This window comes from Amblyraja radiata, chromosome 17, assembly GCF_010909765.2.
Source record: "Amblyraja radiata isolate CabotCenter1 chromosome 17, sAmbRad1.1.pri, whole genome shotgun sequence".
Lineage (NCBI taxonomy): Eukaryota > Metazoa > Chordata > Chondrichthyes > Rajiformes > Rajidae > Amblyraja > Amblyraja radiata.
This window is the reverse complement of record NC_045972.1, coordinates 9,327,996-9,463,501: the sequence shown is the minus strand read 5'-3', so window position 1 is coordinate 9,463,501 and position 135,506 is coordinate 9,327,996. Positions and strand designations below refer to the sequence as shown.

The 135,506-nt window shown below is 44.1% G+C and overlaps 1 protein-coding gene and 2 long non-coding RNA genes across 4 annotated transcripts; 1 reads left to right on the top strand and 2 right to left on the bottom strand.

The window, feature by feature from the left end:
* Positions 1–67,323: 67,323 nt before the first annotated feature.
* Positions 67,324–82,680, bottom strand: LOC116982479. Its single transcript, XR_004414463.1, has 3 exons — positions 82,578–82,680; positions 79,425–79,428; positions 67,324–67,334 (listed from the first exon to the last, which is right to left on the bottom strand). It is a non-coding gene; the product is annotated as an uncharacterized LOC116982479 (long non-coding RNA).
* On the top strand, positions 72,819–113,275 carry LOC116982478 (carbohydrate sulfotransferase 6-like). 2 transcript variants are annotated; one of them, XM_033035719.1, is made up of 2 exons: positions 72,819–73,131; positions 111,423–113,275. In XM_033035719.1, the coding sequence occupies exon 2, from the start codon at positions 111,453–111,455 to the stop codon at positions 112,638–112,640; it is 1,188 nt and encodes a 395-aa protein (XP_032891610.1). In that variant the 5' UTR covers positions 72,819–73,131; positions 111,423–111,452; the 3' UTR covers positions 112,641–113,275. The 2 variants fall into 2 exon arrangements, with proteins under 2 accessions (XP_032891610.1, XP_032891611.1); XM_033035720.1 differs by lacking the exon at positions 72,819–73,131 and adding an exon at positions 110,260–110,406.
* Positions 101,562–121,220, bottom strand: LOC116982480. Its single transcript, XR_004414464.1, has 3 exons — positions 121,001–121,220; positions 101,831–101,834; positions 101,562–101,573 (listed from the first exon to the last, which is right to left on the bottom strand). It is a non-coding gene; the product is annotated as an uncharacterized LOC116982480 (long non-coding RNA).
* Positions 121,221–135,506: the final 14,286 nt, after the last annotated feature.

Sequence of the window (135,506 nt, the reverse complement as noted above, 5' to 3'; positions counted from 1 at the left end):
TGAATTAGAGCTTACAATGACTGCTGATGTAATTTCAGAAATGTTTGTGTTATAACCATTTTGGAAGGAGAATGTACAGTTTCACACCATGTTCAAAGCTGCTGATCCTTTTGTACAATACATTGAGTGTGTTTGCAGATGTCATGATTAAAGAATGATCTAATGCTGTTACATGATCAGAATTGGTTTAGATGATAAAAATAGGATAATATAAAAGAGATTATTGATATTTTGAATGTGTAATTCTTTATGTAAATGAATATGTGTTTTTCCTTTATGCTTTGATTTTATCTATTGGGTTTTAAAACAAAGGTGCGCAGAAATGTTCCATATTGCAGAGATGTTGAGTACATAGAACAGTAGGGGGGTCAAAATGTATAAACCAGGAGCTGCAGATTAATACACAAAAGGCCGCAAGGTGCAGGAGTAACTCAGCGGATCAGGCAGCATCTCTGGAGAACATAGATGGGTAATCGGCAATGTATTCTACAAATGAGTTAAAAGTCAGAAAGAAGGTAAAAATTGCAAAAAAAATGATAAAGGTATAGGCATGTCGCAAAGGTAATGCTACGGTTGTTATGGGAGATTTCAACATGCAGGTAGACTGGGAAAATCAGGTTGGAACTGGACCCCAAGAACGGGAGTTTGTGTAGTGCCTCCCTGATGGATTCTTAGAGCAGCTTGTACTGGAGCCTACCAGGGAGAAGGCAATTCTGGATTTAGTGTTGTGCAATGAACCGGATTTGATAAGGGAACTCGAGGTAAAGGAGCCATTAGGAGGTAGTGACCATAATATACAATCTACAATTTTAATCTACAATTTGAGATGGAGAAGGGTAAATCCGAGATGTTGGTATTACAGTTGAGCAAAGGGGACTACGGAGCCATGAGGGAGGAGTTGGCCAAAGCTGACTGGAAAGATACCCTAGCAGGGATGACAGTGGAACAACAATGGCAGGTAACTCTGGGAATAATACAGAAGGTGCAGGATCGGTTCATTCCAAAGAGGAAGAGAGATTCCAAGGGAAGTAAGAGGTGACCGTGGCTGACAAGGGAAGTCAGGGACAGTATAAAAATAAAAGTGAAGAAATATAACATAGCAAAGATGAGCGGGAAGCCAGAGGATTGGGGACAGAGAAGTGCCAGAGTAGTTAGAAGGTCTCTCCAACCCAATAATCTGGCACTAAATTGTTCTAAAAAGGAGGATATACAAGTCTATTTATGTACAGGAAAAGCAAAAGCAGTTGGCGGTGGACCAGGAGGAAGGACCCTTTAAACCTGGAGACAAGGTGTATGTATGAGCTTTCCAAACCACCCACCGCTGTTCAGGTAGAAGGTTGATCTACCTGGTAACATCTCAATCCTTACATGAGGGCTATCCCGCAGGTACGACTAGATAATAGCCCTGAGGTAAGTGAACAGGAGGACAAAGAAGTGAGGGAAGAGCAGAGCTCTAACAAGATAATGTGAGGTTTTTGGAGACATTAGTGACTATGAGACTGGTGTAAATAAGGTCAGAATGAGGGGGTGTATGTGTCTTGTTTGGGGAACAATGATTCACCTTCATACCTAACAATACTAGCTGGAGGGGTCTTTCACTAACGCCACGGATAAGCTAAAAACCTAAGGAGTGAGGTTAAACGAAACGCAGGGTTCGGACACCAATTATTTTGTGGCTGGAGAGCATGTTGGGGGGTTGGGGAGCATGGCTGATTATAATTGGTTTGACCATTGGGGTCGTACGACTTGCAGTGGCAATTATGATGTGCTGTATTTTCCCTGTATTAAGTTTCTACTGGTGAAAGCTACTGTGAAGAAACTACCAATGATAACGGGTGAAGACGAATTTGGCCCTCAAGGAAAATGGACCTCAGTGATAGAATTATACTACAATGGAGAAGAAGTGTTAGGAAAATGCTAAACGAAGTCTGTAAGGGAAGCTGGATCTTTTTTCCTGCCTCACGTAATGGGGGTGGGTTTTAGGCCCAGTCTCCCAGGGAGACAGAGAAAGAACACTACACAGAATTACACTAACTTAATTAAAAGATCCTGCATTTTAGGGCGATATGGGTGATTTGACCTGGGGGATGTGTGTGTGGTTTTCTTTGTCAGAGGAGACTCGGTAGAGTCTCACAGGAGGGAGTTATATAGAAGAACAATTAATTAAAACGTTTATCATAGCCAGCAGATGTCAGATATTTTACGTAATCAGACATCAGCTTATTTTCACGTGATTGTTAGCCATTTAGCAGCACTTAATTAAATCATTTATCTAAGAATCAAGACACTAAACAAGTTACTTATTTCTACTTTTGCACCTTTGTATTCTTAATAAAACCATTTATATACTTGTATTAATCATAAACTAATATGTAACAGTATAAAATAGTGTGTGTAACCTTGGCTTTAGCTAAAACATAGCTGGGAAATTAGAAGTAACAGTTTGGAATTTGAGGGCAGCCGAAAGAGGAAGAGATATGAGGGGAAATGTAAAGACTGAACCAAGGTCGGAAGTTAATGGTGGCGAGACAGAATATTAGAATTAAAGACAGATTGATGCAAGAGGAGTACAGCATGAAAGGTAATGTAGCAGAGATAAGGCTGAAAACTGTAATAAAGAGCTGCCTGTTTCTGTGGATCGGAGAGCATTTAGAGAACGGACAGGTGGCGTCATCTCTGAATGTTCCAGCCGAAAATGTGCAAATAAAGGCTTTCGGCTTCTTGAAGAATTCTCTGTGTTTGTGTCATCTTATCCAACTTTGAGTCTTAAAACCACGACATGATCACATTGAATGGCGGTGCTGGCTCGAAGGGCATAATGGCCCACACCTGCACCTATTGTCTATTATTGTAAGAAGTGAAAGTGCAACTAAGGAAATGCACACCGTCTTAATGCATCAATATTTTTAGTGATTTTTTTAATTACTTTCTCATTTTACTGTTTCTCTGACTCAAGCGGTCTGAGTTTTGACCTGTGATTTGTCCTCAATTAATCCCTGTTAGGGTTGCAGTGATTATACTACAATTAATCTCGGCACCAAGGTTTCTATGCAATGATATTTGATTCAAACATGTGAAGATGATAATATCATAGTATCTTGCGCAGCTGTAGTTCTCATTAACTAGGATTGCAAATGAAGAAATTATATATGGAAAGTGGTTTGATAGCTGAATATAGTATTAGAACATGAGAAGGATTACGAAAAAGATCTTTATGATACTGTATTTTCCACTAACGTGATAAACTTTGCATGCATTTGATCTGTTTCATGATTTATTTTGTTAATTTTCCGAGGCTTTCCAGAGGCTTAATTTTCTCTGTTGCCACTGTTAATGTAGAATTATCTTCATTTAATGAGAGCAGATGAGAGCAAGTGTCAATAACCCATCAAAATCCTAATTTTCACTGCTTTAATTGTTTCTTATAGTAGATTTAAACACAGCTGAACATTCTTTATGTTCTTATTTTCTATTATTAATTCTTTAAAAAAACACGTAGAAATTAAAAATTAAATCATCCATGTGGGTTTCACTTTACCATGCACCCTCCTTTAAGTCGCTAAGAATTATATTCCATTTTCATTTTTTTGGATCTTAAAATGCTAGCAAACAACCCTGACATGCCACCTCCTAAATATTCATCTAGCATGTTTTTAACAATTATTTGCAATTCCAAAGCACTAGGATTTTCCCCAACATTTTATCTCTACCTAGTTCATGAGGAATTATTAAAAACTACACAGCAGATAATAGACAATAGGTGCAGGAGTAGGCCATTCGTCCCTTTGAGCCAGCATCGCCATTCACTGTGATCATGGTTGATCCACATTCAGGACCTCGTTCCTGTCTTTTCCCCATATCCCCTGACTCTGCTATCTTTAAGAGCTCTATCCAAATCTCTCTTGAAAGTCTAGAGAATTGGCCTCCACTACATTCTGAGGCAGAGAATTCCACAGAATCACAACCCTCTGTGAAAAGGATTTTCCTCATCTCCGTTCAAAATGGCTTACCCCTTATTCTTAAACTGTGGGCCCTGGTTCCGGACTCCACCAACATCGGGAACATGTTTCCTGCGTACAGCATGTCCAAACCCTTAATAATCTTATATGTTTCAATAAGATCCCCTCTCTTCCTTTCAAATTCCAGAAAATACAAGCCCAGCCGCTCCATTCTATCAACATATGACAGTCCCGCCATCCAGGGAATTAACCTCGTGAACCTACGCTGCACTCCCTCAATAGCAAGAATGTCCTTCCTCAAATTTGGAAACCAAAGTTTAAACAATACTCCAGGTGTAGCCTCACTAGGGCCCTGTACAACTGCAGAAGGACCTCTTTGCTCCTATACGCAACACCTCTTGTTATGAAGGCCAACATGCCATTCGCTTTCTTCACTGCCTGCTGTACCTGAATGCTTACTTTCAGTGACCCATGAACAAGGACCCCCCAGATCTCATTGTACTTCCCCTTTTCCCAACTTGACACCATTCAGATAATAATCTGCCTTCCTGTTTTTGCCACCAAAGTGGATAACCTCATATTTATCCACATTAAACTGCATCTGTCATGCATCTGCCCACTCACCCAACCTGTCCAAGTTACCCTGCATCCTCCTCACAGTTCACATTGCCACCCAGCTTTGTATCATCTGCAAATTTGCTAAAGTTACTTTTAATCCCTTCATCTAAATCATTAATGTATATTGTAAATAGTTGCGGTCCTAGCACCAAGCTATTGTAAAACAAAATCCCGACATGCATCCTGGAACTAATCCAGACACACATACAGCACAACTATTAGTCATTGTGGCTTGAAAAAACAAATTCTCTTAATTTTCTTTTGCAAATGAAACTACATTGGGCCTTCATAAACTAAATGTATTTCAATACTGTCATATTGTCAGAAAAAAATCCACCTGTTTGTATACTATGAATTAATGAGCTCTGTATAGAAACATGGTCTTTCAGATTGGAGACTGGCCCAGAGCCTAGAGCTTCAGCAGCAGGCGCAGCATGGACTTCAACGTCGCGGAGCTCCAGTGTTGGAGTTACGACCGCGAGGGCCTGCTCTAACATCATGGAGCTCGGTCTGTGGAGCCTCTAGCTGCGGGCGCGGCATGGACTTTACCGTCGTGGAGCTGCCTGTGACCTTCACTGAGGATCACCTGAAGAGGTGCCCCGACCGCTGGGCATCGTGACTTGGCATCGTGAAGCCGCGGTCTCCGGTAGGAAGCAGCCGATTCGGGAATTCCGAGCTGCGGGGTGTTCCGATCAGTCCCGACGTCGGAGTTTCCATCATCCCGGCGAGAGGGCTTGTACATCGGGCCATCCGTAGAGGCGAATGCGGAGGGTTCAGGGCCCCGACCACGGGTCCACAGAACGAGGATGACTGACTGAACTTTTGTGCCTTCCATCACAGCGGGAAGTGCTGGTCCCACTCTGGTGGATGTTTTATGTTTAATTTCTGTTGTGCATTGTGTTCTTTCTTTCTTGCTGGGAGAGGACTGCTCATCCGCCTTGCTTACCCTTGAGCAAAACTGTGCAATGCAGATGGCACCACTCGCCCTCGGTTGGAATGAAAGCCACTTAGTGTAATAATGTAATGTTTCTTGTAGTCAGACCATGTGAAAGCCTGCAACTGTAGATGCCATGGTCGTTCTATAAATATCTCTGTGCAGTCAAGAATGCATCTCAGTGCTGGGCATTTATGTATTATCTGTTTTGGCTGCATGGACCTTATCAAATCACAATCTGGCCAGAAAATCAGGGGTTTCACTTGGATGGCTAGGAATTTAATCCAAGTATTGAATCTTTTAGAACATGTACCCCCACTGAGTCCAAACAAAGTCGCGAGAAACACCATTGACAGCCCAAGGTGCAGCTTCATCAACACGAGTTCCATTTCATCCTTGATGCTGAGTTTTGATCTGGGTCCAGACTTTTTTGGCGATTGTTTAAATGTTCTTGGCACTTTAATACTGACGACTTTTTTCATCCCTTCCCAATATCGCATTTTCATTGCTTTATGCTTCACATACTCACATAGGTTGTCTAAGTCTTCCTTCGAAGAAAGCCCTGTCAATCTTCTCACATTTTTGTCGGTCTTGATGTTGCTACAAAAACGTTTTTTAGCTGCAGCATTCTTCAGTTTTAGTTTCAATTCTTCTACCATGCCTTCCAACACTTCAACTTTGTCGGTCAGTTTGTTTATGTCCTGTTTTTGGATGCATCCCGTGCAATGACAGTTCTCTTGACAGCTGCATTTGTACACACAAGCAAGATCTACAGGAAAACCTTGTCAACGCTTGTTGTCTGGTCCATCGTCAACATGTTGGTCAACATTGGTTTGCGTTGCTTTACACAACTTTACTTACACATGTGCATGCAGAACTCATTCAGGTCAACAAACATGCATACAGCCCGTGGCCGTGGACTAGTGTAGTAAGAGGTGAAAGCCCCACAAATACTTTTCAAGAGTATAAAGGAGGATAGTAAAAGCTTCTTTAGGTATGTGAAGAGGAACAAAATCGTTATGACCAAAGTTGGCCACTTGAAGACTGAAATGGGTGAATTTATTATGGGGAACAAAGAAATGGCAAATGAGTTGAACAGGTACTTTGGATCCGTCTTCACTGAGGAGGACACAAACAATCTCCCTGATGTACTAGTGGCCAGAGGATCTAGGGTGGCGGAGGAACTGAAGGAAATTCACATTAGGCAGGAAATGGTGTTGGGTAGGCTGATGGGACTGAAGGCTGATAAATCAGCAGTGCCAGATGGTCTGCATCCCAGGGTACTTAAGGAAGTGGCTCTAGAAATCGTGGATGCATTGGTGATCATTTTCCAATGTTCTATAGATTCAGGATCAGTTCCTGTGGATCGGAGGGTAGCTAATGTTAAACCATCTGGTCTATAATTCCCAACAGAGAATTATAGACCAGTTAGCCTGACATCGGTGGTGGGGAAGATGCTGGAGTCAATAATAAAACATGAAATAGCGGCACATTTGGATAGCAGTAGCAGGATTGGTCTGTCAGCATGGATTTATCAAGGGGAAATCATGCATGACTAATCTTATGGAATTTTTTTGAGAATGTTATCAGGATAATGGACAAGGGAGAGCCCGTGGATGTGGTATATCTGGACTTTCAGAAAGCATTTGATAAGGAGATTAGTGGGCAGAATTTGAGCACATGGTATTGGGAGTAGGGTGCTGACATGGATAGAAAATTGGTTGGCAGACAGGAAACAAAGGGTAGGAATTAGCGGGTCCCTTTCAGAATGGCAGGCAGTGACTAGTGGGGTACCGCAAGGCTCGGTGCTGGGTCCGCAGCTATTTACAATATATATTAATGATTTGGATGAAGGGATTAAAAGTAACATTAGCAAATTTGCAGATGACACAAAGCTGGGTGGCAGTATGAAGTGTGAGGACGATGCTATGAGGATGCAGGGTGACTTGGACAGGTTGCGTGAGTGAGCAGATGCATGGCAGATGCAGTTTAATGTGGATAACTGCATTAAATTTGAACATTTCGTTCAGACCGTAAGGTCTGAATGATAAATAAAGGATCTAATTCTAATTCTAATAAATGTGAGGTTATCCACTTTGGTGTTAAAAAAAATAGGACGGCAGATTATCATCTAAATGGTGTCAAATTGGGAAAAGGGGAAGTACAACGAAATTTGGGGGTCATTGCTCATCAGTCACTGAAAGTAAGCATGCAGGTACAGCAGGCAGTGATGAAAGCGAATGGCATGTTAGCCTTCATAACACGAGGAGTTGAGCATAAGAGCAAAGAGGTCCTCCTGCAGTTGTACAGGGCTCTAGTGAGACCACACCTGGAGTCTTGTGTGCAGTTTTGGTCTCCAAACTTGAGGAAGGACATTCTTGCTATTGAGGGAGTGCAGCGTAGGTTCACAAGGTTAATTCCTGGGATGGCGGGACTGTCATATGTTGATAGATTGGAGCGGCTGGGCTTGTATACTCTGGAATTTAGAAGGATGAGAGGAGATCTTATTGAAACATATAAGATTATTAAGGGTTCGGACACGCTAGAGGCAGGAAGCATGTTCCCAATGTTGGGGGAGTCCAGAACCAGCGGCCATGGTTTAAGAAGAAGTGGTAAGTCATTTAGAACGGAGATGAGGAAAATCTTTTTCACACAGAGAATTGTGAGTGTGTGGAATTCTCTGCATCAGAGGGCGGTGGAGGCTGGTTCTCTGGATGCTTTCAAGAGAGATTTAGATAGAGCTCTTGGGGATAGGATATGGAGTGAAGGCAGGAACGGGGTACTGATTGTGGATGATCAGCCATGATCACATTGAATGGCAGTGCTGTTTCGAAGGGCTGAATGGCCTACTCCTGCACCTATTATCAATTGTCCATAGAAATCATACATTTCATTTCCACCCCCCCAAAACAAAAACAATAAAAAATGGTTCACAAAATATTCAAAAGGGAACTGCAGATGCTGGAATATCGAAGGTACACAAAATGGTTGTTATTTATCGTCACAATCTCGTTCACTCACCGAAGCGGGCCAGCTAGCGACCAAGGAAAAGCCAATGAACCATAAATACACCTAGTTAATAGTTTTAAAAGCTGTATTTTCTTACGTCGAAGAAGCAAAACTGGAAAAAAATTATGAAACGCAGGTCAAAACAATTATCGATCGTAATGTATACACACAGTAGCTCAGCTGGCGAGAATGTTTATCCCGAATGACCCATGACCTGGGCAGACTCACACAGCGCAGTTATAAAACCGAACTCGCTTATAATGATGCAAATAATTGGTGCTAAAACTTTTTGCATCTTTTTAGGTCACATTTTGTTAACCTTGTTCTACCTGTAATATATTCTTAATGTGAAAGTATGTTTTATGCAATGGAGAAGGGACACCACCATGTATAAAGAGGAGGAGAGGTGAGACAGAGGTCTCTAGGTGATAGGTGGACTGAGGACGGGTGAAAGACAATGGGCATATTAGGGTTGAGTATTGAACAGATCAGGCTAGATATCACTACACCTTGAAATAATGCTTCTGCACTGCTGCACAAAAAATATACAATTAAATCAACTTTAAAAGAATGCCAATAGCTACAAATGATTAATTTTCCGCACACCAGGTGTTCCAACGTTCTATGTGTGCGCTTAATGTTAAATACATGCATGAGTGACCTGCTCCTTCTCCTTATATTTTAGTGCACATTGTTTGAGATGACTTGGCAGCCTCAAAATGAGCAGTGAGTAGTTTTTCTACAAATGAGTCAAGTATTTATTATTTTCCCAGCATCACCTATATTATCGGGTGTTGGCCCACAGGACAATAGTTGGCTGGTTATTCGGAAGAGGGAAAGCTGGTTTCCCGCTACAATCACACCTCAAATAGCCATAGCAATCTAGTTTTAATATTTTCATTGATTAGGATTATTTCGTAAAAGCAAATGCAAAGGTGTCATAAACGGAGGTACACTCATTATTAATACTCAACAACAATTAACATATATACAGCACATTTGAATAATACAGGAGAATTATGAGACAAGATTTGAAATGGAATCACCCAAGGCCTATAAAATAGAGGCCTAAAGATGTTGAACGAGGGAAGTGTTGAAGAGTATATTGATGGCGGGAGGCCAATATGTGTAGGAAGGAAATTATAGCTTTGGATCTAAGCAGCTGAAGGAATGCCTGCCAAATCATAGAGGATGTTTTGATGATTCATGATGATCAAGGATGGATTGATCATTACACAAATAGGACCGGTTTGGAGGGATATGGACCAAAAGCAGGCAGGTGGGATTAGTGTAGCTGGGACATGTTGGCCGGTGTGGGCAAGTTGGGCCAAAGGGCCTGTTTCTACACTGTATCACTCTATGACTCTGACTATCAATGGGGCAACATGAGAGGATGGAGTGACATTGAAGAATTTCAGGGAGAGAAGTTGCAAATAGGTTGGAATTGCACCATGGGAACATTGAACACAATGAAAATGGAAAAAAAAAGTGTTTTTGCTTCATTTGCTCATTTTAAAATAAGATACCCAATGAGATTAATTGTGAGCCAATGTTGGCTGCTCCTTTATTGTGTGAATTTTGATTGATTTAATACGATTATTAGACATGACATTTGCTGCCCTTTTACATACTTCCCTGCTTCAAATTTGAGTAGAAAATATTCTTGTATTGAGTTTGGAAATACTTTCAAGATTCTTAATTTCATCAATTGCTTTTTCATTACAACTTCTACTTGGGTACAAACACTAAACTGAATAAATTAAATACATAACTTGTAATATTGAGACCCTGTTTTAACATATAACGATGGTTAAAATAAGTTTAGTTCCTTATTTTGGCCCTTGGACGGACGGACCCGGCGGCTGCTGCAAACATTCAGCGACTGTCCGAGAGGCAGCTGATGAGAACAACCGGGTAGACACAAAATGCTGGAGTATCTCAGCAGGACAGACAACATCTCTGGAGAGAAGGAAGGCAGATGTGTTTCCTGTTCTCAATTAAATCTCACTCCATGTCCTCTGCAGGATATCTGATTTGTAAGCCGTGTTACGATATATAATTTAACCATGGTGACAATCAATGACTGAACATTTAAGCTTGTGGCTTACATGGACTCATTGAATGAACGAATGAATGAATGAAAAAGTTTATTGGCCAAGTGTTCACATACAAGGAATTTGCCTTGGTGCTCCACCCGCAAGTGACAACATGACATACAGTGACAGTTAGGAATGATACATAAAACATTAAAAATTAATAATACAACATTGATTAAAACAGGGATGAAGGGGATGTTTGACAAACAGGGGTTAGTGTTTGTTTATTATTTTGTTTATTATTTATTTATGCTTTTTTGGTTACTTCATACATATTACTTGTAAGTGTATATCAGTTGTATGTATATATATGCTTGTATGCATCTCTAAAAATTGTCTGGGGTATTATTATTATTAATCAATTAATTATTAAATATGGAAGAAGGGTTTAGGGAGAAGGGGTGAGATTAAATACGTTATTCTTCTTCTCACTCCTTTTCGAGCTTGTAAAGAAAAAGTGTTGGACATTTAAATTTTGCTTTATGCTTTTCATTGCTTTGCAAATATTGCCTGGAATGTCCAATTGTTTGACTATTTCGATTTTGTTGTTGTTATTTATTCCTATTTATGTCTTTACTTGTTTGGAACAAATAAACAAACAAAACAAACAAACAAACAAATATTTGGTTATTGAGTAGAGCTACTACTCGTGGAAAAAAAGCTGTTTTTATGTCTGGCTGTGGCAGCTTTGACAGTCTGGAGTTGCCTTCCAGAGGGAAGTGATTCAAAGAGTTTGTGGCCAGGGTGAGAGGGGTCAGAGGTGATCTTACCCGCTCGCTTCCTGGCCCTCGCAGTGTACAGTTCATCAATGGAGAGAAGGTTGAAGCCAACAACCTTCTCTGCTGATCGGACGATTCGCTGCAGCCTTCGGATGTCGTGCTTGGTGACTGAGCCAAACCAGACCATGATGGAGAAGGTGAGGACAGACTCTACGATGGCCGTATAGAGTTGGACCATCATTGCCAGTGGCAGATTGTGCTTCCTCAGCTGCTGTAGGAAGTACATCCTATGTTGTGCCTTTTTTACTGTGGAGTTGATGGTGGCCACCCACTTAAGGTCCTTGGAGATGATGGTTCCCCGGAACTTCAAAGACTCCACAGATGTGACTGTGGTGTTGTTGATGGTGAGGGGAGGCGAAGCTCCACTATCAATTCCACTGTCTTAAGAGCATTGAGCTCCAGGTTGTTGCGATGGCACCAGGACGACAGCTGTGTCACTTCCTGTCTGTAGGCAGATTCTTCCCCATCCTGGATCAGTCCAGTCAGGGTTGTGTCATCCGCAAACTTGAGATGCTTGACAGAGGAGTCAGTGGAGGTGCAGTCATTGGTGTAGAAAGAGTAGAGGAGAGGGGAGAGTAGGCAGCCTTGCGGTGCTCCTATGCTGAGGGTTTGCGGGTCCGAGATGTGCTTTCCCAGCCTCACATGCTGCTTCCTGTCTGTCAATGAAGCTGGTGATCCACCGACAGAGGGGTTCAGGCACAGTCAATTCGGAAAGTTTGGAGTGTAGTAGCTCTGGCACAATGGTGTTGAATGCTGTCTAGGTGTTGAAGAGTACTCAATGCTCTAAGAAGATGACCACCCTCTTCAGGTGGATGTTTGCATAATTTTTTGTTCCACCAGTGCCTGAGCAACCCGAATATTACTATGTCAGAGGTATTTGTATTTCTGTCACCTGCAATCTGCTAGCCAACGGAGTGGTCATTGGAGTGGTCATTGCTTCTTCCCCATGTACAAGATGCTTACTGTGTGCCTTGAATGGACAAACACTAGAGCTTGAAATTAATTACATCAGTCAGATTATGACCAAATGCCACATTTGGAACAAATGTGAAAATTCAGAATTCAAGTGGTCCTGGAAAGATGCCCAAATGTCACCAAACCACATGAAGTCAGCACTGTGGAACTTGACTGGACTGGTTGCCGTTTTGTTCTACCAACTAATTGGTGGGATGGTCTTTGTGGAACTTTCCAATAGCTACTTCCCCTCAGCCATCAGGTTATTAAACCTGGCTCGGACAAAACTCTGATTATTAGCAACCACTTTCTGTTATTTGCACTACCAGTTTATTTATTCATGTGTGTATATATTTATATCATGGTATATGGACACATTTATCTGTTTTGTAGTAAATGCCTACTATTTTCTGTGTGCTTAAGCAAAGTAAGAATTTCATTGTCCTATACAGGGACACATGACAATAAACTCACTTGAACTTGAACTTGAACTAAAACAATAGAGGGAGTCAATATTAAAAATAACAAACCCCAGTTTAAAATAACAAACACGCCTTGCTTTATTTTTCTTTATTTTCATTCACTCATCATTAATCGTGTATTAATCATCATATGAGGCTCTGCTGCGTATTCACAAAGTCTCATCTTTCAACAAGTTGAACAAGGAAGCTGTGCTCTCAATGCCAGGATGGAATTTTGTTTTAGCCTGTCACAGCTTAGGGTTCAATTAGATATTAATTTGTGTCATTCACTATTTTATAAATATAGCTTTTTATTTTAACATTATTTCTTGTATCTTAATATAATTTATAATTGCAATGGACCGACATCCTAGTCTTTTGAATATGAATGATACATTTTTAAAGATCAGTATTACTTGATAGAAATAATATACTAACCATAAAAAGGGTAAATGTATACATAGGAATCTCTTGTCACAAAGGAATGGGGAAGCCAGATCAATTAAATATTTAAAATTGAGGTAGGTAATTTTTTGAAAGACTGATGATTTGAGGGCAATGGGGAAATGGAACAGGAGTGGAGTTTGCAACCTGGGGTAGATCAGCCATGATTAAAGTGAGGAGCAGAGCAGGCTTGCAAAGCTCTTGCTTAGTTTAGTATAGTTTAGTCATACAGCAAGAAAACAGGCCCTTCGTCCGACTGAGTCCACACCGACCATCGATCACCCGTTTACACTTGTTCTATGTTATCCCACTTTCTCATCCGCTCCCTAAACAGTACGGGTGATTTACAGAGGCCAATTAATCTACAAACCTACATATCTCTGGGATGTGGGAGGAAACTTGAGCACCTGGAGGAAACCCACGCTGTCATAGGGAGCACATGCAAACTCCACACAGACAGCACGTGAGGTCAGGATTGAACCTGGGTCTCTGGCACTGAGACACCAGCTCTATCAGCTGCGCCACTGTGCCATGTTCAAAGTTCTCTGAGGGACAAAGAGGAGATTGCAAGGAGTTTGACAAAGATCTTCTTTGTTCCTTGCTAGCCACAGGTGAGGTCCCAGAGGATGTGAGAGTAGCCAATGTTGTTCCTTTGTTTAAGAAGGGAAGTAGAGATAATCCTGGAAATTATATGCCAGTGACCCTCAGGTCAGTGGTAGGGAAGCCATTGGAGAGGATTCTTCACGATAGGATTGACTTACATTGTGGAAGAGAATGGGTTAATTGGGTACAATCAGCATAGCTTTGTATGCCGCAGGCTTTGTTTTACTAATTACATTGAGTTTTTTTAAGGAGGTGATGAAGGTGATCGATGAGGGTAATCGATGAGGGTCCAACTTAGGTGATTTTTCAGGTGACTGCCGGCGACTGGAACGGCGACTGTCAGAGTGGAACACACACACACACACACACACACACACACACACACACACGCACACGCACACGCACACGCACACGCACACGCACACGCACACACACACACACACACACACACACACACACGCACACGCACGCACACGCACACGCACACACACACACATCACTTCCGTCACCAGCCCGTTATGTAGGCGGGGGACAGGGCAAGCGGGGGGAGCGGTGTCTGAGTGAAATTCACATGGTGCAAAGCCAATGTGATACAAACACACACCGCGATGAACAGGAAAGAGCACAGTGTATGGTAAGTCCTTTAAAAGAGGGAGAGGGGGGAGGGGGGGAGGGGGGGGGGGGGGAGGGCGGGAGAAGGACAACTTTTAAGAAGCAAGAGATACACGGCTGTGAAGCTCGAAGGACATTTAACATTACCGGTCGGTTATCTTTGGTTCTGAAAACTACTGCTTATGTTTTTTTTCCCCAATGAGCCAATGAAATTCACCAGTCAGCACCGGCTTCAACCTACGAGAACCTATGAGAACCTTCAACCTCCTGGCAACCCACTAGATCCTCCTGGCGACCCATCTATGGCACGAGAATTCTCGCTACTCTCCATGCTAATTTTTCAACATGTTGAAAAATTTGCGACGACCATTATGAGGCCGCAACTAGTTCCCAGAATGCAGGAACTCCTCACGACCATGAAGGCGACTCCCCGGCAACCACTTGCGAACATGTGGCGACTGCATAGTCTCCTGCAGTCGCCTAAAAAGTCACCTAAGTGGGACAGGCCCATAAGGCAGTGGATGTTGTGTCCATGGATTTTAGTAAGGCATTTGATAAAATCTCTTTGGTTGGCTGATCTAGAAGATTAAGATGTGTAGGATCCAGAGTAGTTTGGATTCCGAACTGACTTACCTATAAATAAGGGTAGTGGTAGAAGTTTGAAGGTTTGTGACCAGGGTGGCTCTGCATGCCCCTTGTTTGGGACTTCTGTTGTTTATGATACAAATAAATAACCTGAGCATAAATGTCGACGGGGATTAGTAAATTTGCAGATGACAAAAAAATGGAAGAGGATTTTCAAAGGAAATGGCAGGATTTTGATCAATTACAGACATGTGCAGAGAAATGGCAGAAGGAGTTTAATCGAAGCAAGTGTGAGAGGTTGCACTTTGAATGCAAGGGGGAAGTATATGTACAGAGATTCTAAGAATGAGGGGAGACCTGACTGAAGTATATAAAATTATGAGAGGCATAAATGGGGTAGACAGAACTTTTCTCCAAGGGTAAAAACATCAAAGACAAGAGTACATACTTTAAGATTACTCGGGGAAAATCTGGAATGCGCTTCCAGATGTGGTGGTGGAAGCAGATGTGATAGTGGCATTTAAGATGCTTTTAGGTGGGCACACGGATGTTTAGGGAATGGAGGAATGTAGATCACGTGCAGTCAGAGGAGATTAGTTTATCTTGGCATTATGTTTTGCACAAACTGTGTTGTCATGTTCTATGTTGTATATTTGTGATGTGCTGTGCAGCATTTATACTTTAACCCCCTATTAGCTAGTTCTTCACAATTCCACTGTTAAAATGTTTATGAATGTTTACTTCTGCACTTAATTAATGATATCCATATAATTATAGAACAATGTTGACATTTTCAAAAATTAGAGGCAAATCTTATAAGTATCTTATAAACAAGAAGATATGATAGTGTGTGCCACTTTACTACTAAACATGTAGAATGCTGTATTTGTAAATGTTTGGATCTGAGCATTCTACTTGTGACCTGTGGAGGCAGCTGAGGACGGGGGAGCCCAGGCATTGCTGCACTGGGGCTGAGATGACTGGTTTCCAACAACCAAACATAGTCATCTTTTATGCAAGACATGACCCATCAAATCAAGAAATGTCTTGATGTCAAAGACAATTAGTCTTACCTCACATAGACACAAAAAGCTGGAGTAACACAGCGGGACAGGCAGCATCTCTGGAGAGAAGGAATGGGTGACCTTTCAGGTCAATACTCTGCTTCAGACTCACCTCTGGTATACAATGATTTTACCAATGTGCAAACCAGGACTAATGAGGTATGAAGTTGTATGGCCTTGGCAGAAGTGTGAACATGTTCGAAGGTCCAAAGGTCCTTGTTGATTAAGAACAAGAGAAAACTAATAGGGTTGTGTTAGCATGAGGAGATTTGTCCAGCATTTCATGGACAGGATGTCGTTAGACAATTTTTAATATTCAATAATATTAATACTCTTCTGGAATAAATTAACTTGAGGAATGGCTCCACCCCCAAATGAACAACCCCTCAGTCTCTCCACCTCTGCTGTACAAGATGCACTGAGCAAGGTGAATGAGCGCAAAGCTGCCAGCCCCGATGGCATCCCTGGCCGGGTGCTTAGGGCATGTGCTGGACAACTATCCCAAGTCTTTACCGACATTTTCAATCACTCACTGGCCCAGGGTGTTGTCCCCACTTGCCTCAAGACATCAACCATCGTGCCAGTGCCCAAACAGTCAGCCACAGGGAGCCTCAACGATTTCCGCCCAGTGGCACTCACCCCTGTCATTGCTAAGTGCTTTGAGCGGCTGATCTTGGCTCACCTCAAAGCCAGCCTCCCCCCCCACACTGGACCCCCATCAGTTTGCCTACCGAGCCAACAGGTCTACAGAGGACGCCATATCGGCGGCCCTACACTCTGCCCTGACCCACCTGGACAACAACAACTCCTACATCAGGTTGCTGTTCATTGATTTCAGCTCCGCTTTCAACACTGTCATCCCCGCCAGCTTGATCACCAAACTCAGCGGGCTTGGCATCTCCACCTCCCTCTGCAACTGGACACTGGATTTCCTCACCAACAGACCACAGTCTGTTAGGGTCAACAACCTCACCTCCACCACTATAACACTGAACACCGGCGTGCCCAGGGCCGGCTTTAAGCCGATTTGACCGATTGCCCCCAATTGGGCCCCGCGCCTAATGGGGGCCCCGCACTAATGTTCCGTATTTCGTATGGAAATACGAATTCTCTTTGTTAAATAAAGATTTTTTTTAATTCGCCATCCGGATTTTTTTTTAAACGACCATGTATAACAACCGCTGCACGGCCATCAGACACAAACGATTTGTTAACTAGTACTGTTAGCACTTCTTAACATGAAGTTGTTAACAAGTTGTTATATCAATCTGCATCCATCCACATTCCTCAGTAAATGTTATTGTGTTTTGAATGAGTATTAATGACGCCGTGTTCCTTTGTATAAAATTCACGCGGCGTCAATAATACTTGTTTAAAACACAATTACATTTACTGAGGAATGTAGATCGATGACACGTTGAGAATTTCTTTAAACTCACCATCATGAGTGAGGGCCCCGGACCGCGAGAAGGGGCTTCTTCCTGGTGTGCAGGTTAGTCATTCACCTACCGACCCACGTTGTGTCTCTCTGTGCTTTGCTCTCTCTCTCCCTCCTTCTCTTTCTCCCGCTCACCATCTCGTCTCTCTCTAGCTCTCCCACTCCCTCTCTATCACCCTGTCTCCTCAGCATTCCCGGAATCATTGACGTTTAGCGGTAGACAAAAATACTGGAGAAACCCAGCGGGTGAGGCAGCCGCCTTGACCGCTGAGTTCCTCCAGCACTCTGTGTTTTTTGTTTGGCTCTGAAGTTGAAGGTGGCTCAGCGGGACAGGCAGCGGCTCTGGGGAGAGGGTTGCGTTTCTGGTCGAGACCCGTCTTCAGACAATCACAAGTACTTTCACCGACGAGAGTTCAATTCAGTCTGAAGAATGGTCTTCTCTCCAGAGTCACTGCGCTGCCTGTCCTGCTGAGTTACTCCAGCTTTATGTCTATCTTCAATTTCAGAGAAATACAATTTCTTACGGGGGGCTTATAACGTCTCTAAACCCCTCTGGGACACTCTGAACACCTCTAAACCCCGTCTATCCCCCCCCCCCCTATTTCCCTCTACAACACTTATGAACACTTCTAAACCTATCTAAAGCCCTCTAAACATCTCTAAACCGTTTAAACCCCTCTAAACTAGGAGGCTACAAGGTGACTTGTATAGGCTGGGTGAGTGGGCAAATGCATGGCAGATGCAGTATAATGTGGATAAATGTGAGGTTACCCACTTTGGTGGCAAAAACAGGAAAGCAGACTATTATCTGAATGGTGACTCATTTTTTTATGTGTCGTACTTTAAGTTCCTTGTATATTATGTAAAGACTGTTTTCTTCAAGTGAGTATCATTGCTCTTTGGATATATCGTGTTTTGTCACGTATTTAAGGATATATTGTGTTGTAACAACATAATTTTACAAAACATTAGTGTATAGAAAAAAACGAAACAGAAAGAGTGGGCTAATTAGCCATATAAATGACATATGACAGTGTGAATATTGTGCGTCTCCGAAGACGAAATAATGGCTGGTGAGTGATCAGCTGGTTCAGAATATACCGATTATTTAAACTGAATAAGGGGGGTGGGGTGTCGAATGGGCTAGTGGAGGATGGAGTTAAAGGGAAAGGGTTTCTTAAATGTGTGAGCGTAGAGACAGAGGGGTGTAAAATGAGGGTAGAAGCAATAGGTAGCAAGGTGAAAAGTAAAAGTGGCAGGCCGGAAAATCCAGGGCAAAAATCAAAAAGGGCCACTTTTCAACAAAATTGTATAAGGGGTAAGAGTGTTGTAAAAACAAGCCTGAAGGCTTTGTGTCTCAATGCAAGGAGCATTCGTAATAAGGTGGATGAGTTGAATGTGCAGATAGCTATTAATGACTATGATATAGTTGGGATCACGGAGACATGGCTCCAGGGTGACCAAGGCTGGGAGCTGAACATCCAGGGATATTCAATATTCAGGAGGGATAGAGAGAAAGGAAAAGGAGGTGGGGTAGCGTTGCTGATTAGAGAGGAGATTAACGCAATGGAAAGGAAGGACATTAGTTTGCAGGATGTGGAATCGGTATGGGTAGAGCTGCGAAACACTAAGGGGCAGAAAACGCTGGTGGGTGTTGTGTACAGGCCACCTAACAGTAGTAGTGAAGTGGAGATGGTATCAAACAGGAAATTAGAAATGCGTGCGACAAAGGCAAAACCGTTATAATGGGTGACTTCAATCTACATATAGATTGGGTGAATCAAATTGGCAGGGGTGCTGAGGAAGAGGATTTTTTGGAATGTATGCGGGATAGTTATCTAAATCAACATGTAGAGGAACCAACGAGAGAGCAGGCTATTTTAGACTGGGTATTGAGTAATGAGGAAGGGTTAGTTAGCAGTCTTGTTGTACGTGCCCCCTTGGGCAAGAGTGACCATAATATGGTTGAGTTCTTCATTAGGATGGAGAGTGACATTGTTAATTCAGAAACAATGGTTCTGAACTTAAAGAAAGGTAACTTTGAGGGTATGAGACGTGAATTGGCCAAGATTGGTTGGCAATTAATTCTAAAAGGGTTGACGGTGGATATGCAATGGAAGACATTTAAAGACTGCATGGATGAACTACAAAAATTGTTCATCCCAGTTTGGCAAAAGAATAATTCAGGGAAGGTAGTGCATCCGTGGATAACAAGGGAAATCAGGGATAGTATCAAAGCGAAGGATGATGCGTACAAATTAGCCAGAAAAAGCAGCATACCGGAGGACTGGGAGAAATTCAGAGACCAGCAGAGGAGGACAAAGGGCTTAATTCGGAAAGGAAAAATAGATTACGAAAGAAAACTGGCAGGGAACATAAAAACTGACTGCAAAAGTTTTTATAGATATGTGAAAAGAAAGAGATTAGTTAAAACAAATGTAGGTCCCTTGCAGTCAGAAACAGGTGAGTTGATCATGGGGAACAAGGATATGGCGGACCAATTGAATAACTACTTTGGTTCCGTCTTCACTAAGGAAGACATAAATAATCTGCCGGAAATAGCAGCGGACCGCGGGTCAAAGGAGTTGGAGGAATTGAGTGAAATCCAGGTTAGCCGGGAAGTGGTGTTGGGTAAATTAAATGGATTAAAGGCCGATAAATCCTCAGGGCCAGATAGGCTGCATCCCAGAGTACTTAAGGAAGTAGCTCCAAAAATAGTGGATGCATTAGTAATAATCTTTCAAAACTCTTTAGATTCTGGAGTAGTTCCTGAGGATTGGCGGGTAGCAAACGTAACCCCACTTTTTAAGAAGGGAGGGAGAGAGAAAACGGGGAATTACAGACCAGTTAGTCTAACATCGGTAGTGGGGAAACTGCTAGAGTCAGTTATTAAAGATGGGATAGCAGCACATTTGGAAAGTGGTGAAATCATTGGACAAAGTCAGCATGGATTTACAAAAGGTAAATCATGTCTGACGAATCTTATAGAATTTTTCGAGGATGTAACTAGTAGCGTGGATAGGGGAGAACCAGTGGATGTGGTGTATCTGGACTTCCAGAAGGCTTTCGACAAGGTCCCACATAAGAGATTAGTTTACAAACTTAAAGCACACGGCATTGGGGGTTCAGTATTGATGTGGATAGAGAACTGGCTGGCAAACAGGAAGCAAAGAGTAGGAGTAAACGGGTCCTTTTCACAATGGCAGGCAGTGACTAGTGGGGTACCGCAAGGCTCAGTGCTGGGACCCCAGCTATTTACAATATATATTAATGATCTGGATGAGGGAATTGAAGGCAATATCTCCAAGTTTGCGGATGACACTAAGCTGGGGGGCAGTGTTAGCTGTGAGGAGGATGCTAGGAGACTGCAAGGTGACTTGGATAGGCTGGGTGAGTGAGCAAATGTTTGGCAGATGCAGTATAATGTGGATAAATGTGAGGTTATCCATTTTGGTGGCAAAAACAGGAAAGCAGACTATTATCTAAATGGTGGCCGACTAGGAAAAGGGGAGATGCAGCGAGACCTGGGTGTCATGGTACACCAGTCATTGAAAGTGGGCATGCAGGTGCAGCAGGCAGTGAAGAAAGCGAATGGTATGTTAGCTTTCATAGCAAAAGGATTTGAGTATAGGAGCAGGGAGGTTCTACTGCAGTTGTACAGGGTCTTGGTGAGACCACACCTGGAGTATTGCGTACAGTTTTGGTCTCCAAATCTGAGGAAGGACATTATTGCCATAGAGGGAGTGCAGAGAAGGTTCACCAGACTGATTCCTGAGATGTCAGGACTGTCTTATGAAGAAAGACTGGATAGACTTGGTTTATACTCTCTAGAATTTAGGAGATTGAGAGGGGATCTTATAGAAACTTACAAAATTCTTAAGGGGTTGGACAGGCTAGATGCAGGAAGATTGCTCCCGATGTTGGGGAAGTCCAGGACAAGGGGTCACAGCTTAAGGATAAGGGGGAAATCCTTTAAAACCGAGATGAGAAGAACTTTTTTCACACAGAGAGTGGTGAATCTCTGGAACTCCCTGCCACAGAGGGTAGTCGAGGCCAGTTCATTGGCTATATTTAAGAGGGAGTTAGATGTGGCCCTTGTGGCTAAGGGGATCAGAGGGTATGGAGAGAAGGCAGGTACGGGATACTGAGTTGGATGATCAGCCATGATCATATTGAATGGCGGTGCAGGCTCGAAGGGCCGAATGGCCTACTCCTGCACCTAATTTCTATGTTTCTATTTATCGTGTTCCATGGATATTTATATATATTTAGTGCATGATAATAATATGACAGTGTTAGAGAGTGTTTGGGATATCATAGAGAAAGACTACATAAGAACAGTACGAAATTAGCCATGGAAATGGAAATATGTCTAGCCTACGATCAGCTGTCATGAATGTAAACAATGCATCAAAAATGGCTTGTGGGTGGAATAGCTGATTCTGAATATAATGATTATTTTTCGTGTTCCATGGATACTTATATAGGGTAGTTTTTACTTTTGGGGAACGCACCGCATTACTGTCGGCAAATCCTTCAGCCCGGCACCGCCAAATCATTCCGCCCGGGTAAGTAGATCCGCGACATGTGGCCTAAATTAATGTTATATTATGAAAAGTTCAATCGCAGGTTAGGTTTGGTTTGGTTTCGTTAGATGACTCAAAATTTATCTAGCGGTAGGTTTGGCTAGAAATCATCTGTTTGTAATGAATGTTTGTAATGAATGTAAACATAGCCTATTGGCTGAAGAACTTGAAGCTCTGAAACCTTTTCTTCCCTCCAGTATCATTAAGCCTCATGCTCTGTTTGAATACCTGATAGTAAACAATCGATTTACAGCATTTCCTAATGTTTTTATTGCTTTGAGGATTTACTTAACAATGCCTGTAACAGTCGCATCAGGTGAAAGAAGTTTTTCAAAACTAAAACTGATTAAAACATACTTAAGGTCAACAATTTCACAAGAGAGACTAAACAATTTGGCAATGATATCTATAGAAAATGACATTGCTAAAACCATTGACCTTGAAAATATTTTGAGAGACTTTGCAAATAAAAAAGCCAGAAAAGTCTTTTTCTAAAAGACCTGTGTATAATCAGTATGTCTGTAATTGCCTTACTTTGTATTAAAAAAAATAAAACTTTCATATAGTTTTTCAAAATTTTAGTATATCAAGCATTTAATGTTTTTTTTGGTTAAAGACGAGCATACTACACGAAATATAAACATACATAAATGTTTACTTTTGTAGAGTAGGGGCCCCGCCATCAGTTTTCTAATTGGGCCCCGCAATTCCTAGCACCGGCCCTGGGCGTGCCACAGGGCTGTGTGCTCAGCCCTCTCCTCTACTCCCTCTTCACCCACGACTGCATCCCTAAGTACGGATCCAACGCCATCATTAAGTTTGCTGACGACACCACGGTGGTAGGACTGATCAGTGACAACGATGAGTCAACCTACAGAGAGGAGGTCCAGCACCTGACAACCTGGTGTGCCAATAATAACCTCGTCCTCAACTCCAAGAAGACGAAGGAACTTATTGTCGACTTCAGGAAGGTCAGAGGGGGCAGACATACCCCCATCCACATAAACGGGACTGAGGTGGAGCGCGTCTCCAGCTATAAATTCCTCGGGGTACACATCTCGGAGGATTTGTCCTGGTCCTTCAACACCTCCAAGCTGATCAAAAAGGCACAGCAGCGCCTTTACTTCCTGAGGAGGCTCAAGAAAGCCCACCTGTCCCCCCAGATCCTGACCAACTTCTACCGGTGTACCATCGAGAGCATCCTGACCGCCTGCTTCACGGTATGGTACAGCAGCTGCACTGTTGCGGACAGGAAGGCACTACAACGGGTGGTGAAAACCGCGCAGCACATCATCGGTGCCCCGCTCCCTGCCATGGATGCCCTCCACCGAAAACGGTGTCTGAAACGAGCTGGGAAGATCATTAAAGACCCCTCCCACCCCAACCATGGACTGTTTGCCCTCCTCCCATCAGGGAGGCGGTACAGGAGCCTCAGGTCTCGTACCAGTAGGATGAGGAACAGCTTCTACAATCATACCGTCGCATTGCTAAACTCGGAGTCCCGCCGATAGATTCCTCCGATCCCTCCGTCCCCATTGTTTAATTATTCTGTATTTTTTATTATTCTGTATCCTCTTTTTTTTTAAATTTCTATATTGCACTACTACGGACTGACGCAAAACTGCATTTCGTTGTACCCATACTCAGTATTTGTGCAATGACATTAAAGTTGAATTGAATTGAATTGAATTGAATTGAATTATGGGGAGACACAAAATGCTGGAGTAACTCAGCGGGTGAGGCAGCATCTCTGGAGAGAAGGAATGGACGACATTTCGGATTGAGACCCTTTTTGGGGAAAGTTTTCAGCACTGTATCTGAAAGATTGGCTGGGCTCTATTCAGTTTCTGTATACAGATTTGTAAAGATTATTATTTTTTGGTTTAAGAGTATTGATGGGAAATATGGTATTTTATTGCCCAGTCCTATTTGCCTTTGAGAAGAAGGCGTGGAAGCACCTTGATCTGCGTAGTTCCTCATCTAAAAGTACATCCACAATACTGTTGGCTATGGAGCTCCGGAGTTTACACTTAGCAATGATGAATAGACTGTGATACTTCCAAATCATGAGCTATGTGACTTGGAAGGGAACATGCAAGAGGTGGGATCTCTATGCATCTACTGCTTGATTTTATCATTGAAGGTAGATGTCCTTAGTGTGGGAGGTGCTGTTGGAGCAGCCTAAAGGGCCTGTCAAACTTGCATGCCCTTGGCACGCAGATTACACGACCTCGTGGTCGCGTCGAGCCATGACGGTCCCGCGCGACTTCATTTGACCGCACAGCCGTCTGGAGCGCGTGACGTCATTTGAAGACGGATACAAAATGCTGGAGTAACTCAGCGGGACCGGCAACATCTCTGGAGAGAAGGAATGGGTGATGTTTCGTGTCAAGACCCTTCTTCAGTCTGAAAGAAGGGTCTTGACCCGAAACGTCACCCATTCCTTTTCTCCAGAGATGCTGCCGGTCCCGCTGAGTTACTCCTGCATTTTGTGTCTATCTTCAATTTTCTTGGCCCCGCTCTGGGAGTAGAAGTGGGGGCGGATCTGGACCGCAACGGCCGTGAGCCCCAGGCCGAGTTTCGACGATGTTTGCCTGCTTCTGCTGCTGTTGGAGGTGAGACGTTGCGTCGCGCCAGGGTCTTGGGCCTGTCCCACTTTGGCTGTCAGTTACGCGACAGGCCATTGGCGCGCGAAGATTTTGTTCGCTACAATTTCGGAGCCCCGCGTGATGTCGCGCACAACTACATACCCCTCCGCGCTTCTCAGTGGGACCGGCCTCGCGCGGGCCACATGATGCCCGTGCGCCTCAATGCGACCACGAGGTTGCATAATTTGCGTGCCAAGGACCCGCACGTGGGACAGGCCCTTTAATGAGTAAATGCACCACTTATGTAGCCCATAGTGCATTGCTGGTGACGGGAATGAATAGAGTGGTAGATGAAGTGACAATCTGAATTGTCGTTAAGAAAAACATAACAGTGTTGTGAATTTGCACCATTTTACCCGATCTGCCCAGGATATCTTATGTGTGGGAAGGAACTGCAGATGCTGGTTTGAACCGAAGATAGACACAAAAAGCTGGAGTAACTCAGCAGGACAGGCAGCATCTTTGGAGAGAATGAATGGGTGACGTTTCGGGTTGAGACCCTTCTTCAGACTCTCGACCCGAAACATCACCAATTCCTTCTCTCCAGAGATGCTGCCTATCTCGCTGAGTTACTCCAGCTTTTTGGGTCTATCCAGGACATCATATGTTCTCTTTTGATCTCACAATTTTATTTCTTGAGTGTGCTCCTGTATTCCTTGTACTCCTCAAGAGGCATACTTGATCCCAGCTGCCTATACTGGAGATAGGCCTTATTTTTCCTGATCAGAGCCTGGATAGAGTAGGCCTTGTAGGATAGAATAGGCCTAATTCTGCTCCTATCACTTATGAACTTACAAACTGTATCTTTCCCTTTGCTCTACCCCTTGTACTTGAGTTGGATTTGATTATATTTGTGCATGGTATATCTGATCTGTTTTGGATAGCATGCAAAACAAAGCTTTTCATTGTATCTCAGCCTAGCCACGGTATTAACATTGCTGCTCCTGACCTCATCATAATCTTGTCCAAACATGGGGAATATCTTGAATTCCAGAGCTACGATGAGAGTGACCAAATGGAGCAATAATTTATCCCTACATGAACCTGACCTCACCCATATTTATCATTTTGCCCTGTTTATAACTCTGCTCAACAACTTCGAACTGACTTGTTTTCTCCTCATTCCAATTCTAATGGACAGTCTCTGGTTTGCAACTTACCTGCTATTTCTATTTCTGCACTCAGTTCTGAGTGCTTCCAGCCTTTTATTTTTATAGCTGCATAATTATTAGATTGCACCCATTTATTTCTATTAGTCCTGTCATTTCATCCATGATGTATGCATTCAGATAAAGTGCCTTTAATTTGTCTTTTTGCCATTTTTTCTCTACTCTGACCCAGTTTATGGCCCTGCCTCACGGCGCGAGTCCACCCACGAGTGATCCCGAGTTTAAAACAAATCAAACTCGTGGTAATCACGTAGAATTAACGTAGCGGGATCGTCGGAACTCGTAACGCTAACGGCAGGTACTCGGGAAACTTGTTAACTCGTGAAAATCTTTCAACATGATGAAAGATTTCCACGAGCCAAATTTACTCTTGAAGTAAAAATTTTTAACTTTTAAACTCGTTGTAAGAACGTAGTAGCGCATAGGTTTACTGTAGTGACTCGTGAGTCTACCGTGGGCACTCTTTAACTCAGCGGGACAGGCAGCATCTCTGTAGAGAAGGAATGGGTGACGGGAAGGGACGTTTCCAAAATTCTGCTGCGACTTTGTGTTACTCCAGCACTGTGTGTTTACTTTTTGTCAACCAGCATCTGCCCTTTCTTGTGTATGACATTATTTGTATCCGTGGCAGTTGATTGTCGCTCCCTTCAGTTTCCCAGGGGGTTAGGGTGACTTAGTACGGGAGACAAGTGTAGGAGAGGTGTACTGACTGTGTGGGCAGACACTTTGGTAGTGATTGCGCATGGGGTTCTCTGTCGAGGACTTCATATTGCAGAGAGCATTATAAACAGTTGCCGCAAAAAAAGATTTTGTGTGGATCTGGTATATCTGGGCATTGAAGGCGCTTCTGGTCTGCAGTGTGCTATAGTCACCAAAATACACTGCATCTTTAGAAAGGAAAAAATACAAAACATGTCAATCCCACTGGATAGGCCTTAGTCATGGTGCTGTACAACACGGAAACAGGTCCTTCAGCCCAGCTTGGCCATGCCGTCCAAGTTGGCGTCTTGGGGTAGTCCTATTTGCCTGCATGTGGCCCATAGCCCTCTAAACCCTTCCCATCCTTTTATCTGTCGTTAATAACCTCAAGAAAATATTAAGTCTACGTGAGCCTGCTTCAGTTTCCTGGGTCCAACTCAGAGAGATGTCTCCCCCCTTTCCAGGGTTAATCGCTCCACTGTTTATAATGCTCTCTGCATTATGAAGTCCTCGACAGTGAACCCCATGGGCAATCGCTACCAAAGTGTCTGCCCACACAGTCAGTACACCTCCCCTACACTTGTCTCCCGTACTAAGTCACCCCAACCCCCCCCCTCCCCCCCCACCTTTCCCTCCCAACTCCAGTCCTGTCCCGACCCACTGGGAAACTGGAGGGAGCGACAATCAACTGCCACGGATACAAATAATGTTACACACAAGAAAGGGCAGGTGCTGGTTGACAAAAAGTGAACACACAGTGCTGGAGTAACACAAAGACGCAGCAGAATTTTGGAAACGTCATCCCATCACCCATTCTTTCTCTCCAGAGATGCTGCCTGTCCGGTGAGTTAAAGAGTGCCCACGGTAGACTCACGAGTCAATTCAGTAAACTCACGGGCTACTGCGTTCTTACAACGAGTTTAAAAGTTTAAAATTTTTACTTCAAGAGTAAATTTGATTCGTGGAAATCTTTCAGCATGTTGAAAGATTTTCACGAGTTAACAAGTTTCCCGAGTATCTGCCGTTAGTGTTATGAGTTCCGACGTTCCCGCTACGTTAATTCTACGTGATTACCACGAGTTTGATTTGTTTTAAACTCGGGATCACTCGTGGGTGGACTCGCACCGTGAGACAGGGGTTTAGTATGCCTTTGTGTTCATATGCTCTTTTCCTTCCTAATGCAATTTGGTTATCATCCATTTTGCTGCACTGCACTACTGTCACGTACAGTTTTTAACTTTCTAAATTTTCTCTCACCCGAATCCTCTTACTCCACAGTTTAATGAATCCCTCTGGTCTATGAACTATCCCTGCCCATTTTCAGATGTTTCAAGAATGACCTTCACCATCATACGATTGCAGTAGTGATGTTTGCTGGATCATTGTCCAACGTTGAGTTCCAACAACAATTCCCCAAACTATAAAGCCGTCCAAGCTGGATGGAGCAAGATTTGGACAGCATTCAGAAATGCAGTGATTTATCATAAATAATATGTTTGACACCCAGTCCTGAGGCTCACCGAATGATATATGGCTCAGGCAGGGAGTCTTGCTAACTCTTTTCACTACAAGCCTAGTTTGTGGAGAGAGCGTTTCTCTCTCCATCCCTCCCCCTCCCAAGTCACACCAGCTTTTCGTTTCCACCTAGCTAGCTACTGGTAACAATGACCTGTTTCCTTTATCATTGTTACTTTTTTGTATATCATTTATTTGTTCTATGTCTCTCTACTTCATCGTCTATATCTCTTGTTTCCCTTTCCCGTGACTTTTGGGCTGATGAAGGGTTTTCGGCCTGAAACGTCACCCATTTCTTCTCTGCCTGTTACTCCAGCATTTTGTGTCTATCTTCGGTTTAAACCAGCATCTGCAGTTCCTCCCTACACATAGTTTGTGTACTATATGGCTACATCAGTTCAAGACATTTGTGAAGAGTTTTTTTTTTAACATTACTTTAGTCTTGCCAGGCTATCCTTTTACTGTAACCAAATGAACAAAACTACAAAACAGAATCTAATGATATAATCCCCAGGAACTGGCATGCATTTCGGAAAAAAACATCCCATGTGCCTAAAGTTATGATCTGAATAATAAACACATTGAATACAAACAGTTATGTCATTATATTTTAAGTACTTACTATTTGGCAGCATTAAGGCATGAGATCATTTAAAAAAACTCCACCTTTCCTGACTAGTTGTTGGAAAATCTAGTCTGGTAGACATCAGATGGGTGATGATTTTTAGAAGCTGAGAGGTTAAATGTGCTGCAAGTGACAAAGGTTTCTGCATTGAATCCTAGTTCTATGGGCCACTTTGGAGTGGTGGATATTCAATTTTTAAATAAACAGTTCACGGAGAGACAGTATTGACTCATGAATGAGCGACCCAAGTTTCCCAAATTTCCTGAAAATTAAAGACAGTGGCATTGGAGAAAGGTGAAGATTGGCCTGTGAAATTACCCAAACCCTGCAGGAAAAAGCTGCTGATGAGCCCAGCATATTCTTTCTACTCTAAATTCTACTTCATAAATTTAGTTTAGTTTAGAGATACAGCGTCAAAACAGGCCCTTCGGCCCACCGGGTCCGCACCGACAAGCGATCCCCGCACACTAATACTATCATACACACAATAAGGACAATTTACAATTATACCAAGGCACTTAACCTACAAACTTGTACGTTTTGGGAGTGTGGGAGGAGACCGAAGATCTCGGAGAAAACCCACGTGGTCACGGGGAGAACGTACAAACTCCATACAGACAGCACCCGTAGTCGGGTTCGAACCCGGGTGTCTAACGCTGTAAGGCAGCAACTCTACCGCTGAGCCACCATGCTGCCGTGAAAGTATTTATAATTTATATACTTCTATCAAATGTCCTCACCTCTGCTCCGTGAACAACCCAGCTTCTCCAATCTCTCATCCCGGATTCATTTGGGAACAGCTTTTACATCTTTTCTGAAGTATGGCACCCAGGACTGGTGACAGTACTTCTGATGTAGTCAGAACCTTTAGTAGTTGTATTATGATTGGTTGTGCTGTTGCACCTGGCAGGACTGCCGATGGATGATACGCTTCACCCCATCAGGTTTTTCACCCCAGTAGCCTCTGCAACTAGCACATCATTCTTTGACATTTTCGTCAACTGCAAAAGGATCCCACCATCAATTATATCTACCCCTCTTCTTTCCCCTTTCCTGTTTCTAATGTCTCGGACATCTGGTGGCGCTGTTGATGGCTGCCTCCACCTACAGTCTGGTTAACTTTTTTATTATTTGTTTTGTTTAAAGTATGTTCTTGTTTTTTTTTAGTATTTTATGTGGGGGGGACTGGGTATGGGAAGGGGGACACCGTCCTTCAGTCACTTCCTGGCGAGGATGCGACTATTATCCGAGTCGCGCCCTCGCCCCCCTCCTTGCGGCCTACCAACTGGATTGGCGCGGCCTTTCCTGCCGGGACCGACCAGAGTTTCCGCAGCGGCGGCGCAGCGCTGGATACATCGCAGAGCGGGCCAGGCCTTACCTGGGATCGCTGTTTGGAGTTCCGGAGTGTTGGGCCTGCTGCATCATCATTGCGGAGCTGTGGTTCGCGGAACCCCGAACGCGGGCGGCGCTGGCTTCAACATCGCGGAGTCCTAGTACCCTTTGCCGGGGTTGCCGGCGTGAATCTCCGCCCAGCGCGGTCTGTGGACATCGGGAGCTGCGGACTCCGGTGGGAGGTGGCCGATTCAGAGGTCTAGGCAGCTGAGGATGTTCTACCTTTCGACATCGGGATTCCATCGTTCCCGGCGAGAGGGCCTGAACATCGGGCCGCCCGTAGCGGCGACTGCGGAGGACTGGGGATGCCCCGACCACGGGAGAACATTGGGGAACATCAGTGAGGAAGTGGACTGGACTTTGGTTCCTTCCCTCACAGTGGGGGAACTTTGGTGCCGCTGTGGGGATGTTTGTGTTGTGGACTACTGTGTTCTGTGTTTTTGTGGGGTTTTTTATTTGTATGACTGTAAGGAAAATAGCATTTCGTTCTCTCTTAATGGAAGACAATGACAATAAATTGAATCAAATCAAATCAAATCAATTAAATAACTCTCTCTGTGGCCCCTTTGTAACCTCATCCCCGCTTCACCCCTTCCCTGTCCGTTTTCCACTGCTACCATAGCTGGTGCAAACCTTACCTATAGCCGGCTTCCTCGGCACCAACCAGGGATCTAAATGTCCTTCCTAAGTGAAGCAGAGATTCACATGCATTTCCTCCAACTTTTTCTATTGCATTGAGTGCACTTGCTGTCACCTCCTCTGCATTGGCAAGACTAGTGTAGACTAGGCGACCGTTTTGCAGAGCACATACATTCTGTCAACACTGGGCTTATTGAGCTTCTGGTTGCATGAGATCTCAATTTCCCTTCCCATTCTCACATCAACCTGTCTGTCCTCTGCCTTTTCCACTGCCACAGTGAGGCTAAACATAGACTAGAAGAAAAACACCTCATGTTCCACATGGGAGGCCTACAGCTCAACAGTATCAATATTGTAATTTCCATTTCCAGATATCCCACACCCCTGTGTTTCTTTCCCCCTCCTCCTGGTCCATCTGGGTACTCTGGGGAGGGTAGAGAATGGAAGTGGTTCATTTACCACTTCCATTCTCTACCCTCCCCCAATTACCTATATTTGTCATCCTCCCCACCTTGTTCCATCTGCCCATCACCCACACTCCTACCCACCTAGGATGTTTCTTCCATGGCCTATCCTCTTCCTCATCTGCCTTTCATCCAGCTTCTGCCGCCCCTTCCCCCACCTGGTTCTAATGCTTAATCTCCCACCTTACATATTGTCTCACCACTCTCTCTCATCTCAATACTGGCTATCTTCCCCCAACACTCTCGGTCCTGATGTAGGTTTAAGAGCACAGATGTCCACTTTGCTTCCCACAGGTGCGGCTCCAAGCATTGAGTTCCTCCTGTGGTTCAATGTCTGCTCCAGAAATACAAACGTGTTTTTCTTTTCCAGAAAACCACGTTGATTGCCAAATGTTAACATTATTTTCCAAGTACCCTGCTACCACTTCCTTAATAAGAAATTCCAGCAGATACAATACTACTGATGTCAGTCGAATTGTTCCAATGTTTCCTATTTTGTTTGTCCCTCCTTTCTTAAATAATGGGGCTACATTTGCTACCTGAGTTCCTCCAGAGTGCCCCGCATTCCAAAAATCTGCAATTTCTTGTGTCGTGATAATTAGAACCATTTATGCATTTTTTTAGCCAGTTCTCTGGTGTCACAAGATTGTAATCCTGCATAGTTAGCTTTGCCTGCTGTCCACCAGCCTTGTTTATTACACACCTTTGAGTTTGGACCTTCTTGTATATTCTCTTAGTTTGGTTCTATCTAAAAACTTCCTATTTCTGTTTCGGATGCTATCTCTCCCAACCAGTTCTGTGAATTTTTTTTTACTTTGCGGTGCTATATTCTGTGTTTAACAGAATTGATTTAACGTTCCTCCAACAGTTCCCCAAGACGACATTTGTCCCAGCTCTGTTGAGGTACCCATGTTCTGACACATCTCCTCTAAAGCTGGTCCCAATGTCTGGGAATCTAAAGCCTCCTCTCATGCACCATTCCTCCAACCTCCTACGATACTCATTGGTCAGTGGCAGGTAGTCCAGCTCAGTGGCTTCCCCTGTGAATGAGCAAGGACATTGTGACCCTTTGGCTTACTGTCATATTGTCGCAGCGGCCTCTGCAGTCTGTCTGTGTATTTTTTATTTTTTTGTCCTGTTGAGGGTTTAGTTTGTAATGGGTTTTTAAATGTGTATGTGTGGGGGGTGGGGGGTGGGTGGGGGAAACTTTTAAATCTCTTCCCTGCATGGAGACCCGACCTTTTCCCTGTCGGGTCTCTGTTGCCGTTGGGGCCTAGCGCCGTGGAGCGGCCTCCAACCGGAGCGACCTGGGGGCTCAAGTCACGGAGCCTGTGGAGCTGTGGACCTACCTCCGTGGAGCTGTGGAGCTGTGGAGCTGTGGAGCTGTGGAGCTGTGGAGATGTGGAGCCTGTGGAGCTGTGGAGCCTGTGGACCTACGGACCTACCTCCGTGGAGCTAGCCAGCTTCGGAGCGTGGAGAGCTGCGGGGGCGAGCTGCTGCAACCCGACTCCGGTGGATGGTGACACCGGGAGCTCGCGGGTCCCCGGTGGGAGACTGCTTTGCGGGGCACCGGCAACGGCGACTTCTCCTGCCCGAATTGCGGGGTTGAGAGTGACCTGGAGGGGGGCCTTACAACGCCCGGCGCGGCTGTAAATTGCCGCAGACTTGCTAGCGCCCGCCGGGGGCTCCAACATCAAGACCCGGGGCAGGGCCCTACATCGCCCGGCGTGGCTTTGAGTGGCCGCGGACTTGCTAGCGCCCGCCGGGGGCTTTGACCTCGACTTCGGGAGAGGAATGGAGAGCAGGGGAGAGACAAGTCTTTGCCTTCCATCACAGTGAGGAGGAGACTCACTGTGATGGATGTTTATGTGAATTGAATTGTGTTGGTGTGTGTCTTGGTTCTTTTTTTGTATGGCTGCAGAAACCGAATTTCGTTTGAACCTCATGTGAGGTTCAAATGACAAATAAAAGGTATTGTATTGTATTGTATTGTATTGTATTGTATTGTATTGTATTGTATACAGAACCAATAAGCTACAGTCTATCAGTGCATATTCTGCGGCCCAAAATGGCCCCAAACTGGCGGCACTGTATACACACTGACCCCTGTGGAGCTCTACTGGTCACTGGCAGCCAACCAGAAAAGGCCCCCTTTATTCCCACTCTTTGCCTTCTGCCAGTCAGCCATCCTTCTATCCATGCTAGTAACTTGCCTCTCACAACATGGGCTCCTGTCTTGTTTTGCAGCCTCATGTGTGGCACCTTATTAAAGGCATTCTGACCATCCAAGTAAACAACATCCACTGACTCTCCTTTGTCTATTCTGCTTGTAACTCTCTCAAAAAAAATCCAAAAGTATATAGTTTAGTTTAGTTTAGAGAAAGAGCGCAGAAACAGACCCCTCAGCCCACTGAGTCCGTACCGACCTTCGATCCCCGCACATTAACACTATCCTACACACACAAGGGACAGTTTTACATTTATACCAAGCCAATTAACCTACAATCCTGTGCGTCTTTGGATTGTGAGAGAAAACTGAAGATCTCGGGGAAATCCCACGCAGGTCATGGGGAGAACGTACAAACTCCGTATCGACAAGTACCCCTAGTCAGGATCGAACCCGGGCCTCTGGCACTCTAATAGCCCCTGTCCCACTTAGGTGATTTTTCTGCGACTACAGGTGACAGACTGTCACCACATGGTCGCGGGGTGACGCCTGTATGGTCATGAGTAGTCTCCTCAAGTCGCCTAAAGAGCCGTAAAGGGCCTGTCCCACTTAGGCGATTTTTTCGGCAACTGCCGGCAAATGTCACAGTCGTAGCACGTTGCCGTAAAAGCGGCGACTGGACCCCCCTACGACAATGTCTACGACAAGTTGCGACAACCTACCACCTAGTCGACGTCAAGCTATGGCAAGCTACCGCCAACCGGCGACCCATTAGGACGTCCACCTACGACCACACAGGTTACAATCTACGACAACCAAAGTCCACCCGTGACAAACTACGACAAGCAACGACCCTGTCGGAGACAACTGAAGACAATTCAGTCGCCGGTACCTGTCGCCGGTTGACGTCGGTTGATGTAGGTAGTCGCCAATGGAATTCACTGAAGTCAGCACCCGCCGACAACCAACGTCACCTGCCGACAACCTGCGTCATCCTGGCGACAGTCTACGACAGCACCTACGACAATAGAAGACAAGCTACGTCAAGCCCACAGTTACCGAAAAGTTTTGAACATTTCAAAATCCAGCGGCGGCCAGAAAAATGTTACGACTCTTTAGGCGAGTTGAGGAGACAACTCACGACCATACAGGTGTCACCCCGCGACCATGTGGCGACAGCCTAGTCTCCAGTAGTCGCCAAAAAAATTGCCTAAGTGGGACAGGCCCTTAACGTTTTTCTGGTCGCTGCTGGATTTTGAAATGTTCAAAACGTTTCGGCGACTGTGGGCTTGACGTAGCTTGTCTTCTCCTTTCGTAGGGGCTGAAAGAGGTAGTGAAGAAGGCAAGAACGGCCTCTGCACCACGCCCTAATGGTGTTCCGTATTGTGTCTACAAGAATGACCCGGATGTTCTGAAATTCCTCTGGAGGAACATGAGGGTTGCGTGGGAAAAGCAAGTTATCCCCAAAGCCTGGCGAAGAGCAGGGGGAATACTGATCGCAAAAGAATAACATTCGTCCACCATCGAACAGTTTCGGCAAATAAACCTTCTTAACATAGAAGGCAAGATCTGTTTCTGTGGTGGCGAAAAGACTTACAAATTATCTCAAACAAAAACATTTCATTGATACGTCAATCCAAACGGCTGGCTTTGCAGGTTTCTCGGGATGCCTTGAACATACCAACGTCGATATGGCATCACATCCAGGCTGCTAAGAAAGAACAAAAGAATCTGCATGTCATGTTCCTCGACCTGGCCAACACCTATGGATCAGTTCCTCATTCGCTACTGCGGACAGCTTTTGAATTCTTTCAGGTGCCTGCAACAATAACAAATCTGGTAAAAAAACGACTTTCAGGATCTGCAATTTTGTCTCACAACATCAGACTTTACCATAGCGTGGCAACCACTGGAAATAGGCATCATGGCGGGGTGCACCATCTCCCCTTTGACCTTCACTGTGGCAATGGAGCTCATTATCCGAGCATCAAAATGGGTTGTGGGAGGAAAACGGCTACAGTGTGGTCAGCGGTTACCACCTATACGAGCCTATATGGACTATATAACAACACTAACAACAACTATCCCCTGCACCAAGAGACTTCTGGAAAAAGTTTATCAAAACATCACATGGGCAAGAATGAAGATTAAACCCACCAAGTGCAGAAGCATCTCCATTGTCAAATGTCAAAGATTTCATATTGACGGAATACCTGTTCCAACTGTTTCAGAAATGCCAGTGAAGAGCTTGGACCAATGGTATGATGCAAAGCTCAAGGACACTGAGCAGTTTGAACAACTCAAAAAGGATACCATCACGCACATAGCTCGCATCAACAAGACCTTGCTACCAGGAAAACTCAAGCTGTGGTTACTTCCAGTTTGGCATACGACCAAGAATCATGTGGCCTTTAACCATGTATGAAATCCTCATCAACAATGTGGAAAAGCTGGAAAGAATGATCAGCACACATGTGAAACAGTGGCTTGGACATCCAACATGCTGTCGGACTGTACGGGAGTGGTAAATTGGAATTACCCATTGCAGGTCTTGTGGAAGAGTTCAAATGCACTAAAGCAATGTTGGTCATGACCCTCACTGAATCAGAAGATACTGTTATTCGAACAGCGGCCCCCCGTGTGGCAATGGGGAGGAAGTGGACCCCATCTGAAGCCGTTCAGAGTGCTAAGTCTGCTCTTCATTTCCGGGATGTGGTTGGCCAAGTCCAATATGGGGAGCCGGACTCGGGCTCGTCCCAAAAGCTCCTCAATGACACAAGGCAACATCAGTGCAGGAGAAACGGCTCGTTGTGGAGGAGGTGAGAAAACAGGTGGAGGCTGAGCGGAAAATGGACGTGGACTTGGGAAAAAAAGCTTGTGTTTCCCTCAGACATCGTGGCTACAACACTCCGGCCAGACGGTCCTGTGGTCCACAACAGCCAAGTTGGCATACGTTGTGGAATTGACAGTACCATGGGAAGATGGTGTTGAAGAAGCTTATGAGAGGAAAAAGACCAAGCACTCTGAACTGGCAACTGAAGCTGCCCAGAATGGCTGGAAGACCGAGATTTTCCCTGTAGAAGTGGGATGCAGGGGATTTGTTGCTACTTCTATGATCAGTCTGTTAAAGAAAATGGGGATGAGGGGTCACTCCCTCCAACAAACAATCAAGTCATTGTCAATTTCAACAGAAAAAAGCAACAATTGTTTTCGATTAAAAGGAAAGACAACAATTGGGCTGCAAGATGAAGACAGGAGGGTATGGAACTGAGGTGGGGGGGGGGTGTACCTGGGATGCCAGGTATCACTGTTGAGCACTCTGGAGACGTTGTGGGCTTATCAATGAAACGGAAAAGAAGGAGGGTGACCACCTGTAGACCCCAATGACGTACCAACCCTACCTTTCACCACTCCAATCCCACTGCCACTATCAAGAGTGCCGACTTACTACAGAGATTGAAACATCAAGTCATATTAGCTCTATTGACTTCAAGCCAGAATCAGATCAACCACATTGATGGCATCAAAGTGGTTAAAGGGGTGATTGCTGCTCTAAAGGAAGCCACAGAAAATCCAGACAACTTAATATTGGCAAGGGAAGACTTCTTCAGTGAGGAGGTGCATCTTGATGCCACGTAGACAAAACTTTGGGAGCTACCAGTACATCCACAGTTCAGTTCAAAGATGAGGAGCTGTCTTCAAGCTGTCATCACTGTGTTGGAGAGGCAGTCTAGTAAATACTTTGAACTTGATGTAACTGAGAAACTGAAGGAGGAGACTGCATCAGCAAGATCACACAACATTGATGCGGAGGAGATAATGGGGATGTTTAGCTCATCGAAACAGAAATCTCTCAATGCCACCATGTGTTATTTGTCATCTAGGATGCAGGCCTGCAAGAATAGAACAGTCAACTTCCTTGATAATCTCAAGGAACAACGTAGGGAGGAGGTGCTCTGTAAGGCAGTGACATGGGGGAGAGTGCAGAGGAACAGACGGAAGAAATGAGAGCAGAAATCATCAAGCGACAGAAAGACAAGGAGCATGCTCGAGACACGAAAGAGAGGGAAAAACTAGGGAAAAAATTGAAAGACTGATTTAAGCAGTATTTGCAGAGATTATCTGAATTTGAACTACTCCAAATGTGATGATCTACAGGACATTCTTAGTGGGAAAGTAGTGGGCAGAAAGGCATGTCATGCATGGTTTGAAGAGCAAAAACTTGTAGTTTACAATGCCAACATTGAAAAGTTGAGGAAAAACAAGGTTGGTTATTGGTTACAATCTGAGGAGTATGATGAAGCTACTGATTATGACATGCCAATATACCAGCTAGCAACGGATCTTCTCCATAAAGACTTGGTCTATTTGCTAGAAATTGTAATTTCTTTACCTGTCTGTTACGGACTTACAGCATATAATACAATAATATTAAAGTTCTGATCTTGAGAATATCACATTTTTGAATTTTCAAGGCAGTCTGGGTGTTTATTACTATTTCCGTCACAACGGTCAATTTTGTAATTAGCTACAATTAGGTAATTAATTAATTATATGCTTTAATTTCAGGTCATCCAAGTAAGATGTTTTATATTTGTTTCAGAATGCTTCAATCTATAATAACTGAAAATTTAATTGTTCCCTTAATTTTTAAGAAAGTTATGGGCTTTTGACTGTCCTCGATCACAGCTTTTGTGTTGTCAATGGAAAAGCAATAGGGAACAAGATGCTAATTTATGAGTATGAAAGTATGAAAATGACCATAACTTTTTTAATACTGAAGATATGAAAGTGAATTAGGTGTCAAATTAAACTTCTTTTTATGCTTTATCTGATGGGATAAATTGCACTTGATTTTTAAAATCTCAAAATATTGTAACATTCCTAATATATATTATTCCTGTATATATTTATATATTAGGAATATATTATATATATATATATATATGCCACGTCCACCAGGAACCCATGAATTGCCATGAAGCTCACAAAGTAAGTGGCAATTATAAATACAAAAATAAATACAATCAGAAGTGCAAAAGAGCAGAAAGATGCACGATTATAGTACAAAACCCAAGTGGTGCAAAAGAATATTAAAGTACAATGACAGAATAACTAAATGTAATAGAGCTAAAAGTAAAAGTATGCTGCAGCACCTCCTGGAATGGGGTGTGAAAGAAGAGATTGTTCAGGAGTCAGATAACAGTGGCCAAGACACTGTTCTAAAGTCTGGATGCCCAGGCATTCAAGCTCCTGTACCTTATCTCAGAATGTTGAAAAGAGAAAAGGGTGACAGTCGTCATTGAGGATACTTTCAGCTTTCCTGATGCAATGCACCCTGAAGATGGACTGGATGGAAGTGACAAGCCTGTGATGAAGTGGGCTGTGTTCGCCAGACTCTACAGTTTCAGGTGGTGAAGAGCAGAGCAGTTGTCACACCAGACTGAGAATACTTTCTGTAGTTGCTCAGTGGCGGCGGTGGAGCCTCGGCAGTGACGGTGGAGCCTCGGCAGTGACAGTGGAGCCTCGGCAGTGACGGTGGAGCCTCGGCAGTGACGGTGGAGCCTCGGCAGTGGCGGTGGAGCCTCGGCAGTGACGGTGGAGCCTCGGCAGCAGTGGTGGAACCTCGTGGCGATGGAGCCTCAGCAGTGGCGGTGGAGCCTCGGCAGCAGTGGTGGTACCTCGTGGCGATGGAGCCTCGGCTGTAATGAAGTTTGGCGCCGACTGCGAAGCCTTACAGGTTGACCCGCAACTGGTCCAAAACGCCGCAGCAAGACTCCTGACGGGCACCCGAAAAAGGGACCACATCACCCCGATCCTGGCCTCTCTCCACTGGCTCCCTGTGCGGTCCGTAAACATTTCAAGTCCCTCCTCTATGTCTACAAAGCCCTCAATGGGCTTGCCCCCTCCTACATTAAAAGTCTTCTCACCCACCACTCCACCTCCATGTCCCTCAGATCGTCCGACTTGGGGCTGCTGAATATCCTGCGGTCTAGGCATAAGCTTAGGGGCGACCGCGCCTTTGCGGTTGCAGCTCCTAGATTGTGGAACAGCATCCCCCTTCCCATCAGAACTGCCCCCTCCATCGACTCCTTTAAGTCAAGACTAAATCTTATCTATACTCCCAAGCCTTTCCTGACGTCCACTGAGCGAGGGTTATATGTATATATGTATGTAGTTTGTTTGTCTATACTATTCTTATAACAAATGTAAAGCACTTTGGCCAACGAGAGTTGTTTTTTAAATGTGCTATATAAATAAATGTGACTTGACTTGACTTGATATAAATGTTCTTGTTGTCAAGACGATCCAGGGCTAAATGTACTGCAAGAGAGATGACATCCTCCAGAGGAATATTTTCCTGTACGCGAATATGGCGCTCCAGAAATTATTCAGTAATATTTCCTCCGCTCCAGTTTTCTGAGATGAAAAAAAAAAAAATAGCCTGCAAGACTTAGACTTAGATCCTTTATTTGTCATTCAGACCTTTCGGTCTGAATGAAATGTCGTTGCCTGCAGCCATACATGTAATAATAAACAACAAAACACACAATAAACACAAATTAACATCCACCACAGTGAGTTCACCAGGCACCTCCTCACTGTGATGGAGGCATAAATCTTAGGGTTACTGTCTCTTCCCTCCTCTTCTCCCTCTGCGCTGAGGCGATACCCCACCGGGCGATGGTAATCAGTCCCGCGGCTCACCGAGCTCCGCGAACGGGCCGGTTCAAGCTCCGCGGGCCGGGGTGGTCGAAGCTGCCACCCTCCAGTCCAGCGGACGCAGCTGTTGCCGCGGGAGCTCCGGAAAACAGGCACCAGCCTGTGACCTGCGAGCTCCCGACGATGTCGTCCACTGGCCCACGTCCGAGCCCCGGATTCAGATCGCCACCACCAGAACGCCGCCTCAGCTACCGGAGCACCGTCTCAGCCCCGCGCTGGGCCGCCTCAGCCACTGGAGTACCGCCTCAGCCCCGCGCCGGGTCGCCCTCATGGGAGCACGGTCCCAGCCCCGAGTCATGCCGCTGCCACCGGAGCGTCTCAGCCAGCACCGTCTCAGCCCCGCACCGGGCCACCCTCACCAGAGCACCGTCCCAGCCCCGCACCAGGCCGCCCTCACCAGAGCACCGTCCCAGCCCCGCACCGGGCCACCCTCACCGGAGCACCGTCCCAGCCCCGCACCGGGCCACCCTCACCGGAGCACCGTCCCAGCCCCGCACCGGGCCACCCTCACCGGAGCACCGTCCCAGCCCCGCACCGGGCCCCCCTCACCGGAGCACCGTCCCAGCCCCGCACCGGGCCGCCCTCACCGGAGCACCGTCCCAGCCCCGCACCGGGCCGCCCTCACCGGAGCACCGTCCCAGCCCCGCACCGGGCCACCCTCACCGGAGCTCCGAGTCGTGCCGCTGCCACTGGAGCGCCCGAACGCCGCCACAGCTCGAAGACGGCCAACTTGGTGAGTCCTGGCTGGCTCTACCTCCGGAGCCTCGAGGTCGGTCGCAGGTTGGAGGCCACCAGCTCCGCCATTAGGCCTCAGCGCAGACGGAGGCAGAGAAGGGGGGTACAACAAGAAAAAGTTGCATTCCCCCGAAGGGAGAGACAGAAAGCCCTGTTTCAGCCCCCCCCCCACACATAACACAACCTAATAACCAAAAATGTAACTAAACAAGACAAAAAAAAACAACAACAAAAAAGTGAAAACAGACGGACTGCAGGCGAGCCGCAGCCGTTCAACAGCGCCGCCACTTCCGGAAGAGTGTCCTGATGCAGGTTTCCCTGTCAAAGTATTTTAAATACAGATGGAATTATATTACAATAGAATTTAATTTTGATTTATTTTATACATTTATTGTTTACAATGATTGAATAACGCACTTCAAAAGTTTTAATCCTACTGATTTGTATTAAAAATAATAGAAACAAATGCATTATAGCTTTAGGTTTTATATCACATACATTTATATAGATTAAGAGTTTCACAGAGGTCAATAAACAATTGATGGACTGTTTTGTGGCCTCTCACACATTCTCAAACACAAACCATCACAGCTTGCTGTACAATTCCCACACCACACTCCATAGCTGTGAAAAGAGATGGTTTAACACAATGTGTAGGAAGGAACTGCAGATGCTGGTTTACCCCGAAGATAAACACAAAATGCTGGAGCAACTTAGCGGGACAGGCAACATCTCTGGAGAAGGAATATGTGACGCTTTGGGTCGCGACCCTTCTTCAGTCTGTATTTTGTGTCTATCTTCATGTTTCAACACAAATTTGTACTGATCAAAGCTTTGTTTTCAGATGGTCGAGTGTTCTCAGTTTCCTATTGCGTGGGGGAGGGGGTGTGGGGACGGTGTGAAGGGGGTGGGGTGGTGTGGGGGGGTGGAGTGGAGGAGTGGTGGGGTGGAGTTGTGTGGGGGGGTGGGAGGAAGGGGGGGTGTTGGTGTGTGGAGGAGGGAAGGGGGTGTGTGTGGGGGGGAGGGAATCCACTCAGCGGCCACCGGCCGCGGCACCACACAGCACCTCCCGACTCCACCCAGCGGCTTCCCCGACTCCACACTTGCGGGCTCACTCAGCACGGCTTGTGGACTCAGCCCCATCTCCAGGGATTTATTCTCCTTGCCCCGGTGATTGACAGCGGGTGCCGGAAGGTGCGTGGTGACTGACAGGCGAGAAGACCAATCTGCTGATCTCACGGTTTTTTAACGCTCAAAACTTTTGTAATATTCCACCGATCGGAACAAAACCTGGTATGCTTGGAGCGGAGGAGAACGGTGAGCAAGGTGGCAAAAAATCCTAGTGATATAGGGTACCATTTTTGTGCAAATTTAAAAAAAACGCAAGCCGGAAGAGGACAAGATGAGAGTTTTAGTAATAGTATAGATATAGATAGAAGAGGATAGATAGATAGATAGATAGATAGATAGATAGATAGATAGATAGATAGATAGATAGATAGATAGATAGATAGATAGATAGATAGATAGATAGATAGATAGATAGATAGATAGATAGATAGATAGATAGATAGATAGATAGATAGATAGATAGATAGATGTGCTGGGGCAACGGAGAATGGTTGGTGCCTGAAACGTGCTGGTTGGTGGTAATCGAGGCATATACGCTGGGGGGCATTTAGGAGGCTTTCACTGTAGATAGGCAGGTGGATATTCAGGGAATGGAGAAACATGGATCATGTGCGGGCAGCGGAGATTAGTTTAAATGGGCATTGCGTTTGGCAGGGACATTATGGGCAAATGGGTCTGTTTCTGTGCTGTACTGTTCTATGTTGAGATCCTTGTTCCTCCTCCACTTACACATAGTCCTCTTCTTTTTCTTTTTGTTCTTTCTCGTAGTCATACTTCCTTCCAAGGGGAATACCTATTTATACACCTTTGTATACAGTGACTGGACATGTGGCAGGTATGTTCCTAGGGTGCCCTGGCAATCCTCCCATTGTCCGGATAGGTCTATTATAGATATAGACTGCATTTTGAGGCCCTTAAAGGGTCTTGGACCATTTGAAGATTAAGAGGTAGGACCGAAATATTTGAAAAAGCTGTTGCTCCTTTTCTTCCACTTATACTTAGGGTGGCACGATGGTGTAACCAGAGGCCCAGGTTTGATCCTGAATGGATATATGGGGTTTGTACCTTCTCCCCATGACCTGCATGGATTTTCTCCAAGATCTTCTGTCTCCTCGCACACTCCAAATACATAGATGAATTGGCTTTGTGTAAACATACAGGTTAACTGGCTTTGTGTAAATGTAAAATTGTCCCTGATGTGTGTAGGGTAGTGTTAATGTGTGGGGATCGCTGGTCGGCGCAGACTCGGTGGGCCGAAGGGCCTGTTTCCGCACTATTTCTCTTAACTAAACTAAACTTATACAGAAGGAGTTTCTCAGTTGCACTACTGTAAGCGCAACCAAAACAACGGGAGAATTCAAACTAACATCCTTACATTGTGGGTAAATTTGCCAGCAGGTCACATTGCTGGATGAATGCCATGACTCATTTCCAACTCCCATGCGTTAGGGCAAATTTGAGCAATCTGTCAATTGTAAAATTAAAAGAAATTATGCCAGATTCTGCTATATCTCCGAATGAAGTTTCTTTATTATAATTCTCATGGGCACATTGTCAACAACGTGTACTGTCTTCTTCATCGCACCCAAAACGCATAGATTATGTTCATTTAAACTGCTGGACATATTATAATGCAAATTCACATGCAAAAATCTCATTTCCAAGGGATCTTCAAAAAGCAATTTTAGGGAAATGTGGATTTTCCTGCACTTCCATTCTTTTAGCAATTTTGCAAGAGTCAGCTGAATATGTTTGTTCACCCTGTGTTCTGTCCCCACCCTGTATCCATCCTCTCCTCCTCCCCCCTCCACCCACTCCACTCAAAGAACCTGCTGTTAAATCTGCTTCTTTTTTCATGTCCTTATGCTGTATAGTGGCTGGCCACTGCTGAACACGTCGTTGCACTATTGGAGTGTTAAGTGCAAGGTCTGCAGTAGTACATGGATTGTCCAGCAATGGGCATTGCAGTAGGTGTTGCATTGTCTGGGTCCGTGTGCCACAGTCACAGGTTGTTGTACCCTCGATGTAGCCCCATTTGTGCATTGTCACCCTTGACCGCCCGACCCCGGTTGGCAGTCGGTTGAGACATCTCCAGTTCAGCCACTCACACCTTTGCTGTTAAATCTGCTGAAAACTGAGAAATCCTTGTTTTGTTGACGGAATGAATTTTACATTAAATTAGTGCAGGCAGTCCTGACCCAAGCCCTTAAGTTCATAGAATAATACTATCCTCAAATTACTATAAATTCCAACCATTATTGAAGTCCTTGTTCAATTGTGCCTCAAATATGTGAGAGAGATCACATTTCCTGCAAGGATTGCTCCTACTCTCATTTGGAAGCACAGCACCCAGTAGAAAAGTGTGGGTTGCATTTATATAACATCTTTCAGAATATTCCCATACCAGCAAAGTACTTCTGAAGTTTAGTTTAGTTCAGTTTAGATTAGAGATACAGCGCAGAAAAAGCCCCTTCGGACCACCGAGACTGCACCGACCAGTGATCCCCGCACATTAACACCATCCGACACACACTAGGGACAATTTACACTTATACCCAAGCCAATTAACCTACGAACCTGTATGCCTTTGGAGTACGGGAGGAAACCAAAGATCTCGGAGAAAACCCACAGGGCAGGTGGGACTAAGGGAAAATAATTGTTCGGCACGGACTTGTAGGGCCGAGATGGCCTGTTTCCGTGCTGTAATTGTTATATGGTTATATGGGTCATGGGGAGAACGTATAAACTCCGTAGGACAGCACCCGTAGTCAGGATGGAACCCGGGTCTCCGGCGCTGCAAGTGCTGTAAGGCAGCAACTCTACTGCTGCGCCACCGTGCCACAGTGTAATTGATTTCCTACTGTGCTCCTTGATACAGAATGTAAACTTGGCTGGCTCAGCATATCAAAGCAAAAAACCACATAAACACTTAATGTGCTTAACATTTAAAACAGGAGGTCATTTTGATTTTGATATTGGAACACATTACACTGAACCTTTCTTCTCAACAAATTTATGGTGCACATCATCTCACAATGTTTTATTGCTGGCATTAGATTTCAAAATTACAAACAAAATCCTTGTCCGCTCACAAGCACAGGCATTCTTTTAGTGATTAGCGCAAAATTAAAAGAATGTTCCAACACTTGTCTACAAATGCTTCTTTATCTAATGAGGATTTAAACATATGTTGTTACAGTGAACAGTTAGACAATAGTGATATGATTCCTTAATATTAACCTTGCAAGAAAGTTATAACATATTAATAACAGTTATCCCAGCCCAGTATGTTATGTGCCTCTCCCAAATACTAAAACAATGTTTTGCAGTGTTTTCCTCTCATTTGGTAACTGAAGACCTTTCAGACTCAATGTCCGTCCCCCAACTTCCCTGACTCATGAGTAGCACAGCCACGTCTCAAAGCTGCTCATTGTTTCAATTTAACTCTGCCGGACTCCTTAAAGAAATAAATTTACTCAACGCTCAAACGTGTGGAGATCAGAAAGATTTCAGAGGTAAGATTCTTTTTTCCCCAAAATTTCTAATAGCTGTAACTTTAAAAAGGTCTGTTTTATACCATGCAGCATCTCCAGAAATCCCACTGCTTTGCTATATTTTGAGTTAAAGCACAACTGTAAAGCAACCATTCCACTCCACCCTGCTTCTGGCATGCATGGAACTGAACACTATTTACGTGCAATTTAACACAGTGTAACTCTTCATTTTATGTACAGCTATTACAAAAACTGTTCAAACATCTTCCAGAATCACCATTATTTATTCAAAATGTTTTCTCGCTAGATGTGTCAAAGAATGATGATGATTTGCTCTCATCACTTGTTAACTGTTCATTCTAGTACAACATGTGATGGAAACATTGTAACCCATAATTATGATCCTGTTTTCTCTTTGAAAAATAAAGTTCCACAGATTTAACCAGTGGACCTGTGTGCTCTTTGAACGCGGGACGTTCTAAAAATCCTGAAAAACCATAAAGACAATGAATATGAGATTATTCCAAGTGGTGATTTTTGACATGTTGGTGCTTCGAGATATATAATGAATGGGATTTATTTGGTTTACCTGTAAGTCTGTGGTTTTTATAACAAGCAAGCCTGACCCATTAAACAGTGCATCTCGGGCTGGCAGAAACGATCTACTGTAGGACTATAATTCAAAGTCCGATAGGGAGATTCTCAAGCTTGAGATAGCAGCTGTTGGAGTGAAGCATCTGTAACTGGTCCACGTGATTATGCATTCATAAATCCAGAGCTCTGGTGCTCAAGTTCATTGAATTGCTGAGGTGGGAGCAGCTATTCCTGAGGTTCCAGCTCGGGAAGCTCAGTTAACTTGTTCAATGGACTGTGATCAAGAGAGAAGTCATGGTGAACTCTTGCAGGTGAACTCCTCCGTGAGTTGTGTCACCCATTCATAATCCTATTGCGCAGAAGTAATTGGCACTTATTGCTCAACGAGAGCTGTGTTCTACCTGTTAACCTGAAATGAATGTTTTATTCAGCTGTTCACCTATCCACAAATCAGTACATGCTCAATGTACTCAACCTTTCTTCATACCCGAACCCCTTCATCATAAATATCAACCAAGTGAACGTTTTCTGCGCTGCCTCCAACGCATGTATACATTGAACGGATATGGATGCCAAACAATGTGATGTTTTGAGGTAACTTACAGTGCATAAAGTTGATAGGATGCACAATTTATCTGGTTACAAACCAACAGAATATCCTCATTTTAAAAACTTAGGCTCTTATCAACCTACACCTAAATTTCCTGGTCTTAAGAAAGTACAGCCGACATGTGTGTAGTCATTGAAACTTACAGAATAATGAAAGGCATGCATAGAGTAGATGTGGAAGGATGTTTCCACTGGTGGGAGAGTCTATGACCGGAGATCATAGCCTCAGAATTAAAGTGTGATCTTTTAGAAAGGAGGTGAGGAGGAACTTCTTTAGTCAGAGGGTAGTTAATCTGTCGGACTCATCGCCTCAAAGGGATGTGGTGGCCAAGTCAGTGGATATTTTTAAGGCAGAGATAGACAAATTCTTGATTAGAACGGGTGTCAAGTGTTATGGGTGGAAGGCAGGAAAATGGGATTAGGAGGCAGAGATCAGACAGGATTGAATGATGGAATAGACTCGATGGGCCGAATGGTCTAATTCTACTCTTCTAACTTGTGACAGATACATGTGTTTGATGTAATAACTGATTCTGCTTTCCTCAACGATTTGGATTGACAGAATATCTTTGTCTGAAGCAGAATATTGATTTATTTAACAGGTTTTGTTACATTATTTTTGATCAGCTATGAATATAATTTCAGGTGCAGCAGTGTTTCAATTATATGTGCTGATTATCAGACATTCAGAAACGTGCCTAGAATTCCTAATTACTCTTTGGTTTAATTCATAACTGGAACTACCATAAAATGCTACCTACCACCTGCAAACTGAACTCTATGAACAATAGAACAATAAATTAACAATTGTAGACAAGTCCCAACCTGCAACGTCACGTATCCATTTTCTCCAAAAATGCTGCCAAACCCGCTGAGTTACGCCAGAATTTCCTGCCTACCTTTAGTGTAAACCAGCATCTGCATTGCCTTTTTTTTTTACATTTCGTCTGCTCCACTACGAAATCCCCTCAATGTATGCCTACTTTGAAAAATGTGTCGGATGTTTAAAATGTTTAAACCGAAGATGGACACAAAATGCTGGCGTAACTCAGCGAGGCAGGCAGCATCTCTTGGAGAGAAGGAATTGGTGGCATTTTGGGTCAAGACACTTCTTCAGGTCTGAAGACGTGTCTCGACCCAAAACGCCACCAACCCTACTGAGTTACTCCAGCATTTTGTGTCTATCTTCTACTTTGAAAACATTCTCCTCTCTCTGACAGAAGTACTCTCTCACTGCTCCTCCCCTGTGATTCCTCCTGCTCTCCGGCTCCCCGGTCATGTTTTCACGACCATAGCCACATGGGTTTTCTCGACGCTTGCCTGCACCTCCATCTTGTGCCTCGAGGTTTCTAACTCCGGGTCCAGACCTCCCAGTTCGGACCAAACCTGGATATCAGGTACCGACAATTAATCCACCACTTCTCGCAACAGTTCTCCGTACGTACCCTGCGTTCCACATCCTCACTCTGTCTTTCCTTCAGCTCCAGGCCTCACTCACCCAGACCTGCAGTCGGCCCCAGCTTTACTTCATTCTATGAAAAGGGGAAGTACAATGGGATCTAGGGGTCTTTGTTCATCAGTCAATGAAAGTAACATGTGGGTACAGCAGACAGTGAAGAAAGCGAATGGCATGTTGGCCTTCATTACAAGAGGAGTTGAGTATAGGAGCAAAGAGGTCCTTCTGCAGTTGTACATGGCACTGGTGAGACCACACCTGGAGTATTGTGTTCAGTTTTGGTCTCCAAATTTGAGGAAGGACATTCTTGCTATTGAGGGAGTGCAGCGTAGGTTCACAAGGTTAATTCCCGGGATGGCGGGACTGTTATATGCTGAGAGAATGGAGCAGCTGGGCTTGTACACTCTGGAATTTAGGATGAGAGGGGATCTTATTGAAACATATAAGATTATTAAGGGTTTGGACACGCTAGAGGCTGGAAACATGTTCCCGATGTTGGGTGAGTCCAGAACCTGGGGCCACAGTTTAAGAATAAGGGGTAAGCCATTTAGAATAGAGATGAGGAAACACTTTTTCACACAGCGAGTTGTGAGTCTGTGGAATTCTCTGCCTCAGAGGGCGGTGGAGGCCGGTTCTCTGGATATTTTCAAGAGAGTTAGATAGGCTCTTAAAGGTAGAGGAGTGAGCAGAGAAGGCAGGAACGGGGCACTGATTGTGGATGATCAGCCATTAACCCACTGAATGGTGGTGCTGGCTTGAAGGGCCGAATGGCCTACTCCCGCATCTATTGTCTATTGTCTTTGCCAGATCCACGTCTTCAACAAATGCTTTCTTGCCTACTGGACTCCACTGAGGACCACAGGCTCACCCGCTTCCAGACCTGCCCTTCTGCCGATACTCCTCGACCTGACCAGCCACAGGCCCAGGGCTTCACCGCTAGACCGCGTTGCCCGCCCGACCCTCACGTGGCCGAGACTCGGGGCACCATCACCGCCAGGAGGAACAGCACCAACATCCACGTCTCCCAGGCTGCGGCCACAGACGCCAACTCCACCACCGTCCCTTACCCGCACTCCCGCGGGCCGCGCCCATAGACTCTAGCGATCCTCACTTCTCCCTTGCCCACCAGCAGGGCCAGGACCATCGACCTAACTGAGTTCCAGGCCTGCAGCCTCCATGTTGTTGGCTCCAACACAACGTTGTCTCAATCTCGTGTTGACTCTCCTGGGTCCTACTGCCCCTCCCTTCCAACAGGGAGCCTCAATAATGGTACCACTTGATCCTGCTGCCCTTCCCCCACTTTAACCCACACTACTCCTACTATCCGCCCCCCGCCACTCTTCACACCCCCCCCTCCGCTCAGAATCCCCAGCACTCATCCACTGAACTCTGAACTCATCTATACGTACCTCGATTCCATCCTATTCCCCCTTCCCACCTACATCCAAGACACATCACATGCCCTTCAACTCTCCAATCTTCCGTGCCCCTATTCACGGACGTCCTGCCCCTCTATACCTCCACCCCACCAAGAAGGTCTCAATGCTCTCTGTTTCTTCCTGGAGCAAAGACCCAACCAATTTCCCTCTACTAACACTGTCGTCTGCCTAGCTGAACTTGCCCTCGTGTTCACTAAAGAATGAGGACATCATAGAGGTCATTACATGGGAAACCTCATCCTGGGAGCAGATACATTGGACATGGAGGAATTGAGAGTACAGGATCGCATCTTTGCAAGAGGCAGAGTGGTCCAGATAACTGGCAGTCGAAGATAGACACAAAGAGCTGGAGTAACTCAGCGGGACAGGCAGCATCTCTGGAGAGAAGGATTGGGTGATGTTTCGGGTCGAGACCCTTCTTCAGACTGAGAGTCAGCAGGTTTGTCCCTCAACATCACAATCCCCCACCAGGAAGGTCTCACGCCCTGTGTTTCTTCCTTGAACAAAGACCGAACCAATTACTAATACTCTCCCCCGTATAATAGAACTTGACTTCTCTTTCGTATCCTCTCACTTTCACCAAGTTAAAGGTGTAGCCATGGGCACGCGCATGGGCACCCTCAAGGGGACGCGCATGGGCACCCTCAAGGGGACGCGCATGGGCACGCGCATGGGCACCCGCATGGGCACCCGCATGGGCACCCGCATGGGCACCCGCATGGGCACGTGCATTGGCACGCCAGCTATACCTGCCTTTTTGGTGATTATGATGAACAATGCTTATTCCAGGCATACACTGGCACCTATTTGGTTGGCCCAATCTATATGTAGATTAAAGTCACCCATGATAACCACTGTACCTTTGCTACACGCATCCCTAATTTCCTGCTTGATGCTGGGGTAGGAGCAGGGAGATAGGGGATGTGAATGTGTGGCTGAGGAGTTGGTGCAGGGGGCAGGGATTTAGATTAACCTCTTCTGGGGCAGGGGTGACCTGTACAAAAGGGACGGGTTGCACCTTAATTGTAGGGGGAGCGACATTCTGGCAGGCAGGTATGCGTATGTATGCGTGCAGCTAACGGGAAAGAGAGTGTAGGAAAGGTAAATTTTAAACTAACAGGGCAGGGGGATGGTACCCAATGCAAGGAGACAGAGGGCTATATAAGCAGGACAGAAGCAAAAGTTATATGGGGGATGAGAAAAACTAACCTGAAAGCTTTGTGCCTTAATGCGAGGAGCGTTCAAAATAAGGTGGATGAATTGAATGCGCAGTTAGTAGTTAAGGGATATGATATAGTTAGAATTACAGAGACATGGCTCCAAGGTGACCAAGGCTGGGAGCTAAACATGCAGGGGTATTCGATATTCAGGAAGGATAGACAGAAAGGAAGAGGAGATGCGGTGGCATTGCTGGTTAAAGAGGAGATGAATGCAATAGCAAGGAGATACATTAGCTTGGATGCTGTAGAATCGGTATGGGTAGAACTGTGAAAGAACCAAGGGCAGAAAACGCTTATTGGAGTTGTATACAGACCCACCAAACAGCAGTAGGGAGGTTGGGGATAGCATCAAGCAGGAAATTAGGGGTGTGTGTAGCAAAGGTACAGCGGTTATCACAGGTGACTTTACGGGAGGCGTTTTTAAACCAATATGTAGAGGAACCGACAAGAGGGCAGGCCATCCTTGACTGGGTATTGTGTAATGAGGATGGATTAGTTAACAATCATGTTGTGTAAGGCCCCTTGGACAACTGTAACCATAATATGGTGGAATTCTGCATTAGGATGGAGAGTGACACGGGTAATTCAGAGACTAGGGTCCTGAACTTGAATAAAGGAGACTTTGAAGGTATGTGATGGGAATTGGCTAGGATAGACTGGCAAATTAAACTTAAAGTTTTTTTTAAAGGTTTGACAGTGGAGATGCAATGGCGAAGATTTAAAGACCGCATGGATGAACTCAAGAAATTGTTCATCCCTGTCTGGCAAAAAAAAATAAAACTGGGAAGGCGGCTCAACTGTGGCTGACGAGGGAAGTCAAGGACAGTGTTAAAGCCAAGGAAGAGGCATATAAATTGGCCAGAAAAAGCGGCAAACCAGAGGACCGGGAGAAATTTAGAACTCAACAGTGGACAAAGGGGTTAATTAAGAGGGGGGGAAAAGAGCATGAAAGAAAGCTTGCGGGGAAGAAAAACTGACTGTAAAAGTTTCTATAGGTCAAGAGTGTTTTATTGTCATATGTCCCAGATAGGACAATTAATTCTTGCTTTCTGCAGCACAACATAATATGTAAACATAGTACATAACGGGAGAAAACAAGTTCAGTGTGTGTATACACATGCACACATACTTAATCTCAATAAATAACAAATATAGTGCAATAATAAAGATAGTCTGTTGTAGTTCAGAGCTTATTCGTCGTTGTGTTTAATTGCCTGATGGCTGTAAGGAAGAAGCTGTTCCTGAACCTGGACGTTACAGTTTTCATGCTCCTGTACCTTCTTCCCGATGGCAATGGTGAAATGAGTGTGTGGCCAGGATGGTGTGGGTCTTTGATGATGTTGGCTGCCTTTTTGAGGCAGCAGCTTCGATAGATCCCTTCGATGATGGGAGGAGGTCAGAGCAGGTGATGGACTGGGCAGTGGTCACAAATTTTCTGCATTCTTTTCTGCTCCTGGACGTTCAAGTTGCCGAACCAGGCCACGATGCAACCATTCAGTATGCTCTCTACTGTGCACCTGTAGAAGTTCAAAAGAATCCTCTTTGACATACCGACTCTCCGTAATCTTCTCAGGAAGTAGAGGTGCTGATGTGTCTTCTTTATAATTGCATCAGTGCGCTGGGTCCAGGAAAGATCTTCGGAAATATGCACGCCCAGGAGTATTTGACCCTCTCCACCATCGACCCATTGATATAAACAGGATTGTGGGTCCTCATCCTTCCCCTTCCAAAGTCCACAATCAGTTCCTTGGTTTTACTGGTGTTGAGAGCCAGGTTGTTGTGCTGGCACCATTTGGTCAATCGGTCGATCTCACTTCTATACTCTGACTCATGGTATGTAGAAAGGAAAAGATTAGTGAAGACGAATGTAGGTCCCTTACAGTCAAGACAGGCAAATTTATAATGGGAAACAAGGAAATGGCAGAACAGTTAAATGAGTACTTTGGTTCTGTCTTCACGAAGGAAGACACAAACAATCTCCCAGAAATACTAGGGGGCTGAGGATCTAGTGGGAGGGAGGAACTGAAGGGAATCCACATTAGTCAGAAAATGATGTTAGGTAAACTGTTGGGACTGACGGCACCAAGTATATTGTAAGATGTTTCACCTGGATTCCTCTTTTGGTGACACGCATGGTTTCACATTTATAAAGGTTGAGCTGCATGCCTCATTGAGTGGTCACAACAATGGGGCATGCAGTTCAACCCTTCCAAATGTGAAATCATGCGTGTCACCAGAAAGAGGAATCCAGGCGAAACATCTTACAATATACTTGGTGCCAGCCTTAAAGAATCCGAACAAACCAAGTATCTTGGCATCAAATTGCAGAACGATCTGCGTTGGAATGGTCAGACTCATCATGCAACGGTGAAAGCAACAGGTGTCCTAAATTTTCTGAGGCGCAACTTTCATCATTGTTCAACTCCAGTCAAGGAGAAGCTATACTTCACCCTCGTTAGACCTCATTTGGACTACGCAGTTGCAGCATGGGACCCATACACAAATAAAAACATTTCTTCCATCGAACGTGTCCAAAGACAGACAGCTCGATTTGTTACTAACACCTATGAGAGAGAAGCGAGTGTTAAAGAGCGAGGGAGCTGCTTAGCCAATGAGTTAATCGGTAATAGTTCACAAGGTCCCACACAGATTAGTGTGCAAAATTAGAGCACATGGTATTGGGGGTAGGGTATTGACATGGATAAGGAACTGTTTGGCAGACAGGAAGCAAAGAGTAGGAATTAACGGGTCCTTTTCAGAATGGCAGGCAGTGACTAGTGGGGTGCCGCAAGGCTCGGTGCTGGGACCCAAGTTGTTTACAATATACAATGTATTAACGATTTAGACGAGGGAATTAAATGTAACATCTCTAAGTTTGCGGATGACACAAAGCTGGATGGCAGTGTGAGCTGCAAGGAGGATGCTATGAGGCTGCAAGGTGACTTGGCCAGGTTGGGTGAGTGGGCAGAAGCGTGGCAGATGCAGTATAATGTGGCTAAACGTGAGGTTATCCACTTTGTTGGCAAGAACAGGAAGGCTGATTATTATCTGAATTGTGTCAGATTAGGAGAAGGGGAGGTGTGCTTGTACATAAATCACTGAAAGCAAGCATGCAGGTTCTGTTATTTGCACTTTATCAGTTTATTTATTCATGTGTGTATATATTTATATCATGGTATATGGACACACTTATCTGTTATGTAGTAAATGCCTACTATGTTCTGTGTGCTGAAGCAAAGCAAGAATTTCATTGTCCTATACAGGGACACATGACAATAGACTCACTTGAACTTGAACTTGAACTTGAACTTGAACTTCAACTTGAACTTCAACTTGAACAGGCAGTGAAGAAAGCCAAGTCGGCCTTTATTGCGAGAGGATTTGTGTTTAGGTGCAAGGAGGTCCTACTACAGTTCTACAGGGTCCTGGTGAGATCACACCTGGAGTATTGTGTGCAGTTTTGGTCTCCTAATTTGAGGAAGGACATTATTGCTATTGAGGGTGTGTAGCGTAGGTTCACCAGGTTAATTCCCGGCATGGCGGGACTGATATATGTTGAAAGAATGGGTTGACTGGGCTTGTATTTGCTGGAATTTAGAAGGATGAGAGGGTATCCTATAGAAACATATCAAATTCTTAGAGGATTGGACAGGGTAGATGCAGGAAAAATGTTCCCGATCTTGGGGGAGTCCAAAACCAGGGGTCACAGTTTAAGAATAAGGGGTAGGCCACTTAAGACTGAGATGAGGGAAAATGTTTTCACCCAGAGAGCTGTGAATCTGTGGAATTCTCTGCCACAGAAGGCAGTGGAGGCCAATTCACTGGATGTTTTCAAGAGGGAGTTAGATTTAGCTCTGAGGGCTGTAATCAAGGGATATGGGGGAAAAGCCGGAATGGGGTACTGATTTTGGATGATCATATTGAATGGCGGTGCTGGCTTGAAGGTCCGAATGGCCTACTCCTGCACTTATTTTCTATGTTTCTATGTTTCATCCCACAACTCTTTCGTAGTTCACTTTTTTGGTAGTTAAGTTTATAACCAGAGTACACCCCAAACCGTTCTAAAATATTCATAATCACAGGGAGAGAGCTGACTGGATTCGAGATGTACAGGAGCAGGTCATCCGCATACAATGAGACTTTATGAATTGTGTCAAACCGTGTGATACCTTTAAAGCCCTTCTCTGAGCGTAACCAAACCGCCAAGGGTTCTATCGCGACAGCAAACAGGAGTGGTGATAACGGGCAACCCTGCCTGGTACCTCTCCGAAGGGGGAAGTGGGGCGACAGTGTGTCGTTTGTTTGTACTGAGGCCACCGGGGACGAGTATAATAGACTGACCCAATGAATGAAACTATTGCCGAGGCCAAACCTGTCCATCGCCTCGTATAGGTACTTCCACTCGACCCTGTCGAAAGCTTTTTCGGCGTCGAGGGAGACCACTATCTCCGGGGTCTCACTACTTGGTGAATGGATGATGTTAAGGAGACGCCTAGTATTGTGGGAGGACTGTCGGCCTGGCATAAACCCTGTTTGATCTAATGTGATAATAAAGGGCATCACTTGTTGAAGACGGAGCGCAAGAACTTTAGAGAGGATTTTGAGGTCCACATTCAAGAGTGAAATTGGTCTATAGCTACTACAAAGCAGAGGATCTTTCTCCTTTTTAAGAATTAGGGAGATAGTAGCCAACGACAAGGTGGGCGGTAGGCGACGATGTAAAAAAGCCTCATTGTACATATCTCTCAGGACTGGTGCGAGGAGAGCAGAGAAAGCTTTGTAATATTCTACAGTGAAGCCGTCAGGGCCGGGCGACTTTCCGCTTTGCAGCGATGTGATGGCTGCTTGGACCTCAGTGACAGTTATGGGACCACCCAAGACTTTCGTGGCTTCATCGTCAATTCGGGGAAACGTCATACTACGGAACATGTCATCTGCAGTGGGAGGACAATCGGAAGTGTATAGCTCAGCGTAAAATTTAGCAAATGCTTCATTAATTCTAAGAGGATCGGTATGAATCTCCCCTAAACTGGATCTAATGGCTGGAATTAGCCGTGAAGTCGCCTCGGTTCTGGCCTGATGGGCCAAAAGCTTCCCAGCTTTATCCCCAGATTCAAAAAAGTGTTGCCTAGATTTAAGCAGTCGTAACTTGGCTTTATTGGTAGACATGAGGTCAAAGTCTATTTGTAACCTAAAGCGTTCTTTATAAAAATTAGGGTCTGGGTCAGATGCGTATTTATCATCAATGTCCTTTATTTTTCGTAACAGGTCTGCCATTTGGGACGTCTCGGCTCTTTTCAGGTTGGAGACAAAAGAGATAAGTTGGCCCCTAATATAAGCTTTTGAAGCTTCCCAGAGTATACCTCTTGCTATGTCCGGCGAGTCATTCAGCTCAAAATATAAGGTGATTTGGGAGTGCAGGAATTGCTTGTAGTGAGGCTCTGTTAGTAATGAGGAGTTGAACCTCCACTGTTTAAAGGGGTTAGTTCGTTTACGAAAGTGAAGATCGAGGGAAGTCGCAGCGTGATCTGATATCACGATACTATGATACTCGCTGGATTTAATTTTGGAGAGCAGTCTGTTATCTAAGAGGAAGAAGTCTATACGGGTATAGGTACGGTGCACGTGGGAAAAAAATGAAAATAATTTAGTCGTGGGAAATGTATGTCTCCATGGGTCAGTGAGCCCAAGTTGTTTGGTAAAAGCATGCAAAGTCCTACCTGATTTAGTTAAAGTGGAGGCTTTGTTCGAAGATCTGTCCAGTATAGGGTCTTGGACCAGATTAAAATCTCCACCCACAATGATGTGGTAATTTTCAATGTTTGGGAGAGATGTAAAAAATGTGGTTACAAATGAGCTGTCATCCCAGTTGGGACCGTAAATACTGGCCAATATGACAGGTGTGTCTTGCAGTTTGCCAGAGACCATGACAAAGCGACCAGCAGGGTCTTCCACCGTTTTCTGTGTTTCGAACATAACGTTTTTACGAATCAGGATAGCAGTACCCCTAGCCCTATAATTAAATTTTGAATGAAATAAGTGGCTAATCCAGCTTCTCTTAAGCCGTGTTACCTCTCTGTTGCGAAGGTGTGTCTCTTGAATAAAAAATATATCGCCCTTAAGGTATTGCAAGTGGGCCAAGATCTTATCAGTCTTAGTAGGACCCCCCACTCCCCTCACGTTCCACGAGACAAATCTAAGAGTATCGTTTGTGTTGGCCATATTTAGCTATATCCAAACGAGTGGGCAGAGCGCTGTAATACTGCAGATTGAAATGGAAGAGTGCATCGAAGCCAGCTGCTGAGAGTGGGGGTGTGGGTGGTAAAAGGGGAAAAGAAAAAAAACAAAACAACAACAAAAAATACATACATACGTATACACACAACAAACGGTCGTGACACATATCACTTAACCATCTTTCAAACCTGAGTCCCCGGACCTGAGGTCCCCAATGTCCCAACCGAACCTTGAGTGCCCATTGCACCAAGGTACGTTGTCCTCGCATCCGCATGGAGTAGTCCGATCTTAACTCCCAATATTTCCACATCCCAAAGCAGCAAAGTCGCTCAATATCAGTAAAGTAACATAAAATGAAATAACTATAATAATGATAACAATGATAATAATAATTTGAGAAATGGACAATAGAAAATAGAAATAGAAATAGAAATAAAGTGAAGTAAACCTAAATGAATAGATACAAAGTTAAAATAATAGCCTTGGTAGTTGTACTACCAATGACATTGCTAACACTAATGGTAATAATAGTAGTGATGATAGTAATAATACAACAAGACAAATTAACAAAATTAACAAAATAGTGATACTAAATAAGTAAGCCAACGTATAAGTGAAACAGGAATAGCTTCCTTTGGTATAACATAGTATAACTTAAAGTTGGTAAGGTATAAAGAAAGAGTTAGCATTAGAGAGGTTAACAAGTGGCAAACTGGATTCTTGGATTAAGGCGCAGGGCAGAAGAACATCAATTAAGTTTTGTTAAACAAAAACGCTGTAAGAGCTAATTGGTGTAACGCAGCCTTGACTATAATGAGTTCTTATCAGCCCCAGACATGCCGCTATTAAGACTAGTGTAAACAAACCATTCAAATGCTGGCCAGCTGCTAAAAGCAAGAAGGCAGAGATCAAATCACGAACCACAATGTGGGTCCCTTTAGCCCTATTTTATAGCATGTACAGGGGAAGAGCCTTTCAAGTATGATTACACATAAACATTAAAAGGAAAAGTTGGTAAGACATAGTCATTGATATAACAGCAAGGCCGAGCGCTAGCAGTGGCTAATTGCTAAGGGCAGTCAAGCTAAAGTTAGCCCATAATGTAACCGTAGATTAACTGGATCCCTGTGCCATTCGGATGTAAACGTACCGAGCAGAGTCAGTCATCTGTGGGTCCCGGTCTGCATCAACGGTAAGATGAAATGAAAGCCTGAGCATCCTCGGGAGATGTTAACCGTCGCCTCTTTCCCTCCCCGGCCATGATGAACAGCTTGGCTGGATAATGAAGGGAGGGTTTGAGACCCAGGTTGTACAGCTCCTTCATGACGTCTCGATATGCAGAACGTTGTTCAACTATCTCGGGACAGTAATCTTCAAAAATGTGAATCGGGATATCTTTGTACTTCAGCTTACCCCTCTGCCTCCGAGCCTCACGCACCACCAACTCGCGGGTCTGGAATCTATGGAAGCAAACCACAACTGCTCTGGGTTTCCCACCAGGGCTTGGTTTGGCTGCTAGCGTGCGATGGGCTCGGTCTAGCTCCGGGGCTGATTCCAGTATGCGTTCGCCAAGTGTCTCGAGCAGGAGTTGAGAGAAAAAAGCTGTTGTTTGGGGGCCTTCGATGTTCTCGGGGAGGCCGATTATCCTTACGTTATTTCGGCGACTCCTGCCTTCCAGGTCGATAAGCTTAGACTTAAACTTGGCGTTCTCTTCGATGACCGTAGTTAGCATTGTCTCCATAGCTCGCATGTCTTGGCTGGTGGTATCGGCAAATGTCTCTAATGACGAAAGACGCTGTTGTTGATCTAGAATAGTGGTCTGGATATTGTCCAGCTTCGTTTCCAGCTTGGTGAACGCTGCGTTAAATTCTACCAGTAGCGATGCCTTGTGCTCTGTTAACAAGGCTGCTAGCTTAGCCATGATGGTGCTGGTCGACGAGTCTTCAATATTTTGCTCCTCTTTCTTTCTTCTGCCTGCTATCTTTACGATGTGGAGGAGTGCTGTCGATGGTGTTAAATATTTATGGTAGTTTTAAAACTTAGGCTGAGCTGTAATAACAGTTGAAGGTTAACAGATTGGGAGCTTGGAAAAAGTGCGACTACTCCAGCTTGTTGCTCCACCTCCTCCCCGACCTACTGTTTTACAGCGCCAGAGACCAGAGTTTAATCCTGACTATGGGCGCTGGCTGCACAGAGTTTGTACGTTCTATCCATGACCTGCGTGGGTTTTTTTCCGAGATCTCCGGTTTCCTCCCACGCTCCAGACGTACAGGTTTGTAGGTTAATTGGCTTGGTATAAATGTAAAAATTTCTTGAGTGTGTGTAAGGTAGTGTTAATGTGCGGGGGTTGCTGGTCGGTGCAGATTCGGTGGGCTGAAGGGCCTGTTTCCGCGCTGCATCTCTAAACTATGGTAGAAGGTTTGGAAAGCCTTACAGAAATTCTACGCCTTCTGTGCACTTTTATGATCTGTTCAAAAGTGAACTCCAGCTACATTTTAGCCAATGGCATTACCAAACATGCCCTTTAGTTTATACTTGAGTGGAAATGTCTTTACTGTAATTTTGAATGTCGTGAAATCAAGAATTAGATTAGCAAAAGCAAAATCATGAGCTTATTTCCCACCTTTGTAAACTATGAAATTAAACTTGCATACGTTGGAAATAGATTGTAAATGTCTGACTCGCCCTCTTCCAGGAAGTCTGTGTGAACCGCCAACATTCTCAACCAAGAATTTGAATCTTTTGAAATAAATTATTTTCAGGAAGCTGAAACCAAGCAGCCTACCTGCTGCTAGTGGAGGCTTCCAGCATCCAATAAGCTGCAGTTGGGGGGGGAATCAAAACCTCGCAGAATGGTAGAGCACTCAGCAGGACAGGCAGCATCTCTGGAGAGAAGGAATGGGTGACGTTTCGGGTGGAGACCCTTCTTCAGACTCGAAATGTCACCTTTTCCTTCGCTCCCGAGATGCCTTCTGTCCCGTTGAGTTACTCCAACTTTTTGTGTCTATCTTCGGTTTAAACCAACACCTGCAGTTCCTTCCTACATGGTAGAGAACGGTGCTTGGGCAGCTGTTTGGTAGAACAATCTAAAGCCCCAAGCCCTTTCAAGGAATCTGCATTTTGTTGCCTTCCTATCTTCACCTCGATCTCTATTGAATTTCTTCCACTATTTAAAAAATATATTTCTTCTGGGCGAGATCTGGTCTGGCCATCATTTTTCAGAAGATAGACACAAAAAACTGGAGTAACACAGTGGGTCAAACAGCATCTCTGGAGAAAAGGAATAGGTGGCGCTTTGGATCGAGACCCTTCTTTCGAGAGGAGATCTACTAGAATGTTGCCTGGGTTTCAGCACCTAAGTTACAGAGAAAGGTTGAACAAGATAGGTCTTTATTCTTTGGAGCGCAGAAGGTTAAGGGGGGATTTGATAGAGGTCTTTAAAATTATGAGAGGGATAGACAGAGTTGTCGTGGATAAGCTTTTTCCATTGAGAGTAGGGAAGATTCAAACAAGAGGACATGATTTGAGAATTAAGGGACAAAAATTTAGGGGTAACATGAGGGGGAACTTCATTACTCAGAGAGTGGTAGCTGTGTGGAATGAGCTTCCAGTGGAAGTGGTGGGGGCAGGTTCGATTTTATAATTTAAAAATAAATTGGATAGGTATATGGATGGGAAAGGAATGGAGGGTTATGGTCTGAGTGCAGGTAGATGGGACTAGGTGAGAGTAAGTGTTCGGCACGGACTAGAAGGACCAAGATGGCCTGTTTCCGTGCTGTAATTGTTATATGGTTATATGGTTTCTCTCTAGTTCCTTATGTCACTGGAAATGTATTATCTTTATTTACTCTATTAAATCTTCTCTTATCTTTATGTTGAAGGCAATATTCTGCATTGTAGATATCCCTCAGCCCTGTTACTAATCAGTATCATTTGACAGACAGGTACTTCTTCTTCTTCTTGCGTATGGCGTGCACAGCCTAAAGTTGTAGGACAACTTGTTCCATTTGATCTTATTTGATTGTGCACGCCGGGTTGATTGCATTAGACGAATCAGGGCGGACCACGTGAAGGTTGCAATCTTCCACCCCAGAGACAGGTACAGGTTCTGCTCTCTCAACCTAAGGAAGGATTTACTTGCGATAGAACGCAACAAAGGTTCACTATTTTGATTTGTGAGATCAACCAGATCAGTTTAAGCAGCCTTATATCATGAAGAAAAGTGTCTTGGACCGAATATTTTAGCCCTGTTTTTCTTTCCCCAGTTGCTGCCTTATTGGCCTGTCCCACCCTGGCGACTTTTTAGGCGACTGCAAGAGACAATTCAGTCGTCACATGGTCGCCACATGTTCGCGGGTGGTTGCCGGGGAGTTGCCTTCATGGTCGTGAGGAGTACCAGCATTCTGGGAACTAGTCACGGCCTCATTATTGGTCCCCGGGAATTAGCGTCGACTAGAATGAAGCTGCCATGGAGCGTAGTGAGAATGTTCGTGCCGTGGGTGGGTCGCCACGAGGTCCTAGTGGGTTGCCAGGAGGTCGAAGGTTCTCGTAGGTTGTAGCCGGTGCTGACCGGTGAATTTCATTGGCTCATTGGGAGAAAAAAAACGTAAGCATTAGTTTTCAGAACCAAGGATAACCGACCGGTAATTTTAAATGTCCGCCGAAGTTCACAGCCGTGTAACTCTGGCTTCTGAAAAGTTGTCTCCACTCCTTCTCCCCCATTCTCCCCCCTCCCACCCTTCTCCCCCCTCCCCCTACCCTCTTTTAAAGGACTTAACGTACACTGTGCTTTAGCCGTTTGTAATTACAGCGCCAACCTTCCTGTTCATCGCGGTATGTGTCTGTATCACCTTGGCTTTGCACTGTGTGAATTTCACTCAGACAGCGCTTCCCCTACTTGCCCTGTCCCCCGCCTGCATAACTGGCTGGTGAAGGAAGCGATGTGTGTGTGTGTGTATGTGTGTGTTCCACTCTGACAGTCGTCGTTCCAGTTGCTGTTTTTTCTGGCGACACCCGGCAACTTGACAGTTTGATGAGCGTGATTCCAGCATGGCCTGCTTTTATTTCAGATTTCCAGCTTTAGCAGTTTTTATTTTACAGAAGATAGATGTGACTGCCAAGGATCAGGCTGCGTTGCAAGATAATTCTCCGCTAACTTGGAAGAGAACAAACAATTACAACACTACAATTCCATTAACCCCTCCCTTCCTCGCAAACTAATTCAACATCAAACACCATCCTGCAATACGAATTCTTTCAAAAATCAAAGATGTCCCCCTCTCCAACAAAATCATTCAAACTCACTGAAGAGTTCCTCTCACTCATAGATTAGCTGCCCTCCATTTAAGGTAGTCCATATTATTTTGCCATTCACCGACTGATTTGCACAATACTCACGGGGCACAAGTCCAGATGATCCATCATCTGCACGGCTCAGTTTGCTTCATCAGCGGACATCTCTGGCAGCAGGCGATGACAGCGAGCATCAGTGTTTCCATGATACTTCCCTCCTCTGAAAACAATAGTGTATTCATCTATTTATTTACTTTGTATCACTTGACTTCTCTTAACATCTGATCTCAAGGTCAAAGCTCATCATTCTTGAGGACACCTTTCGAGGCGCTGACTTCATTTCATGGAGCAGAGAAATTAGGGAGCTGTGATTTTAAAAATGGCGATGTTACGTCCTTAAATATACTAATGTAGACAAAACCGCTGGCGAAACTCAGCGGGTGAGACGGCATCTATGGAGCGAAGGAATAGGTGGCATTTCGGGTCGAGACCCTTCTTCAGACTGGTGTGGAGGTGGGGGGCGGGAAGAAGAAAGCATCAGAAAAAAGAATGAATTAGCACTGATGTCTGTTCTCTGGAGTTAATGCTAATCTAACACCAAAGCTATGCGGCACGCTGGCGCAGTGGTAGAGCTACTGCTTTACTTAAATATACTTATACACATTCATTCCAAACATGATCTCTGGATCTGTGCAAGAAGGAATTGCAGATGCTGGTTTAAACCGAAGATCCACACAAAAAGCTGGAGTAACTCAGCGGGACAGGCAGCATCTCTGGAGAGAAGGGACTCGACCCGAAACGTCACCCATTCCTTCCCTCCAGAGATGCTGCCTGTCCCGCTGAGTTACTCCAGCTTTTTGTGTCTATCTATGATCTCTGGATCTGCTGTATCAAGCTCTCTGCTAGAGTCAGCATTCTGCACATAAATTTTATCAGCTTTTTGGAATTACTATTTGATGGAGAACTCACAGCACCAACACTGTGTAGGATTAACTCTTTCTTTGTTGGGACAGGATGAATTAGCAGATTATAGCATATTTTTGCAATGGACAAACTTTTATTTGAGTTTAAATTCACCTCCACATCACATCCTTTCATAGCAACCAGTGTAATGGAAATTCTATTTGACAATAATTGATTATAATTAGAGCCAGGATTTTGATGTGCTTTTTCATGCCTTTTGTGATGATTTCATCGGGATAATGCCTTTTTCATGATTGAGTGTCTAAATCAGCCTTTTTTTGCCATTTTGCTAAAAGGCGTTCTATTTTCTCCAGTTGTACTGTGATTTCAATTACGTTTTCTATGTTAACACGTTAATATTAATGTTAACATAGTATAACTTACAAGCAGGGGCGGAAAACCTGGGGGGGGGGGGGGGGGGTTGCGATTGTACCTGCATCAACTACCTCCTATGGCAGCTCGTTCCATACAACTATCACCCTTTGTGTGAAAAAGTTACCCCTCAGATTCCTATTAAATCTCTCTCCCCTCACCTTAAACCTAGGTCCTCTAGTTAAGGAAGGAGTATTGGTAAGAGTTTTTACCTTCTGTTAAATTGGGTATAGTCATTAAACACCCACTCGGGGTCTAAAGTGACCAAGAAAATTAATAATTCTCTCTAGATACAGACACATTTTTTTCAGTCTGCTCAACATTTCTTCCAGATTCTGCAGCTGTTTGGCTCTCCTGACTAATGAATGCAGGATATCATCGAGTAGACAGCTGTCATGTGAATGCCTCTCTGGACAGTGGACAAAACAAAATGTGGTCAGTTATATGTGAACATGCCGTTGTGTGTGTTGAGAGTAGATAATTTCCCCCTCTAACACTATCTACCAATGTGCCTGACACATTTCCTATCTTATGAATTACTGTCAACCATATAAAATTACAAATACATTTTATATTTTTGGAATAGGATATGGCTTGTTTAACTGTTAGCTTGTAAACTACAGGAAGGAACTGCAGATGCTGGTTTAAACCAATATAGACACAAAATGCTGAAGTAACTCAGCGGGACAGGCTGTATCTCTGGAGAGAAGGAATGGGTGACATTTCTGGATCAAGACCCTTCTTCAGACTAGAGTCAAGGGAAATGGAATCGAGAGATATAGACGGTGAAGTAGAGAGATATAGAATAAATGAAAGATATGCAAAAAAGTAATGATGATAAAGGAAACAGGCCATTGTTAGCTGTTTTCTAGGTGAGAACGAGAAGCTGGTGCGACATGGGTGGGGAAGGGCTCCTCCATTGTCAGAGTGAGGCTAAACACAAATTGGAGGAACAGCATCATATTTCGCTTGGGCAGCTTACAACCCAGTGGTATGAATCTTGATTTCTCTAACTTCTAGTAACCCCTGCATTCCCTCTCTCTCCATCCCTCCCCCACCCAAGTCACACCAGCTTCTCGTTACTTTTTTGCATATCTTTCATTCCTTTGTTCTATATCTCTCTACTTCACCATCTATATCTCTCGTTCCCCTTTCCTCTGACTAGTCTGAAGAAGGGTCTCGACCCCAAACATCACCCATTCCTTCGCTCCAGAGATGCTGCCTGTCCCGCTGAGTTACTCCAGCATTTTGTGTCTATCTTAGCTTGTAATCTATAATGGGTGACATGATGGCACAGCAGTTAGTGCTGTTTCCTCACTGATCCAGGGTCCCAGGTTTGATCCCAACCTTGGGTGCTGTCTGTATGGAGTTTGCTTGTTCTAAGTGCTACTGTTTGGGTTTGGGTTTGAGCAGGCAGGTTCATTGACAAATGGAAACTATCATTCAGTGTAGGTTAACAGTAAAAAGCTTCCAATAATGGAAATGGGAGGGTGGAAAAATGAAAAATGAAAAATGAGGCGATTTTATCATTCCCTAATTTCGTCCCCAATTTCATTTGGGAAGTATCTCTAAATCATACATGAGAGACATCACAATTCTAATTAAAATAGATTTAAGATTATTTTGAAGAAATGTGACTGTATTTTGCTATATTTCCCACATCTCTGCTTTGAGGGTCAAAAGCTGCAATCAAACCTATTATGTCATTTTTCTTCATTCTTTTCTCACCTTCTCAGGGCACAGTGGTTTGACTTTCCTTCTCCCTTGGATTTATATTTGAGGAAGTGTTGCGTTGCTCTTTCATACTATCTGACATACACATTGATCTCAGTTTCCTGATTGTCAATTCCATCACCATGGCCCCATTTACCTCAGCAATACTCATTCCTCCCAACCAACCTCCATTCCCCCTCCCCCTCTGACCCCTATTCCACATCACCTCAACAGTGACCCCATCCTGACCCCCCCCCCCCCCCCCTCCCATTCATCCTGTGTATCTGGAGATCAATTGGCCCAAATGATTCCTTTGATCTTGCATTGGAATGCCTGGAAAGAAAGATTCTCATAGACTGGAGGTAAGGGATCAACATAGCTCCAGTCAGAGGACAGTGAAGAGAAAATGCCACTGGCTTAAGGATGACTGCATGCAAGTGCCACTTCCTCTTCTCCCCTCTCCCATTGGGCAAAAGGTAGAGGAGTGTGAAAACGCACACCTTAAGATTCAGGGAAGTTTCTTCCTGGATGTTATCAGGCAACTGAACCATCCTACCACAACTAGAGAGCAGTGCTGAGCTACCATCTACCTCATTGGAGACCCTCAGACTATCCTTGATCGGACTTTACTGGCTTTATCATGCACTAAACATGTATCATGTATCACTACACTGTGATTGGCTCGATAGTGACCATGTATTGTCCTTTCACTGACTGGTTAGCAAGCAAAGCTTTTCACTGTACCTCGGTACACATGACAGTAAACTGGGCAGCACAGTGACACAGGGGTAGAGTTGTTGCCTTACAGAGCTTGCAGCGTCATTGACCCGGGTTTGATCCTGACTACGGGTGCTGTCTGTACGGAGTTTGTGTGTTCTCCCCGTGGCCTGCGTGGGTTTTCTCCAAGATCTTCGGTTTCCTCCCACACTCCAAAGACATACAGGTTTGTAGGTTAATTGACTTGGTGTATATGTAAATTGTCCCTTGTGTGTGTAGGATAGTGTTAATGTGCGGGGATCGCTGGTCGGTGCGAACTCCGTGTTTCTGCACTGTATCTCTGAGCTAAACTTAACTAAAGTTTCCATTTCAGATGGCCATTGTATATTGAATTTTAATGAAATAGACATTTTCGTATGACCGTGAGAAATGGACACATCTGCAGCTGCAACCATTTTTTTGGAGTGCTCTGCACATTTTCAAACGACCATTGTTAAGACTTTGTAGCTAAGTAAGAACCTGATTTGGCCTCCCTATTTTTCAACCACATTTACGATGTACTTCTCCACCCATGTGCATCATACTGTGCATGAATAACCATTAACGGAAAAAAACCCAGCAATGAGTAAAAGCAGATAAAGGAAGCAGGCAAATAATGACAAAAAATAGTGCTGACGTACCAGGATATTTTAATTCTCTCATTTCATGTACAGCCGGGGGTGGGAGATTGCAACCTTCTCGTGGTCCGCCCTGTTTCGACAAATGCTATCAACTGTGTGCACAGTCAAATAAGATCAAATAGAACAAGTTGTCCCACAACTTTAGGCTGTGCACGCCATACGCAAGAAGAAGATGGACAGCCGAGAACATCAAGACATTAAAAGAGGAAGAACTAAAAAGTTTGTAGATGGTTTTAACAAGTTGCAGTAGGTTGTTAGAATAGAAAGCTCACATTGCTATGGTAACTAGGGTTCAGGTTTACTATCCCTGGCAATCGTTACTTCTTTACTCCCATAAACTGCAGATATGGGCGATATTTGTAGATATGACAGATATGGTGTTCACTTGTTAAATTTGTTCCCTTACAGAATGCACTCTGTGTTTATATTGTTGGCCTTTTGTTGTTCATTCAGCGCATGACATTCTAACTCCAAACAGAGCGATGCTCCATTGGTTGATCTATTTTATCCTCATTTGAGTGTGAAATCAGACACTCATCATTTTAGGATTCCAAATTGGAAAATGACAAAGGGACAGTGTTGCAGTGATGATTATGATGAATAATAGTTTGTGGAGTACTCCGAGTGTGCCACCAGGTTGTGAGTGCAACTACTCTGCGAGTACTCAGAGAGCACCATTACACTGAGGACACTAAGTGCCTTTGTGTCCTCAGATTGACTGAAGAAGGGTCACCTGAAACATCACCTATCCATGTTCTCTAGAGATAGACACAAAATGCTGGAGTGACTCAGCGTGTCAGGCAGCATCTCTGGAGAGAAGAAATGGGTGACGTTTTGGGTCGAGACCCTTCAGCCAGAGATGCTGCCTGACCTACTAAGTTACTCCAACACTTTGTGTCTTTTTGTGTATTAACCAGTATCTGCAGCTCTATGTTTCTGCCAATACTCTGAGACTACTCCAAGTGTGCCATTAGAGATAATGGACGTGACCAATGGAGTCATCTTTGTCGGTCTTTTAAGATTTTTTGGCATTTTTTATAATGTTATCATATTTTTCCATTCTTTCTCTCTTCAACTGCTGGGAATTTAATATTGAGATCGCTAATCTTCAGTTTAATGTGTTACTGGACTTAAACCTCAGAGGTTAGACAGGCATAAATATCAATAATCAGAATACCATTATATTTTGTCATACATTAAACATTGACTACTCTATTACATTGATTCAAGCTTATCAACATTGTGCAATTCTAGTAGTGTGGAAGGTAGTAAACTCTTCCGTATGAAGAAGATAATTGCCATTAAGTATATTTGGTGGGTGCTAGCTACTCCCAAAATCACATTTCGAGCAGGTTCTACCATGTTAACGGTGCTGGAGTCTTCATTGATGGTAAAGCCATTTGTGCAGAGATTTAAGGTTAGTGTCAACAGACCCATCGAGCACGGGTCCCAAGAACAGCACATTTCAGCTTCTTTCAATTTCTAGGCCCTTGGCTAGAGGAAGCCTTGCTGAATGACTGTCTATGAGAGGTTTAACAAAGAATTGCAGATGCTGGAAAAATCGAAGCTGGACAAAAAAGCTGGAGAAACTCAGCGACTGAGGCAGCACCTATGGATAGGATGACTTCGGTGCTATTCCTGCCTCTGAAATAATAAAAGTCAGTTTCATATTTTTTTACATCTAAAGTCACTAAATAATCCAGATATGTTCATTTGTAAAGAAGATATTACAAATTAACTCAATGTTTGGCTGTGAATGGAAAGGGGAATGCAAGATCAGCCAAAAAGAACAGGACTTTGGAGGTGTCTGCTGGGACAATTGACCCAATTAGTTATTTTATAAAAAATAATTAGTTTGTTTTGAATTAGGAATTATCTTAAATATTTAAATAGTAAATGTGTTAGAGTAGATCTCTGCAATTCGGTTAATCTTGCCATCAGGATTGAAATTAGCTTAGTTATTTCTACCAATCACACTTAGGTACAGGAATCAGCTTTGGTGTTTTAAACGTGTTTCAACATGTGAATCCAAACTAATTTGATGATCTCAGTCTAGACTTTACTTACACTTAGTTCCTCCCACACTGTTGAGTGCATTGGGCAGCAAGCTTTCGCCATTCTTTTGCCATGTGCGACGCCTTCCACCCTCGATAGTTACCGTCCTGGGCTTCTAAATCATTCTGGAATGTTCGTGAGTTTGGTCGGCGTCTTTTCCTTCTTCCATCAGGTTGCCATGTCATTGCTATCTTAGGTGCACATTCTGGTGTCATTCTGAGTACATGTCCTGCAAGTTTTATCCTGCGTACCTCTATGTCCTGGCTGAGAGGCTTTGTTGCAGTTTCACCTCGTTTGTGATGTGGTCTCTGTAGCTAGTCTTCAGGATCTTCCTCAAGCAGTGTTGTTGGAATCCATCCAATTTCTTTTTCATCTTCACATTGATTTTCCATGTCTCACTGACATCGAGGGCTGTCGGGAGGACTACGGACTGGAAGAGCTTGACTTTTAGCATCTTGGATATCCCGCCACTAGACCATATCGGCTGCATTCTTCTGAAGACTGATGCAGCTTTACCAATTTGGGAGTTGATGTTGACCTCTGCATCTCCATCTACTGTGAACATGCTGCCAAGATAGGTAAATCTTGTAGCGTTTTCCACAGGTTCCCCATTGATTATCAGTTGGTCTATTGGCCACTGGTCTCCAGTCTGCATGGTCTTGGTCTTCTGGCAGCTGATCTTTAATCCAACCTTTGATGCATTCTCCTCCAGAGCGGTATTGTCATCTCTTGAAGGGTGTGTCTCGATTCTGCTAGTACGGCAATGTCATCGGCAAAATCCAGGAATAGATCCCCAGTTTATGCTGCGTTAGTTAACTACAGAGCATTAATAGGTTGAATAGATTCTAGTTTGACTCATGAAAGGAGTTTTCTGGAAAGTCCAAGAAGTGAAGAGGAAACCCTCACAACAGAACAAATATATACCAAATGTAGAAACAAGGAACTGCAAATGCTGGTTTACAAAGAAAGACACTAAGTGCTGAGTAACTCAACGGGTCATGCAGCATCTCTGGAGAAGATGCATAGGTGACATTTTGGGTTGGGAACCCTTCTGCAGTCTGATTGTTGTAGTGGAGGTGGGGGGGGGGGGGGGAGCTAGAAAGGAGGAGGGGCAAGACAAAGCCTGGCAGGTGGATATCAGTGATGGTGGTGGTGGGTGGTGGGGGGTGTGGGGGGGGGGTGGGGGGGGGGGGGGGGGTTGATAGCCAAATGGTGGTACAGAGGCTCGAGATGAGAAGACAGAAGGAGTGAAGTATTGCAAATTGTGAAGCCGTTGAGCATAATTTATGTGGAAAGGGAGGGGGGAAGGGAAAAATAGGTGTGAGGCCAGGTGGAGGCACAGGGGTGGGGAAGAAAGGGGGAGGGGGAGAGGATGAAGTGGGTTTGGAAGTTACCCAAGGATTCTATGTTCATACCATTGGGTTGTAAGCTACCCAAGCAGAGTACGAGGTGTTGTCCCTCCAGTTTGCACGTGGCCTCACTCTGGCAATGGAGGAGGCCCAGGACAGAAAGATCAGTATGGCAATGGTTTCAGTAGGTTAGCAACTGGCTTCAACTGCCGGCGTGACATAATCCATTACAACTACTGGTGCGACATCAATCGTCTTGAATTGAATTGATTTGAATACTTTATTACCACATGTGACAAGTCACAGTGAAATTCTTTGCTTGCTTAGTCAATGTATGCAAATAGACGCCATGTAAAGGGCGCTGACAACGTTACAAAGTATCCCACGCCAGGTCCTCCTTTGCTCTCCTGCCCCCCCCTCCCCCACCCCGCCTTCTCATGGTGATCCACCCAGGCCCGATCCTCCTTTGTTCCCGGTGGCACATCCTCCGGCTCCGTTCAACGCCGGCTCCTGCCGTGGGACTCCGCCTCTTCCTGTGCGCGTTCAGCCGCCTCCGTACCCGTCCGGTCTCCTCCGTTCCACTGCCCTTCTCCACTGCCCTTTACCCACTCAAACCTCACCCCCTTTGAATGTCAACAGTTGGAATCACAATCACGCTGAAGAAGGGTTCCGACCCAAAATAAAACCTATCAATGTTCTTCAGAGATGCTGCCTGACCAGCTGAGTTACTCCAGCACTTTGTGTTTAAAAAAAATATATATATATACTCCCAAATTAAACTTTATTTATAAAATTTGCAATTACACATTCAGAACAATCAATTGTCATCATTCACTGACTTATCCTTAGGTTTTCCTTTCGAATTGTGGATGACTTGATTTAACTTAGAATTGAATGGGTCCTGAGGTAGTTTTTGAAGAACTGCAGATTCTTACACAGACGGCACAGAAGGTACTAAATGGCATGGTAGGCAGGTAGTCTGTGAGGTGATTCATTCCTACTGTCAAATTACACATGGCCTCAATGTGCTCCTGATGCATGGACTCAAGGTCTTCAATATCATCCCAAGTGCTCCATCTCCATGGAGCAATTGTAGAGCAGAGATTCTCATGAGATATGTTTAAGAAAGAACTACAGATGCTGGTACAATCGAGGGTGGACACAAAATGTTGGAGAAACTCAGCCGGTGAGGCAGCATCTATCGAGAAAAGGAATTGGCGACGTTTCGGGTCAAGACCAGACTCAGGATATATGGGGTTTTTCACGGGAACTTTGAGCACAACCAAAAATCTTTCCCTCAATCAAATTGGTGATTTCCACGATGGAACTCAGATAATCAGAAGCTTTGCTGGCACACTGAAGCAATGGTAAACTTCTACATTTTCCTGGGTCTCGTTGCATTTGATCTTTATTGTAGGTGGGTGCTGATGTATGGGAGGTGGGGGGGGGGGGAGCAGTGGGGGAGGGGATCTTAGTAGAGGAAAGCTGTTTGGTTGATCCTCTTCTCTGGTTTAATGGATAAGTCAAGAATGAGTTGGAGCCCAGCTTCCAATTCCACACATCTGCACATGTCCAACAGGTTCAATGTCAGTTCGCCTCAGTGACAAGCAAGGCTGCAACATTTCTCTGGCACTTTATGTAACTTTTCTCACTGTAACGTTGCACCTTTCAACAAACTTCTCACGGGAGTGAAACATGACTAACAGCAAACTGTTAACTCTACATTATCTCTACTTCAGGTCAACCCAACCAGAGTCTTGCTGCAAAATGCAAGCAATGTTTGATAGGTTGTGCATTTGGGGGCTGAACACAATCAACTCCTAGCACACATACTCAGGCTGAAGCTCAAAACGAAGTTTCTCATAATAAGTAGCAGACTTAATTTTAGTACTCATTGAAAAAAATAATCAGCTATTATTTATCTCCCTAATTAAAAAAATTTTCTCTTGGCTTGTTGGGCGGGTATATCTCAACCTGGCTGACTTGCTGAGGAACTGCCTGGCTCTAGATTTAACCATTGCATCTGGTTTGCCGTGATTAAATTTTCCATGTTCAGGACAAATCCCAATGAGGCTTCAATCACTCGGGGCTGCAGAGTTTGTACGTTCTCACTGTGACCATGCGGAATTTACCCGATTTCCTCCCACATTCCAGGCTTCTGTAGTGCTGGGCAATAATGAAATAACAAATATTATTTGTAATATTCTCTTTGATCGTGAGCTTAGAGAAAAGGGGAAGCTTTCAGTAAGGAGAGCAAACAAAAATAGTCTTCAAATTAAACGGGCAGTATGTAATTCAAGCTAACAATCGCATTTAGTATAAAATAACAAAATTATCATGTCAAGTCAACATTCTTCAAATTGTGGCTCTCTCCATAGAGACACAAATTTTCTGGCAAGTTCCATTCAGGACATCCCATAACTACAGAGCAACCCTCATTATTATACATGACACGAAATAATTTTTAAAAAAATTATTCAGATTGAAAATCTCTCATCACAATTATTAATGTGTCCAGTTGAAATAGAAATTAATCACTATGAAGCCGAATTTCAGGTTGCAAACTAAAGGTTGTTATTTTGCTGACAGAGAGTGGAAAACGCCCACGTATCCGACTCGCCAACCTACTGCCGCTTGACGTCTGCTTTAAGGAGCTGGAGCAGCGAGGCTGGCTGGCGGCGGCAGTGAGCAAAGACCATATGATCTTTAGTAGTGGATGCCTGGAGGTCGGCGGCAGCGCTGGGAGTAAGTGAGGGAGCGAGTGCGTGAGCGGAGGACACTGGGCAGATTCTCCGCGTCGACACTTCGGACACGAACGCTCCTCAAAAGAAATTCCAATTTTAAGCTGAGCTAATTTTCACGTAACTAAGGAGAAAGTTTCCTTACAGCCAGGCGAGTACTGGGTGAAATTAACAATTCCTTCTTAAAACTATATCGGTGGTTTCTGATTGTGGTTTTCTTCGTCTCTTCTTTTCGTTTGTTGTTGTGCTGTTTGTAAAAAAAACAACGTGCTGTAAATCGAAAGGTTTCCTGTCGTTTTCCAAGATTGGAGGCACTTTGTCCGTAGGCACCTTGTTCTTGCCCCCAGCTTGGCGGCACCTTGCCCGTGCACAACGAGGAAATAATTTGCTTGCCTATTTCCAAGTGTAACCACTTTTAATTCAACCAATTCCATCGTCGGTTTCAGCATGTCAGACGTGGAAGTGTTCAGGCACGTTCATTTGAACAAGAAATATTGAATCGGTTCGAAATAATACGTGAACTCAGCTGGGGTTTAAGATTCTTCGGCATCTCCTGCCGCGACAAGCCAAAGTGAAGAGAGAAGTGTGTAGCAACTAGGAACTGCAGATGCTGGTTTACACCGAAGATAGACACAAAATGTGTGTGTGTTTGCAGAGGAGGCTTGGTGGAGGGGGGGGGGGGGGGGGGGGTGGTAGAGCGGGTAGAGCGGGTAGGGTAGTGGTCAGTGTGAAACCAAATAAACATCGATAAACGGAATCATTACCGTTCCTACAAAATGAACAATTTAATTAAGATGATGTTAAATTATTGTTATAATGTGGTGTCATTTGAACATTTTAAGACCAGGTCTCGTTAAGGCTGCTCTAGGCTATAGTCAAGATGTATGGAGGCAATGCTGCCACTTCTGGCAGCCTTAACAATACTCAACTGACTAGATTTAACCCTGCTCCTTCCCCGTCCTTCCACACTCATCTCCCATTCCCGAATCCATCATTTCCCTTTTATCTCCGCTCTCTCTCTTTCCCTTGTCCCCTTCCACCTATGACCCTCCCTCGAGATATGTATTTCGCACCTTTTTTCTCCTTATCTGACGCCCCTTTATCTACTTTGTCACTTTCTCCACATATCTGCCAATCCAACCCCTCTCACCAGTGTCCATCTTTCACTTGTAGAAACAAGGAACCGCAAATACTGGTCATAGCGTGGAAACATACAGCGTGGAAACAGTCCCTTCGGCCCAAATTGCCCACACCTTCCAATAGATCCCATCTACACTAGTCCCACCTGCCGGTGTTTGGCCCATATCCCTCTAAACCTGTCCTATCCATGCACCTGTCTCAATGTGTCTTAATCGTTGTGATAGTACCTGCCTCCAATGATCTCTTCCGGCAGCTCATTAGATAACCCACCACTCTTTGTGTGAAACAGTTACCCTTCAGTTCCTACTGCAGATCCTTTGGATCGATCAGCGACGTGGAGAGGGGGGAAGTGCTGCATGGGCAACAGCCTGTCCTCCATATGTCATCGCCCAGGCTTGCATCCGACCGCACATCACCTGCAAACTAGGATGCATTGAAAAAGCTACTTTTATAACTACTAAACCAGGTTCGCTTCTTAATAAACAGACACCACACAAACTGTTTGGTAGACCAGTTCAAAACTTTACTTAACATCGGCCGATGGAAGGGAGCGAGAATTCCAGCTAAGTGACCAATATAGACACTCGACTGTCCTCGGTCCCCTTCCCTGTACAACAGAATTACATTGCCTTAAATAGGGTTTTTTTGTCCCCTTAGCACATTTCACAGACATTAGTCATGGTCAGAGGTACAGGAAAAGGTTTCCACAGAATGCATCACACCAAAGGCCTTTTGTTTACATAGTACAAGATAACATTGGCCATTTGGTTTACGACATTTTATCTTCACAGAGATCACCCTAGCTCTTTCGCTGCTTCCTCTCTGTCACTTGGTCCCTCATAAACATTGGCCATTTGGTTTATGGCATCTTACTTCACAGATATGACTAGCTGTTTCTCTCTTCCTTTCTCGCCTCCTCCCCCATAACATTGGCCATTTTGTTTACGGCATCTTACTTCAAAGAGATCTAGCTCTTCTCTGCTTGTCACTTGGGAGACAATGTTATAGGATTTATTACTCACACACCCGCAACCTGAGGCAAGCCTAATTTGAGACGTAATATAAGCTGTAAGCTAGCCCAGAAGCCAATTTAATATCTTCTTATATTTTTAACTAAAATTCAGCTTCATCATTCCATCCTTTTATCAAAATTTTGATAACAACTACAGTCCTTGCTGAGTACATACTAAAGACCATAAGCATCTCATCAGACAAATTAATAGTACACTAGTAACACAATCAATTCATAGCGGACAATCGTTCCACAAGTCCCTCCAAACATTTTAAATGGCCACCAACCTCCCCCGGATGTGACACTAAGATACTACCATAGGACAGGAAAAGGATCATAAAAATTGCTCAGCCTTTATTCGGCTTCGCTTGGAACTCCCCTTGTGCTGGTGTAACTGGTTCATGCTTCTCTTGTGTGGCACTGCATTTGCAACATAACAATGCCCTGTCACAAATATACTGTTTCCTAAAAATACACCAGTGCCTTGGTTGTGGCAAAAACAGGTAGATTTAACTGGCCTTTGCAGATCTCTTACTGTCTGTAGTCAGGTTTTCTTTGCTGAGCTTGTCATGTTTGACTTCAATCTTGTTTAAAAGGAGGTGTGTACCATCCTTTAAATGTGGGTTAGTCCGCAAGTGTGCCAGTCTGAAGAAAGTTCAGTCCATGTGGGCTGGGCCACCCCAGAATAAAGGGAGCATCAATAGCCCATCGTCCTTGTTTCCACAAACTGTTCACAGTCAATCAAATGTATCCAGCGACGATGATCTTTAATCTTTACAGCAGTTCATGTTGTTAGCAACACTTGGTTGTTCTTTTCAATACAGTCTCAATTTATTCTTGTCCCAGCACCATCATCGTATAGCTTTTATGGCCTTGGTCACTGGTTTCCAGCAAAAACTCCTCCAACCTGGGAATGTAGATCTGGCAAGACATGGGTTAATTGCCGTCCATACATAATTAGTTAATTGCCCAGGGCCTGTAAGTGGCTTTTCCTGTATCAATAAAAAGTTGTAAATCTTGTTCCCAGCTGAGTTTCTCCAGCATTTTTGTCTTCCTTTGATCCTCCAGTATCTCAGTTCCTTCTTAACACTTCCCTGTGAATTTATTCTTTAATCCAATTATATCCGAAGAGGCTCTCCCCACCTAAATATTCAATTCTCCAAATATGTTCTCTTCCCCAATCTACTTTATCTTCTCACCTTTCATCCCTCATTGTGAGTTCCCTCAAACCCCCTTTTGTAAGTCATAAGACAATTTTTCATCTACCTAATTTCCCTCACACAGCACATGCTTCAACATCTTTTTGTTTGCTTGAAAACAGTAATCTTGCTTCATTTGCATTTTAAAAGACAACCTCTGTTATCATATCAAAACAATCTTTCCCAAAATAACTCACTCAGAATCAGTAATCAATAATACATTTTCTTTTTCTCTGTAATTTTGACATTTCCAATCTCATTTAACACTTTAATCGGGATGAGTCTCTTTAAACTTGGTTCAAAAGATTTATAATCAACCAACACATTTTATCATTCGAGTATAGCTCCGCCCCCCCATTCATGCCTGTTTCTTAACGGAGCACACCATAAACTGTCTGTCCCATTTGCATTTTAAAGGACAAACTTCTTAAAGCGACACACAACTTTGCTCATTGCTTCGAATTTCACACATTCCACATAAAAAACATTGCTTTACAATCAGTACATATACAAAAACATTGTTTTACCAGCAGTATATAATATTTCATCTTCAAAGACGTCCCTTTGTAATTTACTTTCCCTTTTTCTGACAAGACTTCTGTTTACCAAAATCCTGGTTACCTAATCCTAATTGGACATTGATCCAGATCATGATTAGTCAGACTCCCCTTGACTTTTCAGTCTCCCTAGCTCTTTCCTCATTTCTCCATCAAATTTCCCTTCATCCCCAATTTTTTTATAACATAGTTGCCTGTCAGAAAAAGGATTTACTTCCGGGGTAATTTTGTTTTGCAATCCCCATTGACTCTTTCCACCATCCCAGATACCTGTGGGTGGTGCACACAGTGAAATTGCTGTCGGATATTAAAATGTGCACATTTTTCCTTATTAATAGTGGCAATAAAATGAGGACCATTGTCTGAGCTTATGACAGTAGGTAGGCCAAACCTGGGATTAACAACATTGTTACTGTAGACATTGTTACTGTAGTTTCAGCAGTATTATTAGTGGTTGGTAGAGCTTCACTCCACCTGCTAAATAAATCTAAAATCACTAAGCAATATTTATAACACTGGGCCCTTGGCATTTCAATAAAAATCAATCTGTATGCATTCAAACGGTCGTGATGGCATTGGCGTCACCCCTGAGGGTATCTTAAAATTTGCCTGGATTACTTTGTTGGCAAATTTTACATTCTGAGGCCTGCCACCACGTTTCCTTTGTTATCCTATCATTCCCTCCTTACCAGCATGGGTAAGACGGGTAAGAATGTATCGAATACACCAACTTGTCCAAGCGGGGTGTGCTGAATCAATGGCACAGCCCTCTTGTTTCCATAGTTATTATTATATATGAGAGGCGTCCCTCTGTAATGTACATACCTCCTTCATGTTTGGCAGGACCGTTCTATTTGCTAGCGTCTGTTTACGTGCTGTCACTATGCATTTGGATGTACAGGCTGCCTGTTTGGATACACTATCAGCAACTCATTGTCCTTTGCTATAGGGTCCCCAGCACCAGTGTGTGCAGTACATTTAACAATGACCAGCTGTTCTGATAGCATCAATGCCTCAAGCAAATTACGCACAGAAAGGCATTCCCGTGCTTCTAATCCTGGGGAGCTTTGTAAGGTCAGAACTTCAAGGTATAGGGATGTTACTGACGGAACTGTCCCAGGTAAAGATGCCATTGCTACTGGTAGGGCATAGGGAGGTGGACATCTCCCAAGATTATCTAACTCCTCATCTTCATTACCAAATAGGGTCGTCGTGCCAGACATGAAGTCTCCTCCAGAGGATTTACCAGTACTGGGTTTATTTTTTACTAACCATCACCTGTTTCTCACCTCCTGTTTGTCTTTTAATTATTTTCTCTTGTTCCTCTGCCCACTGGCATTCTAGTTGCAATACGTTCCATCCTTTCCGAGTGCTATCCTTGTTTCTTAACTCTATCCCCTTCTTACATACAGCATCCATCCCACTTCAAACTCTATACTCTCCTCATGCTTCTTCACTGCTTCTGCTTCCCATGTTTTAATTCCTTTCTTCCATTTCTTTCCTGCCTTCCTTTCCCATATAAATATCTCTACATTCCATGTTCCCCCTACTGGCCAGGCTTCATCCCCCAACCGTTTGGTCAACTTGTAACTTAACATTCTAAATTTCTTATTATACCTAGGATTCAAATAACACATATGTTGGACTGTTATCCAGAGCATTCCCCATAGATAGATAGAAAGAAAGAGAAAAAAGACTTCTTAATTCCGAATCGTTCCAAATATATCAACTAGGCTGACCCGCTAATGAGACCCCAGTTTCTCAATTTGGCTGACTAATTAACTCTTTAATATACGACCCAAGTGTCTCAACGAGGCCAACTCGATAACCGAGACCCCAGTGTCAACCTGGCAGACGTTTTAAACTTAATATACAACGCCACTTATTTCTCAATCCGACAACTCTGCGGATGTCTCAATAAGCCAGACGCACACCTCACCCACCGTATCTCAACCCGACAAATCACGGATGTCTCAATGAGGCCGATGAGCCCTTAGTAGAGATAGAGAAAAAGAGAAAACAAAGAGAGATAGACAGAGAGAGAAAAAGAGAAACCACTCACGTCCTTCTTAACAATATACACAAGCCCTTCTTAAAAATACATGCACAATTCTGTCTTAAAAATACATACACAATCCCTTCTTAAAAAAAAATATAAAGCCCAACTGGTCTTACCTTTGTCTGTTTTTAAGAACCTCGGCAGGGAACCAATTCAATGTCTGATGAAGGATCACAGATGTTCCCGGGAGTTTCTAGGGAGTCGGTCTGACAAGGGGGCCGATAGAGCTCAGTTATCTCCCTTCCAATCCCAGCAACCTCTGCAACCTCTTGCACAGTCAGCCGTTGATGTGGTCCCAGCGAGGCCTGCATAACTACGCCAATGAAAAAGCTACTTTTATAACTACTAAACCAGGTTCGCTTCTTAATAAACAGACACCACACAAACTGTTTGGTAGACCAGTTCAAAACTTTACTTAACATCGGCCGATGGAAGGGAGCGAGAATTTCAGCTAAGTGACCAATATAGACACTCGACTGTCCTCGGTCCCCTTCCCTGTACAACAGAATTACATTGCCTTAAATAGGGTTTTTTTGTCCCCTTAGCACATTTCACAGACATTAGTCATGGTCTGAGGTACAGGAAAAGGTTTCCACAGAATGCATCACATCAAAGGCCTTTTGTTTACATAGTACAAGATAACATTGGCCATTTGGTTTACGACATTTTATCTTCACAGAGATCACCCTAGCTCTTTCGCTGCTTCCTCTCTGTCATTTGGTCCCTCATAAACATTGGCCATTTGGTTTATGGCATCTTACTTCACAGATGTGACTAGCTGTTTCTCTCTTCCTTTCTCGCCTCCTCCCCCATAACATTGGCCATTTTGTTTACGGCATCTTACTTCAAAGAGATCTAGCTCTTCTCTGCTTGTCACTTGGGAGACAATGTTATAGGATTTATTATCTCACACACCCGCAACCTGAGGCAAGCCTAATTTGAGACTAAATATAAGCTGTAAGCTAGCCCAGAAGCCAATTTAATATCTTCTTATATTTTTAACTAAAATTCGGCTTCATCAGCATCACCCATGGTCAGTCATGACCGAGGGGGGCCTACTAAGTTCCTACTAAATCTTTTACTCCGCACCTTAAACCTGTGTCCTCTGGTTCTCGATTTCCCCTACTTTGGGCAAGAGACTCTGTGCATCTACCCAATCTATTCCTCTCATAATTTTGTACACCTCTATAAGATCACCCCTCATCCTCCTCCACTCCAAGGAATTGAGTTGCTCCAAGGAATTGTAGCTCAGGCCCTTGAGTCCTGGCAACAGAAAAAAGAGAAGTCTGAAGAAGGGTCCAGACTTGTCACCTGTCCATGTTCTCCATGGATATTGCCTGACCTACTGAGTTACTCTAGCACTAGTCTTCTCCACCTCTCACTTGCCAGGCTTTGTCCAGCCCCCACTTATCTTTTCTAGCTTTCTTTCCCCTACTACAATCAGCCTGAATATGGGTCCCGACTCAAAACACCTGCCTGTCCATTCCCTCCACAGATGCTGCCTGACTTGCTGAGTATTAAACCATTGCCTCTAGTTTGCTGTGATTAAATTTTCCATGTTCAGGACTAATGCCAATGAGGCTTGGCCAATCACTAGGGACTGCAGAGTTTGTACGTTCTCTCTGTGACCATGTCACTTTTCTCCGGTTTCCTCCCATATTCCAAAGACTCGCAGATTAATTGGCTTCTGTAAATTGCCCTGGTGTACAGGCTAGTGTAGGGGCCATCGGTGGTCAGTGCGGCGTTGTTGGGCCAAAGAGCCTGTATCTCTAAACTAAAATATTGTTTTTTTTTATGCTATGGGGATGCTTTTACTATATAATCTGTCGTCAATGTTTGGTTTTGGTTCTGCCAGAACCAATTTTTCACTCCTTGATCAATCACGTTTAAAAAACATCTGAATTCCAGCTATGAAGTGAGTGACTCTCTTTGACGTTAAGACAATACCATGCGAAACATGGAATCACAGCAACCGAGTGAAATTGCAGCACAGTAATCTCTGCTGGAGAAACTCAGCGGGTGAGGAGCAAAGGAAATAGGCAACGTTTCGGGTCTGAAGAAGGGTTTCAGCCCGAAACGTTGCCTATTTCCTTCGCTCCATCGATGCTGCCTCATCCGCTGAGTTTCTCCAGCACTTTTGTCTACCTTCGATTTTCCAGCATCTGCAGTTCCTTCTTGAACAGTAATCTCTGCACTGGCTGGAATCCCATCTAAACTTGTAATGGCAGCAGGTTATTAATTTCATTTCAGGGAGTGCTGCGGACGCACCAGGCGCGAACATCTTCAGCTGTACTATTATTGACTATTAGGTCGAATGGGGTTTGGCTGCCTGTGATTGCATAATGTGTAAGAAGGAACTGCAAATACTGGTTTACACTGAACATTGACACAAAATGCTGGAGTAACTCAGCAGGACAGGCAGCATCTCTTGAGAGAAGGAACGGGTGACGTTCGGACCAGTTTGACTGTTCCTTTCATTTCAGCTCACACACTACCATCCCACCCCTGCCCTGAAGGGTACAGAATCCCCTTCCTCATCTGGTAGAGAATGTTGGCTTCATCAGTCATCTCAAACGTGGAAACAACGTCATTGTTTTTGTTTGGCAGCTTAAGAAGGCGAAGGAGATTCATATTAATTGCTGACACAGAGGTGGATCCCAGTGGTATCCTTGGAGCCGCCAACTCCTCCTCAGTGCCAAAGTAGCTGGCAGATAATTGTGCAGGTGGCCACAGTATCACAGTATTGTCAGAGTAACAACAACTAACAACAACGGGTGGCGCAGCAGTAGAGTTGCTGCCTTACAGCGAATACAGCGCTGAAGACTCGGGCTCGGTCCTGACTATGGGTGCTGTTTATACGGAGTTTGCACATTCTCCCCGTGACCTGCGTGGGTTTTCGCCGAGATCTTTGATTTCCTCCCACACTCCAAAGAGGTACAGGTTTGTAGGTTAATTAGCTTGGTAAATGTAAAAATAAAATTGTCCCTAGTGGGTTTTGGATAGTGTTAATGTGCGGGGATCGCTGGTCGGCGCGGACCCGGTGGGCCGAAAGGGCCTGTTTCCGCACTGTATCTCTAAACTAAACTAAGGGGAGGAGTAAGGCAGCACTGTTAGTTTTGAACGCAGAAGCATTGTGTGTCTTCCTCACGCTGGAATCTGACACTCCCCATGCACAAATCTCACACTTGGTTGTGAATATTTTGAACGTACTTGACAGATATATCGGAGGAACAGGAAACTGCACTGAAATTAATAAATTGTTTGGGATCTGGACAAGTCTAGTTAAAAATTATAGTGGATGTAAAGAGAGACGTCATACCACCAGCCAGCCTCACAATTAGTGACAGTTCTGGTTTAAAGGACTGTGTAGAGTATGTTGTACATACAACACACTGGAACATATGGTGGCCACCTGCGCTGCCAAAAGCTGCAGAACTTGCAAAACAGGAAGGCCAAAAAAATCTGAGCTTGCTGGAGGGCAATTTTTGTAACGTATGGTCACCTTTTTTCAGCCTGCCCAAAACATATCATCAGCCATCACAGGCAATAGGAGAGGAAACTGGTGCCAAGTACTTCAAGTGACAACAACCTTCCACACCTCACTCGAGGAGTATTGCAGTGTCCATCCACCACGCTGGGTCCAGTCCTTCATCTGCGCTGTTGGTTGTCACAGCTGCCACCCTCCTCCCCGCCCTCCATTCCTCACCTCCTCCCTCCATCGAGAACCCCAGCCTCTCATTTAATAAAGAATCTGTTTTAATCCCAGTTTGCTTTGCTTCTGTTTTAAACAAATGGTATTTGGGAATTTCTCAAGGAAGCAAATCACATCTGCAAAGCAAGTAATTGTTTTAAATCAATTGCCCAAATATCTTGGGGCCATTTTAGCTCACAATAAGGACAGTCGTTACCTGCGCTGCCTTTTGAGAGACCCATTATCCAGGATTTTTTTTTTTTTTTTAACCATTTACAGGTTTTCTATGGTCTGACATTCCCAGAGTAATCATCTTTTCAGGCAGAGGTTGCAAACAATCAACCCAGATTCTGGCTGCCCTTGTCTGTGTTTACACATGCATGTTCCTGTGTGTACACGTTTGCCTGTGTGTGGGTGTGTGAGAGAGTGTGTGCCTGTTTATTCCTGTGTGGTGTCCCTTGTGCTTCTGTGTGTGTTTTGCACTGTGTGTGTGTGACTGCTTGCTTGTGTATGTATGTGTGTGTGTGTATATACTCTGCTACTGTGTCTTTATTGGTGTATATGTTGATGTATGGGACGTTTGGGACGTTTGGGACGACAGATGGCACAATGGGCTAAGTGTTCGGCTGGCGACCGGAAGGTGGCCGGTTCGAATCCCGCTTGGAGTACATACTGTCGTTGTGTCCTTGGGCAAGACACTTCACCCACCTTTGCCTGTGTGTGAATGTGTGTGAGTGATTGGTGGTGGTCGGAGGGGCCGTAGGCGCAGAATGGCAGCCACGTTTCCGTCAGTCTGCCCCAGGGCAGCTGTGGCTACAGAAGTAGCTTACCACCACCGAGTGTGACTGAGGAGTGAATGAATAATGCGCTGTAATGCGCCTTGAGTATTAGAAAGGCGCTATATAAATCCCATCCATCATCATCATCATCATCGCATACCAGCTTTGGGACCTGAGACTATTAGGGGCAGCACGGTAGTGTTGCTACCTTACAGCTCTAAAGACCCGGGTTCGATTCTGACTATGGGTGCTATCTGTATGGAGTTTGTACATTCTTACCGTGAACGCGTGGGTTTTCCCCGGGTGCTCCGGTTTCCCCTCGCACTCCAAATACATACAGGTTTTGGAGGTTAATTGGCTTTGGCAAAGATTGCAAATTGTTCCTAGTGTGTAGTATGTGCTAGAGTAACTGGGATCGCTGGTTTGTGTTGACGCGGTGGGCCGAAGAGCTTCTTACCGCGCTGTATCTCTAAACTAAAACTAAACTAAGCATCACAGCACCAAATGCAATCTAGGTCTTTGAATCAGAGAGCAAAGTCGCAGTAAAAGTTGTCCATGACCATAAGTTACAGGCTGGCACGTTTCAAGATGCAAGACTAGATACCCAGAACCATTGTAAAAAAAATTATGAGTGTTTAAAAAATATGGAGATCACCAGATGAAGGTAACGCCCCTTCCGGGGGGGTGGGAGGGGGCCAGGACTATAAAACCCCAGATGCCTGGACGTGAGTCAGTCACTCTGGAAGATCGCGAGGGAGAGGCCACAACTGTGATTCTAAGCTGTGAATCAACTGAACTGTGAGTCTGCAATGTACTTACAATAAATGATTTGTTAATGAAAATGAAATGAGTTGTTTGGCCTGCCCTGTGCTTGAAATTGAAATGGAAATGAAATTAAATGAGTTGTTTGGCCTGCCTGAGACCACTAATTTCAGCCCACAAGGCCCCTATTTGCCGAGAAACCAGTCCTTTTTGCTCAAAATGCTCATATTAGCCTAGGAGGAGCATTTTGGCCCAAAAGGCCCGTGCCAGGCCAGGAAAAGTCCCAAAAAAAGTGCCTTTCACTGAGATTTCACTTAGATTTATTTTTAAAGATCCCCATTCGGCCCATCAGGCCTGTACTATCCCAAGAGGAGTCCCTTTGGCCCATCAGTAAGTATTCCCCCTGCAAGTATTATACATCACCCCAGCAGTTTTCTCTCTCCCATCCTTGGCTCCCTGTGATATCTAGGCCAGGATAGACTTTCCTCCTTCATTGCTGTGATCTGCAGAAAAATATGAAAAATGTCTAAAATTGATTCTCCACCCTCTCCCCATTCTCACTCACAGAGTCTCTCACCTGTTTTGGGCAGAATTTCTGGCAGTTTCTGAGCTGCAGCCCACCAGCCCTGAGTGACTGAGCTGCCAGCCCACCAGGCCTGAGTGACTGAGCTGCCAGCCCACCCAGCCTGAGTGACTGAGCTGCCAGCCCACCAGGCCTGAGTGACTGAGCTGCCAGCCCACCAGGCCTGAGTGACTGAGCTGCCAGCCCACCAGGCCTGAGTGACTGAGCTGCCAGCCCAAGAATCCATTTGGCCCACAATGTCCATACTAGCCCTCTGGAAACAAGTCCCTTCGGCCCACAACACCCATACTAGCACTCCAGAAAGCCTCCCCCCCCAACTGGCCACCAATATTGGAATTGGTGGAGAGGTGGAATATTGCGTTGGGGGACCAGCCCTCCCGTGTGAACATGGGACCCAACGGGTCCCACTTAGTCTAGTATCATATAAATCTTGCAATTAAGCATAAAGATGTGTTCAGTACCTTCAATGGCAATATATCAGTGTGCTGCACTTTATACTTCCACATAATATAAATCAAGTATATTTTTGGAAAGAAAATAACTTTTAAAAGCCTTAATAGAGGAAAGGAAAGTGAAGGCACAGGGCATTTGAAATCAAATTTTACAGCCTGCAGCAGAACTTGGTGGGGAAATGGGATATTTAGATACCACATCTGGAGAATGGCAAAATGGTTTGAAGTTTAGAAACGAAGGTCATTAAACAACTGGATCCGAGACAAAACCGGGTGCTGAAGAATAATGTAGGTCAGTGGCTTGGAATGACCAGAATAAGTAGAGGCAGTCATGTTTAGGATTTGAGAATGCTAAATGACTAGAGGATCGAACAGTGAAAGGCTTGGATAGAGTGGATGTGGAGAGAATGTTCCCACTAGTCTAGGACTAGAGGACAGCCTCAGAATTAAAGGATGTTCTTTTAGGAAGGAGATGCAGAGGAATTTGTTTAGTCAGAGGGTGGTGAATCTGTGGAATTATTTGCCACAGAACGCTGTGGAGAAAAAGTCAGTGGAGAAGTGGAGAGTCAGCCGCAAACACGCCTCCGACTACGTAATAAATCCCATCCACATTATTACAGACAGATAATATTTAAAGGTAACTGGTTATAGTTATAACATACTGAGTTAAACTAAATGGCTGCTACATAATCAGCCATGATTGAATGGCGTAGACTTGATGGGCCGAATGGCCTTATTCTACTCCTGTCACTTCTGATCTTCTGATCGAAGGAGTTGAAAACAAAGGCATCAAAGGTCAGAGGTTTCAGTGGAATGGAGGCAAATGATATTCTGGGGATCAGGGCTGTTTGAGGTGGGGCAGGCAGTGGACTTTGTGACAGTTCTGCCAACAAGGGTGCATATGATCTGTTTCAACCTAAGGCAGGTCCAGCAAAAATAGGAAGGAAGAAGTGAAGCATCAGTCTCCGGAATCCTGTTTAAATCATTGACCATGGCTGTTTTGATGCAGGACTCAGTTCCATTTTACTACTTGCTTCCTGCAGCGCCTTACTCCCTTAAATCCAAAAAAGTTGCCCCTCAGTACTCCTTCTTCAATTGCATTCTCGTTGATAAGTGTCAATTTTTCATAGGCTGTTTACTAAGGGAAGTATTTACTTTTACTGCCCGACCAACTCTAACGGATTTGTAATCTTTGCAGTGAGACTGTCTGACCAAGAGCAAACCTTCTGCACTACAGTTTTACGCTAATGTATTTTTGTAAGAGCTCTTAAAGCAGCAGGCACTCCATTCCTTCTTTAACTAAACCAAACCAATAAGAACTCAAAACATGTCCTAAACTTACCTGCCACTCAATTATTCCAAATGCAATTTAACGGCAATGCCAATTCTAACATATCCCCTATATTAGACTTATCTTTTGAATAATAATAAAACATGCAGTGAATTCTTAGCAAGATAAAATTATGACCAAATAACTTGTCCAGTTCTACACAGTCATTGTCATGCAGTTAAACAAAAAAAAAAGTCTAATAGTAATCAGAACTTTAATTTATTAAGTCAGTGTATCTGTTCTCATTTTTAAGATTGTATGGACTGGAACAGCATTTCCTTTAAGTCACAGTGGAAAGCTCCAGACGTCCAGATGTGTGTACTGTTCATGATCAGTCAGTCATGGTGGAGCAGATGGGAATCCAAGGTTAAATATAGCTGTCAGATATAGTGATGTAAGATGGGAGCTAATTGAGGCATGATGTGCAGATGTGGCCCGATGTTGGTCTTAATTGATGTTTATCATTTATTTAACTTTTGTTTTATATTATTTCTAATGAAACAACACCATTTAGGAAGCAGACTGCTCAGAGGTCAGAGAATTTGCATTTTTATGATCTAAAGGGTTACAAGGTACTGCTGGAAATATGTGATTTCAGAAGCATTGATCATATGGGTTAGTATTGAAAATGTTGCATTAAAATTTGACAACAGCAGATACCATTATTGAAATAGTTGGTGTCAAGCTGGGAAGGGTACAGAGAAGTTTTAAGAGGATATTGCCAGGACTAAAGGGTCTGAGCTATAGGCAGAGGTTGAGTAGGTTGGGACTCTATACCTTGGAGCACAGGCGGAGGAGGGGTGGTCTTGTAGAGGTGTATAAGATCATGAGAGGAATCGATCGGGTAGATGCACAGAGTCTCCTGCCCAGCGAAGGAAATATATGTGTATTAAAATGGTTACATGATCCACTCATGTTTACACATGCACTTACAAGCTGTATAAAGGGCCTGTCCCACTGTCACAACCTAATTCACGACCTCTGCCGAGTTTGCCCTTGACTCGTACTCGCAGCAAGGTCATCACAAGGTAATAGGAGGTCGTAGGTAGGTCGTGATGCTGGTCGTAGGTACTCGTGGCATCAAGTAGGTCGGGGCGTTTTTCTAGCCTGATGAAAAATGTCCATGAGTAAAAAAGGTCGTGAATTAGGTCGTGAAAGTGGGACAGGCCCTTTAGAAAGAGGCATGTGAAGATTTCTAGTAAAAAATAAATGAGGCATTATCTGTGTCAGATTGCTATATTTCTGTCCACTGGTCTTTAAATCAAAAAGTCCAGTATTTAACCTTAAGTTTAGCTGGTTCTAGCATCCCGTAAATCATGCCATGATCATTTTTATTCCTGCCTCACAAATAAGCAACATTCGTCCCAGCTGCCTGCGTTTGGGCCATATCTCTCCATTCATCTACCTGTCTAACTGTTTCTTAAACGTTGCAATAATCCCTGCCTCAACTACCGCCTCTGAAAGCTTGTTACATATACCCACCACCCTTTGTGACAAAGATATCGTCTCATTACTATTAAATCCTTTCCCCTCCACCTTAAACATATGTCCTCTGGTCCTCGATTTCCCTACTCTGGGCAAGTGCCTCTGTGCATCTACCCAATCTATTCCTCTCATGAATTTTTAGCTTTTATAGTTAGAGAGGTCGTTTTTAAAGACTAAAAACTTTTAATGCTGTGAAATTGGTTAGATGACGTGCAGGTATGTAGGTTAATTGGCTTGGTATAAGTGTAAATTATCCCTTGTGTGTGTAGGATAGTGTTAAGGTGCGGGGATCACTGGTCAGTGAGGACCCGGTGGGCCAAAGGGTCTGTTTCTGTGATGTGTCTCTAAACTAAACTAAAATGACAAGAGCAGCAAGAAACAGAAAAGCAGATTGAACGGGTTCCATAGATATATAAAAGTTTAACAAAAATAGTATTGGGAAAATAAAGAAATAAACATTAAATAAATAACCCGTGACGGACCTCAAGGAATTGTCATGGGTTCAATGAACTTACAGAAATTAGTATAACCTTGGAAACAAATTAAACAGAATCTAAAATTAAGAAATCTATCTCTTTTAATGCCAATAGTCAATAATCCGTCGTTTAAACCTTCAATTATAGATAAATCATTTACACAATGGGAAAGAATGGGAATTAAAACGCTCGAATATGTGTATGAATTGGGAACATTATTATCATTTCAACAATTACAACTGAAATATAATTTGAAAAATAATCAATATTTTAAATATCTTCAAATCCGTGACTATCTGAAAAAATACACAAAAGACTATCATAACATGCCTCCAGACTTACTGGATGAAGCAATGAAGACAAAGGCTGAATCAGCAAATCTAATATCATACTTATACAACATTATTTTAAATATAGAAATACCTACAACTGATGGCATTAGAAAAGACTGGGAACAAGAACTAGCTATAAAAATTTCAAAAGAGAGCTGGGATAAACACTTACTATATGTGCATAAATGCTCGATCAACGTACGACATACTCTAATTCAATTCAAAACATTACATAGACTATATTATTCAAAAACCAAAATAAATAAACTTTTCCCCAATGTCTCACCCACTTGTGATAAATGTCAGTCTCAAGAAGCTACCATAGCGCACTCTTTTGTTTTTTGTATAAACTTCCAAAAATTCTGGAACGAAATATTTGAAATCTTCACAAAATTAATTAAAATAAACCTTGTACCAAAAGCAGAATGGATCATTTTTGGAATATCGGAAGGTAACCCCGAACTAAATGTGTTTCAAAAGAACTTACTTAATTACGGGCTAATAATGGGAAAAAAGCTTATACTCAAATTCTGGAAAAACGCTCCAATACCAACAATAAAAATGTGGATTTCAAACATGTTCGAAACACTACACCTGGAAGAGATGAGACTCCTCCTAGCAGGCAAAGCAGACCACTTCCAAAAGACGTGGTCTGCATTTATGGAACTATTACAAGCATAAGGTGCAATAGTAATCTAAAAAATAAATGGCACCAGGATCTGGTAACGGGGGGTGAAAAAACACGGTTGGTATATCCTTTTTAGCGGAGTTTTGTGTTATAATAGAGCGATTGTTTCTCCTTTTTTTTTCTTTCCTTTCTAGGATCTATTTCTTTTCTTTACTTCCTTCTCTAACTTCTTTTCTAAGGGGCTTTCTTTTCCCAACACTTTCCTGCACCTTCACGACTCTTGCTCACTTTCCTTACTTCTTTTATTTCTACCGTTTTTAAAGCTCGAAAAATGAAGTGGTACAACAAATGTAATAAGATATATGTGATGTGCATTACTGTAATTTACTGTACTTCTAATAAAAATAAATAAAAAATAAAAAAAATAAATTAGTATAACAGCAAAAATACTGGTACTCGAGAAATGAAGGAGCTGAAATCTGAGTTTTTTCTTGAATGTGGAGCTGTTAATTTAGCAGAAAATCTTGTGTATGGCTGTTTGCTGACAACTCCGTTTTAACTGACACAGTCTGTTTAACCCTTTCCGTCCAAGGAATCACTACTCAACATGTTACAACATACATAGATACATACATATATAGAAAATAGGTGCAGGAGTAGGCCATTCGGCCCTTCGAGCCTGCACCGCCATTCAATATGATCATGGCTGATCATCCAACTCAGTATCCCGTACCTGCCTTCTCTCCATACCCCCTGATCCCTTTAGCCACAAGGGCCACATCTAACTCCCTCTTAAATATAGCCAATGAACTGGCCTCAACTACCCTCTGTGGCAGAGAGTTCCAGAGATTCACCACTCTCTGTGTGAAAAAGTTTCTTCTCATCTCGGTCCTAAAGGATTTCCCCCTTATCCTTAAGCTGTGACCCCTTGTCCTGGACTTCCCTAACATCGGGAACAATCTTCCTGCATCTAGCCTGTCCAACCCCATAAGAATTTTGTACGTTTCTATAAGATCCCCTCTCAATCTCCTAAATTCTAGCGAGTATAAGCCAAGTCTATCCAGTCTTTCTTCATATGAAAGTCCTGACATCCCAGGAATCAGTCTGGTGAACCTTCTCTGCACTCCCTCTATGGCTATAATGCCCTTCCTCAGATTTGGAGACCAAAACTGTACGCAATACTCCAGGTGTGGTCTCACCAAGACCCTGTACAACTGCAGTAGAACCTCCCTGCTCCTATACTCAAATCCTTTTGCTATGAAAGCTAACATACCATTCGCTTTCTTCACTGCCTGCTGCACCTGCATGCCTACTTTCAATGACTGGTGTACCATGACACCCAGGTCTCGCTGCATCTCCCCTTTTCCTAGTCGGCCACCATTTAGATAATAGTTTGCTTTCCTGTTTTTGCCACCAAAATGGATAACCTCACATTTATCCACATTATACCACTTTTGCTATGAACACTCCCCTTACACTCCTTGGATCACCAGTGAAGCAAATTTAGCAAAGCAGTCTTAATAGACTGCTTTGCTAAGTTTAGGACCGAGATGAGGAAAACATTTTTCACACAGTGGTGAATCTCTGGAATTCTCTGCCACAGAAGGTAGTTGAGGCCAGTTCATTGGCTATATTTAAGAGGGAGTTAGATGTGGCCCTTGTGGCTAAAGGGATCAGGGGGTATGGAGAGAAGGCAGGTACGGGATACTGAGTTGGATGATCAGCCATGATCATATTGAATGGCGGTGCAGGCCCGAAGGGCCGAATGGCCTACTCCTGCACCTATTTTCTATGTTTCTATATCGCATATCATGTCCACAGGCATCTTTAATGGTCCCACTATAACAGGGACAGTCTTTGATGGCCAGGGCAGGTATGTCGTACAGCAACTACCTCTCAGTTTACATGGTAATGTAATCCAGGTCTCCAAGCTTAAGCACCCACATTTAACCAGCATAAGCAATGCATACAACCCTGCAAGCACTCGTAGCACAAAATGTAACCACTGTACTATGGATGTATTAACTGGGATTGGTCACAAAGGGATGGACCATTCCCCACCATGAATGGACACATGCGCACAAACCCAGCAGATGGATACATGGCTTCCCCTAACATGAGCATGACATATTCTACATTTAAGTTCTTCATTGACCTGGATCTACGCGATGCATCTCCACACAGGATATGCCATTGCCTCCCCATCAAAGTCCATGCCCTGCCCCGAACAATTCAAACTTGCTGCCTCCCCGCCACGTCAAAGTACAACTTCTTCCTGTCTGATAAGGGCTGTGGGAGAACATGGATTCCCCGTCGCACATGGAAATTGGGTGTTGTTGTGATTAGTCACAATGATACTGTGCGTTAGTGTAGTTAGTGCCATCCATCCGAGCAGCGCCAGCATTCTCACTCCCCACAAGGTGCGACTCTCCCATCACCTGCAGACAAAACAAGATTGTATCTTGTTAGCACTTCACTATCTTTACTTCAATCTCCGGTGGTTCAAGCATGTGAATGAAGGGTGTCCAACATTCAGCAGTTGTTATCTGCTCCCTTAGCGATGACCACCCCTTTTTCCACTGGGACATTGGTGTGAGTAACACAAATGTTGCCCACCTTAAGGTCACCATCCCCTGCTTCTTCCATTCCCTGTTGCCACTTGTCATCCTCCTCATGCCCAGAAGCTTCTATTATCCTGTGGAGAGCAAAAGCGCCAGGCAGTGGCCAGTTGTTAATGTTGTCCAGGACATTCAGCGTTAACATGGTACACATTGTGATACGTCTCCTTTTGGCGTCAGACCAAAGGAGCAGCCGGTAGGTAGTTCTTCCCCCATATTGGTCGTCCATTTTATCTTCCAGTCCCTATTCTTCCAAGTTGCCATTGGCAACTGGCCAGGAGTCGGTGTAAATATGGACGGGAACGTCCGTCTCCTGGAGGGGGTAGAGTGGCCACAATCAGTTCAGCCATTCGGTTGGATCCACTATCACCCTCTTCCACATAGCTTCTCCCTATGCGAGGGTTCTGTGCAGCCGTCCTCCTTCTATGCTTTCCACTCTCCTGCCAAGAAGAGCCATCAGTGAACCAAGCATGCACTTGACCTCGGGAGTCAATCTATCAAAAGGCACCCCCATTTGATGGGTGATTCTTTGGGCTTGGCACTGGAATCGGTTCTTCCATTGCCACTGGTAAAGAGGCCGCCTATTCATGCAGGTGGCTGACCCTTGGTGGCCCTCTAGTTGATGCAACATTTCTAATTTACAATGGATGACTGTAGAACTGTTCCCTTCCTATGGCTGGTGTTGTGGAGTAAAACCCAATTCACTGTGGGAAGCTCTGGTCTGGGGAGTACCTTGCCAGACACGGTCAGGAATTCTGTTTCCAATAGCGCCAATTGACAGAAACATGCCAATAACTGTTTATCATTGAGCTGTCATTCTAGTCCAGAATCCCAGAGACACATTGTGTTAAAGTAAACTTGAAAACGCACCTCAAAGATTGGGTAAGGGAAACAAGGCTATACTTTATTTAAGGTAGACAAAAGTGCTGGAGAAACTCAGCGGATGCGGCAGCATCTATGGAGCGAAGGAAATGGGCAACGTTTCGGGCCAAAACCCTTCTTCTTTATTTAAGAGCGCTCAGTACCACACCCATTGGGAACGGTCAAACTAGCCTGAAGAAGGGACTCGACCCGCAACGTCACCCATTCCTTCTATCCAGAGATGCTGCCTGTCCCGCTGAGTTACTCCAGCATGTTGTGTCTATCTTCGGTGTAAACCAGCATCTGCCGTTCCTTCCTGCACAGTCAAACTAGATTGTTGCCTGAACAAGACTCATGTGATCTTTCATACAGTTTTCCTCTTTATTGTTTATTTGCACTAATTAGACTAATTGCCAATTCCACTAATCAACAAATGTAATTCATGCACATCAGTCAAACACATCCGCAGCCTCTGGACAGGGAAATAATGGCAAGACTTGCTCCAGCATGACATGGGCAGCCTCAAAAGCACATTGTTGTTCCAATCCACATTCTAATTCCGCCTTTTGTTGGGTTACTGTAGACCAGCGTTTCTCAACCTTGTGGAATCCTTGAAATAATTTTCATGTCTCAGGGAACTCCTCCATAAAAATTATTATATATCTTTATTCATCTCTTTCTTTCTCTTTCATAAACTTAAAGTTCATAAGGCAAACATAATGTATTTTTCTGATAACTGGTTTAAGCAAAGAATAACATGTTTTTCTCAAGTTTATTGACAATGCAAAAAAAAAACAAATCAAACTGCTTGTTCAAAACTGAAGCAAATACTGGCCGGTACAAAGCTTTTCAAAAAGAGGGGTAGCATGACAGGGTTATAAATTTTTTTATGTGAAATAATGTGCGTGCTGCCCACATCACGAGCAGAAGCGTAAAGTCCCTCGATGCCGAGGTCCAGGGCCATGGAAGCTCTGGGGTTTTAGATGCTCTCTGATGCATTCTGAGCCTTATTTTGTAGCATTTTTGCGTATGACCAATATTTCAGAAATTAACAGGAATCTGAGAGGTAGATTTTTCACACAAAGGGTGGTGGGTGTATGGAACAAGCTGCCAGAGGAGGTAGTTAAGGCTGGGACTATCCTAATGTTTAAGAGACATTTGGACACTAGATGGATAGGACAGATTTAGATGGATATATGGGCCAAATGCATGTGAGTGGGACTAGTGTAGATGGGACATTTTGGTCGGTGTGGGCAAGTTGGGCTGAAGGGCCTGTTTCCACACTGCATCACTCTATGACTAAAAAGTTAAGAAGAAAAATGCATGTTGATAAGTAGAGCAGATTTGAAAGAGTAGTGAAATGTAAAGGCAGAGAGAGGTTTATGGGTGGAAAGGAACATAGGAAAGGAGGGGGGAGAGTGGGCTTGGGAAGATGGGTGAAGGGAAAATAGACACAAAGTGCTGGAGTAACTCAGTGGGTCAGGCAGCATCTGTGGAGAACGTGGATAGGTGACATATCACAGAGTGCTGGAGTAACTCAGTGGGTCAGGCAGCATCTCTGGAGAATATGGATAGGTGACATGTCACAGAGTGCTGGAGTAACTCAGCGGGTCAGGCAGCATCTCTGGAGAAAAGGTATAGATTATATTTCGGGTTAAGACCCTTCTTCAGTAATATTCATGATGTGACATGTATAGACATTCCTGAATGTTACCCAAATCATCGTGAGCTACTTTGTTACGGTGCCCTCTCCTATAATGTCTCTGCTGCCTTGGGTGATGCAGGACAGGACACGAGCTTTGGGATACGGTGTGAAGCTGTTGCAGTCTGTCCCAGCCTGGTAAAAACCTGGATGGAATGGATGTGGAGAGGATGTTTCCACTAGTGGGAGAGTCTAGGACCAGTGGCCAAAGCCTCAGAATTGAAAGACGTTCCTTTAGGATGGAGATGAGCAGGAATTTCTTAAGTCAGAGGGTGGTGAACTGTGGAATTCATTGCCACAGACAGCTGTGGATGTCAAGTCAATGGACATTTTTCAGGAGGAGATTGATAGATTATTGATTGATACATGTGTCAGAGGTAATGAGGAGAAGGCAGGAGAATGGGTTTGAGAGGGAACGATAGATAGAGTCATAGAGTGATACAGTGTGGAAACAGGCCCTTCGGCCCAGCATGTCCCATGGTGCAGTTGAATAAGACTTGGTGAGACCGCATTTAGAATGTTGTGTTCAGTTCTGGGCACCATGTTATAGGAAAGATGTCAAACTGGAAAGAGTACAGAGATGATTTATGAGGATGTTGCCTGGACTAGAGGGTGTGAGCTATAGGGAGAGGTTGAGTAGGTTGGAACTCTATTCCATGGAGCACAGGAGGATGAGGGGAAATCTTATAGAGGTGTACAAAATCATTAGAGGAATAGATCGGGTAGATGCACAGAGTCTTTTGCCCAGAGTAGGGGAATCGAGGACCAGAGAACATAGGTTCAAGGTGAAGGGGAAAAGATTTAATAGGAATCGGAGGGGTAACTTTTCCACACAAAGGGTGGTGGGTGTATGGAACGAGCTGCCAGAGGTGGTAGTTGAGGTTGGGACTATCACAACATTTAAGCAACAGTTAGGCAGGTACATGGATAGGACAGGTTTGAAGGGATATGGACCAAATGCAGGCAAGTGGACTAGTGTAGCTGGGACATTGTTAGCCGGTGTGGGCAAATTGGGCCAAAGGGCCTGTTTCCACACTGTGTCACTCTATGACTCTATCCATGTTCTCCAGAGATGCTGCCTGACCCGCTGTGGGAGATTGTGCTTCCTCAGCTGCCGTAGGAAGTACCTCCTCTGTTGTGCCTTTTTGACTGTGGTGTCGATGGTAGCCCCCCCACTTAAGGTCATTGGAGATGATGGTTCCCAGGAACTTAAAAGACTCCACAGATGTGACTGGTGTTGTTGATGGTGAGTGGGGTGAGGGGAGGGGGAGCTCTCGTAAAGTCTACAATCAATTCCACTGTCTTAAGAGCATTAAGCTCCAGGTTGTTGCGATGGCACCAAGGCGCCAGCTGTGTCACTTCCTGTCTGTAGGCAGATTCCTCCCCATCCTGGATCAGTCCAATCAGGGTTGTGTCGTCCGCAAACTTGAGTAGCTTGACAGAGGTGTCTGTGGAGGTGCAGTCATTGGTGTAGAGAGAGTAGAGGAGAGGGGAGAGTACGCAGCCTTGCGGTGCTCCTATGCTGAGCGTTTGCAGGTCCAAGTGCTTTCCCAGCCACACATGCCGCTTCCTGTCTGTCAGGAAACTGGTGATCCACCAACAGAGGGGTTCAGGCACAGTCAACGTTTGGAGTGTAGTAGCTCTGGCACAATGGTGTTGAATGCAGAGCTAAAATCCCCAAACAAAATTCTCGCATAGGTCCCCTGGCGGTCTAGGTGCTGGAGGATGAAGTGCAGGCCCAAGTCATCCACAGATCTATTGGCCCGATATGCAAACTGCAGAGGGTCCAGCAGGGGGGGTCGTGATATTTTTCAGCTGTGCTAGCACAAGCCTTTCGAGAGTCTTCATGACTACAGAGGTCAGTGCGACAGGCCTATAGTCATTAAGACCAGTAATCCTTGCCTTTTTGGGTACAGGGACAATAGTGAAGAGTTTGAACCAGGCAGGGACAGTACATGTTTGCAGGGACTGGTTAAAAATGTCTGTAGTTGTTTGGCACAGAGCTTGAGTGTTGAGGGGGAAACATTGTCAGGTCCTGGAGATTACCGGCTTTTCTGTCTTCTGAAAAGCCTCTCCACCTCCTCTATTTTTATTGTTTATGAAGTGATGTTGTTCAGCAAGGAGGGTGTGGGTAATTGGGTGTGAAGTGGTGATTGGAGAGGGGTGAGTGTAGAAGGGCCCAGTCTTTGCATTAGAGGTCTGGCTGTGAGTGGGTGTGAAGTGTTGGTTGGGGTGGGAAAGGGTCCAGTCTTTACATACTGGAGTCTTGCCTTAAGTATGTGTGAAGTGGTGAATGGGGAAGAATGGGTGCAGGGTCCATTCTTTGCAGACTGGGGTCTGGCTGTGTTTGTTGAGGAGGAGGAGGGGGGGGGGGGGGGGTACCAGGGTTACATTTCTGATTTTCAAACCTGCAGTAAAACTCATTCAGGTCGTTGGTCAGCTGATGATTATCCAAAGAGTGGGGGTTTTCCTCTTATAACTGGTAATTTCTTGCATGCCCTTCCAAACTGAAGAAGAGTCACTAGCTGAGAACTTGCTCCTCAACTTCTCAGAGTACCTTTCCTTGGCAAGTAGAGGCGCTGATGTGCTTTCTTTATAATTGCGTCAGTCTTCTTGGACCAGGAGAGATCTTCAGAAATATGCACGCCCAGGAATTTGAAGCTCTTGACCCTCTCCACCATCGACCCCTTGATATAAGCGGGACTGTGTCCCCCCATCCTACCCCTTCCAAAGTCCACAATCAGTTCCTTGGTTTTACTGGTGTTGAGAGCCAGGTTATTATGCTGGCACTATTTGGTCAGTCGGTCTATCTCACTTCTATACTCGGACTCGTCCCCATCGGTGATACGTCCCACAACAGTGGTGTCATCAGCGAACTTGATGATGGAGTTCGCACTATGACTGGCTATGCAGTCATGAGTATAGAGTGAGTACAGCAGGGGGCTGAGCACGCAGCCTTGAGGTGCTCCTGTGCTGATTGTTATCGAGGCTGACACATTTCCACCAATACGTCTGTGGTCTTTGAATGAGGAAGTCGAGGATCCAATTGCAGAGGGATACGCAGAGACCCAGTTCTGAGAGCTTGGTAACCAGCTTGGAGGGGATGATTGTATTAAATGCCGAGCTGTAATCAATGAATAACAGCCTGACATATGTGTTTTTGTTGTCCAAGTGGTCCAGAGCGGAGTGAAGAGCCAACGAGATCGCATCCACTGTTGATCTGTTGTGGCGGTAGGCAAACTGCAGTGGGTCCAGGTTTTTGTCGAGGTAGGAGGTATTTGCTCCATGATCAACCTCTCAAAGCACTTCATCACCACCGACGTTAGTGCCACTGGTTGATAGTCGTTGAGGCACGTCACCTTGCTCCTCTTGGGCACGGTATTATTGATGCCCTTTTAAAGCAGGTGGGAACCTCAGACCTCAGAAGTGAGAGGTTGAAGATGTCCATATAAACTACAGCCAGTTGGTCCGCACAGGTTTTTAGAACACGACCGGGTATACCACCAGGTCCAGGCGCTTTTCGAGGGTTCAAATTCAAGTTCAAGTGAGTTTATTGTCATGTGTCCCTGTATAGGACAATGAAATTCTTGCTTTGCTTAAGCACACAGAAAATAGTAGACATTTACTACAAAACAGATAAATGTGTCCATATACCATGATATAAATATATACACACATGAATAAATAAACTGGTAAAGTGCAAATAACAGAAAGTGGTTATTAATAATCAGAGTTTTGTCTGAGCCAGGTTTAATAGCCTGATGGCTGGGGAAGTAGCTATTCCTGAACCTGGTTGTTGCAGTCTTCAGGCTCCTGTACCTTCTACCTGAAGGTAGCAGGGAGATGAGTGTGTGGCCAGGATGGTGTGGGTCTTTGATGATACTGCCAGCCTTTTTGAGGCAGCGACTACGATAAATCCCCTCGATGGAAGGAAGGTCAGAGCCGATGATGGACTGGGCAGTGTTTACTACTTTTTGTAGTCTTTTCCTCTCCAGGGCGCTCAAATTGCCGAACCAAGCCACGATGCAACCGGTCAGTATGCTCTCGACTGTGCACCTGTAGAAGTTAGAGAGAGTCTTCCTTGACAATCCGACTCTCCGTATACTTCTCAGGAAGTAGAGGCGCTGATGAGCTTTTTTGATAATTGCGTTAGTTTTCTCGGACCAGGAAAGATCTTCAGAGATGTGCACGCCCAGGAATTTGAAGTTCTTGACCCTTTCAACCATCGACCCGCTGATATAAATGGGGCTGTGGGTCCCCCTCCTACTCCTTCCAAAGTCCACAATCAGTTCCTTGGTTTTGCTGGTGTTGAGGGCCAGGTTATTGCGCTGGCACCATATGGACAGTTGCTCAATCTCTCTTCTGTATTCTGACTCATCCCCATCAGTGATACGCCCCACAATAGTGGTGTCGTCAGCGAACTTGATGATGGAGTTCGCACTGTGGTTCGCTACGCAGTTATGGGTATAGAGTGAGTACAGCAGGGGGCTGAGCACGCAGCCTTGAGGTGCTCCCGTGCTGGTTCACCCCATTGAAGGATTTCCTGACGTCGGCCTCTGTGACTGAGACTGAAATACCATCACAGTGAATGGGGGCGCGAGAAGGCACATCAGTGTTCTCCCTATCAAAGCGTGCGTAAAACGCATTGAGCTCGTCAGGGAATAATGTTTCGCCGACATTCGAGCTGCCTCCTGGTTTCGCCTTGTAGGAGGTGACTGCATTCAGGCCCCGCCACAGCTGCCGAACATCTGTCTCAGCTCTGATTCGTCTTCTCAGCTCTTACCGATTAGGCTATCTTTTAACCCTTTAACGATTAGGCTATCGGCTTGACGCATATTTGCCACCCCCGATCTTGAAATGGAAAAGTTACATCTGTATATAATGATCCCATTAAAATGTATATTTTATAAATTTCCAATATTTTATACTAAGTATTATTAAAATTGCTTAAGTACTTTTGTTATAAGATGGAAGGGGTAGATCCGCAAATATGTCGTAATTTGAACATGGGAATTAAAATTATTATCGACTTAATTCACATCTCTGTAACTTAGCTTTTAGGGGGGATACGGTACAGTACTGATTTTGGTATCAAAATGCCTGCAATTCAATTATACAACGAGGTCAGAAAATCTAGTCAGAAAATCCTGTGTCAAAAATGTTTAGTTTTGACAATTAGCTCCGAATAAAATTGGTGATAATGTTCTCCCTCTCCTAACCTTTGGTTTTCACTGCACCAAGGAGATCTTCCAACTCCATCTTCCAACTCCATCTTCTCCCTAGCTTCCTCAGCAGCAACATCTTCAATGGATTGCTGCATTACTGCAGACATCCATGATGATCCTGAAAACGTGCAGAATTTTGTAATATTCAAATTATATTAAAAATAGGATGCAAAAAGAAAGTCACAAACTATGGAATTCATATTTTTCAGCCTCGCCTCTCCCCTCCACCTCTCTCTCCCTCCTTCCCCTCTCTCTCTCTCTCTCCACTCCCCCTCTCACATTCCCTTCTCTTCCTCCTTTCTCCCTCCCACGCAGCATTAAAGGGAACACGGCGTGGGGGGGGGGGGAGAAAGGAGTGAGGCCGGCGGGAGTGGGGGGTGGCGTGGGCCCAGCGGGGGGGGGGGGGAGTGGTGTCATGGGCGGTGGGTGGGGGAGGCGAAGGCCCGTTCGGAGCGGCGTCTGGTTTCGAGGTTACAGCCGCTGCCAGTCGTTCCTGCTCCCGCCCGGCGATGGGTCACCGCGTGGGGTCGAGAGCATTGTAAACAATGACTGCATCATTGTACTATAATGATTGCTTGATGTATTGTAAACTCTGAGTGTATTTTTGATGTGCAGTGCTGTGCATTTTTGCTGCATAAAGTCCTTGGAAAAAGAAAAGCGAGCAAGAGAAACAACGTTTCATAAACTAACAAAAATATAAATAAATAAACTTTTGATAAACTAACAAAAATAAACGTAAACATATTTAATTTAAAAAAAATCATATATCATCCCTAAATCATGGGTAAAAATGACTGAATAACGTGGGTGAATGAGGGACTGAACCTGCACACCAGGAAGCACAGACAGGACTGATGGAGACCGTGCATGCGTCTGTACTCGAGTGAGTCACTTGATGACACATGAACCTGTCACGTACAGCTCCTGTCCACTGACCACTGTACGCCGTTTCACACTGGCGCCATATAGACGTAGCTAAATATGCTAAATAGATGTCACTAAATATGCCGTACTTGCATAATAAAATTACGAATATGAAATTAAACACAAGAATGACTCAAAATTGCATTTACATATGATTAGCCTATTTATCATTATTTCTCTCAGAACCGCTAGCGACCTCTTGCGGAACACTAGCGTTCGGGGGAACCCCGGTTGAGAAACGCTGTTGTAGACAGTGGTCTCAGAATGATACTTAAATGCAGGATGTGGAGTAGCCAATACCCCAAAAGTGCCACAACCTATATGTCTCCTGCTTGTACGTGGGGGAGGGGCAGCTCCAAGGTCTAAGTGGAATTGATTGTAGACTTTAGGAGAGCTCCCCCTCCCCTCACCCCACTCACCATCAACAACTCCACAGTCACATCTGTGGAGTCATTTAAGTTCCTTGGAACCATCATCTCCAGGGACCTTAAATGGGGGGCCACCATCGACTCCACAGTCAAAATAGGCACAACAGAGGATGTACTTCCTGCGGCAGCTGTGGAAACAGGCAATGATGGTCCAGTTTTATACGGCCATCATGGAGTCTGTCCTCACCTTCTCCATCATGGTCTGGTTTGGCTCAGCCAGCAAGCATGACATCCGGAGGCTGCAGCGAATCGTTCTATCAGCTGAGAAGGTTGTTGGCGGCAACCTTCCCCCCATCAACGAACTGTACACTGCAAGGGCCAGGAAGCGAGCGGGTAAGATCATCTCTGACCTCTCTCACCCTGGCCACAAACTCTTGGAAGCACTTCCCTCTGGAAGGCGACTCCGGACTGTCACAGCCAGACATAAAAGCAGCTTTTTTCCACAAGCCTATTCAATAACCAAAAGTCTGTAGCCTCCTTTTGCTCAGGTATTTTATATTATTTTTCACATGTTTAAATCATAATGTTTTCTTTTTAATTGTCTACTGCATATCGTGTTGTACCTGCGAGCAAAGCACCAAGGCAAATTCATTGTATGTATACATACTTGACTAATAAAATGTATTCAAATTCAAATTTAAACAGAATTCCAGACCGGGTCTGGAAAGGTAATCCTCACAGTTTAGGATTTTGGTCCAGAACACCAGCTATAGGAAGGGGACAGTTGAATAGTCATCCATTGTAAAATGGAAATGGTATATCGGGACTCCTCAGGCAGGGGAATCGAGAAGAAGGCATTGGCCAGGTCAGCCAGAGCATACCAAGGAATGTTCTTTCTCCCCGACATTTCCTCCATGACAGTGGCAATGTCGAGGACAGCCGCAGATAGAAGGGGGGGGAGGGGGGAGCGTGGGGGGTTTATTCAACTGGCGGTAATCGACCAATATTCTCCAGCTCCCATCTGATTTTGTTTTTTACTTGCCACACTGGCCTGGTAGAACCTGCTGCTGTTTTCCTCCACAGTGTTCTTTCCACAGGGCGAATATCGTGCCTGTCAGAACTCCATCTGTCTGTTCCCCGGGTACTATATTTAAATCAGGGCAAGAAACGTTTTCCTTCTGGTTAGCTGCAGGGTCCTGTCCTTTAGCGGACCCTTGCTCCCTGCCGCGGGATTTTCTTCCCCTCACTTTTGCCTTACCATCGACCACACTCTCCTAATCCTCCTGAAGTCTGGCACACCTCACCTACCATTTCCCCCCCATCATCGGTCCCAGCAGAAACAGCACCATGTCCCTTTAGTGATGGTGATCTGTCCGAACTAATTGTGAATGCATACCTGCACCAAACACCTGTTCGTCGGCACCCGAATAATCCTCTCCTTCCTCATATATCACAGCCACCAGTGCTGTTCCCACCTCTGGCATATCCCACTGCTTATCATACTGGTGATGGCAATCTAATGGGGAGGGGTAGTTTTGTTTGATTACTTTCATTACCCTATTGAAAAGTATCATCATCATCATCATCAAGGAGGTACAGTACTTTGCGCCAGAGGCTTCCTTCAATTTGTTCCTTCCTTTATTTGTTGATATTGTGATGGTTAAGGGCCTGTCCCACTGCAGGGACCTCCTTTGCGAGTTTAGATGAGTTTACGTACGACTCAAACTTGCAGCATGGTCGACATGGTCCTAGGGGGTCACTGTTAACTCTCCTTCATGTTCAAGGGAAGTTCCCGTATACTCGCGGCCTCAGTTTGGTCGAGGAAAAATTTTCAGCATGTTGAAAATTTTTCGGCGAGTAAAAATTGGTCGGCATGGTTCTTTTGAGCTCGTAATGCAGTGGAGTGGGGTGGCTATGTAGTTATAGGCAGTCGAGGGCAGCCGTAGGCAATCTCCTTCGCTGTCCGGGCATTTTAATTGGCTCGTTGGAGTTTTCAGAACCAAGAAAAACCGACCGGTAATGTTAAATGGCCGCTAAACTTTATTATAAGTTGTCTGGCTTCTTAAAAGTGTCTACACTCCTTCTCTCCCCTTCTCTCCCCTTTCCCCCCCCCCCCCCCCCCGCGCTCTCTAAAGGACTTACCGTACACTGTGCCAGCCATCTTTTACCTTCCTGTTCATCGTGGGTGTGAATTTCAGACAGCGCTCCCCCGCTTTCCCTGGTCCGCACCTTTGCGATGTGCGATGTGTGTGTGTGTGTGTGTGTGTGTGTGTGTGTGTGTGTGTGTGTGTGTGTGTGTGTGTGTGTGTGTGTGTGTGCGCGCGCGCACTGATGGTCGATCCAGCTCGCGGTTTCATCTGGGGGAGGGGGGCAGTCTGGGGTCTGGTCTTGACCTCCCCAACAAGCATCATCATCACCACACTCTTCCCTTGTGTGGTGATCCCACCCTTGGTTAACACAGTCCGTACTTTTACAGGGCCTAGTCTCCAATCCATTATGCGTGCAGCCTCCTCATGGTGGACCTGTGTCAAATTACACGCCACGTTCACCCCCCTGTTCCTCTGCCGTATTTGCTCAAACTTGTATTATTTTCTCCACCTCACTCAGTGATACACATCGCTGTTTTGACCCTCCCAGTTCCCTTCTTAAGATCTATTTTTTCTTTCTCTCACTTCTCATCTTCTTGCTGTCGAGTTACCTCAGCAAACAACCACATGTATTCGCCTTTATTCCCTTTCTTTCCCCGGAAAGCCTACAAAGTGTGCTAGTTTAAATCCCATCTTTACAACTTTGTCGGAGGTTTCCATCTTCCAAGACACCGGTGGTCCAGATTCTGGCAGTATATCGGCAAGTAATCTATATCCCTCAGTTATCTGTTTACCCCGGCATTTTGTGGAACTCCGGGGAACCAGGTTTCTGTTTCGGAAACATCGTCAGTCAAAATGAGATCCTGCCGACTACGCCAAAATGTAATGCAACACCTATCTTAGGTAGATAAAAATGCCCGCTAAACTTTATTAAAAGTTGTCTGGCTTCTCCAATTTCATTGACTTCTCCAATTTTAGGGTGAACATTAACTTCTCCAATTTCAGGTAGTCCTTGCTTTTTCCCTCTTTCCCTTCCACTTCCCCGTTTTCCCACAAGTCTACTGTCTCCGCCTCTTCCTTTCTTCTTCCCACCCACACCACCCCCACATCAGTCTGAAGAAGGGTCTCGACTGGAAACGTCGCCTTTTCCTTCGCTCCATATATGCTGCCTCACCCGCTGAGTTTCTCCAACATTTTTTATCCACCTTTGATTTTTCCAGCATCTGTAGTTCTTTCGTAAACGCTATACCTATCTTAGTAGCTTTGACTGCGACTATTTGGTTTCAGAAACAGAGACCACACAAACAAGATGTTAGTCAATGCAAGATTTACTGGGCGACAAAGCATCTATCTTAACACGTGTGTAGGAAGGAAGTGAAGATGCTGGTTTAAACCGAACTTAACAATTTTGAACTTAACAAGTGTTTCTTAACAACTCCTGATGGACCGCAGTCAGTCAGTGGCAGGCGGCTTCATCCATAATGCGGTTCAGTTATCCCTCGGCACCGGTCGAAACCCAGTCCAAGGGCGAAGTCCGAAGAGCTCATGTGTAACAGGTATTTTATACCTAAAAGCCTGACCTTCTCCCCTAATATGAAAACAACACTTGCAACTATGCTTTCAAACTAGCGATTCCCCTTTGTGTAATAAACAAGAGTCATTTGTCACCACAGGCTGCAAACTAGTCTCTGATGTCTCGGGGAAGACAAAAGCTTATCTTTGTTATCTGGCAGCTGGACTCATGATTTATCGGTCCATCTATGTTAACATAAACATTCTTCCAAAACATCTATTTGTTCTTCTAAGCGAATGTTGTGCTGTTAATTTAGCAGAGAAGCATGCATATGGCTATTTCTGACAACTCCATGTCAGCTGACACGTCCTGTCCAATCACTACTCACCATGTTACAACCTAACCCTCTCCTTACAATCCCTATGCATGGAAAAAGACTGACCATCTACCCCAATACGCCTCTCATCATTTTATAAACCTCCATAAGGGCTACCCCTCAGCCTCCCACACTCTAGTGTGAGTAAACCCACCCTGCCCAATCACGCGTTGTAACTAAAGCAATGCATTCCAGGTGAATTCTCTTCTGCGTTCTTTCCAATGCTACTACATCCTTCCTGTAGTGTGGCAACCAGAACTGTACACCATATTCCAAATGGCACCTGACCAATTAGTCCACCTATATCCCATCCAAGTTATTTTACATGACAAACCACATTGGTCCCAAGATAGGCACAAAATGCTGGAGTAACTCAGCGGGGCAGGCAGCATCTCTGGAGAGAAGGAATGGATGGCGTTTCCTTCCCCACTCCTTCTCTCCAGAGATGTTGCCTGTCCTGCTGAGTTACTCCAGCATTTTGTGTGTATCTTTGGCCTAAACCAGCATCTGCAGTTCCTTCCTACACATTGGTCCCAGCTTTGTCCCTGTGTCAACAGCACTGGTTATAAGTAAAAAAACACAGATTGGCCATCACTCTCTCATCTATTACCAAGCCAATTTTGAGTTTGGATTGCCAGGACACCTTGGATCCCATGCATCCAACCTTATGGACCAGCCTATGCATGGGACTACTGTGCGGAACTTGGTCAAAAGCCTTGGTCAAAAGGCCATGTAAACCACATTCACTGCACTGCCTTCATCAATTTTACTTTGGTCACCTTCTCGAAAAGCCTTATTGGCACATCCTAATATGCCTTTCCAAGTTAACATAATTCCTGTCCCTGAGAATTTTTTCCAGCTGTTTTCCTACTATTATTGTAAGGTTCACTGTCACTTTGTAATTTTGTCTGCATCCTGTACGTGGCGACTCTTCACATACTTTGCCTGAAGTGCACCTGGAATGCAAGGCTTTAGTTATACTATAGGATGCAGACAAAGTGTGACATGTCACACATGATAATAATGTTTCATTCATTCATTCATTCCTATAGTTTCCTGGCTTATCCCTATGACCCATTTTGAATAAGGGAACAACATTGGCTGGATGATCAGCCATGATCATATTGAATGGCGGTGCAGGCTCGAAGGGCCGAATGGCCTATTCCTGCACCTACTTTCTATGTTTCTATGTTTCTATTAGCTATCCTCCAGTCTTCTAGTACTTCAACCATGACAAATTAAGAACCCCATAACATCCTAAAGTAAATCCCATCAGGCCCTAAAGATTTATCCTTGTTCATGCATGCCAATATTTATAAGACTACTGTACCTCCTTCCCGAATTCCTTGTGTCTGGAATATCTGAAATGGACAAAGGAGAGCCAGTGGATTTAGTGTACCTGGACTTTCAGAAAGCCTTTGATAAGGTCCCACACAGGAGATTAGTGGACAAAATTAGAGCACATTATATTGGGGGTAGAGTGCTAACATGGATAGAAAATTGGTTGGGGGCGGACAGGAACCAAAGAATAGGGATTAACGGGTCCCTGTCAGAATGGCAGGCAGTGACGAGTGGGGTGCCACAAGGCTCGGAGCTGGGACCGCAGCTGTTTACAATATACATTAAAGATTTAGATGACAGAATTAAAAGTAACATTAGCAAATTTGCAGATGACACAAAGCTACGTGGCATTGAGAAATTCCTCGTATGTTGCAAAATATACTTGGCGAATAAAGTGTGATTCTGAAATGTGAAGGGGATGCTATGAGGATGCAGAGTAACTTGGACAGGTTGGGTGAGTGGGCAGATGCATGGCAGATGCAGTATAATGTGGATAAATGTAAGGTTATCCACTTTGGAGGCAAGAACGGGAAGGCAGATTATTAGCTGAATGGTGTCAGGTTAGGAAAAGAGGAAGTGCAACAAGACCTGGGTGTCCCAGTACCTCAGTCACTGAAAGTAAGCATACAGGTACAACAGGCAGTGAAGAAAGCCTTCATAAAGAGAGGAGTTGAGTAGTGGAGCAGAGAGGCCCTCTGCAGTTTGGTGGGGCCTGGTTAGACCACACCTGGAGTATTGTGTGCAGTTTTGGTCTCCTAATTTGAGGAAGGACATTCTTGCTATTGAGGGAGTGCAGCGTAGGTTCACAAAGTTAATTCCCGGGATGACGGGGCTGTCATATGCTGAGAGAATGGAGTGACTGGGCTTGTATTCACTGGAATTTAGAAGGATGAGAGGGAATCTTACAGAAACATATAAAATTATTAAGGGATTAGACGAGCTAGATGCATGAAACATGTTCCCCATGTTGGGGGAGTCCAGAACCAGGGGCCACAGTTTAAGAATAAGGGGTAGACCATTTAGAACGGATGAGGACAAACTTGTTTCACACAGAGGGTTTGAATTTGTGGAATTCTCTGCCTCAGAAGGCAGTGGAGGCCGATTCACTGAATGCATTCAAAAGAGAGTTAAATAGAGCTCTTAGGGCTAGCGGAAACAAGGGGTATGGGGAGAAGGCAGGAACGGAATACTGATTGTGGATGATCAGCCATGATCATATTGAATGGCGGTGCTGGCTCAAAGGGCTGAATGGCCTACTCCTGCACCTATTGTCAATGTATCTATGTAGCTATGTATCTTATCCCTCCCCGAGCTCCCTATCCTCCACTTCCTTCTTCCAGGTGAATGCTGATGAAAAGTACTCATTTAATAATAATAATAATGGATGGGATTTATATAGCGCCTTTCTAATACTCAAGGCGCTTTACATCGCATTATTCATTCACTCCTCAGTCACACTCGGTGGTGGTAAGCTACTTCTGTAGCCACAGCTGCCCTGGGGCAGACTGACGGAAGCGTGGCTGCCAATCTGCGCCTACGGCCCCTCCGACCACCACCAATCACTCACACACATTCACACACAGGCAAAGGTGGGTGAAGTGTCTTGCCCAAGGACACAACGACAGTATGCACTCCAAGCGGGATTCGAACCGGCTACCTTCCGGTTGCCATCCGAACACTTAGCCCATTGTGCCATCTGTCGTCCCAATTTAGAGTTCCACTGATATCCTCTGGCTCCACCTATGGATTTCCCTTTTAATCCCTGAGTGGACCAATTATTTTCCTCGATAACCTCCGTTTTTAATATACTTACAAAAGATTTTGGGGATTCTCCTCAATCCTGTTTGTCAAGGCCATTTTATGTCCTCATTTTGCCCTCTAATTTCTTTCTTGTTCTCTCCTGCATCTCGTATAAACCTCAAATGACTCAGTTCAGTGACTCTAAGCTCTCACTTCTAAATGGCCGTCCACTTCTTGAATGTTTTTCCCTCAAGCAACCGCTCCCAATCTCCTTTCACCAGGTCCTGTCCTATACAGTATCAAGCTAAATTAATTCACTCCAGTTAATATCAAGAAATGGATGAAAGAATTGTGTAACATAATCCTTCTTTTTTTACCAGACAAAGGATCACAACCCTTTTGTTTGTTGCTGGAGTTTCCTTGGTCCTTATCTTTCACCCCACCAGCCTTTGACAGCATCATGTTATTCTTCATCGTTTCTGCCAACTGCACCCCGGATTCTACCGCCAGTCACATCTTCCCCTCCCCTTACTGCTTTCATCTTAACTCTTTCCGTGACCCCCTGGTTCGTTCCTACTGTACCACCCATCATCCCCTGTCCCCAGGCACTTTTCTCTGCAACGTTAGGAGGTGTAATACCGGCCCCTTCACTTCCTCCCTCGCCACCTTCCGGGGACCTAACCAGCTCTTCCAAATGAGATAGAGAATCACAAGGTCCTTCTCCTCCCACCTCATCTCTGGCATTTGGTGTGCTTGATATGTACTCACCTACATCAGCGAGACCAAGTGCACCTTGTCCACTGCTTTGCCCAGCACCTGTACTTTGTCTGCAATGACCATCTTGCATTGTCGGTTGCAAATCATTTTAACTCCATTGCCAGGGGTGTTAAATCCAAGCAAGAGAAACAACACCTCATATTTTGCCTGGGCTATCTACAATCCAATGTCATGAACATTGAATTCTCCAATGTCAAGTAATCGGCACACTCTCTGTTCCTTTCTCTCTTCTTCTGACCCACTCAGGTCCTCTCGACTCTCCGTCCTTTCCATCATCCACTTCCAGCCCACTCTTGCCCAGTTTCTTTCCTCTTCCCACCTGGTTCCATCTGCCTATCATTCACTCAGACTGGCCACTAGTTCCTTTATCCCTTCCACTCGCCCACTGTTTCCATTTACTCACCATCCATCCCTTATCACCTTCATTTCATATTGGATTCCACAACCTGCAGCCTTTCTTTGTAACATCTCATCATATCCCAGCCTCTGTCGTTATCTCCACACTTCCCTCTGCCCTCCACTATTGCTCAGCCGCTCTCCACTAGGATGTACCTATTGCTTGCGAGCGCCTGCCTCTCCCCTCCCTAGCATCCCTTTACACTGGTTATCTCCGCAGTTTTGGGGACAGAGCCTTCTCCAGGGCTGCTCCCAGGCTCTGGAACTCCCTCCCCCAACTGATCCGCAATTCCGTGTCCCTCAACATCTTCCAGTCCCGCCTCAAGACTCATCTCTTCACCTCTGCCTAGCCATAGCCCCACGTCCCCCTCCCTTTTCATCTGTGCTTGAATTGCCTCATATTGTGTTTTGAATTGAATTCTGTCTTTAATTTGTGTACTAGTCAGGTCTCTACTATTTATTTCATTCCGCTTACATGTTTTTCCTCTAATTGCTAAATTTTTGTAAGGTGTCCTTGAGACTCTTGAAAGGCGCCCATAAATAAAATGTATTATTATTATTATTATTACAAACTCAATCCTGGCGCAGGGTCATGGCCTAACATGTCGATTATACTTTCAACATCCACAGTTGCACCTGAACTGTTTAGCACCACCAGGAGTTTGTTTTCATTTTGCTTTACATCTAGTGGTCTGGAAATTTTGTTTGCCTGGTACCAGCGAAAGCCCGGCATGCCAGATTAACAGCGTTTTATTGTATTATTAACAGAAGGGTCATTGACCTGAAACATTCACTCTACTATTCTGTCCAGATTCTGCTGAGTGTTTTTGTCATTTTCTCTTTTTGTTTCAGATTTCCGGCTTTTTGCTTTCAGTAGAAACCCTATCTGCTCCTTGATTGAGACATTTGGTATTTCCTGCTTAAGACTGTGCCAAGTTGTCATTCTGGTTGTAAGCTGTGGATAGAAAGCAAAACGGAACATGATGTGACCAACCTCTAGAAATATTTTCCCAGTAAGGATCTAGGCCATATATTTATCAACATCACACCTTGTATGGGACGACAGATGGCACAATGGGCTAAGTGTTCGGCTGGCGACCGGACACTTGGAGTGCATACTGTCGTTGTGTCCTTGGGCAAGACACTTCACCCACCTTTGCCTGTGTGTGAATGTGTGTGAGTGATTGGTGGTGGTTGGAGGGGCCGTAGGCGCAGAATGGCATCCACGCTTCCGTCAGTCTGCCCCAGGGCAGCTGTGGCTACAGAAGTAGCTTACCACCACCGAGTGTGACTGAGGAGTGAATGAATAATGTGATGTAAAGCGCCTTGAGTATTAGAAAGGCGCTATATAAATCCCATCCATTATTATTATTATTATTATGTTATGTTGTTTTCTACTCAAAGTATCCGTGCCTGTAAGGATCTTTATTACAAGCAGCATTCCCCTGAACAGTCTTAAATTATAGGTGTTCATTCCATATAATGAATGGACAGAAATCCAATATTTGTTCTTTTCTTTTCTACAATGCATGATTGCCAAAAGGGCTTCACTCAGCAATCAATCCCAACAGTATTAATGAAAATAACTCTTACCAGGGTGGCACGGCGGCACAGTGGTAGAGCTACTGCCTTGAAGTGCCAGAGACCCAAGTTTGATCCTGACTTTGTCTGTACAGAGTTTGTACCTTCTTCCTGTGACCTGCGTGAGTTTTCTCTGAGATCTTCGGTTACCTCCCACAGTCCAAAGATTGTAGGTTAATTGGCTTGGTATAAATGTAAATTGTCCCTAGTGAGTGTAGGATAGTGTTAGTGTGCGGGGATCATTGGTCAGTGTGGGCTCGGTGGGCCAAAGGGCCTAGTTCCATGCTGTATCTCTAAACTAAACTAAACTACCAAACAAAGGCAAAGGAGTCTTCTTCAAATGTGGTTCTTCTCCCTTGCAATTTAATTTTTTTCAACTGCAAATCTTGATTTATGGCTGAGTGATTTTGAGGCAATTTGTAACAACTCTCTCTGTTTTACTTTACAGATCGATACTGAATTCGCAGCCATTGCTACAATGAGGCTGAGGTTTATAACTACCAGCATTGTTGCATTTGTGGTCATTCAGGCACTGACTTTGTTCTTCTTGTACTCCAGACAAAATGTTGTTACATATCCATCCGAAGAACAGGATAGCAAAGTTCACATCCTCATTCTTTCTTCCTGGCGATCGGGCTCATCCTTTGTCGGACAAGTATTCAGTCAACACCCTGATGTTTTTTATTTAATGGAACCTGCTTGGCATGTCTGGGTACAAATGCATCCAAACGGTGCAAAGGTCTTGAAAATGGCTGTCAGGGATCTGGTGCGATCCACGTTCTTGTGCGACATGTCAGTTTTTGATGCATACATGAACGAAAACAGACCTGTATCTCACTTATTCCAGTGGGAAGTCAGCCGAGCCCTCTGCTCACCACCAATGTGTAACTATTATCAGAGAACTGACCTAACGAACGACTTAATGTGCAAGAAACACTGTAACATGACCAAATTTTTTAAAATGGAGGAAACCTGCAAAAGCTACAGTCATGTTGTGATCAAAGAAGTGAGATTCTTTGAGTTAAAGTCACTGCTTCCTCTCTTCACTGACCCCTCTCTGAACCTCAAAGTTATTCATCTTGTCAGAGACCCCAGAGCGGTGCTTAAATCTCGTAACAAGTCCTTATATGCACTGTTACGAGACAATGGTATTGTTTTAGGCGTTGGAGCTAAACACATAGAAAAGGATAAAGGGGAAGATTCAAATTATGAAGTCATGAAAGAGATTTGCAAAAGTCACTTGTTGATTCATGAGCTTGCCACTGAGGAAGCTCCTAACATCCTGAAACAACGCTACATGATGGTGCGGTATGAAGATGTAGTTAGAGAACCACTCAAGGAGTTATCAGCAATGTATAAGTTTGCTGGTTTAAGTTTGACTCCAAAACTTGAATCTTGGATATATAATATCACACATGGAAAAGGAACTGGATCAGCTTTCAAAATAACGTCTAGAAATGCTAAAAGCATATCAGAGGCATGGAGAACTGAAATGCCATTTAAAGACATTTTAAAAATACAAAAGATCTGTGGAAAGGCCATGCAGATGCTTGGATATGAACTGGTTCAAACTGAATTTGAACAGAAACTTTTATCTCGGGACCTCATCCACCCGCAGAAAAATCAAAAGTTTAGCTGGTTGACTTCTGATGAGGATGCCACGTAGGATTGCAATTTATATTTTCATTTTGTTTTTACCTGTTATTTCTGATTTTATTCAACTTTTGAAACTTGTATGAAGTCCAGAACAATTTTTAGCTCCTTACATGAACACTTTTGAACAATTAAATTGCAAAATTGTAACTGGCTTTGAAGGTGGGGCAGATGTTTCCGTATTAAACTTCTGTGATCATTTAACATGGTCATCAGGTACAGCTCTAACTGCAAGATAAACAAGTGGAAAGATTATTCAATGGGATATTTCATATTGGGAAGATGTATCTGTTAAAGTCTGGTTAATATAATTTCTTTAGATTAATGAAGATAATTTGTCTCTTATTTAAATCTAACGTTCCACTTTGATGTGAAGCAAACAAAAAGTGTCATTATTTTGTGCTGTCTCGGTACTTCTGGTGTTATGTAATTGAATTACTGACAGGGCTTCATCTATGAAAATCATTGGTATGTATGCTGGGATATTCTGTGCTTAAAATAAATAAGCATAAAACTTTAAGAAATGCATTAACAGCTTCCCTTGCACATGTCCAGCGGAATAACTCCTTTTAATTGCAGGGTTAATTTCAAGTTTACGTTTATAAAGACTTTTATCTTGAAAATAAAATGTTTGCCAAATTGTCAGAAGCAATCTGCTTGCACAGGTTCAACAACATCCTTATGTTTATAGCCATGTTATGTTTATGAATGTTTTATTTCCGAATGGGGGGAAAGCACCACATTCCAGACATTAAGAAATGTTTCCATTTTAGGGAGCCCGGGACCAGTAGGACACACTGCTATAGAACAGCTTGGCTTTGGATGAAGTAAAGTTCCCTTTCCGTGACCCAATATCAGGAGAAATCATTCAGCCCAATGCAGTGTAAGCAAGAAAGAAAGAGCTCGATAGAATAATTTCACTTTTCAGTTCTTTGGTCAATAGGCTTCAGGATTATGGCATATTAGATGGTCAGATGTATTTCAAATTTGAGATTGATATTTGATTGAAATCTGCTAAGCAGAATAGATCCTTATTGTTCATTCCCTCTCGGCGTCTTGATAAATACCTTGATCTAAATTGCCCCGAACCTTCTCTAGAAGTTCACTTACTAAAAATGGTCGGTTATATTGTCATTATTATCTTTAGGAATAAAGACAATATAACCAACCTTTTTTAATAAGTGAACTTCTTCAGTGCTGACAAATGTCATCATGATTTTTAACTGTGTTTTCTTTGGCTCCACATCATTCATGTCATGTAATGATCAGAGATGTGTGCGGTATTTTGACTTTAGCCTGTGTTATGTGTTCCAATTTGATCTCCTTTGCCTTTCAATTTTTGCCTAAACTATCAAAAAGCAACATATGCCTGCCACTCTAACCATGTTGCCCTGGTATTTTCAAGTATCTGTGGACATACACTCTTAAATCCTGAAGATAGACCCAAAAGCTGGAGTAACTCAGCGGGACAGGCAGCATCTCTGGAGAGAAGGAATAGGTGACATTTTAGGTTGAGACCCTTCTTCAGACTATCTTCGGTTTAAACCAGCATCTGCAGCTCCTTCCTGCACTCTTAAATCCTACCAATCTGAGGGTCATACCATTCCTTGTAGGTCTTGTTTGCCACCACAAAAGCATGCCTTTACTCATACCTGCTTTAAAAGGACATCAACAATACCAATAAAACCTGCCCAAGAAGAGCAAGGTGACGTGCCTCAATGACTATCGACCAGTGGCACTAACGTCTGTGGTGATGAAATGCTTTGAGAGGTTGATTATGGCGCATATCAACTCCTACCTCGACAAGAACCTCGACCCACTGCAGTTCGCTTACCGCCACAACAGATCAATGGTGGATGCGATCTCACTGTCTCTCCACTCCGCTCTGGGCCACTTGGACAACAAAAACTCATATTCAGGCTGTTATTCATTGATTACAGCTCAGCATTTAATACAATCATCCTGTCCAAGCTGGTTACCAAGCTCTCAGATCTGGGTCTCTGTGCATCCCTCTGCAATTGGATCCTCGACGTCCTCATCCACAGACCAGTCTGTCCGTATTGGTGGAAATGTGTCATCCTCAATAACAATCAGCACGGGAGCACCTCAAGGCTGCATGCTCAGCCCCCTGCTGTACTCACTCGATACTCATGACTGCATAGCCAGACATAGTGCGAACTCCATCATCAAGTTCGCTGATGACACCACTGTTGTGGGACGTATCACTGATGGGGACGAGTAAGAGTATAGAAGTGAGATCGACCGACTGACCAAATGGTGCCAGCACAATAACCTGGCTCTCAACAGCAGCAAAACCAAGGAACTGATTGTGAACTTCGGAAGGGATAGGATGGGGACCCACAGTCCCGTTTATATCAACGGGTCGATGGTGGAAAGGGTCAAAAACTTCAAAATCCTGGGCGTGCACATTTCCGAGATCTCTCCTGGTCCCAGAGCATTGATGCAATCATAAAGAAAGCACATTAGCACCTCTACTTCCTGAGAAGATTACGGAGAGTTGGTATGTCAAGGAGGACTCTCTCTAACTTCTACAGGTGCACAGTAGAGAGCATGCTGACCGGTTGCATCGTGGCTTGGTACGGCAACCTGAGCATCCAGGAGCGGAAAAGGCTGCAAAAAGTTGTAAACACTGCCCAGTCCATCATCGGCTCTGTCTCCCTACCATCGAGGGGATCTATTGCAGTCGTTGCCTCAAAAAAGCTGCCAGCATCATCGCCCGCCGGGTGCTTTGACTCTGACATCGGGAGGAGAATGAGGAGTGCAGGGGAGAGATAAGACTTTGCCTTCCATCACAGTGAGGAGGAGATTCACTGTGATGGATGTTTGTGTAAATTGTGTTGTGTCTTGGTTCTTTTTTTGTGTGTATGACTGCAGAAACCAAATAAATTGTATCATTGTATCAAGGACCCACACACACACACATCCTGGCCACACACTCATCTCTCCGCTGCCATCAGGTAGAAGGTACAGGAGTCTGAAATCTGCAACATCCAGATTCAGGAACAGCTTCTTCCCCACAGCCATCAGACCATTAAACACAACTTCAAACAAACTCTGAACTATAACAGCCATTTGCACTTTAACTGTTTATTTATGTGTGTATATATATTCTATGGTATATGGACACACTGATCTGTTCTGTATTTATGCCTACAATATTCTGTTGTGCTGCAGCAAGTAAGAATTTCATTGTCCTATCTGGGCACATGACAATAAAACTCTCTTGACTTGACAACTTGATATTTTGAATTCCATTTGCAACATTTCTGCCCATTTTGTCTTTCCACAGTCTATAACTTTCCTTCTCACCACAAGCCAGTTTTTGCATCAGATGCAAAAGTTTTCATCACATACCTACATTTAAATCAAATTAATTGAAGTATACTACAAAATGAAAGAATCATCAGTGAACCAGATTAAACAGTTGTTCTTTGTTAATTCCAACCAGGTGCTGAATGTACTGTTTGTCATTACCCTTTGCCTCCAGCCTCTGAGCCATTTTGATCCAACGACATTTTGTTTGGATTTATTGGCCTTTAACTTTAATGATCAGTCTGTTATTGGAAATTTGTCAGGTAGCTTTGATAACATCCATGTAAATTGCATCAAATGAGCTATCTTCATTGATCTCATTGCATCCTCAATAACTTCAATCAAGTTAGTCAAATATGATTTTATTTGAACTAATCCATTGTGATTATCCTTGATTTTTTTCTTTCTTACTAATTTATTATTAACACCATGCAGACTTTGTTCAAATATATTCTCCATCTCTGATGTTAGGAACTGGTTTACGAATAGTTGGTCAGCTTTTTTTAAAACCACCGTGGTATATTTGCAGTCTTCCTGTTCTGTAGAATCATGCATGTAGCCCTAGAGATCAAATATTTCCCCACCCATGGCTGTCTCATTGGTCTGTTCTTCAAAATTAGACTGTTTCCAACCCGTTACTCTACCCTCCCTTGTAAAACTAGTCACCACCATGAAACCTACTACCTGCCCCCTCAACGTTGTCCCCTCGACACTGTCCCCTCTGCCCTTCTGAAGGATGTCATTACAATAGCCGGTCCCAGCATCCTCGCCATCTTCAACAGTTCTCTGGCCACTGGCACTGTTCCTACCTGCTTCAAGCATGCGGTGGTCCAGCCCCTCCTGAAAAAACCTAACCACGACCCCACCTTGCCTAGCAACTACAGACCTATTTCAAAACTGCCTTTCCTTTCAAAAGTACTTGAAAAGGTAATTTTAAGTCAACTTATGCCTTACCTTCACCAAAATATTATCTTGGTAACTTTCCAATCAGGTTTCATGGCCCACCACAGCACAGAGTCTGCCTTGTTGAAGGTACACAATGACCTACTGCTCACCATTGACTCCGGCGACGGTGCAATCCTGCTCCTTCTTGACCTCAGCGCAGCATTTGACACAGTCGACCATACCATCCTAATTGACCGTCACCGGTACGGGGTTGGTATTGATGGCACTGCCCTGAGCTGCTTCATCTCCTACCATAAAGGTAGGAGTTTCTCGACTAACATAGGCAACTCATTCTCCTCCCCAGCTGGCCTCTGCTGCGGGGTTCCACAAGGTTCCATCCTTGGCCCCATTCTCTTCTCCCTGTATATGCTCCCCTTAGGCCAAGTCATTCAAAGGCACAGCATTTCCTTCCATTGCTATGCAGACGATACACAACTCTATCTCCCCCTGAAGCCCAACAACCGATCAAATCTACATAACCTTATCCACTGCCTCAAGGACATAAAGTGTTGGATGGCCCAGAACTTCCTCCAACTAAACGAGAGTAAGTCTGAGGTCATCTTTCTCGGCCCCTCGGACTCAATCAAAACGATAGCAGGCAGCCTTGGAAGCCTTACCCCACTACACAAACCTCACGTCAAAAACCATGGCGTGATATTTGACTCAGTGTTGAAATTTGACAAAGAAGTCGTGATAAAAGCAAGCTTCTTTCAGCTTCGGACCATAGCTAAAATAAAACAATTCCTCCAGTTTGACGACCTTGAAAAGATCATCCACACATTTATCTCCTCCCGCCTAGATTACTGCAACTCCCTTTACACTGGCATCAGCCAATCTTCCCTGTCCTGCCTGCAACTGGTCCAAAACACCACAGCGAGACTCCTGACGGGCACCTGAAAAAGGGACCACGTCACCCTGATTCTGGCCTGTCCCCACTGGCTCCCTGTGCGGTTCCGAATTTCATTTCATGATCTTTCTTTATGTTTACAAAACCCTTAACGGGCTTGCCCCCACCTACATCAAAAGTCTGCTTACCCACCACACCACCTCCAGGTCCCTCAGATCGGCCGACTTGGGGTTACTGACCATCCCGCGGTCTAGGCATAAACTCAGGGGCGACTGCGCCTTTGCGGTTGCAGCTCCTAGACTGTGGAACAGCATCCCTCTTCCCATCAGAACTGCCCCCTCCATCCACTCTTTTAAGTCGAGACTTAAAACTCATCTTTACTCTCAAGCCTTTCTTGACGTCCTCTGAGGGAGGGCTATATGTATGTATTTATGTATGTACTTAATCTATGAACCACTGTTGGATAACGTTAGTACCTCCACCAATGTAAAGCACTTTGGTCAACGAAAGTTGTTTTTTAAATGTGCTATAGAAATAAAAGTGCCTTGAGAAGACTTGATTTGACTAGAGGATTTGGGAACAATGGTTAGAGTCTCTGTTATTTAATTTCCTCTAACTTTGATTCCATACTAGACCATTAAAAAGCAGAAAAGGTCAGGGTGTCAACTGAAAACAGCCACAGAATAGGTATGTTACAAAACTTACCTTCAGCGGTGCTGCAGTTCTGTCACTGGCCATGTGCGCGACCTTGGCGCCTTTGAGAGGGGGGCGGGTTTAAAATGCCGTTTTCTCCAGCCTGTTGAAATCGATCTTTGTCAGGCTGTTTAGCTGCTGAAGAATAATCGCTCCGACATCGGTTTTATCAAGTTTATTAAAAAAAGCGCTGGATAATTTAACAGCAGGAGTAAAATAAAAATCGTCTTCTAAAGCCGTCAACGCTGACAACGGGACAGATCTCACGTACGGGACAAAGCAAGGCACGCCGTTTATTTTTACATATAAACGTGCTTCTTAGGATGCCTATAATCAAAATTTCACGTTGCGAAAAGGTGACTTAGGCCACATACGAACCGGCAGTGTTTTTCCTGCCGATATGGGGTTTAAATTCACTGCAAATGCAACGTTCCACAAAATCTCACTCACAAGATGATTTAAATGGCCATTAATTTACGGGAATTAAACACTAAATTCCTTCCATTTGGCCTATAATTTGACATTGAGATTTTAAAATCATGTTTTATTGTGAATTCTTGTGTGAATGTTATTTGGACACTTAGGCTATTTGAAAATGTTAACCTTTTCTTAAGAAATGGATAGATGTTTAGATCTAGTAATTGAACTTTGTAATTAGCTACAATTAGGTAACTAACTAATTATATGCTTTAATTTCAGGTCATCCAAGTAAGATTGTTTCATATTTGTTTCAGAATGCTTCAATCTATAATAACTGAAAATTTCATTCAGTTCTCTTAATTTTTAAGAAAGATATGGGCTTTTGACTGTCTTTGATCACAGCTTTTGAGTTTAGTCAATGGAAAAGCAATAGGGAACAAGATGCTGATTTCCGAGTATGAAAATGACCATAACTTTTTTAATACTGAAGATATGAAAGTGAATTAGGTGTCAAATTAAACTTCTTTTTATGCTTTATCTGATGGGATAAATTGCAGACTTGATTTTTTTAATCTCAAAATTTTGTAACATTGCTACACAGAAGCAGCGTCTACCCTGTAATTTCACCAAGAAAAACTATGCAAAATTTCACTGCGTCATGGGCAAAGGAAACTACTCGAAGCTTTGATGGGAATGAAAACCTTGATATCAACTCAGGGGAGTTCCTCTTCCCTGCTTGTGGCAGAATTAGCAAATTTGGTGGTGATTTCATCATCCACTTTGGAACCTGCAGAACTGGAGTGAAGCCAGTCATCCTCAACCTTAATAGACCAGCTAAGGTGTGAATGATCCCAGGTGCAGATGCATCTGATGATATTCCTAGAGTGTGGTGGAAGAGTGCTAGGGTGCCGATTGTGAATAGGTTTTATGTGCAAGCACTGGTGCATTTCTCAACAAATTAATGCTTCCTGAAAAGTAACATGCTAGAGATGCTGGAATTCAGAAATAAGAACAGTATGCCGGAAACAGAAACAGAAACAGAATCAACATCACAGATCAATAGTCTTCTGATGATCTGAAACCGTAATCCTGGTTATCTCTCCAGCTTGCTGTTTCTGTTACCATGCAACATTACTAAGCCAATGGTGTATTGGCCACATATACCAGTTGGATCTTGGTCACATTGCAAGGACTGAATAATGAACTGTACACCAGGTTAAGACAACTGGTATGGTGCTGTGGATGATCGGGAACCCAGGACGGCTTCTGAAGAGTTGAGGATAAACAGAAATCTCAGCTGGATGAGTAAAAAACAATACAAAACAGTGACCGTTTTGAAACTGCTCCCTTTATTTGCAGCGACTGCAGCAGAGATAACTTGGCCAGAGTGGTGCTCTTGCATTACATCTGTTAATAATCAACACCAAGGCTCAATCCATCACGCATGGGTTGGAAGGCTGCCATGACTATTTACAAGGAATCAATTTGGTTCTTTACAACTATTTGTCTGAAGAAGGGTTTCGGCCCGAAACGTCGCCTATTTCCTTCGCTCCATAGATGCTGCTGCACCCGCTGAGTTTCCCCAGCAATTTTGTGTACCTTTGGTTCTTTACAACTATTTACTTAAGATTGTCTACCTTGATCAGTACATGGGTGGCTCTTTGGTGTGGACCACTGGTGTATTCATCCAGGACACCTGGATTCAACAGTCAGTGTGGGTTGTTTTTCTTTCACATCTGCAGAGGAATTTATTTGGAAATCTTCCATTTCAACCTATTCGATCACAATAGTGAACCACGTAACAACTGGAAAAAGCATTTTTATGGAATTGTGCAACTAGTTCATGAACTTACAAATCTTGTTTTAATCTAATAACCGTCCTGATTTCACACAACAGTTCTTGGTGATAATGAAGAGAATCTGCCATTTGTGAAAGATTTTGCTTCTGTGCAGCAGCTCTTTCGTTGCCTGTTCCTTTAACCAGCATCTTTGTGCAGAATAGCCAGCAGGCGTGGAGCTCAGTCATTTATAAACCAGTTCCAGACTAGTTCTAATTGTTCTTTTAACATCTGTGAAGGCTTAATGCCAAATTTCATGACGTGCCTTGGGCTGAAAACCTGCAGCACTAATGTCACCAATCACCACTTATTGTGAGTACAGCTGCTCATACAAAACACCAAATAAAATATGAAGAATACGGATAAGCAATGACTCCAGGCTTAACAACGATGTCACACTGCAAAGAAAATCAAAAGATTTCTGCTGTGCCAAAGAATGCCGTCCCAAACCTGATGGCTGTGTTCTTTAAGCCATGAACCTGTTGAACCACAGATCTTGCACCCCAGGGGTATGAATATTGACCTCTAACTTTAAGTAACCCTTGCTTTCCCTCTCTCGCTATCCCTCCCTCTTTCCAGTTCTCCGCCCAGTCTGACTATCTCTCTGATTACATTGCATCCCTGTTTGCTTTGTCACTAACAATGTTGTACTAACTGTGTTGTAGCTAACAATGACCTCTTCTACATTTTCCTTCATCCCCCTCTCTTTTGACCTCTTACACTTCCTTATCTCTGTAACTCCCTCTCCCCTGACGCTCAGTCTGAACAAGAGTCTCGACCCGAAACGTCACCCATTCCTTCTATCCAGAGATACTGCCTGTCCCACTGTGTCTATCTTCGAACCACAGATAAGATTTATATTTGATTTATAGGGTGATTTCACGAAAGGTCACTGGAGCGTAGATCCGCACCCACGTGACTGAAAATTTTAACTGGGGGACAAGCGTCACTTCCGGTACATGTTAGTGAATGGGAAAACACGCACTTTCACACCCGTTAAAAACATCGAAAACGGCCCGTTTTCGAGCTGCAATTAACTGTACTAGTCGGGGTGACCGTGAGGAACAGCTACCTAAATTTACAGTCCAACAAAAAGATAGAAACTAAGGTAAATTCAAGAGGGAGCTGAAGGTGTAAATACAGCGGAAGTGCTAGCGGGCATTTGCCGTGGAGATTTAAAGATCCAAAATATCGGGAATTATCGCGTTTGCTCGCTGCATTACATCAAAAGTAAGGCATTATTGACTTTGTTATCTTTATTCATTTGTTATATGAAAAGTATTAAAAGTTAAAAATCCGTCAGTAAAATTGCAAAATCGCCCATGGTTCTCAGGTGGGTTTTAACATGCAAAATGAAAACGCTTCTGAAGCTCCATTTACCATTTAAATAATCGTAAACTATCAATGCGTTTTGAAATAAATTTTACTGAGATGCAAGCTGTCAGCTGTTAGTTGGACAAAAGCAGGACATTTTATTATTTGCCAAAATATATTTCTCAATGTTTCTTGTTTAAAGCCTGCACAATCACCCAAACTACTTATTTATTTATTTATTTATCATCTAATAACAGACAAGCCTGCAGCATGGAATGATGTCAACAATCCTGATTGGGCATCCACTGTGAGCAGGATAGACAATGTGCACAAGAACGCCATCAACTTGCAGAGCTATAGATGCTTGAGCTGCAACCAAATCTGCTTTAATACTCTCTTCTTGTTGCACGTGCATGGCGTTCTTGTGCACATTGTCTATCCTGCTCACAGTGGGTGCCCAATCAGGATTGTTGACATCATTCCATGCTGCAGGCTTGTCTGTTATTAGATCTATAACTTTGTTTAGTTTTGTTCAGAGATATCACCCACCGGGTCCGCGCCAACCAGTGATCCCCACATATTAACACTATCCTACACCCACTAGGGACAATTTTTACATTCATCAAGCCAATTTACCTACAAACCTGTACGTCTTTGGAGTGTGGGAGTAAACCAAAGATCTCGGAGAAACCCACGCAGGTCACGGGGAGAACGTGCAAACTCCGTACAGACAGCACCTGTTGTCGAGATAGAACCTGGGTCTCTGGCGCTGCATTCACTATAAGGCAGCAACTCTACCACCGTGCTGCCTGCCCCTCTGCAATTCCTTGGAGGGTTGAGCAGATGTGTTCCCAAAGCAAGCTGAGATGCAACTGTGATGTGTATGGTTTCGATGGTGCATCTGTAAGAATGTTAAGAGTCACTGGACACTTTGGATTTCCCCAGTCTCTTCAGGAAGTAGAGGCATTGGTGTGTATTCTTGCCTGTGGTTGACCCATGACAAATCCCTGGTAATATTAATGTCAAGGAACTTGAAGCTCTCGACCACTACCACCTCCGCCCAATTGATGCTGATTGGGGCATGTGCTCCATCCTGCTTCCTGAAGTCGATAACCAACTCCTTGCGGCCATTGAAGGAGAGGTTATTGTCCTGGCACCATGTTGATTCTGAAGGCAGAAACTTTGTGCATCTCCTTCACACAGAGTAGCAATGTTACAAAATTTTGAGATTTTAAAAATCAAGTCTGTAATTTATCCCATCAGATAAAGCATAAAAATAAGTTTAATTTGACACCTAATTCACTTTCATATCTCAAGTATTTAAAAAGTTATGGCCATTTTCATACTCGGAAATGAGCATCTTGTTCCCTATTGATTTTCTATGGACATAACAAAAAAGTTGTGATCGTGAACAGTCAAAAGCCCATAACTTTCTTAAAAATTAAGAGAACTGAATGAAATTTTCAGTTATCATAGATTGAAGCATTCTGAAACAAATATAAAATAATCTTACTTGGATGACCTGAAATTAAAGCATATAATTAGTTAGTTACCTAATTGTAGCTAATTTCAGACTTCAATTACTAGATCTAAACATCTATCCATTTCTTAATAAATGATTAACATTTTTAAATAGCCTAAATGTCCAAATAATATTCACAAATAATTCACAATAAGACATGATTTTTAAATCTCATTTACATTAATTTATAGGCCAAATGGAAGGAATTCAGTGTTCAATTGCTGTAAATAAATGCCCATTTAAATCAGCTTTCCAGTGGGTCCCTGTGGAACGCGCTGGTTTAGAACGTTCACATTGCGGTAGATTTGTGCCTCAAATGCCGAGAAAAATACTGCGCGATATAATGGGCCCAAATTGAGCTACTCGCAATATTAAATTTTGTATAAAAGGATCTTTAGAAGCCCTTTTGAATGTAAAAATATACAACCTACCTTCTGCTATTTGCTTTATGAGACCCTGCGGTTGCTGACGGTCGCGGGTTTAAAGATTGATTTTTAAACTACTATAACTATTATTCAAGGCCTTTAAACCTAATAATAGCTTTTGCGACGGGGTCTTCCAGCGATTTTTCGTTAATAATTAACTAGGCTGAACATTTTCGATTGGAACAGCTTAGAGAAAATCGCGTTTTAAACCCGCCCCCTCTAAACGGCGCCAAAATCGCGCACACCCGCAGCGGCAGATATTCAGCGACGCTTCAGGTAGGCTTTGCAACATACCTACACAGAGGTCAGACTGTGACGGTCTCCATGTCCAATGTCTCCATCTCCATGCTCAGCCTGCCAGGGCCTACTTGATCTCCCTGTTGCCAAACACTTTCATTCCCCTTCCCATTCCCACACTGACCTTTCTGTCCAGGGCCTCCTCCACTGCCAGGCTGAGGACCAGCACAAATTTGAGGAGCAGCACCTCATATCTCGCATGGGCAGCTTATGACCCAGCGGTATGAATATTGATTTCTCTAACTTCAAGTAACCCTTGCATCCCCTCTCTCTCCATCCCTCCCCCACCCAAGTTGTTGTACCAGCATCATCAGTCGTCTTGTTGAATCTCGTTGTCTGTCACTCATTTTCACCGAGCCCACGGCTAACAATTGTCTGTTTCCTATATCATCGTTACTTTTTTGCTTATCTCTCTTTCATTCGTTCTCTTTCTCTCTATATATATCTCCCATTTCTCTTTCCCCTGACTCTCAGTCTGAAGAAGAGTCTCGACCCGAAATGTCACCTATTCCTTTCCTCCAGGGATGCTATCTGACCCGCTGAGTTACTCCAGCTATTTGTGTCACATTCTTGATATTTGGCTCTTCCTTGCTGGGTAAATGGATGGGAAAGGAAAGTGCAATGAAACTAATGACTTCTATGAGGTCTGGACACCTAAAGAACAGACCAAGGAGGCACTTACAGTGGTCACAAAGGAAGTTGTCATACTTCCCTACTCTGGTGCAGTTGGCAGAAGTCCTGGCTGCATAAAGCAGACGGTACATCCATCAGTGCTGCTCCTGCATCTAACCTGAACTGGTGAATGCCAATGTTAGGAGTGAATAGACGGAAACCTGGATACAGCAAACTGTAAGCAATGAGTGCGAGCCCCAAGCCTGTACCACAGCCAACAAGGTAAATAATAGAGGAGGCATCAGAGGAATGGGCAGGAGACTGGCACATGGTGAAAAGAAAGAAAATTAAGTAATGGGAAATGTCTCCAAAGATTGCTAAAAAAAAAATGAGCAGACCAGAGGGTGAAAGGAGAACGGATGGTGCAGTGAGACAGACTTCCTCCATCGAGGTCGACCCCAACATTTCTCTAGCCATGTACTGGTAATAAGAGAGGTGGCTGGCAGCAGGTTCCCCACAGTGCCCGCAGCAAGCTGCCAGTCCAGGCATCAACCCAAGCCCCAACCTCGGCCGACAGAGGCAAAGGACGGGGAGGCAACAGGGCAACTTGCATATGGGGAAAATAAAAATTAGCTCCAAAAAAGACAACCCTAATACAACAAACGACTTGTTCAGCCCTCAGTGACTGTTCCTCATCTAAAGACAAAGCAACACAAGGAGTTGAAAATATTTCCCGGTCAAGAACCGAAGATAGACACAAAATACTGGAGTAACTCAGCGGGACAGGCAGCATCTTTGGAGGGAAGGAATGGGTGACATTTCGGGTCGCGACCCTTTGTCAGACTGACTTCGGGAGGGGGGGAGAGAGATAGATAGATAGATAAGGAAGTGTAAGGTGTGAAAACAGGACAAAGGGAATGGAGATCAAGGAAAATGTAGAATAGATCAAGGTTAGCTGGAAAAAGCTAACAACAAAGCAAACAGAGATAAAATGTAGTCGAAGAGAGTAAGACTGGTCAGAGAACTGGGAAGCGGGAGGAATGGAGATTGAAGGAAATCAAGTTTACGAAGTCAATGTTCATACCGCTGGGGTGTAAACTACCCAAGCGAAATATGAGGTGCTGTTCCTCCAATTTGCACTGGGCCTCACTTTGACAATGGAGGAGGCCCAGGACAGAAAGGTCAGTGTGGGAATGGGAGGGGGAGTTAAAGTGTCCAGCAACCGGGTGATCAAGTAGGTTTAGCTGGACTGTGTGGAAGGATCGCCGAGCATGCGCTTGGTCTCGCCCATATACAGGAGTCCACACTTGAAACAGCGGATACAGTAGATGAGGTTGGTGGAGGTGCAAGTGAACCTCTGCCTCACCTGAAAAGTCTGTCAGGGCTCTTGAATGGAGTCGAGGGGGAAGGTATAGGGACAAGTGTTGCATCTCCTGTGTTTGCAGGGGAAAATACCTGGGGAGGGGGTTGTTTGGGAGGGAAGGGATGAGTTGACCAGGGAGTTGCGGAGGAAACGGACTCTGCGGAAAGTGGAAAGGGGAGGAGATGGGAAGATGTGGCCAGTAGTGGGATCCCGTTGGAGGTGGCGAAAATGTTGGAGGGTTAGGTACTGTATGCGACGGATGATGGGGTGGAAGGTGAGGGCAGTGAGTTCTGCATGGGTGCAGGATGTAGTCGTCAATGTAGTGGAGGTAGAGTTCGGGGATAGGGCCAGTGTACGCCAGGAACAGTGATTGTTCAACGTACCCTACAAAGGGGCAGGCATAGCTGGGGCCCATGCGAATGCCTACAGCTATGCCTTGGATTTGGAAGAAGTGGGAAGAGTCGAAGATGTTGTTAAGGACTCAACTTAGCATATGTGCATAAACATTGTGCTCCAAGTGATTGTACGCATGATTTACATTCTCCCCAAATGTTGTTTGGGAAACGTATCTGCAATTGGACATGATTCCTCCATAAGGGTCCCTAATCAATGGGAGGAAAATTGAAAAAGTCTGAACATATGTGGAGTTTGTAAGTTTAGCTCAGACTGCTGTTGATCGGCATACTAATGAGCATCTTCAACCAGTTTAACTTGCTCATGGAAGGTGGTAAGGCAGGGTGAACCTTCTTTACCACTTCAGCTGACGGTGCTGGGAATCAGGTTCAGAGGTGCTCAGCCGTGCATCAAGAACTGGGTGAAGTGCATCGCCAAAGTGAAGCAGACACTGGGATTGGGGTGGTGATACTCGCTCTTGGTTACATGAATGCACCTTGTTGACGCATGTGAGGTGTCATGTTGTTATCCCAGTTTGCTGTGCACAATGCAGGTGTGGTCCATGTTTCGTGCATTCTACTCTATTTGGAAACCGTCTACGTAATGTGCAATATGTGTCGAAATGCAATGTACAAATACCCCAGTGGAAGGGAACACAGTGGAAGGTGTGGTCCTCTTCTGCCAAGAACGGGCGTCACTAGTTGCGGAGATTCTTTCATCACCAATAGTACGGGACATGTTCCTGCGGATGATTCCATTTAGTTGGATAGAAACATAGAAACATAGAAATTAGGTGCAGGAGTAGGCCATTCGGCCCTTCGAGCCTACACCGCCATTCAATATGACCATGGCTGATCATCCAACTCAGTATCCCGTACCTGCCTTCTCTCCATATCCTCTGATCCCCTTAGCCACAAGGGCCACATCTAACTCCCTCTTAAATATAGCCAATGAACTGGCCTCGACTACCCTCTGTGGCAGAGTTCCAGAGATTCACCACTCTCTGTGTGAAAAAAGTTCTTCTCATCTCGGTTTTAAAGGATTTCCCCCTTATCCTTAAGCTGTGACCCCTTGTCCTGGACTTCCCCAACATCGGGAGCAACCTTCCTGCATCTAGCCTGTCCAACCCCTTAAGAATTTTATAAGTTTCTATAAGATCCCCTCTCAATCTCCTAAATTCTAGAGAGTATAAACCAAGTCTATCCAGTCTTTCTTCATAAGACAGTCCTGACATCCCAGGAATCAGTTTGGTGAACCTTCTCTGCACTCCCTCTATGGCAATAATGTCCTTCCTCAGATTTGGAGACCAAAACTGTACACAATACTCCAGGTGTGGTCTCACCAAGACCCTGTACAACTGCAGTAGAACCTCCCTGCTCCTATACTCAAATCCTTTTGCTATGAAAGCTAACATACCATTCGCTTTCTTCACTGCCTGCTGCACCTACATGCCTACTTTCAATGACTGGTGTACCATGACACCCAGGTCTCGCTGCATCTCCCCTTTTCCTAGTCGGCCACCATTTAGATAATAGTCTGCTTTCCTGATTTTGCCACCAAAATGGATAACCTCACATTTATCCACATTATACTGCATCTGCCAAACATTTGCCCACTCACCCAGCCTATCCAAGTCACCTTGCAGTCTCCTAGCATCCTCCTCACAGCTAACACTGCCCCCCAGCTTAGTGTCATCCGCAAACTTGGAGATATTGCCTTCAATTCCCTCATCCAGATCATTAATATATATTGTAAATAGCTGCGGTCCCAGCACTGAGCCTTGCGGTACCCCACTAGTCACTGCCTGCCATTGTGAAAAGGACCCGTTTACTCCTACTCTTTGCTTCCTGTTTGCCAGCCAGTTCTCTATCCACATCAATACTGAACCCCCAATGCCGTGTGCTTTAAGTTTGTATACTAATCTCTTATGTGGGACCTTGTCGAAAGCCTTCTGGAAGTCCAGATACACCACATCCACTGGTTCTCCCCTATCCACGCTACTAGTTACATCCTCGAAAAATTCTATAAGATTCGTCAGACATGATTTACCTTTTGTAAATCCATGCTGACTTTGTCCAATGATTTCACCACTTTCCAAATGTGCTGCTATCCCATCTTTAATAACTGACTCTAGCAGTTTCCCCACTACCGATGTTAGACTAACTGGTCTGTAATTCCCCGTTTTCTCTCTCCCTCCCTTCTTAAAAAGTGGGGTTACGTTTGCTACCCGCCAATCCTCAGGAACTACTCCAGAATCTAAAGAGTTTTGAAAGATTATTACTAATGCATCCACTATTTCTGGAGCTACTTCCTTAAGTACTCTGGGATGCAGCCTATCTGGCCCTGGGGATTTATCGGCCTTTAATCCATTCAATTTACCCAACACCACTTCCCGGCTAACCTGGATTTCACTCAATTCCTCCAACTCCTTTGACCCGCGGTCCCCTGCTATTTCCGGCAGATTATTTATGTCTTCCTTAGTGAAGACGGAACCAAAGTAGTTATTCAATTGGTCTGCCATATCCTTGTTCCCCATGATCAACTCACCTGTTTCTGACTGCAAGGGACCTACATTTGTTTTAACTATTCTCTTTCTTTTCACATATCTATAAAAACATTTGCAGTCAGTTTTTATGTTCCCTGCCAGTTTTCTTTCATAATCTATTTTTCCTTTCCTAATTAAGCCCTTTGTCCTCCTCTGCTGGTCTCTGAATTTCTCCCAGTCCTCCGGTATGCTGCTTTTTCTGGCTAATTTGTACGCATCATCCTTCGCTTTGATACTATCCCTGATTTCCCTTGTTATCCACGGATGCACTACCTTCCCTGATTTATTCTTTTGCCAAACTGGGATGAACAATTTTTGTAGTTCATCCATGCAGTCTTTAAATGTCTTCCATTGCATATCCACCGTCAACCCTTTTAGAATGAATTGCCAGTTAATCTTGGCCAATTCACGTCTCATACCCTCAAAGTTACCTTTCTTTAAGTTCAGAACCATTGTTTCTGAATTAACAATGTCACTCTCCATCCTAATGAAGAACTCAACCATATTATGGTCACTCTTGCCCAAGGGGGCACGTACAACAAGACTGCTAACTAACCCTTCCTCATTACTCAATACCCAGTCTAAAATAGCCTGCTCTCTCGTTGGTTCCTCTACATGTTGATTTAGATAACTATCCCGCATACATTCCAAGAAATCCTCTTCCTCAGCACCCCTGCCAATTTGATTCACCCAATCTATATGTAGATTGAAGTCACCCATTATAACTGTTTTGCCTTTGTCGCACGCATTTCTAATTTCCTGTTTGATACCATCTCCAACTTCACTACTACTGTTAGGTGGCCTGTACACAACACCCACCAGCGTTTTCTGCCCCTTAGTGTTTCGCAGCTCTACCCATACCGATTCCACATCCTCCAAACTAATGTCCTTCCTTTCCATTGCGTTCATCACCTCTCTAATCAGCAACGCTACCCCACCTCCTTTTCCTTTCTCTCTATCCCTCCTGAATATTGAATATCCCTGGATGTTCAGCTCCCAGCCTTGGTCACCCTGGAGCCATGTCTCCGTGATCCCAACTATATCATAGTCATTAATAGCTATCTGCACATTCAACTCATCCACCTTATTACGAATGCTCCTTGCATTGAGACACAGAGCCTTCAGGCTTGTTTTTACAACACTCTTACCCCTTATACAATTATGTTGAAAAGTGGCCCTTTCTGATTTTTGCCCTGGTTTTGTCTGCCTGCCACTTTTACTTTTCACCTTGCTACCTATTGCTTCTACCCTCATTTTACACCCCTCTGTCTCTACGCTCACACATTTAAGAAACCCTTTCCCTTTAACTCCATCCTCCACTATCCCATTCGACACCCCACCCCCCTTATTCAGTTTAGATCTTGTTGGATCTAGTTGGAGCTTGCTCTAGTTCCTGCCCCTTGCAGAAAATTGATGCAGAAGAACACATTTGACCATAACTCACCCAGGCAGTGGTCTGCACAAAATATGCTCAAGTCTCTGCAGGTAAAGAACACAAGAAAATAGGAGCATAAGGAGGCCACCTGACCCTTCCACCCAGCCTCGTCATTCATTATGATTCACGGCTGATCTGGCCAAAGCCTCAACTGCTTCTGTGCCTATTACTCCTAGCCCTCAATTCCCTGATCTTTTCAAAATCTAATTCCCCCCTCCCCCCCCCCATCTTGAATATCCTCAGCAATCTGGCTTTCAACACCACCCTTCTGGGTAAAGAATCCCATAGATTTACCACCACTCCCATGTGAGAAATTGCAACACGGTCGGTTTTAATTGACTGAAATAAAGAGGACGAAGATTGGATTTTTTGCCTTCCATCACAGTGAAGAATGTGGGGGAGCAGCAGTGGAGGATGTGGGGGAGCAGCAGTGGAGGATGTGGGGGAGCAGCAGTGGAGGATGTGGGGGAGCAGCAGTGGAGGATGTGGGGGAGCAGCAGTGGAGAATGTGGGGGAGCAGCAGTGGAGGATGTTTAAGGGCCTGTCCCACTTGGGCCTCATTTGCTGGTCACGCAGGTGGCGCGCGATGATTGTGAGAATCCCAAAATCCTGATGTGCTTCGTACGCCACCATGTCTCACCACGCGTCATGCGCGCGTCGTGCGTCGTAACGCGTAAATGATGTCGCGTAAATGATGCGCAAATAACGCCCAAGTGGGACAGGCCCTTTATGTTAACTTTTATGTAGTTGTGTGTCTTGGTGATTTTTGATCGTATGGCTGTATGGTGATTCGCATATTGGTACATGTGACAATTGGTACATTGATTGATTGGTACATGTGACAATAAAAGACCTTTGAAACCCTGAAAGACAGTCTCAGTTCAGCAGAATAAAGAATAAAGATATTTTTCTTAATTATCTTTAAGATTAATTTGCAGTAATTCTGAATAGGACATAGCTCTATTGTTAGCTTATCTTGCCTGCAGGTCATTTCACTAAATTATAAATGTTATACTGTGCCTTACTGATGAAACTGTCTACTCCTCCAAAGAGGTGGAGCAGGATGCCAGTCAGTGCCTCCTCTGTGTTACCCGTGTTACAGAACAATAGCTGAGAGAGAAAGCTGCGAGGTGGGATCATTTTACAAAAAGGTTCTTATTCTTTGACGGAGAACATTAGAATGGAAAGTATGATTTTTGTAAATGCACAATGTTGGCAATATTGAACCAATTTCAAAAGACACTGCATTGAATTAAATGACTGCTAAATATATTTTAACAGCTCATGAATTATATAAATATTTGATATTATATATATTATAAGATTTTTTTAAATGTATATATAAGATTTACATAATTCATGAGCTGTTAAAATATATTTAGTAACTCTTTAATTATATATATATATGAATGCATATATATATATGTGTGTGTGTGTGTGTGTGTGTGTATGTGTGTGCGCGCGTCCGTTTGCGTTCATTTATATATATATATAATTAAAGAGCTGCTAATATTTTTATATATATACAAAAAAAATGGATGCCTATATTTGCTGTGCAAAAGTAGTCTTTGTTGTATTCTTTCCTTCCCAAAGAACATTTATTGTTTCTGAATATTCATATCATTAAATTAATTTTTCATGAAAGGAGATATTTAGAAGGTGTGGTCAAACAGGTATACGTTGTTACGGGTTAAGGAGTCATCTGGATGTAGCCCAAAGAAACGTAACACATCATTCTGCACTTCAAATGTGAAATCCTAATCCTTTCATAATTCTCTTGACACTGACATTATGTTGTGTCATTTAAATTACCAGGTCATTTTCATAATGATATAATTCAATCTACATAGTATGTTGTGTTGGATTTCTCAATCTGGGTTTGGTTACGAACATTCTTAATTGTGAAATATGATTCATTTATAACACACCCTACAGTGCACAAAGCAACTACGATGGAAATAGTTTTGCTTGATCTGTCCTACATGCTCAGATTATATTCCTGAAGAATACATGCATTAAGCTTTTCTACATAGTCTCTGCATTGCAGTTGAGCCATTATTGAAATGTGAATTTGAAATGTCAATACTTCTACAAAACAATAAGAATACAAGAACTAGAAGCAGAAGTAAATCCTATGACGTCAATTCTGCTCTACTATTCATTATCTCAATGTCATTTTCCATTAATTCCCTTTTCATACACAAATGTATTTGAATTCTGTTTTGAATGAAATCGATAGCCGCATGGCCCTTCAGGATGGGAATTTCAAGGCCTTTCTGTCCTGTGTATGAAGGAATTTCTCCTCATCTATGCCATAAGGGCTCTTATTCAATATCTGTGATGCTTAGTTCTAATCTAGGCTCTTTGGCGAGGGGAAATTTCTGCTCCACACCATCTTGTCATACTCTGTAAAACATTTGTAATTGTCCATGAGATATTTTCTCATTCTTCTAAACTCTCGAGAATAGAGGGCTTCTCAATCGTTTCTCATCCTACAATCAGCCTTAAAATTATCTGTTGCATTCTCTCTGTGGTAAGATCGTCTCAGTGTTGTTACAATAACATTTTTAGAGGACATTTGAACATGGACATGGATATGAAAGATTTGGAGGGGTGTGGGCCAAATATGGGGAAAATTGTATCAGCTGTAATGGGGCCATCTTGGGCGAGTGGGTGTAAGGGGCTTGTTTTCATGCTGTATTACTCTATGCTCTATATTTAGTTTAGTTTAGAGATATAGCGTGGAAACAGACCCTTCAGCCCACCAAGCCGACACCGGCCAGCGATCCCTGCACATTAACACTATCCTACACACACCAGGGACAATTTACACTTATACCAAGCCAATTAACCTACAAACCTGCAATTGGACATGATTCCTCCACAGGGGTCCCTAATCAATGGGAGGATAATGGAAAAATTATTTGGAGTGTGGGAGGAAACCAAAGATCTCGGAGAAAACCCACGCGGTCACGGGGAGAAAGTACAAACTCCAACAAGACAGCACTGTAGTCGTGATCGAACCCATGTCTCTGATGCCGCAAGCGCTGTAAGGCAGCAACTCTACCGCTGTGCCACCATGCCCCCCCCCCCCACACGGTGTTTATTAGGTGTGGAGAATAAAACTGTTTCACCAAACCTATAAATAACCACACTACATCCTTACTCCAATATTCAAATCCTGTTGTAATAAATATCAACATAACATTGTCCTCGTCACAGCTTACTGCACCAACACACGGGATTTCGGTGACTGTGTACAAGGTCACCCTATCTTTTACATCAACATTATCCAATTTCTCACCATTTAAAATTTACATTGCTAATCCCTTTTTTATTTGCAATGAATTTGATAACATCACAATGTCCACTTTAAATTGCATCTACTGTGTTTTTGTCCACGCATCAAACATGTCCATTTTTCCTGGAAGCCTCTTTACATCCTTCTTCCGAATCAATGTTACTTGGTTCATCATCATCGGCAAACCTGGAAACCTGACATTTGGTCCCCTCAGCCAAAGCGCTGACGTACATTGTGAGTAGCTGAAGCTCAGGCACTGCTCCAGGCATTTATTCCCACTCATTGCTTTCTGTCTAATCACCGATTCTTAGTCCCGCGAGCACTATCTGTTGGAGCTTGGAAATAGCAACTATTGACAGGATGGAAGATTCCCCATAAGGTGTCTACAACCAGATAAAAGCTGCAGTTATTATGTTGAATGGAATTTGTGGATAAGGAGTCATTTTAATTTGTTCCCTTTCTGATTCATTATTGTTCAACATTCGTTTCCTTTGAAATCTTTTTTCCAATCGATTTTCTTAATTTCCCCTCTGGACTTCTCTAATTCTATTTGAATCAGCAGGTGCTCAGTCAAGTTTTTGAAGCAAAAGGGCGGCACGTTGGCGCAGCGGTAGAGTTGCTGCCTTACAGCACCGGAGACCCAGTTTGATCCTGGTTACAGGTGCTGGCTGTACGGAGTTCGTACGTTCTCCCCGAGACCGTGTGGGTTTTCTCTGAGATCTTCGGTTTCCTCCCAACACTCCATAGACAAAAATGCAGATATAAATACAAATACAAATTCCCTTTACTGTCATTCAAACAAACAGAGGTCTGAACTAAATTTCGTTCCCTGCAGTTATAACCATAAAATATACATGACACACAATTAGCACAGTTTCACACAAACATCCATCACAATGAATCTCCAAACACCTCCTCACTGTGATGGAAGGCAAAAGTCTTATCTCGTCCCTGTTCTTTGTTCTTCTCCCACGTTGAGGCGTTCGAGGCTCATGATGTTATAGCCCCTGGCGGGCGTTGGCAAGTCCCGCGGCCGATTAAGCCGCACCGGGCGATGTAATAATAATAATAATACATTTTATTTAATGGGCGCCTTTCAGACATCTCAAGGACACCTTACATAGTAATCGGAATAACATATAATCGGAATATAACAAGTAATAAAGACATCACAGAGACACAAATTAAAAACAGAATTCAATCCAAAAACAGAAAGCAGTCAAAGCGCGCTAGCGTCCACTCTCTCTTCACGGCAGCCATCTTGGACACAGACCTACAGGACTACAATTAGACAAAAAAAAATCATCCCCCCACAGTGGATAGCACTGTGGAGGAAGGCACAATGTCCAGTCCCCACCCCATGTTCACCCCAAAGTCAGGCCTATTGAGGCCACCGCAATTGCCTCTACGGAGGCCCAATGTCCCTGGCCGTTCTCACCGGGTGGTCTTGCCCCGGCGTCAGGAGAGTCCTTTCGGCGGCTGGGCCTCACCGGGTGGTCTTGCCCCGGCGTCAGGAGAGTCCTTTCGGCGGCTGGGCCACCTGGAACGGCCGCTTCCTGGTTGGAGCCCGCGGCTGCCGAAGCCGACAAGGCCGCG

What these genes read in the sequence shown, in the direction of transcription:
- LOC116982478 (XM_033035719.1), top strand. Translation starts at nt 111,453, where the DNA reads ATGAGGCTGAGGTTTATAACTACCAGCATTGTTGCATTTGTGGTCATT.